Here is a 144,179-nt window from a genome sequence, read left to right as displayed (position 1 = left end):
TTAAAACTTTTAAATTTATTTTATTTATTACAGATACATAATAGTTGTACATATTTTTGAGGTACATGTGATGTTCTGATACAAGCATACAATGTGTAATGATCAAACTAGGGTAACTGGGATATACATAATCTCAAGCATTCATCATTTATTTGTGTTAGGACCATTCTAATTCCACTCTTTGAATCATTTAGAAATATACAATTAATTATTGTGAACTATAGTTGCTGTATTGTGCTACTTAACACTAGACATTATTCTTTCTAACTGTATTTTTGCACCCACCAACCACCTCCCCTTTTTGCTCCTCCCAACTCCCCTTCCCACATTTAATAACCATCATGCTACTGTGTATCTCCATGAGTTCAATTGTTTTTAGCTCCCACATATGCATGAGAACATGTCATATTTTTCTTTCTGCACCCGGACTACTTCACTTAACATAATGTCTTTAGTTTCATCCATGCTGTTGCAGTTGAGCACACAGGCCCAGAGATACTGCCCCAGCTGATTTCAGATAAAGCAGAAACCAATTATCTGGCCAGTTCTTCCCAAATTGCAGATGTGTGAACAAAATATTATTGTAGTTCTTATTCTAGGTCACTAAGTTGTGTAGTGGTTTGTTGTGTAGTAATACATAACCAGAAGAGTAAGATAATTTCTTTTCCTTATTTGTCTCCTGTATTTTTATCTTCTACCACAATGACTGTAATGTTAATTTAGAGAAATATGAAACATTTTATATGCTAATGCTCAAAATATTTGAGAATTATTATATTTACTATAACAAATGTCAAATTAGCTTGTGATATTTATGATTTTTCTTAATTGGTCTTATTTTATGCCAATGCTTATTTATAATCTCCTACCACTAATCTACCTCTCAATCTTTGATATTTATTTACATGGGTCAAAAAGCAATTAAAAATATAGAAACTGTATTAGTCCATTTTCACATCGCTGATAAAGACATATCCAAGACTGGGAAGAAAAAAAGGTTCAATTGGACATACAATTCCATATGGCTGGGGAGGCCTCAGAATCATGGCAGGAGGTGAAAGGCACTTCTTACATGGTGGTGGCAAGAGAAAAACAAGGAAGATGCAAATCCCGAGACCCCTGATAAAATCATAAGATCTCGTGAGACTTATTCACAACCATGAAATTCAAATTATCTCCCACTGGGTCCCTCCCACAACACTTGGGAATAATGGAAGTACAATTCAAGATGAGATTTGGGTAGGGTCACAGAGTTAAACCGTATCATTCCACTCCTGAGCCAAATCTCATGTCCTCATATTTCAAAACCAATCATGCCTTTCCAACAGTCCCTCAAAGTCTTAATTCACACAATCATAAGCTCCCTCAATGGGCTGTCTATAGGCTGAGCAGCAAGGAGAGCCAGTCCAATTTGCAAAACTGAAGAACTTGGAGTCTGCTATTCTAAAGCAGGAAGCATCCAGCATGGGAGAAAGATGCAGGCTGGGAGGCAAGGCCAGTCTCTCTTTTTACATTTTTCTGCCTGGATTGGGCTGTTGTAGCTTCCCATTGATCTCAATCACAGAACATAGTAATAGTAAGAGACACCCTGATGGATTTCCTATATTCCATGAAGACTCTTCCTTACCTCTGTTGTGGAGTGGTAGACTGATTTCATCTTGATAGTCCTGGTCATTCACCCCAGCTAACACTGAACTTCCTTCTTAGCTTGTTGACTTAAAGATAAGTGGAGCAGAAAGTGTCTACATGGCAGCCTTAACTTCCAGTTTAATAGAATTATTGTGTCTCCTGGTGACAGGGTTCCTCCCTCTGGAACTAAGACCGCTGGGCCAGCAGAATGTAATGTCATAAGAACAAGAAGCAAAAATTTTGCTAGTGGATCACTAGGGGTGATGGTGAGTGGTGCCACTTCCACTTCCACCCCTTGATTCCTGGAACCATGAATCTTGGCTATGGGAAAAACAATACCATATATTGGACGCTAATTCAGAGCATACAAGGCCTTCTGGAGAACTTTGTCCCAGCCCTGCAAACTATTGTCACATAGTTGGCACTGTAACTGTGACCTCAAAAGGCCATTCCACCATTCTATCAATCCAGCTGCTTAGAAATTTCTTCCACCAGATACCCCAAATCATCTTTCTCAAGTTCAAAGTTTCCACATATTTCTAGGGCAGGGGCAAATGCCACCAATCTCTTTCCTAAAACATAACAAGAGTCACCATTGCTTCAGTTCCCAAAAGATTCCTCATCTCCATCTGAAACCATCTCAGCTTGGATCTTACTGTTCATATTACTAGCAGTGTTTTTGTTAAAGCCATTGAACAAATCTCTAGGAGGTTCCAAACCTTCTCACATTTTCCTGTCTTCTTCTGAGCCCTCCAAACTGTTCCAATCTCTGCCTGTTGCCCAGTTCTAAAGTCACTTCCACGTTTTTGGCTATCTTTTCTGCAACACCTCACTTTCAGTACCAATTTTATTGTATTAGTCTGTTTTCATGCTGCTGATAAAGACATACCCAAGACTGGGAAGGAGAAAATGTTTTTGGACTTACAATTCCACATGACTGAGGAAGCCTCAGAAACATGGCAGGAATCAAAAGACACTTCTTACATGGCAGTGGCAGGAGAAAAATGAGGAAGATGCAAAAGTGGAAACCCCTGATGAAACCATCAGATCTCATGAGACTTATTCACGACCATCAGAACAGTATGAGGGAAACCACCCCCGTGATTCATATTATCTCTCACTGTGTCCCTCCCACAACACGTGGAAATTTGGGGAGTACAATTCAAGATGAGATTTGGGTGGGAAAAGAGAATCAAACCATAGCACAACACAGAAAGGAGCAGGGGTTGGAGGATTTTTCTAGAACAATGGTTCCTAGAAGACTCAGTGTGAATATGAAGTGCAATAATTGCAATTAGGAAAAAAATAAACAAAACAAGCCTTCTCTCAGATGACTCTGAATGTGAGCTTTGGATGGTTTCCCAGATAGGAGGAACTGAAAATATCTCATACCAATCAAATGGTGTTAGATTTAATGAATAGTTTCTTGGATATTTATAAAACTCTAATGCAGTTAGTAAAGTCTACACTGGAAAACAGACTGATAGTGAAATCTCACTGAGGAGTAAGGAGAATGAAATATCAATTATTCCTAATGAGGTGAATTTGTTGGGTACATTTAAATTTTTAAAATCTGTAAGCAGAGGATCCTCTATTAATATATGCTTCAGGCTTTTATATAATACTAATTCTATAATACTATAGAATCTTAAATCAACTTAGTAACAATACACCTTAACTTTATTTTATATATTAAATGACATCCTGAGAAATAAGTATTGCATGAAGTTGCAGAAAAAACAGCAAACAGAAAATATAAAATATTTTATTTGAGTAATAGTGATATTTTTCAAAGATTTTTATGTAAAAGTTCATTTTTTATCCCCATTTAATGGAAAGGAAATTGAGACTCATAGGTAAAATTATTTGAATGCTATAACATTTAAAAAATTTATTTTGTTTTGTTGCTGTTTTTGTTTTTCTTACGTAGGGACTCTCATATTCACTCAGTTTGGTCTTTTTATATTTAATATTGGATAGCTAAGCTGTTAGACTAAAGTACATTTAATCTTTGATTTACTTAAGTGGAATAAGCCAACCATAAAGAGACAAATACCACATGATCTCACTCATATGTGGAATTTAATACAGTTGAAATTGTAGAAGCAGAGAGTAGAATGGTGGCTATGAAAGGCTTTGAGTGGGCTGGGTAAAGTGGATGAAGAAAAGAAAGATGTTGCCCAATGAGAACAAAATTACAGTTATATAAGAATAAGTTTTGGTGTTCTCTTGTGCATCAAGGTGACTATAGTTAAAAATAGTTTTTTGAATATTTCAAAACAGCTAAAGGAAAATTTTAAATGTTCTCATACAAAATAAATGGAAAATGCTTGAAGTGATGGATATGCTAATTACCCTGTTTGACCATTCTACAATGTATACATGTATCAAAACACCTATTCCATACATATATATACATATTTATTATTTGTCAATTAAAATAAAAGTTTAAAATTATTATAAGAAAACATAATAAATCTTTATGAATATAATTTTATCACAATTTAAAACTTTTGTCCATGAAATTATATTATCACAAAGGGAAGTCCTTTGAATGGGAGAAAATGTCTATAAATTCTATTTCTGGTAAGTTTCTAATACCTAGGATATATGAAAAAAATTTACAACTCAAAATCAAAATGACAATCCATTAAAAAAAATGGGCAAATGACTTGAATAGACATTTCTCTAAGAAGGATATTGATATACCAAATAAGTACCTGAAAGATGTTCAGCATCATTATGGATTGGGCAATGTAAATCAAAATCAGCTTTTTATATTATGCTATCAAATGGCTATGCAGTATTATTTTTAAAAAAGAAGAAGAAAGAAAAAATAAAATAAAATGATATAGAGAAATTGAAACTCTTGTGGAGTGTTGGTGGGAATGTAAATTAGTGTAACTGAGGGACTATGTTAAGGAAAACCAACTCAACAAGAGGCGTGGTTTCAAAGGCAGGAACTTCCAAGCGCCATGCCTCCATCCACTTCCCCACCAGGAATCTAGAGTTCTTTGTCTGACTTTCCTGCCTGGGCTAGGTAGAAATTCCAGGTGAACTCCTTTGTTTAAAGAGCCTGTGAAAAGCTCTGGGAAGAGGGGGTTCTAGTTGCGGACTTAGCAGCCAATCCAATATCAAAGAAAAAGATCAATCACTCCTGGAAGTTTGAAAGAACTCCTCTCATTGAAGGAGAACATGAATGGGGCGGGAATAATTCCCGGGTTAAAATCCCCCTGCCCCTTACCTGTGCAGATTCCTCCCTTGGATACTCTCCCACCGCAGCAGCATGGGAGCTCTCTCTCTTCTCTTTTTCTCTCTGCCTAATAAATCGCTCTCTGCAAACCTCTTTGGGTCCACGATAGTCATTCTAACGGTAAGCTCACTGCAACTCTGGGTCCCTTCCCCCATTACTGTGGCAAGAGAGGCCAAAGACCTGGGCACATTAGATCGGGGAAACTGGGAGCATCTTTAGGATGTCTCTGCAGCTCTACTCCCGTCCTCCGGTTATATCTTTGGCAATTGACAGGGAGGGAACTGAGCCCCTGCATCCCGTTCTGGGGTTACATGTTTGGAAATCAACCGGGAGGGAGCTGAGCCCCTGCATACAGCAACCCTGTTACATCTTCACTATGAAAAACAATATTAAAGATACTCAATAAATTAAAAAAAAAGAAATGTTGCTTTCTCCTATTGAATAATTAACACACAATGTAAAGTTTTTAATGAATGAGAAATGTGAGAATTTTCATTTTGGTATTTTGTATTTTTATTTTGGCATCTACTAAATAAGCTGTTTTACTTTCTTCTGTTTAGGTGCTTTAAATTTCTCTCTAAATATTTTAAGATGATTATATAACCACTCATTCAACTTCTCAAATATTTAATTATTTACAAACTTACACATTCTAAATGTTAAGGGACATTTCCACATACTACAATATCTATGTACTTGTTTATGTGAGTCAGTGATAGGGATTATTGCAATAGTAGTGGATTTAAATTATAAACACAAGCCCTCACATCTAGATTCTGCTTTTCATATTAACATTTCTTAGAGATGCATTCTTGATATTTTGCACAGGCTGTTCTTGAATTTCTGAGCTCAAGCGATTTTACCACTTCAGCCTCACAGATAGCTGGGATTACAGGTTGGCGCCACTATGCCTGGGTAGATTCTGCTTTCTATCTATGTCTTTGGGCAAGTTATTAAACATTTTAGAGCTTCATTTTTTTCATGTGCAAGTGGTAAAAAAAAAATACAGTGACTACCTCAAACAGGGTATAAGGATTAATTGAGAGTGATTGTTAACTTTTTTAAAGCAAGTTTGTATAATGTCAAATGCCAACACTTAATATTACTTGATAGAATCTGCAAATCTCATGAAGTCATTTTTTAATCTTCTTTTGCAGATTAGAAAATGAAACACAGAGAGGTTAAGTAAATTGCCCAAGATCATACAAATAACAATGCAAAATCATGATTTGAATTTAGGTACTCATATTTACAGTTCAAATTCTTAGTAATTATTATTGCCTTGATAACCATATCCATTTTTATTGTTACTATAATTTTATAAATGACTGCAGAAGAATGCAATTATCAGTACCAGTGGAATGGTGCACTAACTTCAGAGATTACATGAAAAAGAAATCATGAAAACTTTTCCTTATCCATGGAGGAATGAAATAGAATTATCTCTACTCTTCAACTAAAAATTGAACAATAATATGCTGCAAATCTGGGTCATATCATCTTATTAACATCATTCAAATTCTATCTCCATGTTTCTCTTTTAGGATATCCATACTCTCATTTAAAAATGCATATGACAATAAAACAGACAATACCCACAAAGAAAACTCTAAACATGGTATTATTATGTAGTTTTACACTTACATATGATGATTTCCTTCTGTGCCAGTTGAAACTAGGTTAAGTTTGAACATGTGATACACCTTAACATCAGAAATAAAGATGATCAACTACTAAAATCAGGTCAGTATGCATTGCTAAGCAAGACTGACAGAAGATAAAAGAGTTGTAAAGATCAAGAGATTACAGATTCAAATTTGGCTCTTCTATGAAAATGCATGCATATATATATATATCACAACCATAACATCTGCATTTTAGACATCATTTTCACTTTGTAAGTCTTTCTGGCAACATTTTTATTTTAATATTATTAATTGAGGAGACAATCTCATATTCAGCTTTATGTGCTAAATAAGACTAAAAAATACATCAAAAATGCATTGCTTCTGTGCTAACTAGCAACAAGAGACTTATCATTGAGCCAAGAAGGCAATGATTTATTAAAAGAGGAAGATAATCTTTTATTTTTAAAGAAAATCTTGTTTGACATATTTATGATAAGTGAAGAACAGATTTTATTATATGAAGTTTTTATATGTTGTGCTCAAGCTACCAAACACTGTTCTAAAGAAACCAATTTTATTCAGATGTTGTAAATGTTAATCCTTATCCTGGCCTAATACTTTAATCAAGGAAAGCTAATCTGGATTTATGTCATCTGAATAACTTCCTATATTAAAACATGATGTAATCTCTTATTCGCTCTACATGAAAACCCTATGTCCTTCTCCCTTTGCACTCAGCTGTCTTCCCTTTCCATAAATTTCACTAACTGTAGCAAGTAACCAGAAAATCAGTGAAAGAAGTTAAATAACTAAACCATAGCAAATAAAATGATAGTGGCACCATCACAATATTCCTCAGAAATGGCCCTCCATTGAATTTTAGCCCTATTTCGGATTTTATTCAAGTAACTACTGATGCATAGTGTAGTAAATACTTTCTTCTGAATATGACAAAATTTCAAAACACAAAACTATTTTGAATAATATCAAGCAATGCGATTTTTTTTTTTTAGAAACTGTTTTGCAAAATTTTTAAGCTATACATTTTCACAGAATTTAGCTATTTAGCCATCAGGGAAAAAATGAACATTTAACAAATTGTTATTATCTATTATGAATTTTGTTTAAATTGAATAGAACCATAATAATATATTGTATTAGTCCCTTCTCACACTGCTGTAAAGACATATCTGAGACTGGGTAATTTATTTAAAAAGAATTTTAATTGGCTCACAGTTTTGCGAGCTATACGGGCTTTTGCTTCTGGGGAGGCCTCAGGAAACTAACAGCTGTGGTGGAAGGCAAAGGGAAAGCAAGCATGTCTTACATGGTGGAAGCAGGGGGAAGACTGGCTGGGGAGGTGCTACACACTTTAGAACAAGCCGATCTTGGGGGAAGCCCATCACAAGGTAACACTAGGGGAATGTGCTAAACCATTAGAAACTGCTACCATGATCCAATCATCTCCCACCAGGCCCCTCCTCCAACACTCTGGATTACAATTTGACATGAGATTTGATTTGTCCAGGGACATAAATTCAAACAAAATCATATATTAACAATATTTCTCGTTAAATTTGTCCACATTTTCAGATTCTAATTTAATGCTAGAGGCAGAGCACTTTACATTCTCCTAAACAGTATGTGATTCCTCCATCAAATTTTCCACATTTGCAAATTTGTCAGCCTTTAATTCCATATCACTCTTTTTACTCATCTTCCTCCAACCCCATATATAAAGCACAACAAATTTAGACTATTTCAAAAGTATGTATAAGGTATGCTTAAATGCATATGATTGAAGTGTTAATGTTACATAGTTGTTTGAATGTGCTACTGGTATATAAACATTTTTAATACTGTTTTATTAACTAAAATATGCATTTGCTTATTTTCTGAGAGCACACGTTAGTATATATGTTGTAAAATATAAAAATTTAGCCTTTTATAACATTTTGAAGCCTAAGTTTGGTGAATACAATATGGTTTTTGTCTGGATCAGTAGACCAATAATACTTTGTGATCAAGGCTCCTATGTTATTTCCCCAAAATGTTCCATGAAAGGATTGTGTCCGGGTCATAGACTTTATTGGCCTTTTGCAAAAACTGCTGTTAATTTAATTATCGTCAAAGAGATCTGTGTTCTATTTGATTAACTATAAAATAGAGTTCATTTCCTTGGAATGAATATATCTTATTATAACATTCTATATATTATAATTTTCTGGTCATGGAAAGTGTAAATCACATTTGAAAATTATATAATCACATTTTCTTTCCTACAAGAATTCAGTCATCCAGCACTTGTGCAATGGGAAAATACTTCCCTGCCTTCATCACGTAATTACTGCAATCCTCACTTTTTTGAGGGAAGAAAATGTTAAAAGTCATTTTCTTGTGGGAGCTGCTTATGGGAGCTGCTTACAGTAAATCTCACCTCAAGTATTAAATGCCACAAATGAAATAGAATGTGGTTGAACTTAGGGACATAATTGGAAGAAAACAAAAGTATAGTTGTAAAATTTAGTTTTACATGATGAGTTTCTTCATGACATATTGTCTGTAGTGTTTCATAGAAAAAAATTAAAAGTAAAATGCAATAAAGCTCACATATTATCAGAGGACCCTAAAATTACTAATTGCTTCAATAATAATAAAGGCCTGGTATTATCAAATATGGCATGTATGATGCTTACACTTAATTTTATTTATAATTGTTTTATAAAGTAATGTTATAAAAGTATATTTTGAAAAAATTGGTATATACAATATCTAAAAGAAGAGAACTTGTAGAAGTTTTTAAAACCAATTTAGAAAATAATTTTCCAATTGCTTGTAAATTTATATGAAGACATTATTCACCCTTTAAGTATTCCCCCAACCTCCAGATTATCTTGCATGACGAATGTTTAAAGAAGACATCATATATGAGGAAAAGCATAAAATTGGCACATATAAACATAACAAGCAGGTTGATTTAACATGCAATGTAAAAATACAAACAAATGGACAAATATGGATACCTAAAATTACCCTAATTTAGAAGGTGAAGTGTGTCCAAATGTTCAGAGTAAATACACAGTGCAGCAGGGTCCTTTACAAGTCTGGTTTAAAATGTGACATGCCATGTGTGGAGAAAAAAAATATTGGCTAGAAGCAGGTTCAATTAGATGGATTTACTCGTGAATAAAAGAAAATATCCAATAAACATGTATTAACTAAATATTCAGATGCTATCAGTGTTATATTGTTTATAATTTTACAAGTACCTTTTGTTATGATTATTTCTATTCATGTGTTTTAGAAATAGAAATCTATGGTTTGCTCATATTTCTGTAGTAAGATGCTTTCTGTATTCAAATATACTTTACATTGACAAAATATTATTATCTAAATTATTGTAAGTTTTTTTAAGTTTTTACTGGCTGCATTACCATATATTTGTCAATAATAGCATAAGAGTAAGATGTAGATATAGATGTAGAACATAATTTTTAAATCAAATCTATCTTTTGTGACATCAGATTGCTCAAAAATATGACAGAAAATGGAACAGTACATGCCTTTCCTTGTCTATATTTACCTCAGAATAATCTATTTTGAGAAAAAGACACACACACATCTTTCCATCAAAAATAGTTGAGATTGACTCATGTATTTTTAAATCATTCCATTTCTGTTAATCATTAATGATATTGTTACTTAAAGTAGTCTGTATTCACCCTGCAATTTTTTATTCAGTTCAATGCAGAGACTACAGTTTTGTAATGTAAGTGGTTTATGCAAACAGTTAATTAATACTGATGCAAAAATGCAAATATCAATAGTTGACAATTTTATCATAATTGGAAGATGTAAAATGTGTCAATTTATGATTTTGTGTTTACTGACACAAAATACATATATGATATAGCCAGCACAGTGTAAGCTAATATATTAAGACTATATACGAAAAAGATTCAATTTATTTCATTTGTGTAAAGAATAAAAATATTTACTTTGTCAAAACCAATTATATTTTTTATGCCAATTTATTTCTGTTGTAGAAAATACGAAGTTTCTTGGCCATTTTCAAATGTAAAAAACTATATTACATACATTTTTATATCTAAAATAGGAATATTTAAATATAAGCTAATAATTCACATTATATTTATATTTTTGAAACATCAATACTGTTTTATGCACATATAAACTGTATTTTATTTGAATTGCTTCTAAAATGATTCCCAGACTCTCTTTTTCATAAGTTAATTTACAAATATAATTGCTTTCCTTTGTAGTGCAAAAAAGTGATAAAAACTTAACTAGTAACAGTTGACAATGTTCTTTCTTCTTATTAGTAATTATTATCAATAAAATGTAAATCTGAACTATATATAAAATAAACAGATTAAAAATGTAAACACAAACTGTGCATGGTGGCTCAAACCTGTCTTCTAGCATTTTAAGAGGCCAAAGTGGGTGGATTGCTTGAGCCCAGGAGTTCAAGACAGCCTGGGGAACATGGCAAAGACCTTTTTCTAGAAAAAATACAAAAAAAAAAAAAATTAGCTGGGCATGGTGGCACATGCCTGTAGTCCCAGCTGTTCGGGAGGCTGAAGTGGGAGAACCACCTGATTCAGCAGAAGTCAGGCCTTCAGTGAGCCATGAATGTACCACCATACTCTAGCCTGGGTGACAGAGTGGGACCCTATCTCAAAAAAAAAAAAAGTAAAAAAAAAAATTGGTCATTCTAGTGACCAGCCTCCCCATCTAGAAACCCAGTTAAGAGTTGCCTCCTTAGAACAAAAGACACTCCTGTAACCCAGGAAATTCTAAAGGATTAGGGGCTCTGTGACAGAAACCTGGGCCAAAGATCAAACATTAGAAAAAATATGTATACAGTACCCTTACTGTTCAGGAAATTACAAGGGATTTAGAAGCTCTGTGACAGAAATGGAGCAGAGACCAAATATAATTTTTTATATTACAGTATCACAGGCTGTGAGAATATTTTGATAATATTCTACTGTGGTATTTATTACTTTGTCCAACCAAAAAATATAAACAATTTTTGGAATATCTTTGGCCACCCAACGGTAACACATACCTTTCTCGAATTTGAAATCCAAATATTTACATAATACAGCTAATATATAGTTGTAATTCTTTTAATTCTTTAAAAATTGATAATTTTCAAAGAGATATAGAAAGATACAATTTACTGTAGAATTTAAGGGCAAAAAACTACTTGTTAGGAAATCAAGAGTTAATTCTGAAATTGTGTTTTTACAACAAACATCCAAATAAGATATTCCTTGGTAGAATATTAAGGTTGAGATTTTTCAGGAAAGATTTTGACTTATAGTACAGTTTCAGAAGTTATCAAGTGGCATATACTTGTTACATTTTAGTAAATTTGGTTTTCAAGAGAAAGCATATAGATATCAATAAAGTAGAAAAAAGAAATTAATCAATATTAATTTTGGTTGTGTCTTAGATAATTCAGAGAACTATTAATGTTTACCTAAATTAACTATGTGAATTCATCTTAAGGGTTTTATTTAGTCAAAAATACTTTCATTTTCTGTTGTTTTTAGGGACTTAGAAAACTATCAGATATCTGGAAGTGAAGTAAAGCTTATGAAGGAAAAAGCAGTGTGGTACTGCAGTGATTTAAAAGAAACAAGATGGAACCCAGACACTCAGCATTAAAACATATAAATCTATAATTAAGCTAGTGACTCTGATAAACAACCTAATTTCTTGTATGTTACAATCACAAAACTAATTAAATTGAACTAAAACTGTTCAAGAGCTAAATGTTCCAAGTGAACACTAGGTCTCTGTTATGTGAAGGAACTTGTCAGTGATAAAAAGATGTCTACTGAAAAACCAAACTTGGCACACCTTGTGAATTTTTAAAGAATACAGTTTTCTCCATCCCAAATCCATCTCTCTCTTCATCTCTTTCAATGCCACTGAGATTTGTACTGACGAATGTGTCTATAAAACAGCCACAATAGGATCTTGGTTTGGTCAGACACTCAAATTTGCCATTTAATAAATGCTAGAAGGCCACAGTCTAGAAAGACAGGCCACTCCACAATGAATCCCTGAATCTTTGAAAAAGTAATGAGCCCACACAACTTCAACGTACTCTTTAGCCCATAAGTTGTAAAACAATTTTTTAAGTTAATGCCCTTTTTAGTTACTTTTATTTTTTACTAATAAAAATATATTATTAAATTTTAATTCTCAGCATCAAGATTGATTCAAATACGTTCCTGTTACAGGGATTACATTAGATGACGAACTTTACATCCGTGGATGCTGTATTTCTATTCTCCTACTTTTGTGGACTTAGTATGTGGTTCCTTGCCACCTTCATCTGACTGTTCTTAACTGTACTGTTTACATACATAATTCTTCACATGAAATAAAATATTTTAAAGGTTTTCAGTTGGTTTGTTGTGCTAACTGCAGTATTTTTTGTGTAATGACAATTTGATGATGTTAATGGAAACATATCATTAGAGATGATCACATACTTTTTTAGAATTCAGTGGTGTTTCCATGATATTTAAATGCTATTTTTACCAGTAGCATGTAGCCAAAAAACAAATGTGGCAAATCTAATACAAATATATCACTCTTCAGTATCTTCAATAATAATGTAGTCTATTGTTTTTAGTTAAAACAAAAGAGAGACTAATAATCAATATTGTTATATTTTGAGTGAGTAGGCTGTATAGGTTTGAAGAGTCAAATACATATGTAAAATAAAACACATAGTAAGGAAGGACATTTGTTTTCCTAATCTTAATATTTGCTCTAAAATAACCTAAACATCATGGCCTATCATATGAATAAATGATGTATTAATACACTGAAATTCTATTAACAAAGCTTTAAAAATTAACATGTAAATATAAAGTAATTATAATATAAATTAGGATTGTGAAATAAGAATAGTTTATTATTCAACACACTTATTTTACATGATCTTTAAAGTAATTGTTTCTTCTTAAGTATTTCCATTCCTATGAGGTTGAACCATGGCCTGTATGATGACTTTCTATAATAGTTCAAGGTTCCAAAACACTATATGGGCTGTATTTCAAATAACTCGTTTGTGGATCTTGCATAGATTGTTTAGATAGTAGAATAGCTGATGTTTCAAATGAAACAGCATGTAGAATATACCATTCAGGAAAAGCAAGTTGCTATTTTCAAAATATACCTATTAACTCCTTCAGGAAAACTTACTTTTATTAAATTTATTTATTATACACATATAGAAAGTGTTGCAGCTAAAACTGAGTCCTATAATGCAGTCATATTATGAAGTAAGGGTGAATTAAAGATCTGGATGAGATTGGCCAATTTACATAAGTAGGCTGGGGCCATTTTGGAGTAAGGGTACTTCTAGCATTTCCCTCAGGATGGCTATGACCAAGACACAAAAGCAAAAGAAAATGATAAAAATACCAAAGGGAAGCTCATAAGAAAGGACTGAGTGTGGGATGGTGACATAAGCCATAGAAAAAGACCAAAAGGATTCATGAACAGGTCCAGTTTTGCCTGGTGTGAAGCCACATGTGTCTTCATGAGAGGCCACGCAGAGGACTGAGTCGAATCTGGTTTGAGTTGTTCCCCGCATGCAGGATTTGCAGACCAGTATGAAAGAGCAATGTACACCCTATTCCTATCCGAGGTAGAGAGAGGTGTCCTAAGCCAGGAATAGGTAAATATCTTTATAAATTCATTTTCAGGGAATTTGAAAGAACTTCCTGGAGGACGCAGCACTAAAGAATGGATAAGGTTTACACCTGTATAGTTGTTAAATTAGTTATAATACTCAGGTTTTAGGATAAAAAACATGTTCACAAATTGCAAAAATAAAAGAATATTTCTAGATGTAATAAGTGCTGATATCCTACACCTTCTTAAACATTATCTTTAATCTATTAAGGCTCTTTCCTTCCCTATAACTATTTTTCTCATTTATATATTTGTATTTCTTTGCTTTAACATCTGCCTTTAGACTCACTTTTTAAATAATTTTCTTAAAATTTTTTTATTTCATTTGGGCTACTCTCTTGGATAATTCGTGTCAAGAAGTTATGAATAGAATTTCTTAACTGAGATTTACGTTACTATTACTTCCTTATTCTCTGACCTGTACAGTAACAATGATGACAATGAATAATACCAGCCTCTTCTGTCCCAAACGCTTTGACTCCTCAAATTACATAGAATTAAATTCTACAGAAAAAAATCAAACAGGTGTATTGATCTCATTCAATAGATGATATCAGTGAGCCTCCAAAAGGTTAAGTTACATTCCTAAATGTTAATCCCAGTCACACTAATGCCAAAGCCGTAGACTTCTTCATGGTTATATTCTGTGCACTTCTGCAGAGCTGGCAGAGCTAAACTTAGAGACTGTGACTTAACTTCCCGGCCCTTCCAATGTATGTCTGATTTCATTTGAAAGCTGCAGGTACTTATAGCACAGCTGGAAGAAGTGGAGAAAGAAAGGACTATATTTTTTCATCTTATCCTATGAACATAAGAATAATCTACGAGATTATTATTTATATGTGATAAAAAATGAGCCAAATCATTTGAATAAATGCTTTGGGTTAGAGAGGTCAAAACAGTGAAATTGATGACCCAGCAGACAATCTTTCTTGTGCTTTTTTTTCTTTCCTAAAGCACCATGTGTTGCCATATATGTCCTTGGAGAAACATGTGTTTAATATTTAGTCTATTTAATATTTTAACTCTGAGCTATTGCTCACTGAGGCAGAAATCTGGATACTGAAGTCATACAGCTAAGTCCTATTAGAAGGCTAAAGAATCTACTTACAATTTCAGAATGTTGATCTGGGCCATTTGCCGTGAATTGCAATGAGGCAGAAAATGCATTTTAGAGTTTGCTGTATTAGAGATAATGGAACTACTTTGCGAAAGAATAAGGAGATAATTTAAATATAATTTTTGCTTCATATACAATCTCACTATGTGTTTTAATATCACTTGTATTATACAATGCTTATCTCTGCAGTTTTAATGTGACTATGACAATTCATTAGCTTGAAATGCCTATTCCCCAGATTTACTATTATACTATTGTCCTACCCACCCACCCCACTGCACTGCACCCCCATTTATATGGAAATGGATCTCCTTTTTAGTGGTTGTTTTTCTGACTTCTGCCTTGAAGACAGTTCTTGACCTCTCACTGATGTGTCAGTGCTATGCTGTCACAGCTGTCATATTTGCAGCTCTGCTTTGAATGCTTTGTTTGTATCACATCCCTTCACTGCTCCTTTTTCCATGTTTTTGATGCCACTCGCTGAGCTTAATCTATTGGTGATGTGAAATGAATTAGTTTTTTTACACGTGCGTGAAAAGGAGAAGTGAAGGGGAAAGACAGGAAAACTCCACCATGAGAGAGGTTTGAACAGTTACTGGTTGTGGTATTCCAAGGTTAAAAGTGTGAATTACTTTCAGACCTGGGTTGATATAATTTTTCATACCAATTATAGCTCCATTTAGCTTTGTGATACACCCAATCTTATGGATAGCATAATCATTTGCATATAACCTGTAATATGATGCTGTTGACACATTTTAAAACAATAGTGAAATCCTAACACCATAAGATAAAGGTTTTCTTATTTTTATTCTATAAACAGAAAATCTTAGGAGAGTCCATAATGTCCTTTAGACATTTTCTGAAGTGGGCATCCGAAGTTCAGCTTGCAGTTTCTGTCATCCAGTCAACCAGTGAGATTTTATGGCACTTGGATCATAACACTTTGTGTGGACAATCTTTCATGAACCTCTGCTTCTGCATTCTATTCTTATCACCAAATCCAAATCACATCCCCATAAGGTATACTAAGTTTTATTTGCTAAAATGTGTTTATAATCTATGTGTGTGTGTATATGTGCTAAATACAGTTAATTATAACAATTAACAATAAAGAACCTCTGGTCTCAAGGATCCGGTGGTTTAGTGGATGTTTCATTAGATGTATTCAAGAGATTTTGTTTGTGTATTGCCTTTTAAGAGATGTCCATATATTTATTATAGTCTGTTTCTCTTTGGTGGCTTCCATTTCCAAACTTTTTTCTCTCTTTTTATCACTAAACAAAAAGTATGTACTCCACCCAGCTGGCAACTACATTCATGTAATTATACTCTCTAGCTGTCTTTACAAATAGCACTCCACTGTCTTCATTGATGTGATTTATGACTTTGACCTAACATTTTCAGTAAATTCTTGCAAAGGTAAATAAAAGTTGCTCATTTTATTGCTCATCAGGAACTTTCTCAAATCCCATTTTATGTTTTTTCAATTTATTTTATTTTATTTTAAGTTCTGGGATACGTGTGCTGAACGTGCAGGTTTGTTACATAGGTGTACATGTGTCATGATGGTTTGGTGCAGCTATCAATCCATCATCTAGGTTTTAAGCCCCACGTGCATTAGGTATTTGTCCTAATGCTCTCCCTCCCTTTGTGCCCCATCCCCCGACAGGCCCCAGTGTGTGATGTTCCCCTCTTGTTCCCCTCTCTGTGTCCATGTGTTCTTGTTCAACTCCCACTTATGAGTGAGAACATGCGGTATTTGGTTTTCTGTTCCAGTCTCATAATCCTATTTTAAATAAGTCAAAATGTTCAACTTTCTATGGATGATATCAAATAATTAATCCTCCAATACCATTAAAAGCCTTACAGAAGTCCAGGCACAGTGGCTTACCCCTGTAATCCAAGTACTTTGGGAGGCTGAGACAGGCGGATCACCTGAAGTCAGGAGCTCGAGACCACTCTGGCTAACATGGTGAAACCCCATCTCTATTAATACAAAAATTGGCAGGTGGTGGCAGGAGCCTGCAGTTCCAGCTATTCAGGAGGCTGAAGCAGGAGAATCGCTTGAACCCTAGAGACAGAGGTTGCAGTGAGCGAAGATCGTGCCACTGCACTCTAGCCTGGGTGACAAAGACTCAGTCTCAAAAAAACAAAACAAAACAAAATAATTTTTTTAAAAAAAACCTGCTGGGCTGGGTGGATCATGCCTGTAATCCCAGCACTTTGGGAGGCTGAGCTGGGTGGATCATGAGGTCAAGAGTTCAAGGCCAGCCTAACCAAGATGGCAAAACTCCATCTCTTCTAAAACTACAAAAATTAGCCAGGCATGGTGGCATGCACCTGCTATCCCAGCTACTCGGGAGGCTGAGGCAGAGAATTGCTTGAACCCGGGAGGCGGAGGTTGCAGTGAGCTGAGATCGTGCCACTGCACACCAGCCTGGGCTACAGAGTAAGACTTGGTCTCAAAATAAATAAATAAATAAAAATCTTATGAAGTGGTTTAGGTATTACTATTGGAAAGCCAGTATTTGACTATTTTGGAGGTCCAAGGAGAGCAAAATTAAGCTGTATTCATCTCTATGTCTCAATGCTTTCCACTCAGAAATAGCACTTGCTTCTGCTAGTCCTTGGGCATGTAGCTTGACTGTCTCTCAGAACCTGATAATTACTGGTAATTAATTAAATTGGGTCTGAATGTTAATTTCTTTGTACCAAATCTCCTCAAATACCAATTTAATTTCCTATACGTGTGTTAAAAAAAAAAGACACCTTTCCTAGAGACCCTTTGATTATCTGATCAGATGTGAAAACTTCCACTCTTTCTTTTTGTGCTAAGAACACTACTATTTGTCTCTCTCTCTCCCTCTACCCTTTTTTGTTATATGTCTATTAATAGGAAAGTGCTCAAGAAAGAAGTTAGATGGAGACCCCAATAAGCCCATTCTTCAAGCCAAACCTGGTGAATAAAAAATTCAGTGTTCCTTATACTAGCATTCTTTAGTTCAACTTTACTTCAGGTCACTTATCAAGACTTTCTAAGGAATTTCCACAGTGTTTTCTTGTTTTGTCTGTGAACATTTGAATCTGAGACAGATCCCTTAACAATACCTTCTAACAGAAAGTGCAAACGAGTTGGGTGAAGAAATTAGTTGGTAATGGTCCAGACATTAGCCTGAGGGTCTCAAAACATAAAGTCATAGCAACTATTTTAGGATCCATTTCAACAGACGTGTTTTAGTCCCAATTTTAGCCAGTGTTCCTTCTAGGATGTACTACTAGTTCATAAAGGTATTTATGCTATAAGTCATATTTGCAGACTATTTTAAATGCTATAATTTCACTGTTGATAATTTAAAATTGGGTGGCCAATTTTGAAAACTTGATACAAAAACTTTATTGCTTAAGAGGAGCCTTGGAATCAAAAGAGAGCAGTATTTTAAATACTAAATCCAAGTGTTTTTTTCCAGATAACGTTTGGCAGTATATCAAATAAAAGGTTACAATTTAATGTGGCTTCATGACATTTACCAAATTGTGAAATCATCACCACAAAATAGATTAGATAATTTATATCTTCCTAAACAGAGGTTCCATATCTACTAGCTGGGGCTCAACATCTGCTCACCCCAATTCACTGACTCCTTCAGTCCTTGGTAACACCTATTCTTCTTTCTATTTCAATAGATTTTCCTATTCTGGACATTTTATAAAAATTGAAATATACAACACAATGTCTTTTATGACTATATTCTTTTCCACAGAAAAAAATGTTTCCAAGTTTCTTCTCTGTTGTAGCATGTATCAGTACGTCATTAATTTTTTTCTGTGGAATGATATTTCACTGTAAGGGTAAGCATATTTGGTTTATCCATTCATCAGTTCATGGACATTTGTGGTGTCACCACGTTTAGGCTACTAATATAAAACTGCTATAAATATCTGTGTATAAGTGTTTGTGAAGACGTAAGTTTCTGTTTCTTTTGGTTATCTACCTAGAAATGGATTAGCTGCATACTATGGTAACTTCTTCTTTGTCACTTTGAAGAACTGAAAAAACGTTTTCCAAAGTTGGTGAAGCCTTTTGCATTTCCAACAGCAGTGCATTACTGTTCTGATTTCCTCACACCTAAAATAACACTTGTTACACTCTTTTATAGCCATTCTAATGAGTTTAAAGTGTTTTGTCATCATGGTTCCCTTTCATTCCCTACTGATTAATGATGGAAAACATCTCTTCATGTATTTATTTGCCATTTGTATATAACTTCTTTGGAGAAATGTCTATTGAAATCCTTTGCCTATTTTAACATTAGATTATATGTATTGTATTATAAAATTCTGATTCATTTATAGGGATTACTTAAATTCATTTTGGAATCTTTATTTTTTACAGTTTTTTTAAAAAAATTTAAATCGTGTGATACATATGCAGGTTTGTTACATGGGTATATTATTTGTGATGTTGAGGTTTGTGGTAGAAATAATTCCATCACCCAGGTAGTGAGCATAGTCACCAAAATAAAGTTTTTCAGCCTTTGTCCCCTTCTTCTCTCTCTGCTCTAGTACTCCCCAGTGCCTATTGTTTCCATATTTATGCCCACATGTACCCAGTGTTTTGTCCCCACTTACCAATAAGAACATGCAGTATTTTTTTTCTGTTCTTGCATTAATTTGCTTAGGATAGTGGCTTCAAGCTACATCCATGTGGCTGCAAAGAACATGATTTTGTTCTTTTATATGGCTGTATAATATTCTATGGTGTATATGTACCACAATTTCCTTAATCAATCCACTGTTGATGGTCACTTAGTTGATTCCACGTCTTTGTTGTATAAATCTTTTGCCTTTTTAAAATAGTTTTAAATTCAACCTAGGCTTACATATTTTACAGCACACATCTTCTTTCTTTAGTGTCTCTTTAGATCACAATCACTATATTCATTTGGTGTTTTTGAAGAAATCAACAATGGCTCCAGTGTTTTATTGCAGTTCCATCCTATATTCACAATCTTCCAATCAGGACCTCAAAGACCTCAAATTTCCATATCATTCTATTCTTATTCACCAAGTGAATGATTTTTTGTTGTGTTCTAAAGAAGCACTGAGGTTTAAGATTGACTCCATTTATTTTCTTAATGTTTTGCTTCCAAAAAAAATTATGTTTAAAAGAAAACCCAATAATTTTGTCAAAATAAAGTGGGTTACCTAGGACAACAGTCAACCCAGGAAGTTAAACTCCTACCCTGAAAGAACATAAGCTAGTTAAAATTTCCCCAGTCCAAAAACTGCGACACAATTAAAGAGGATTACTGTGTCTTAACGATGACTGCAGACCACGGATTCCATAATGATTACATTAAATTAACACATCACTATATGGATTAACCATGTTCTCAGCAACTTTTATCTTTTCCTAGAAAGCTCCAATATAAATAGTCATTTTAAGGGTTAAAATGAGCTCATCAATCATCTTCCTCTTTCCTCAGCAGAAACGTTATGTAATAATTTCAGAAATCCATCCACTTGATTTCAAATTTCATCTCATCCATTCTGTCCTTCTAATTCAATACCTAACCTCCTTAATATCCTAATAACTCAATAGCCTTGCTCCTCATTTCATTGTCCTCTGTGATAAACACACACACACACACACACACACACACACACACACTCTCCAGGTGAACATACTCTTCTGTTTTTGCTCTGCTTGCACTCAAGCAGGAGAGTTTTGTGGGAATAAATCATAATGTGTGACAAACAGGTACTACTATTAATTCATCGCCACTCATAAAAATGGCAAAAGAGCAATCCATAAAAACCAATTTTCTTCATTTTTTTCCTACTTTCCTAGTCTTATGAATAACTAAACTCCTGAATGCACCTTTAAGTTGACAACTGAAATTTTCATACATTTATTAAATTGCAAAGATGTAATTTTTGCCATATTGTATATTGTATAAATGCTTTAAGTAAAATTTAAGTAAGATTTTATTAAAACTTTAGAGCAGCATATTTATCTTGTTTAATGTGTGTAAAATGTCTACCATGTAAACGAACTGGCAAGGCCAGCCTCCATAGTCAAACCAATCAGCTACATCAGACCTACTTTCTGTCAGAAAACGTCTTACATCCTTTTTCAATGTGAATAGAAACATTAATACGTGCCTGCGTGACAATCCTATTACTTTTGAAATCTGACTCTAATGTAACTACCTACTACCTAAAGCATGAAGACTTGCCATGACTTTGTTTTTTATGTAATCAATTACTGTCCCCTTTAATATTTCTTGCTTAGCTTCTATGGGGTATTTCTTTTAGAATCAAATCAACTCTTTGTTGTCCTAGAAGGATCCAGAAATGCATTATGTTAAGTTAAAAATGGAAATGTTTTGTGCATTTGTAGAGAAAAATAGACAATTGTGATTGAGGTGGAAAAGCAGAACTGAAAAAGCGCTCTTCAGGCATTTCTCCTTCAGGAAAGAGTACATATAGAAAAGTGAGATCTTGGAATGGATTTACTTGAATATATCTCAACCAATCTACTGTCTTAATAGTCTTAGATTTATCTTTATACACATACTTTGAAGATCACAGCAATCCTACCACATTCTTTTGTTGATAAATTTGTTGACACACCTTGTGAACCCCCCAAAATTTGAGACAGGTCTCAGTTAATTTAGAAAGTTTATTTTGCCTAGGTGGAAGATACGCCCATGACTCAGCCTCAGGATGTCCTGATGGCATGTGCCCAAGGTGTTCAAGGCATAGCTTGGTTTTATACATTTAGGGAGACATGAGACATTAATTAATATATTTAAGAAGTACATTGGTCCATTCTGGAAAGGCGGGACAACTTGACACAAAGGCAGGAAGAAGATTCAAAGTAGGGAGGGAGCTTCCAGGTCACAGATAGGTGATAAACAAATGGTTACATCCTTTGGAGTTTCTGATTAGTCTTTGCAAAGGAGGCAAATCAGATATGCATTTATCTCAGTGAGCAGAGTGACTTTGAATAGAATGGGAAGCAGTTCTGCCCTAAGTAATTTCCAGCTTGAGTTTTCCTTAGTGATCTTGGGGATCCAAGATATTTTTCTTTCACAATCTGCAATAATTTTTCTGAGCCTCCACTGTCCTCAAAACTTGTCATCAGTTGTGACTCTTTTTCTTCTTCTTCTTTTTTTTTTTTTTTTTGAGACAGGATCTTGCTCTGAAGCCCAGGCTGGCAGTTGATGCTTTTCCATGTAACTTTGAGTCAATTTTTAAAACATTTCTTTTTTTACTATAACTTAATAAGTTTAATGAAATACTATATTTTGTAGAAATTGCAGATTTCTTTTCTTTTTTTTTTTTTTTTTTGATAAGAGTCTCGCTCTGCTACCCAGGCTGGAGTGCAATGGCGTGATCTCAGCTCACTGCAACCTCCACGTTCCAGATTCAAGTGATTCTCCTGCCTCAGACTCCCAAGTAGCTGAGATTACAGGCAAGAACCACCATGCCTGGCTAATTTTTGTATTTTTAGTAGAGACAGGCTTTCACCATATTGGTCAAGCTAGTCTCCAGCTTCTGACCTCAGGTGATCCCATTGCCTCAGCCTCCCAAAGTGCTGGGATTACAGGAGTGAGCCACCATTCCTGGCCAGAATTGCAGTTTTTAACGATTATCTCTCAATGTCTCGTATCTTATTTGCCATCAATTATTTTACAATTCAACATTGAAAATAAATCCTCTTATTCTAATTAGTAAATTTTAGAGAATTGCATATCTCTTACATCCACAAAAACATCAAAATATTATTTTATTTCATTTCACAGTTCCAAAAATGTCTTGAGAAGCATCGTCTCCCTGTTAGGAAGTTATGACAAGAAATCCTTGCATTATATTGTTTTATAAAGGAAAAGACTCAGATATTGAATGCTAAATGAGGTATTGGACCATGCTTTGAGGGAAGGTGGATTAAATTTACACAGATCAGACTCCTTCTCTTTCTGTGGAAACACTTGCAAGACTTTTATCCACTGTCAAAACAAAGGCATTTCACAGTATATATTCCAAATGTAATTAAAAGCATTGGAGGACAGATGAAATGTATTGGCCAGAGTTGGAATTTTATTGGCATATTGAATCAAACTGATAGATTAGGAAACTCCCAAGACTCTATAAGTATAAAATATTTAATAAGACACATTTAAGAAAATCCTGATAAAAATTTTAAAGAGCAAATTTAGTAATCTAGTGATAAATTATCAGGTTTATCAGTGATAATAAAATAAAGATTACATTAAATCTAAGCTTGGAATCATCTTAATTACTTCAAGGGAAATATCTGATGTATATTACATGACATATATATGAAATGTGTATATGCATTTTTATTGCTTACTTGCAAAACTCTTCCTGTAGCTTGCCAACTATTCCCAATGGGGAATAGTTTAGTTAGGCTAGGACATCAGATAAGTACAACAGAGACATAAAATAAGAGTGGCTTAAAAAATGGTGGGTAGATTTGATTATTATATGTTATGTCTATATGAAAGCATCACATGTACTTTATACATAAATACAACTATTATGCACCCGTAAAATTTAAAAAATTTAAAAGCAAATTTTTAAAAAGGAAAGTAATTTCTCTGTCATGTAAAAGTTTGAGCTTGTCTGGCACGCTGTTTCAAAAAGTTATCTGGATTCTGGCCTCTTGTGTATTATGTCCTCAAGAATTTCTATGGAAAGATGTTCATTCACACAGTGAAAGACAACTCAAGACCAGGTGTTGATAACAGACACTGAGAGGTGAAAAGAGAAAATAAAAGCCATAGACCCACCTCCTCTAAGGAACAACCAGGAAATTGCACCGATTAAGTCCACCTATATTATTATTATTTATTTTTTTGAGACGGAATCTCAGTCTATCTCCAGGCTGGAGTTCAGTGGCATGATCTGGGCTCACTGCAACCTCTGCCTCCTGGGTTCAGGTGATTCTCCTGTTTCAGCCTCCTGAGTATCTGGGACTACAAGGCAACCACCTAATTTTTATATTTTATATTTTTAGCAGAGAGGGGGTTTCACCATGTTGGCTACGATCTCCTGACCTTATGATTCACCCACCTTGGCCTCTCAAAGTGCTGGGATTACTTACAAGCATGAGCCACTGCGCCTGGCCCCACCTAGATTCTTTGCCTGAATACACCCATACCTAGCTGCAAAACAAGCAAAATACCTGGAGTAGATCATCCGTATTCTAGCTGGGTATTTGCCCAATATAAATTCACACTATGAAATGGTGAAAAAAGAAACTGGCATGTACAACTTTCATATTTTGCAATTTGGAAGATATGAGATTAACTAAAAATGTCAAAATTAACAAGTCAAAACTCATATCTTAAATATATGTAGGTACTATTTTGCATGCTTATTTATTTACATTTTTATTTCTAATAGGGCAGTATACTTCATTGAAAAACATTCTGAACATATATACCAAACATTCAGAAGTAGAACTGCTTTCAATTCATTGAAAAATTTCTTATGGAGATGTGTTTTATTTTCTTTAGCTGCCGGTATAACTTTAACTGATAATATAAATCCTCTAATGTTTTCCAGAAAAATTTTTTTAATAAGATTTCTATATTTATATCAAAGGATTGTATAAATGGTAATAAAGGACTTAAAATTTGATAAATGGTTTTGACATAGAATGTCACACAAGTTTAAATAAAATTGGTGCACTTTTTTTATTGAATAAATGGTTGTAAATAAGTATTTGTACTCAAATATTTTCTATCCAATAAACTATAATATCTGGTGGAAAAATATTCAGTGCCTTGCCACTATTAAATACCGATCAACTCCTTTTAATATGGATAGTCCACTGGAATATATTAGCAGAGAAGGCAAGTAATTGTTGCCTTCATAAAGACTGTATTCTGTTGGGAGATACCTGAATTTAATTATGTACAAATCATAATAGATGCATAATTGCCAAATGAGATTTTTGACTATTAAAGAAACCATTCATAGAAATGCAAAGAAATAAATCTTAATTAGGAAAGGGATTAGGGTAGAGTTTTAATGGCTATTCTGTAGAAATAACTTTTTATTCTAGATTTGAAAAATAGGTAAGTAGAATTAATTTTAAAGAGGCTTGAGAATAATTCAACGGAAAGAAGCAGCAGCATGGACTCTTGTACAAGGAGGGAAGGAACATGAGAGATGTATAAAACTGAGAAACCCACCAGCATTTAGAAATTAATGGAGGATGCAGTGTGAGATGAATATGAAGTTTTTGGAAAAGACAAGATCACTCTGGGTCATAAAACCCACCATGTCAGCTATTTTTGTATTAATCCTAAGAGAAATGTGATTTAATCACAGAGGCAGCACACAGAGGGTAAAAATCATAGATTCTGAAATCCCAGCTCTGCTCTTTACTAGCTGTGTGACCTTCATAACTTCCTCCTGACAGGTTTTTTTTCCCTGTAAAATGAGAATAACATATTATCTATTTCTTAGAGTTCCTATGGGTATAATTGACTTTATAATCCTAAAGTATTTAAAGCACTGCCAAGATCATAATCAATGCTAGGTAAGAATTTGATAAATGTATGTTTGAAAACATAAAATGAGAGAGGCTAAAATGGAAATCTATTATTTAAGAAGTTAATTTTGCAGCCTAGTCAAGAGACAATGATAACCGAGGACTCCAAGTTTTCTGACTTTCAGAAATTCCGTTCTTGATTTTAAATGCCAAGATCACCTGAGAGAAGCCACTTTGCAATATGTATGCTTCCCATTTACTTTTGTATAAACTGGGTGCATGAGTTCATCCTTTGCTCTTCTCCACAAATGGAGTTATTCACAGGTTTCCATTCTATTCATCCCAGGAAGAAACAGTCCCCAGAGGATATCTTCTCTGGAGACCCAATAGTGGTTGTTAATTGTCTGTAAAATTAAACTATAAAACAGTAAAATATTTGTGCAGGAGTATAATATTTAATTGAGTGCTAATTCTATTGTGATTATTTTAAATAATACCAGCATGGTAGTTTAAAAAATGTACAGCAATGGCTTTCTGGACAGCTAAAAAACACCCTGCATGTGATCACAAATGCCAAGGTATTCAAAAGATGTTTTATTTGTCAGTCAAAATGTTTGATTCGCTCTAACATTCTCTCACACTTGTCCTCAGGTTGTGCAAGAAATATTTTCAGGTTACATGTAGAAAACTACCTATGAAGACATCAATCATGGCAGCAAAACTAGTACTGGATTTTCTAAATGTATCCTAAAAGATAGACCTGAAATTGATATGAGGAAGAATGAAGATGTGGCTTTTTGTTACATCCATTGTCATAATATATCTTATAGTGCTTGCAAATTTGGCTTTCTTAAAGCATACAAGGAATATAGCTGTTTGTCAAGAGTTAAAAAGCATTGCAAGATCTGAAGCAAACATGTGCAAAGGTCATACACATAGTATCCATACTGATTCAGGGAGCCTGTGCTGTGCAAAAGACACTTTTATTTTCCTTCAGAGTTAAAACTGTTTCTTACAAAATTGAAATTAGAAAATATATTATAAATCAGTAAATCAGCAAAATGTTGTCTTATCCAATGGATGCGTAACACCAGGTCGGTTAAAATGAATAATTACTTTGAAGCTAAGGTGTAGATCTTCTTGGTATCCTTCCAAAGCCCAGATGTCCTACCTGAATACAAGTCAAACCTCTTTAACAACCTCTCCAAAACAATCTTGATTGCTTCGTGTTCATACATTGTAAATTGGTTTAAAATAGAGATGTAAAATATACAATATAGTATAGAATCATAAGAAAACTTTTAAAAACTCTTATAAAAATGTAAATGCAGTAAGCTTAGCAATATTTGGAGCAAAATTATGTGTGTTTTTAGGAATACGTATTTTATGAATACCTGGTTTATCTATGAAATTATCAGGTTTAGTATGGTTTATTTCACACAAAAGATAGTAATGAAATGGTTTTACTTCATTTTTCATTGCAAATAAGCCAACGGCTAATCACCTATTTTATTTTTTAATTGTTTATGTCTTGAGAAAAGAAAAACTATCTAAAATCTAGCCTTTAGGAAAAACTAAGTATTGTTTATTTGTGCTAACAAATAAATTTTTGAGCATCTATTTGGCATAGAGAATCTTGTCTAATCATTTTTATTTGGTAGTATTCGAAATCAGTCTTTTTTCATATTTAGTTGCAATACAAAAACGTTTCCACTTTGAAGAAAAGTTAATTTTATCACTTTTTTCTGAGAAAATAGAGACAAAAAGACGTTTTAATAACTAGCTTCTATTGAAACATTGAGTTTTAGCATGGAACCATTTTAAGCAAGTTATATTTGAGATAATTAGTGAGGATAAGCAATGTTTAGAAGCTGAGTAGGTCATAATTAATTTCAGTTATCACTGGTAAAAACATTCATGTATGAAAGAAATTTCATAAAGAATTTTATTTGACTAAAAGCAAGAAAATAATTAATCCAGAAAAATTATCTTGATAAACCATAGGTAGGTAGGTTGATATTAATTTCCTCAGAGATAACAAGGTCACCTTTTCAGCTCCAGCACCAGCATTCTCTTAGCAGCACCTGATCTGCACAGATGTTGATTTCTCCTCCAGTTCTCAAATTGGGGTCACTAGTCGAGTTGTGAGGAGCTCCCTCTGCACTACTTGTTGCTGATCAAGGTTCCTTTACTAAAAGTGAAACTGCTTAGCTTTTCCAGATTCCACCAAGATAATCGGTATTTGGAATATTCAAAACAGTTTTTTTTAAATTACGCACAGGTGGAGAAAAAGGCAACTAGAAGAAATCAAAATGCAATTTGAAATAACCTATAGCACAAGGAAATGGAATCTTATAGAATAATATCTTTTAAAAACCTATATAAATACACAAGTCTTTGGAAATCTAAGTTATTATTATTACATAGCCTTCTTGGTAGGTGGGAAATAAACCAAACATTATGGTTAAAGTAACCATCATTTATACACAAAGAAAATAATTTTTGAGAAACATTTTGCAAAGATGTATACATATATGTAAAACTAATGGAAAGCAAGATAATAATATTTTTATATAAAACATTATATCATAAAGATTTATTTGTGATTTCCACTGAATGCTACTAAACTAATATTTTTCCATGGTAAAAATCAAAATTCTTATCTCCTAAGAAATAAAATCTCTATATTTCTGTGGCCTTTTTTGCTAGGCCTTAGTTTAAATTTGCCCTAGTGCCACACGTGAGCTCAGGTGCTATTAAATTCACCCCCCTGCAGGAGAATAGGGTATATACATGACCTTTATAACTTCTACTACTTTGCCATAGTGCTGAGGGATGTTTGTCGTAGCTTACAGAATGAGAAATCAATTAAAATATCTCAACTGACAGTACAGGGTATCCCACTGTAATCATTATATATATTTATAAACAGATGCAAAGTTTTCTTTACTGTTATTTTACGTTTGTTACTCTAGAAAGTTAGAAGTCTCACTCAACTAGAATAAAAACTTAATCCTATAATAACATAAAAAATTTTAAATATACAACAGAATTTTTTTTTCACAAGGCACTGAAGCAACAATAATTAAACATGTTAATGGGTAACACAGAAGATCAACATAACAATATCAACTAAGATCAACATAACAACATCAACTGTGTTGGATATAGGCAAAGTTGGGCAAACCAAAATCAATACCACCACTAAAACAAATAAAAAATAAAAATAAAATGCAAGCACAATTTATGGATTTCAACAAATGTGTTTGCTTACTAATAACTAGATTAAAACAAAATGAAAGAAATTACAGTGGGAGAAAAAGTCTTTGTGTTCCATAACAATATCCATAGAAAATAAAGTTTCTTAGGCATGCAAACCATGCTAAAAACAATTGAATGCATGCATGAATGAATGGATACATCCTTATTCTTTGCTTTGTTTTTAAATTACATTTGGTGCAATTCTAGGAAATAGACTAATTTCTCAATGAAAAAACATGCAGCAGTATTGTGATTCAACTAACAACAATGGGATAAGGTTATTGTGGTTCTCTGTAATTTATATTTAAAAATAATAGTTTTATGAGAGATGTCAGGTGAAAAGGCTATCCTCAAAAAAGAAACCATTGTTTTTCTGGTGTTTACTGCTCTCCCACTATGAAGTCTGTCTTCTATAAAAGTGGAAAATATATACAAATGATTATCTAACAATGAGGCTATGATTACTTTGCTTAAAATCGTATTTTGTTAGATATATCTGTGTAAGAATTTTCCAGTAAAAATGAAGTTACATTGAATGTGGGTTTAATATTGATGACCCCTAGATTTTCCTATTTATATGTTTCAAACTAATGAGTCCTAGCCCAAAGATAGTATGACAGGAAAAATAATGGCCTCCCAAAAATATTCATGCCCTAATCCCCAGAATTTGTGACTATGTTCTGTTACAGGGCAAGGGGAGATTAAGGTTGCAGATGGATTTAAATTTGCTAATTTGATTACTTTCAAATCAGAAGATTATCCTTGGTTAACCCCAGTGGAACCAATGTAATCGTAGGATCCTTATATAGGGAAGAAGGGGTAGAACTGTCAGAAGCAAAGAAATGGTAGAGAAGGAGGCTCAGAGAAAATGATGACTTGATCTTGCTGGTGTTGAAGATAAAGGAATGGAGCCACAAGACAAGGACTAGGAGTGGTCTGTAGAAGCTGAAAATGCAAGTAAATGAATTCTGCGCGAAAGCCTTTAGAAAGTAATGCACCCCTACAGGTACCATCATTTTAGGCAGTAAGCCCTAGTTCTGAATTCTGACATAGAAAACTGAAAAATAACAAATTTGTGCTATTTTCAGCCACTATGTTTCTAGTAATTTGTTACAGCAGCAATAGAAAACTAACACACCTGGGTAGTTTATTTAATTTTAACAATAAGTATACTTGGGGAATGCAGTTAACAAATGTCACATTGTGATGGGGACATATTGACAAAGCTATATTCTGAACAAAAAAAATTATGGATTTCCACCCCTCAATAAAATGTATGTACATACCTCCAATCAAAATGATAAGTAAATTCCTGCTCTGACAATAATCCCCTATGTCTCAACATATGACGTTTACTTAACAAATGCAATGGAGAAAAATCTCTAAGACAACTGAGCTATAGAAAGAAAAATATAACTGTGTATGACAGAAAAATTCCTACAAGAGTTGGAGATGAGGTTTTAAGGTCACAGATCTCTGAGCTATAATTGTGCAGTGGTTGCGCTGGTTTGCTACCCATGGCCAGAAGCATGATTGAAGTTAGGCTCACTGCTTGAAGCCTGGATCTGATAGAGATGCACAAAAAGTCTACCTCATGAAAAGAGACTGAGAAAACTCCTGCCACACACACCACTCTTCAAATGCCAACTTGTGCTTTGGTCGACTATATGCTTAGTGACAAAGAAAGACACAGACACAAAATTTTTAAAACCAAGCCATTCTATTTCTCTGAGGATGGATCTCCATTTCCCAATGTTATCTTTGCATAGTGAACCTGAACATTAATTATGAGGCATCTTTCTGAATCTGAGACCTGAAGTGCTAAGTGAAGGCAGCAACAATAGCATTAACAAAAATTATTTAAAAACCTTGATGGTAGCTTTAAAGAGACTCTTTACGTCTTGCATTCAAAACATACATGGAGAGATGTGTAGCAATCCCAGGGCCTTTTGAGTGTTTCAGAGTTGTGGCACTAATAATAATCTCAGTCCTATTGGACCTCTTAAGTTAGTTAATATACAGTCAGTGTCAATCAAGCAAGAAGTGGGGCCTTGATACATGGAAGGGAGATATTTGTAAAGAATCAGATGAGATTAAAATCCTTAAGCCCCCTGGACACTTGAAACTCCTTCGTCAGTCAAATAGTCTTTGCCTCACTATTGGAGGAAACTAGTCATCCCTGCATAACAACTTCCAAGGACTTTACCAGGTGCAGTTGCCACACAAACCAAAACTCTTCAGGATCCCAACCCACAAGCCCTAATTGCCTCCAGCCTAGAGTGAGATCTAAATCTCAAAATATCCCAGTCACAAAAATATAAAACATAGTATGGAAGAAGATAGTCTGTAAAAATAAATTTCTTAAAAGCTGTTTACCCTCATCTATTTATATAGGCAAAGGTAAATTTCTCAGAAGGAAACAGATGAAAAACTGAAAAGGAGGAATTTGGAGTGAAGTAAATATTTCCAAAGGTTTTTGAGCATCCTTGAAAAGATGTACAGTCACCTCTGAGATTACTGACTTTTGTAGGCCATAGAGGATGTTGGACGATGTTGCAATGAATTGAGTTTCCTGCTATCCATGGGAATTATGGGATTCTACCAGAGTAGCAAATGGTACACTATTAACCATCAAAGGCAAAGATAAATGCAAGTCATCAGGTGTCTGAGTATGTGGCTAATTGGTTATAGAGTCAAGAAATACGTAAGAAATAGAAAAACCTTAAATTATGGTCTCCTATAATATTTTGCAAATAGTAAAAATGATGATTTTTATAAGTTTAATAGGAAGACAAAGAAGTTGAAACGAATAGAGTGGAGATTCATGGCTTCTTACTCATTCACTTAACCAGATGACAGAACAACAGACCTTTGATAAGGAGGAATCCAGAAACTCTGGAAGTATTCTACAACACACCTCAGGAACACCATAAATTTATCTTATCACTATACATTAGAGACGTGAAATGCTCAAAACTGTTAGGGGTTGATATGGTTTGATTCTGTGTACCCACCCACATCTCATGTTCAATTGCAATTCCCAGTATTAGGGGAGGGCCCTGGTAGGAGGAGATTGCATCATTGGGACAGATTTACCCCATGATATTCTCATGATAGTGAGTGAGTTCTCACAAATCTGGTTGTTTAAAAGTGTGTTGCATTTCCCCCTTCGTTCTCTCTTGCCACCATGTGAAGACTGAGCCTGCTTCCCCTTTGCACGTTTGCTATGATTCTAAGTTTCCTGAGGTCTCTGAGTCATGCTTCCCGTACAGTCTGCAGAACTGCGAGTCTTTAATTGAGTCACAATAAACCTGTTTACTTCATAAATTACTGAGTCTCAGATAGTTGTTTATAGCAATGTGAAATGGACTAATACAGGGGTTATTAGATACTGGCTCTAAACTGACATTGATATTCAGTGATCTAAAATCCAACATAGGCCATGAATCAGAGAGAAAACTTGTGCAAGTTACATGATAGTTGAAGCTCATTCTGGCTTGAGTCTGACTCATAGTGGTTCCATTGGCACTACAAATATCTCCTGTGGTTAATTAACCAGTCTCAGAATATAGAGTGTAATTAGATACATTTCATATGTGAAATATTTAGGTATTGGTTCGTGACCTAGGAAGATATGTTATGGTATATGACAATCAGGCAATAAATGAAGTATTACCGTTGGCCCAGATCACAATGGGTAAACTGGGTATACCTACAGCACTACAGGGTAATCAGTTATTTACCCATTCCCAAAAGGCATTATTAGAATAAACATACTTGTTAAATCATACAATTCCATCATTTTGGATGTTTGTGCAATAAAGAGCTAATATAAACAGAACTGCCAGATACAAGCCTCTGAAACAGGTATTAAATCAAAATAAAATACTCCCATTAAAATTTCCAGGGAACAATGCCATCCGTAAATGCTAAAGGGTGCAAGGTACTAGTAACTGATATTTCCAATTAATTTGCCCATCTTGCCCCTGCAAAAAACAAACTAATCCTGAAGGAAAAGGTGATTGCCATATGCTCAACTAAGTACAGGAAAACCTCAGAGACATTGCTGGTTAGGTCCACCATTGCAATAATGTAAATATCACAGTAAAGTGTGTCAAACTATTTTTTATTTCCAGTACATATAAAAGTTATGATTACACTATACTGTAATTTTTTAAAAGTACAATGGCAGCTGAGTGCAACGGCTCATGCCTGTAATCCCAGACCTTTGGGAGGCTGAGGCAGGTAGATCACCTGAGGTTAGGAGTTTGAGAGCAGCCTGGCAACAAGGTGAAAATCCATTTCTGATAAAAATACAAAAACTAGCCGGGCATGATATCAAGCACCTGTAATCCTAGCTACTCAGGAGGCTGAGGCACCAGAATCACTTCGGAAGGTGGAAGTTGCAGTGAGCTGAGATCACACCATTGCACTCCAGCCTGGGTGACAGAGTGAAGCTTTGTCAAAAAAAAAAAAGTATGCAATAGCATTATGTCTAAAAATCAATATACATATTATAATTTAGAAATAAATTATTGCTTACTGCTAAAGAATGCTAACAATTATGTGAAAATCCATTGAGTGGGAATCATATTGCTGGTAGAGGTTCTTGCCTCATTGTTGACGGCTGCTGATTGATCAGGGTGGTGGTGGCTGAAGGTTGAGGTAGCTGTGGCAATTTCTAAAATAAGATAACACTTAAGTTTGCAGCACTAATTGATACTTTCTTTCATAAACTATTTCTCTGTAGCATGCTATGCAATGCTGTTTGATAGCATTTTACCCACAGTAGAACTTCCTTCAAAATTGGAAAAAATCCTCTCAAATCCTGCCACTGCCTTATCCAGTAGGTTTATGCACTATTCTAAATATTTTGTTGACATTTCAACAATGTTCAGCTCATCTTCTCCAATAATAGATTGCATCTCAAGAAACTGCTAACTTTGATGATCCATAAAAAGCAACTCGAGTTTCAACAATAGTTTGTTTGTTTTATGATAAATGTTACATGATCAAGGTAAATTAGGAATCATACTTACCACGTAGTTTCTCATCCTCAGTGTAGATTTTTTTAAGTGTCCAACCAAAATCCAAATAAAAATGCTTTGCTTTTTTTTATTGCATTATCTTTAATTATAAGTAGTTTTAATCTTTTTTGGATTATGATACATTGTGTGTGTGTGTGTGTGTGTGTGTGTGTGTGTGTGGTATAATTTTTGTCTCTGTGCTTTCATAAATCACTCTACTTATTTCTCTGTTCCAGAATTCTAGATTCGATATTAAGCATGATAGATTAAAATATATGAGAAAATTTATGTTCCTTTTGGAGTTAGATTATAGGCATAATATTGAACTAAGAATGTAAGGTGCTGCTTTCACAGAGTTAATGGATAGGCAGGTATAAGATATATTGAATGCCATTCATATAAGTCTGTTTGTAATGTATTTTATAACAACATTTCTGTATACAACAGCAAAAATGAAATGGCTATGGTACTACTGATAATTTATATTCAGTCAATAAAAATAGAAAACAATCAATAATGTTATATATATTATATATGCATCCTAGCATTTCTAAAAATTATTTACTCATTTCATGCAAATTATTTTTATCTAACTCAGATTTTCATTTGAAAGTAGTTGTAAAGATTATTTTCTGTAGCTATAAGCTGTACTAGGATGGTAATATGAAGACACTTCATTTCTAATATATAGTAGTTGAATCTCAAAGCATTGTCTGGAACCAATTCTCTAGCCTTACTCATCAGATATCATGATTTTGATACCCTTGATGTGGAAAAATCTTTTGATAAAATCCAACATCCCTTCATGAAAAAAACCTTCAACAAACTAGGCATTAAAGGGACATGGTTGAAAATAATAAAAGCCATCTATGACAAACCCACAGCCAATGTAGTACTGAATGGGCAAAAGTTAGAAGCATTCTCCTTCTGACAACTAGAACAAGACAAGGATGCCCATTTTCACCACTCTATTTAACATAATACCGGAAGTGCCAGCCAGTGCAATTAGAAAAAGAGAAAGAAATAAAAGGCATCCAAATAGGAAAGAAGGCAAACTACTTCTTTTCACCAACAATATAATTCTATACCTAGAAAACCTTAAACCAAGTGGCTCCTGGAACTAAGAAGTAACTTCAGTAAAGTTTCAGGATACAAAATCAATGTACAAACCAGTAGCATTTCTGTATGTCAATAATGTTCAAGCTAAGAGTCAAATCAAGAATGCAATCCCATTTACAACAGCCACAAAAGAAAACCTAGAAATACATCTAACAAAGGAGTTGAAAGATCTCTACAAGAAATACAAAACACTGCTGAAAGCGAGGGAATGTGTTCTCTTCCCGCGTCCACAAGGGGACGTAGTTTCTAGGGCAGGAACTTCCCAGCGACATGCCCTACCTGCCTTCCCCTTGTCTCCATCCGGGAGACCTAACAGTCTTTGTTTAACTTTGGCTCCCTCGGGAAAGGCTCAAAGATCAATCACTCCAGCAGAAGTTTAAAGTAACTCTTTTCGTTGGCCAGGGGGCTTGGAGAAGCTGGGAATTCCTCCCAGGTTAAAAGTCCCCTTCTTCCTCACCTCCTTGGATTCCATCTTTGAGTTCTCTTCCACCATCTTTGTGGAAGCTTTCTCTCTCTCCAGGATTTCCCCCTCAGGGGTCCCCTTCCACTCAGTGTGGAAGCTGCTTTCCTCTCCTGGATTCCATCTTTCTGGAGTCTCTCACTCAGTGTGAGAGGAGCTTTCCTTCCCTGATTTTCCCCCCTGGGAACCCTTCTCACTCAGAGTGAGAGTGGCTTTTCTTTCTCCTCACTCAGTGTGAGAGCTAGCTGTTTCTCTCTCTCCTCCTTCTCTTTTTCTCTCTGCCTAAATAAATCACTTCCTGCAAAAACTTTTTGGGTCCGGTATTTACTCCAAGGTGCTCACCATCGCTGGCAAGGTGTCCTCTTTCCCATTCTTGGGTCAATGAAGGACGAGAACCTGGGGTGCCCCAAAGGAATAGGGCCAGTGACCCTTTCCCCTTTGTAAACAAAAGAAATCATAGATGACACAAACAAATAGAAAAACATTCCATGCTAGTGCTAGATATATATTCAAAAGAAAGTATTTCATTCTACCAAAAAGACACACGCACTCAAAAATTCATTGTAACAGTATTCACAATAGCAAAGATGTGGGATCAACCCAGGTGCCCATCAATGGTGGACTGAATAAAAACAATGTGGTACATATACACCAAGGTACAGAAATGATTGAAATTATGTCCTTAGCAGCAACATGGATGTAGCTGGAGGCCATTATCCTAAGTGAATGGATGCAGGAATAGAAAATAAAATACCACATATTTTCATTTATAAGTGGGAGCTAAATTTTGGGTACTCATACACACAGAAATGGCAACAAAGAAACTGGTGACTAATGGAGGGAGGTAGGGAAGGGGAGAAATGTTGAAAAAGTACTTATTGGGTACGATGAATGCTCACTGCCTGGGTGACAGGATCAATCATACCCAAACCTCAGCATCATGCAATATACCCAGGTACCAAACCTGCATATGTAAGTCCAGGAGACTTAACAGTCTTTGTTTAACTTTGGCTGAATCTAAAATAAAAGTTGAAGTTATTTCTTAAAAGAGAAAAAAAAAACCCTGAATCTAAAATAAAAGTTGAAATTATTTCTTAAAAAAGAAAAAAATTGTTTCCTTGTTTCAGTTGCGTCTTTCATCAATTTCCTGTCACTTAGAATATTAGATAAATGTAGTTGACAAACATTTAAAAACAAAGCATTTTTACTTGTACAATTAAAAAAAAAAAACTAGTCTGAAGGGATTAGGGATATTTGGCTGCTTCTACTTACTCTAAGCCTACAACTATAAAGCATACTATTCACAGAGGTGACATAGATCTTAAATCCTTCTTTATAACTTTAAAAAATAAGTTTTGGCCTCATTAGATTACAGGTGACCTAATAATAAATGTATGTATTGTGATATACCTAGGTTCTTTGGAGAAAGCTACTCAAATGTTCTCACTCTAAAAACCATAATTTCGACAGCAATTATCCTAAAGGATTTTCCTAGCTGAGGAACAATAAGAATGGGAGGGACTCTTTGTTTGGGTCCTTACTATTACACTGATAAAATATTGCCGTACATGATGAAACATACCATGAAATAAAAACGCCATTCAGCCATACCTCAGAGATATTGCAGATTCAGATCCAGATCACCACAATAAAGCCGATGTCAAAAAGAGTCACAAATATTTTTGGTTTCTGAGTGCATATAAAAATGATATTTATCCTATACAGAGGTACATTAAGTATGCTATGTCATGTCTAGAAAACAATATTCATATCTTAACTTTAAAATATTTTATTGTAAAAAATGCTGCTGACAATCATCTGAATCTTCAGCAAGTAATCTTTTTTTTTTTTGAGATGGAGTCTTGCTTTGGCGCTTAGGCTGGAATGCAGTGCCTTGATCTCAGCTCACTGCAATCTCCGCCTCTTGGGTTCAAGCAATTCTCCTGCTTCAGCCTCTAGAGTAGCTGGGACCACAGGTATACACCACCACGCCCAGCTAAATTTTGTATTTTTAGTAGAGACAGGGTTTCACCACGTTGGCCAGGATGGTCTTGATCTCCTGACCTCGTGATCCACTTGCCTTAGACTCCCAAAGTGCTGGGATTGTAGGCATGAGCCACCGCGCCGGGCCTGTAGTAATCTTTTTTTGGTGGATGATTACAACTTGCTGCTATTGGCTGCTGACTGATCAGGGTGGTGGTGGCTAAAGGTTAGAGTGGCTGTGGTAATTTCCAAAATAAGACAATAATGATGTTTGCCACATTAATGGACTCTTCATGAAAGATTTTTCTGTAGCAAGTGATGCTAATTGACAGCATTTTAACTACAGTAGAACTTCTTTCATAATTGGAGAAAATTCTCTCAAACCTCAGGGCAGTTTCATGAGCTAAGTTTATGTACTAATCAAAAATTTTTATTGATGTTTTAACAATGTTCACAGTATCTTCACCAGGAGTAGCTTCCATCTCAAGAAACCACTTTTTTAGATCATTCATGAGAAGCAACTTGTAATCCATTAAAATTTGATTATGAAATTCAGTAATATCTTCAGGTTCCACTTTTAATTCTACTTGTTTTACCATTTTTACCAAATCTGCAGTTACTTCTTCCACAACAATCTTGAACCTCTCTCAAAGTCAACCATGAAGGTTAGAATCAGCTTCTTCCAATCTCCTGTTAATGTTCATATTTTGACCTCTTCCCACAAATCATGAATATTCTTAATGGCATCTAGAAGGGTGAATCTTCTCCAGAAGGTTTTCAATTTACTTCACCCAGATCCATCAAATCCATCACGATCTACAGCAGCTATAGCGTTAGAATATTTATTTCTTAGGTAATAAGACTTGAAAGTAAAATTATTTCTTCATCCATAGGCTGCAAAATCAATGTTGTGTTTGTGGGCATAGAAACAGCATCTCCATCAGAAGTCTTAGGTGACTAGATATATTGTCAGTTGGCAGTAATATTTTGAAAGCAGTCTTTTTATTTTTTTTCCCCGAGTAGTAGGTCTCACTAGTGGGCTTAAAAGATACAATAAATCAAGCTGTAAACAAATATGCTGTCATGTGGATTTTCATTGTTATATTTTAGAGCACAGGTAGAGTGAATTTTGCAGTATTCTTAAAGGCCCTTAGATTTTCAGCATGGTAAATGAGCATTGGCTTTAAAGTTAACAGCTGAAGTACCCCAAGAGTTGACCTGTCCTTTAAGTCTATGAAGCCAGACATTGACTTCTTTTTTGCTATGAAAGTCTTGTATTGCATCTTCTTCCAGTATAAAGCTGCTTCATCTACATTAAAAATCCATTGTTTAGTGAATCTGCCTTAATCAATTATCTTAGCTAGGTCTTCTGCATAACTTGCTGTAGCTGCTACTTTAGCACTTGCTGCTTAACCTTGTACTCTTATGTTAGCAGAGATAGCTTTTTGTTTTTCCCCCTAAAGCTTCATGAACCAGCTTCCACCAGCTTTACATTTTCTTCTGCAGCTTCCTCACCTTTCTCAGCCTTCAGAGAATTGAAGAGAGTTAGGGTAATTTTCTATCTTTAGCTTAAGATAATGTTGGGGCTGATTTAATCTAGCCAGACCACTAAAACTTTCTCTATATCAGCAATAAGGCTGTTTCACGTTCTTATCACTCTTGTGTTCACTGGAGTAGCACTTTAATTTCTTTCAAGAACTTTTCCTTTGCATTGAACACTTGGCTCACTTTTGTCACAAGAGGTCTAGCTTTAGGTCTATCTTGGCTTTCATCCTGCCTTTCTGACTAATCTTAATTATTTCTAATTTTTTATTTAGAGTTAGGGACATGCAACTCCTTCTGCCCCTTGAACATGTAGAGGCCATTGCAGGGTTATTAATTGTCCTCATTTCCATATTGCTGTGTCTCTAGGAATAGGATCAGGTGGCCTGTGAAGAAGTAGAGAGGGAAGTAGAGAGATGGGGCAATGGTCATTCCATGAAGCAGTCAGTACAGGTGCAATAGTTATCGGTTAAGCTTGGCGTCCTAGATGGGCATGGATGTGGCACCCCAAAAATACTGCAATAATAATGTCAAAGAGCACTAATTACAAATCACCATAGCAGATATAACAATAATGAAAAAGTTGTAAATATTGCTGATTACCAAAATGTGTAACAAAAACACAAAGTAAACACATGTTGTGAGAAAAATGGTACTGACAGACTTCCTGGAAGCAGGGTTGCCACAAATCTTCAATTTGTAAAGAATTCAAAATATGTGAAGTGCAATAAAGCAAAGTGAAATGAAAGGAGATATGCCTATACATGTTGCTATATACATTTAAAACAAACTATAGATATTGTTGCCTCTCCTATTGCTTTTTCTTTTGAGACACAGTCTTGCTCTGTCACCCAACCTGGAGTGCAGCGGCGTGATCTTGGCTCACTGCAACCTCTGCCAGCTGAGTTCACATGATTCTCCTGCCTCTGCCTCCTGAGTAGCTGGGATTACAGGCACACTTCAGCCCCACGCAGCTAATTTTTGTACTTTTAGTAGAGATGGGCTTCTGGTCTGGAACTCCTGATACAAGGGATCCACCCGCCTCGGCCTGCCAAAGTGCTGGAATTACAGACATGAGCCACTGCACCCGGAGTCTTATTAATTTCTAAGGAATTTGAAGATATTTATTTGGATATAATTCATTGAAAGAGTCTTTCTTTAGAATGAAATGTGAATCATACATTGCATAGGTTCTTCAATTCTCATCTTTGGAGAAACCTTGCTGTGTTTGTGTTAGGTCAGTCTGTGTCATCGTCTGAATGTTTGTGCTTACCCCAAATTTGTATGTTGAAACCTAATTCCTGATATGATGGTGTTGAGTTTGGGCCTTTAGAGGTATCTAGGTTAGGAGGGCAGAGCTCTCATGATAAGAACTATCAATCTATCTATTTAAACATATATATTCTTACAGATACATGTATATGTATACATATATATACATACACATACACAATATTTTTCTCTTTTAATTTTTACAAAAGTTAGTGAGGTTGGTTTTATTACTTGCATTTTACAGTAAGAGTAATTGTACTAAACATCATTTGTTTTGCTGATTACTTTAACACTAACCTTGGTCAGAGGGGGATTCACTTCTGTCCCTGAAGTGAAGGTGTCCTGGACATTGGATTCAGCAGTGAGTGATGCTGTGGCTCTTCATCCATGGAAGAATGAAAGAGATTTAGTTGTTCCCTTTGGAAGTTTTGAGTTCAGCTCTTAATTTCCTGTTTCAGGCAGCTTCAAACTCTGGCAAATGCCTGGACAGGAACTGGCCATGTGCTTGTGGCAGAATCCCTCCCTTCATGGGGCCTTTACTTGCCAAGCACTATGAGACTGCAGAAAACTTCACTCCATCTTTTAGCTTCCAACCAAACTCTTCACCCGCAGCCTAAAATAAGGCCTGTGTTTTACGCCAAGGAAAATATTATTATGAGTTTGGCCTCATGGTTTCCATTTTCAAATGACAGCTCTGAGTGATTACCACAAGCTCTGCTGGTTTCTCTCCCTTTCAAGAGGAGTCTGTTTGCCTGGGTGCACCAGATCCCTTCACACCTAGATTCTGCAGTACTCCTAGGACACAATGCCTGGTGGTTGCCAGCTCACCTGCAAAGAACTCTTCCTTCTCTGGAATTCTTGTTCGTCTGGTCTCTGTTGTTTCACTGACTCTTACATGTCTTTACACATCTGACTTTTTAAAATTTATAGTTTTTAAGGTTGCTGAAACAGAATGTTGCTCAACATTGAAATGAAATATTTTGATCTGTGATTATTTCCTTTATTTTCTTATAAGCTCCATGACATATTAATTACCCAACATCAAGAAGGCCATAAAATTCTTTTCTTCTACATATGTATTTTTCTCCATTTATGGACGAAAGCATCCCATTTTTAAATTCTGTCTTTCCTTCATTCTCCCAATCCTATAATCTTCTTCTTTTTTTCATTTTCTCCTTTTTCTGGTCTTTACTATATCTATATCACATCAACTGCTCTCCAGACTATACTCCAAAGAGAAAAATTATGTTGTACTCCTTCACCTTTAAACTGTATCAATGTTCCTAAATCTAGGTCCTCAAAACACTTCGGAAAATCAAAAGCAACATTTCAGTATGTGGGGTTGTGAGGCTTCGAGTGCATTATCCCATCGCTTTTCATTTCATTTTAATTGCCAGTTCTTGTTTCTTCCTACCTTTTTCCAAATTTTATTGTCTACCAACAATAAAATTTCAGTTTTCCTCAGATATCTATACTAACTCTGTACCCGCTATTTCCAGAGAATATTGTTTTCAAGTATACTCTCAAGTTACTGTATGCACATGTAACCACTTACATTCTTCTTGTTTCTCACCTTTCAGTAAAATAATATCCTGTTTCTATCTAAGCCTACTCTGTTCCTTTATTTCATGAATCAAAATTTCACCTTCTCCCTCAGAGACCTACCTACATCTATTTTATTGCTTCCACCAAGAGTAATTTTCATTTCTGGATCTTTATTTTCAGTTTATAAGCATTCACAAACTCCTGGTAGTGACCTCACATGTGTGTGTGTATATGCACTCTTTGTTAATTTTTTTTCTAAGTGAATAATGGGGAAAGTAGGCTAATATATTTGATCTATAAATGATTATTATCACAAAAATAATAAGAAGAAATATATTTTGTAAATAAAAGAAAATAAAAGTAATTAAATACATGTTGATTTATTTATTTATACATTACAACTTCTATTAGAATCATAATGTATTAGTATCTCTTGGCCCTGATACCTTGTCAGAAGTATTTCTTTTCAAAGGAGTATCTGTAACAGGATTTCATGAATGAGAATGTATTTCAGGAAAGAGATAATACAAACTGTTAGCAGTATTTAAGCTTGAGAATAGAATTCACAATAATTTCTAATTTGTATTTTATATATATCTAAGGCAAATACTATTTTTAAAAGATTTTTGTAAGTAATAAAAAATGTGAGTTTATTTATTATTACTTGGCTGTTTGAGGATTTAATGGCAGGGGATTGAGGTCAGGAGGGGTCCCAGCTGCTGCTTCTGCTTTTCTTGTAATAGGGAGGCTGCCTACGAGTAGCATGGGGTGGACTTGGAGTGCAGAGTTGGTGGGACAGGGGACATCCAGGGGGCTCAAGATGTTGCTGATGATGAGGAATGTCAAGTGGTACTGAAGCTGGCCGGCAAAGCCACAAGCAGGTTCTCTCACGTAGGCGCTCACCCCTTTCCTCCCCCGATTCCTCCCTCCTGCCCGCCCAGGCCCCACTCTCCTGAGGGATGAGGGGGAGGGTGTCCATTACTGGACAGAGGAATGGGTGCTCTCCTTCTTCCTTCTGTTGGGCTGGAGTGAGGGAGGAGGCCGGCTCAGGCAGGGTTTGTGGGGCCCAGGATGGTGACAGCACGAGTCTTGAGTGCTTGGCAGCTGAGGAATGTAGGGGGGTCGGGTAGTGGCAGCAATGAGGGGCGGGCCAGGGTGACCCGAGCCAGAGGCCAGGATTGAATGCAGCTGAGGCCAATGGTCCCAGAGTCCTCCCCAGTGGGGGTCGGGCGGTCAGGAAGGAGGATGGCTTATGGCGGGGTTGGAGGGGGGTGCCCAGGGCTCAGAGCTTGTGAGGGTTCACCCACTTATAGGTACCCTCGTGCTGGAAACCCACTCTCTTCATCAGCTCGTCTGCCTCTGAGGCACCTTGGCTGCCACAGATGTAGGGGATGGGCTGGGGCTTCTGCTGCTCCATCTGGTGCAGCAGCGGGGTGATGATCCGCCAGGCCTCCTGGAGCTCGTCGCTGCGCAGGAAGTACATCTGGCTCCCGCAGAAGACGTCCAGGAGGAGGCGCTTGTAGGTGCCAGAAAGCTTCACGTTCTTGTATCTGTTGCTGTAGGTCAGGTCCAGCTCCGACTCCTTGGGGTTGAAGAACATGCCCGGCTTCTTGGTCATCATCTTGATGTACACGGCCTCGTGGGGCTGCACGTGGATCACCAGCTCATTGTGCCTGCACTGCTGGCAGAAGATGTCGCCGGCCACATCGCGGAACTGCAGCCTCATCTTGGCCTTGCACTTGTTCAGGGTCTTGCCGCAGTGCGCAGGATGAAGGGCACCCCATCCCACCTCTCGTTCTCCACGTAGAGGACGATGGCGGCAAAGGTGGCGGTGGTGGACCAATGAGGCACCATGGGGTTATCCTGGTATCCTTTGGTGGCCTTGCCCTCTCCCTCGGGGTTCCCCACGTACTGGCCCAGGACCACGTTGTTGGCCTGCACCCCTGAGATGCATTTCAACACCTTGACCTTCTCATCATGGACATCATCCGAGTTGGTGGAGATGGGCTTCTCCATGGCCATCAGACACAGCATCTGCAAGAGGTGGCTCTGCATCACGTCCCGGATGATCCCAAATTCATCGAAATAGCCCCCGTGACCCTCGGTGCCATGGGGCTCCTTGAAGGTCAGGATGGAGTCGAAGATCCTGTTGGCAAATCTCAGCACCATGAGGTTTTGCATCATTTTCTTGCCCACGTAGTGGTCGATGCAGTAGATCTGGTCCTCGCGGAACAGGGAGGAGATGTGGTTGGACAGCCGCTCGAAGCTTCACAGGTCCCTCCCGAAGGGCTTCTCCAAGATGATGCAGTTCCAGCCTGTCTGGTTCATGCAGGACTCGTGGATGTTCTTAGTAACGGCCTCACAGACCGTAGGAGGCAAGGCCAGGTAGAAGAGGTGGTTGGCCTGTGACCCCCGGTGGAGGGCGTTCATGTGGCTGTTGAGGTGCTGGTAGGAGGCTGCGTCATAGTACTGGCCGGCCACATAGGAGTTGTGGGCAAAGTCCTCCAGCTTGAGCTCCTCCTCTGCGGTAGCCTTGAAGAAGGGCTCACTTTGCTTGCGGACATCAGCCACCGTGAGGCAGGAGGAGGCATAGCCCATGATGAAAGTATTCTCCGGCAGAAGGCCATCCCGCCTTCTAGATGGTGGGGTAGATCTTCCTCTTGGCCAGCTCACCTGATGCACCCATCATGACGACTATGTGTGTATCCGGCTGATGGAAGGCATTGCCCTGGAACAGCTCTTCCCACAGGATCCCGCACACCTGGGTCCGGCTCAGGGCCACCTGCTAGGCCATGATGCTGTCTGCACTTTGTCGCCGCCGCCCTCCACGATGGCAGCCCGGAAGTGCACGGCCGTTTCAAAAAATGTGAGCATTTTATGACATCAAGTTGTATACATTAAATATACACCATAAAATTTATTTAAAATATATATACCCTTCAAAAGAAAAATAGAAGAAATCTTTATTCAAACCCATGTCCTTCTGAAATATAATGTGATTTTAATCTTTTTATTCTTAAATTGCTTGTTCAACATTTATAACTCAAATAAAAATCTATTTCCACATCTACCACTTCTAATAAAATTATTCCTACTCGTGTTGAACATTATCTTTCAGAACATCCCTGTATTAAATGACCTTCTTTCAAAAAATTTTTGATACATCATTCTATCCTTCTTATACAATTGTTCCTTCTATCACAGTATTGTTTGTTCTGCTGTAATCCTTTTCCTTTCCCTTTGCTTTTTAAAAATATCTTCCAGTTGTCTCCCTTAACCCTCCCACGCGTAGGAATCCTCCCTCTGCCACACCCAACACTATCTTCCTTTTCCCACAATATATGTTCTCAGAGAGGCAGTTGCTGGTTGCACACTATGCTTTCCTGGAAAAAGAAGCGCTCACAGTCCTCGAACTGGTTGAGTCTCCTAACCCTGCTGTTCTGTATGCCTCAGGTCATGGAAGCAATGACTCACAAATTCTGCATGGCTACCAAGGCCTCCTTGATACCAGATGGGACAAACCTGTACCTTCTGGTATATCCCCCCCACTTTTTTTTTTTCTCAAGTCTGTTCAATTCTGAGTGCCTCTGGAAATTCTCCTTTAAGATATTCAAACTGATAATCTTGTGTTTTTTTATTTTTGAGATGGAGTCCAGAGTCTTGCTGTCGTGGCCCAGGCTGGAGTGCAGTGGTACAATCTCGGCTCACTGCAACCTCCGCCTCCTGGGTTCACGCTATTCTCCTGCCTCAGCCTTCTGAGTAGCTGGGATTACAGAGGCCGGCCACCATGCCAGGCTAATTTTTGTACTTTTAGTAGACACGGGGTTTCTCCATGTTGGCCAGATTGGTCTCAAACTCCTGACCTCAGGTGATCCACCCACCTTGGCCTCCCAAAGTGCTGGAATTACAGGATAACCCACCGCGCCCAACCAGTATATACCTTTTATGGGAAAGTGGCTGGCCTCTGCTCAGTTTAGTATTTTATCAGACTCCATGGTGTTGAAGTGTAAGCTTTTACCCAACCTCATGGCTACCTGGGGAGTCTCTTGAGATTACTTGAATGAGTTCTTATATTTTGTGGACAGTATTGAACCCAGGAATGTGAAAAAACTCAGTGAAGAGTTACTGCTTTTCATCCCTTCTGCTTTCATCCCTTAAATGAGACTTTTCTGATAAAAGAGCAGACCCAAATGACACAACTGGCCAGACCTTAGGCAGCTGTCAGCGCTAGACGGCCTGGCTAATCAGCCCCACCTGAACACTTTTACAGATTCTTGGCCACTGCATGAAAGTTACCTCCATTAAGGTGATGAATTCTGGCAATCTCCTGCCTTGTAGAAATCCAAAATATAAAACAATTTAACAAACAACACAAATTAGGCTAAATATACTAAAGCCAAGATATAAGATCTTACCCAAACACATTTATCTGTTTCAGAGTTCTAAATATTATTCATGTGACCAAGGCACTCATTTCACTTAACAAAATACACAATGCAGAGTTCTTAGTAAGACATTCAATGGGAACTTTCACCTTCCTTACCTGCCTCAGGATGCAGGCATTTTAGAGCATTTCACTCATCGAAATACACAATGCTGACATCTTAATAAGGCATTCAATGGGAACTTTCATCTTCTTTATCCACCTCAGGATGAAGGCATCATAGAGCATCATAATGGCTGAGTTAAACATACCCAAATTCAACTAACTGCAATATGGCATGTTACAGTCAGCAGTCAAAAAGCAAGAGTTGAAGCATAATAAAGAATCTATAACCATGTTTTCATAGTTGACTGCTATCAGTTTTTGATTTTGTACTTCCTTCTTTCCCTTGCTCCCCACACATGTACAAGCTGATGAGAAAGCCTAGCTTCTCTGTCCTTTGCTGTTGATGAAAAAATCACATCATCTTAGCCCCTGCCCATGCAGAGGAACTCTTACCCTGAGTCGTAACCCTCTTCATAACAAAAATCTTAAGCCATTCTTCTTTCTTTGCTCTGTCAAGACATTTTGAGATACCTTCCTGTTCCTTTAGACATCAGTTATATATACAGAAAACCTTTTCCTATCCTCCTGGTGTGAGCATGTAGCAACATCAATCTCAACATCGGAACTGAATTTTTGATGTCGGAGTATCCATCCTGCCTTTCAAGCAGGACAGAACAGAGTATTAACAGAATGCTATGTATGTTAGGTAAGTTAAAATATGTGAGGCACTTAGGACAATGTCTGGCCTATAGCCAACGTTCACCCTACCATGTAAGTTATTTTATTAGTAAATGCCATGCACCACTCCTCTCCCTCCCAGTGTTTTGACATTTTAAACACTATATTAAGGTAAATATGGTTTCTGGAAAGAAGTATAAGCATTTAAAACATGATTTCTTAACTTTGGAAGCAGTCAATCACTCCCGGGAAAATATTAAGATAAATGATTGAAACTACAGTAGCAGCAATAAAACAGTCATGTATCTTTCATATAGTATCCTAACCCCACTTGAAAAGCATTAATATAAATTATGTACATATGCAGATTTCTGGCCCATTATGTACAGCTCAGCCTTCTAATTCCAGTTTTCCAGCTTTGCCATTCCAAATTTCTGACATAAGTCCTAACCATCCAATACATTATAGGAACTGGAACAGATATTGACCTCAGAGCAATTATTCTTTTAGCCATAAAGCAAATAATGTAGAGAATTTCTAGTTTTACTTACTGTGAGAATGTCCCTGCTCTCACATTCTTTAGTGCCAGTGCTAAATAAGGCTGTAAATAACAGAGAAGCTCACTTTGCCACAGTGCTGACATATCCAGCGGAATTACCTATAAACTGACTCAATATGCTTTTTTCTTTCTTTCTTTCTTTTTTCTGAAATGATCAGGTGAAGCAGATAATTTAGATTTGTTTGCTCAAGATTCCTTCTAACTTTCTTCCAGTATGCTAGGATTCTGGACGTGATTTATATTCTGCTAAGCAGTTTCACTGGTACATGACTTGAATTTGTAATTGAGTCATGGAGACAGTGAGGAAGGCAAAATGCATCAATTTTGCTGATATGAATCAGGTCACGGTGGATGTGACTCTGGGACCAGAAGCAGTGATGACATCTTCTTATCTCAATAGGCAGCTTTTATATACTACAACTTTTTACACAAAGTAGGCTCCTCTGTTTGATAGCTTCATTCTGTAGTGTGGCAATGGGGCAATGGAAGAATTTCCTGAATATTTAATTTAGCACGTATCATTGCTCCCCAGATCTCCTAATATTAGATTAATAACTTATTTTATAGTAACAATTATGTCTCCTTAAAATTAGCTAGAGTGAATTATCTTTTCAGTAGTGATAGATCTGCCTGTCAGAGTAATTGCACAGTGCTGTTGCAAGCTACAGATAGATAAAAAATGAAAATCTGGGATTTCGTTTCAGAGACGAATGATTTTGAAAACAGCAAGAATTTTGTTAACACTGGTATATGGCTACTGGTAGTAGTATTGATGTGTTAGGCACATAGTACTTACATTATCACTGTGGTTACCTTAAATAAAGGGTATAAAAAAGGCAATATTTTAGCAAAGTGTGCGGTCTCTGAAATAAGCTATTTCTTTAATAAAATAAAAATTATGGGGGTCTGTGGAGTGAATTGGTGATCTGTAACACAAACCATTTAAGGGAAGAAAACTACAAACTAATCATTTAAATTTTCAGGTTAAAAATTTTCACTCATTCAGGAAGTTTCTGTAATTTCTTTCAATCATTTAACCATCCATAAGTCTCATGTTGCAAAAATATCAGATACAGAATCTGCCTTTTCAAATAGCTGTTTAAAGCCTAAATTAATTTTGCAGCTTCACAGTAAATGCTACGTGACCATCAAGGTATTAATTGGAACAAGACTGAACATGGAAAACTGGAATAGGGTTTTCAGTGAAAATTGGGAACACTATGAATAAACAAATTAAAAAATTCTTCTAAACCTTTTGTTGACAACAGAAACTGATCTGTTTCCCTTGTCTAATATACCTGTTATAATTTTATTTGAAACAACACATATCTTTATCTAAATCCAAGAGTATTACCTTGCTGTAGGAATCCTACGCCCTCTGCCATGGTTGCATTGAGACAAATGTCCTGACCTATGATGAGAGTTAGATAAGAGTATGTCCCAGGGGAACAGAACAAGGTCTGGCACCAAAGTAGAAGACAGAGGCTCAGACTAAGGAGGAAATAAGTCAAACATAGATCAAACTATTTTTATATGGAAGTACTTAAAATTACTCTTTAAACATGTCAATTCAAGAGTGGGAATGTTTCAAATTGTTTGCCAAAGTGAATGATTAGAGTGTGTATTTCATACCTATGCTAAATGAAGTTGAGATGTCAGATATTATTTGTTGAAAATTAGGAGGAATCTAAGACTTAAGAAGATAGAAGTATTGAAGGACTTTTACCATATACAAATCAACAACTTACCTCAAAATATCTGTGAAGGTGTCAGACGACATCCCCTTGCACTATGTAATGACAAATGCATTGTTGTGAAGAAAAGTAGTGTCTATGAAGAGCTCTCTAGTAATTTCTTCTTTAAGTCATGGATGAAAGTGGAGAATTCTGCCATTAAAATAGTTCTAAAAAATTCAGAAAGAATAATGGAAACACATTGTGACAGAAGCCAAATGACAACACTTAATTATGAATGGCAAAGTAGCCTATATGGTTAGACTTTGTTTCCCTACCCAAATCTCATCCTGAATTGTAATGCCATAATCCCCATAATCCCCATTTGTTAAGGGAGAAACCAGGTGGAGGTAACTGAATCATGGCAGTAGTTTCCCCCATGTTGTTTTCATAATACTGAGTGAGTTCTCAAGAGATCTGATGGTCTTATAAGGGGCTCTTCCTTTTTCATCTGGCACTTCTTCCTGCCACCTTGTGAAGAAGGTACCATGTTTTCCCTTCATCTTCTGCCATGATTGTCAGTTTCCTGAGGCCTCCCCAGCCATGCTGAACTGTGAGTCAATTAAATCTCTTTCCCTTATATATTATCCAGTCTTAGGCAGTTGTTTATAGCAGTATGAAAACAAAATAATACAGTAAATTGGTACAAAGAGTAAGGTGTTGCTATAAAGATACCTAGAAAGGTCAAAGTGACTTTGGAACTGGAACAAGCAGAGGTTGGGAACAGTCTGGATGGAGATTCAGAAGAAGACAGTGAAAAAGTTTGGAACTTCCTGGAGACCTGTTTAATGGCTTTGATCAAAATGCTGATAGTGATATGGACAATGAATCCAGACTGAGGTGGTCTCAAATGAAGATGATGAACTTGTTGGGAACTTGAGCAAAGGTTACTCTTGCTATGCTTTAGCAAACAGACTGTGGCATTTTGCCCCTGCCCTGGAGATCTGTGGAATTTTAAACTTGAGAAAGATGATTTAGGGTGTCTGGTGGAAGAAATTTCGAAGTAGCAAAGCATCCAAGAGGTAACTTGGGTGCTCTTAAAAGCATTCAGTTTTATGCATTCATAAAGAGATGGTTTGGAATTAGAACTTATGCTCAAAAAGGAAGCAGAGCATAAACATTTGGAAAATTTTCAGTCTGCAATGAAATAGAAAAGAAAAACTGATTTTCTGAGGAGAAATTCAAGCAGGTTACAGAAATTTGCATAAGTAACAAGGAGCCAAAACCTCTTTCCTTTTAAACCATCCAGTCTCATGCAGTTCCTTATAGCAGAAAAAACAAACAACCAAAAAAAAAAAAAGAAAAAAAAAAAAAACTAAACTAAAACAGTGGTCCTGGACCACTTAACAGAAAGAAGAACTACAGTGGCAATCAGAATGTTTTAATTAGATGGCTTCTTTTTGGTAACAAACTGATAATAGAGACCCTGGAAATGAAATATACAGTATGTTTTATTGGCACCATAGAAAATAACATCGAGTTGTATTAAAAAGTCCTCATTTGAGTCTACAGGGAAATATTAACACTTAAGATAATTAATTCTATAGATGCTTATAATATTTCCTTTGTAACCTCCCAAAATAAAATAATGAAAAATACATTGGAGGGAGGCAGCAAATCACACTGCCATGAATGCACCTATGCAACAACTTTGCATGTTTTTCACATGTACCCCAAAACCTAAAATGCAATAAAAAAAAATAAATAAATAAATAAAAAAAAAGAAAAATACATTAAAAATAGCCTGGAAGAAAAATAAAGAACAAGAGATATGATAATAGCAACAAAATTTGAAAGTTGGTTAGTAGATGATTAAGAGAGTATTATAATAGTAGTGGATGAAGCTGCAAGCCCAATTTACAATAAAGAATCCTCAGAAGGCTCCAGAAACAACACAGACAGTTATGTTTGCCACTGGTCTGAGGGAACTGTGTTAAGTAAGGAGACTTCAGTGATTTTTTATTAAAAAGTACTTAGATTCATGTGTTCCCTTTTGAGTTTATGATACTGGATGATTATATCCCACTACAGCATTCTGGAAAGTTACTTTCTAAGTTATGATTCATCACATAAAAGGGAACTTCCATAAGATTATCAGTAAACTTATCAGCAATAACATTACAGGCCAGAAGGGAGTGGAATAATATATTCAAAATATATTCAAAAAGCTGTTAGGAAAAAAATAAACCTGTCAAAACAGAATATTGTATCTGACAAAACTCTCCTTAAAAAAAAAAAAGAAATAAAAACTTAGACTTTTCTACATAATCCAGCCAAAAGTGTTTGTTACCATGTTATCTTTTCTAGAAGAAATGTTAAAGGGAGTCTTTCAAGTTGCAATGAAAGTCCAGTGGACAGTGACACAAAGTGATATGAAATATAAGATTCTCTGGGAAAAGTAAACAAATGAAGAAATACAGTAATCTGTTCTATAGTAATTTTGGTTTATATCATATGAATAGCAAAGCATTTAAAATGATAAAAACCAACTAGGAATAGATGGAAACTATTTCAACAGGATGATGGCCATTTATGAAAAGCCCACAACTGTCATACTCAATGGGAAAGACTGAAGGATTTTCCTCTAAGATTAAGCACAAGGCAAGAATTCCCACTCTGCCATTTTTATTCAACATATTATGGGAAATTCTAGCCATAAAATTAGACAAGACAAAGAAATAAAAGGCATCTAAACTAGAAAGGAGGAAGTAAAATTATTTTTGTTCATAGATACCACAATCTTACAAGTAGAAAATTAGAAAGACTCACTCCTCCCCAACAATAACAACAGCAACAACAACAAAACCTGTTAGAACCAATAAACAAATTTAGCAACATTGCCAGGTGCAAAATCAACATGAAGAAATCAGTTGCATTTCTGTACATGGATAGTCATCAATCAGTAAAGGAAATTAATAAAACTATTTCATTTGTAAACCTAACCAAGAAGGTAAAAGACTTGTGTAATGAAATCTACAAAATATTGTTAAAATAAATTACAGAAACCACAAATATATAAAGAGATATACCAGGTTCATGGCTTAGAAGGCTTAATGTAGTTAAGATGTCTATACTATCCAAAAGAATCTACAGAATGAATACAACTTCTATCAATTTCTCAACAACATTTTTTTGCAAAAATGAAAAAAGTTAACCAAAAATTTATTTGGAATTTTATGGGACACAAATTATCTAAAACAATAAAAAGAATAACTAAGCTGGAATACTCATATTTCCTGATTTCAAAACATTACAAATCTGCAGTCATCAAAAAGGTATTGTACTGGAATAAAGACAAATAGATCAATAGAATAAAATAGCCCAGAAATAAAGTCACTTGTATGTGGTAAAGTGATTTGACAAAGATACCGAGACTATTCAATAGGGAAAGGAAAAATCTCTTGAAGAATTAGTGTTGGAAAAACTGTATACTTTATGTAAAAGAATTAAGTTTGACTCTTCCCTCACATGATATACAAAATTTAATTCAAAATAAATTAAGGTCCTAAATATCCAAAATAAAACTATAAAACTTCTAGGGGAAATGCTTCATAACACTAGACTTGGCAGTGATTTCTCAGATATAACACCAAAAGCTCTGGTAATAAAAACAAAAATAGACAAATGGAACTTCATTAAACTTGAAGACTTTTGTGTATCAAAATGCAGAATTAACAGAATGAAAGATAATCTCTGGAATGAGAGAAAATATTTACGAATCATACATCTGCTCAGGCACTAATATTCAGAATTTGTTAGAAACAACATCTCGACAATAAAAAAGTCAAATAACCCAATTAAAAATGGTGGTTCAAAAACTTGAATAGGCATTTCTCCAAAGATGATATGCAAATGACCAACAAGTATATGAGAAAATGTTCAACATCATTAATCATTAGAGAAATGCAAACCAAAATCACAATGAGATAGCACCTCATATCCATTAGGATGGCTACTATCAAAATGAAAAACAAAAACCAAACCAACCAAACAAACAGAAAAATCCAGAAAACTATGGCAAGAATGTGGAGAAATTAGTACACTCATGTACTCTTGTTGGGATTGCCCAATGGTGCAACTGCTATGACAAACAACATGGAGTTTTCTCAAAATATTTAAAATAGAACTACTATATGAAACAGCAATCTTACTTCTGGGTATATATCCAAAATTCTTTTTGAAAGCATAGTCTCAAAGTATATTTGTACACCCATATTAAAGATAACACTTGTAACAATAGCCAAGTGATAGAAGCAACTCAAATGTTGATTAACGGATGGTTGGATAAACAAAATGTGGTATATGCATATAATAGAGTATTATCAAGCCTTAAAAAGAAAGGAAATCTTGTCACATGCTACAACATGGATGGACATTAAAAATGTTATACTAAGTGAATTAAGTCAATCGCAAAAAGACAAATACTGTATCATTCCACATATATGAGATATCTAAAGTAGTCAAATATACAGAGACAGAAAGTAGAATGGTGGTTACCAGTGACTGCGGGAAGAGGGGAAAGGTGAGTTGTTTATTCTTAATGGGTATAAAGTGTCAGGTTTACAAGATAAAATAATTGCAGACATCGATTTCACAATAATTTGCATATACTTAACACTACTGAAATGTGCACTTCAAAAAATCAAAATGATAAATTTTATATTATGTATCATTTAACCAAACAAAAATTTCTGAAGTGAAATTCTTTACAATTTATGATTTTAAACTCATCTTTACTATCAATCAAGCAGCTGAGAGTGTAGAATAAAGGCTTGTTATACATGATCACACACAGATTAATTCAAACAGATCCTTTCAGAACAAGCTCCTGGAACATTTATTTTCCAAGACAGGCATGAAACAGAGTACAGAAGACCCCCAAATGGAACCTGTAATACAGCAGTTAAAAAACAGAATCCTCAGGCTGATAGAGAAGGTATATGTCATTATGATAGCTATGTACTAAGATTAAAGAGGTCCAAAACTTTGTCATCAAAACCCGAGCATGACTCACAATATGTTTCTAGTTCCTGCAACAATGGGCTATGATGAACAGTTCTAAGATGGAGATTTGAAGGGGTCCAGATTTCTTTGAACATTTAGAATGACAAAGAAAAACTAAAAAACAAAAAGTGAGCAAATTTATTTTGAAGGAAAATGAGCTTGACAAGGTAGAAGAGTAAAGTAAAATAGGGTTAGATACTGAAAAAACACTGAATTCATAGAGAAGACAATAAATCTGCAATCACCTTTCCCAAAATAAAACGCTTTTAAGAGTGGTAGGAGGAACCTGAACATGAATTCACATGATCAATTTACATACTTACTTTATTAAAAGAAAATCAACTTTGTGGTAGCACTTTCGTATGACTAGAATAAAAACAGTAAGAAGGGAAGCAGACACTCCAAATCAAACAATATATAATACAACAGAATTATCTGGGCTTTGGCCAAATAGAACAAGAAAACAGTATGTTGATGATTTTGTGAGCTTGATTTTGAAAATGATTTCTTTTATCACACTCAAGACCAGCCTGTATACTGACTTCACAAACATCAGCAGGTACTAAGGTGCTAATGTTTGGCTATTCTCTTTTTTAATATGCAACCTACAGAGTTTTGCTGTTTTTTGTTATTTTCCAGAATGTTTTCTAAAAATATATATTTATCCTATACCCTAAAGTGGAATAAAGGTGATGGTGTTTTGTAAAGAAGAAAAAGAGCAAACAACTTGATGAGAATTTAAAAAACAGTGATTTAGAGTCATATTTTGTTTGATATTTGCTGTAAGAAAATAGTAGCTAATACTAAATTCAACTGATTGTAACAGATCCCATGGATTAGTTGCACAGAGGTTATTTCGAGAGTCATCTCCCTTACATTTTTTCTTTTAACGACTTTCTTTTTGCCCTTATTTTAACAAGACAGAGGGCATATTGTGAGCTCTTTCCAATTCCTAAGCTCCAGCAGCAAGCTTGCTTGCAGCTGGAATTCGTAATGTGCTGATGCATCCCAGGACTTTCTTCAGTTACATGTGGCACTTCAAAGACCAATAGAGAGGATCCTGGGGCAGCATCAGAATGGCAAAGAGATCAACATGTGAGGTGCTGCCTTTGAAGAAACACATGTAGCAGTAGACATCAGAGCTTTGGTACATGTGGTATATTTTACTTGAAGAGTCAACTTAATGTACAAAGAGGAACATGGGAAGAATTAGAGTCCCAAAGAGCCTGCTTCATTTAGATGGAAAATAATTTTCTTTGTTATTTAAACATATACAGCAGAACTCCTTATGATATTTATATTTAGGAAATATAGCACAACAAATAAAGACAAAAAGAGAAGAAAAAGAAAGTGATTCAGGAAAAAACAGCTGAGAGCATATACTCTTCACTTTTAATAAATAAGCTCTTTTCATTCCAAAACACAGCAGTGCCTATAATACCAAAACTAGGTTTATTATTTTCATGAAAACAAAACATTGTATCACAGCCTGTATTCTCTATAATGCCTATCTAATTTTCTGGTAATTATTTAATGGGGAAAAGGTGCATTAATTCTCTTGGGTCACTAACCAGAATTTTATCCACTATAACTAAATCTTTACACATGTGCATCTCATTCCTGACACTTAGTAAACAGACCATGTGTGTAGAAGACCATAACACCAAATCTGCTCAAAAAGAGATGTGTTCAAACCAGTTGCCTGGCTTTGGACAATTAAATAAGTCATTGCTTTTTATCAGTAGATTTGTTTAGATTACATAGTGTAAACAGTGCCGTTGGAGAAATTTTAGCTCAATCTGCATGAGAGTTCATAAACTGCAAAGTTTTAGTGAAGCACAAAGGATGGACTATGAACTTTAGTAATATATGGGAAAATTGATTAAAATAAATCTTCATTATTGTGTTGACTAGAGAAATTACTTATTGTTTTCAATTTGTAACTAAGTTTACCAGCAATGTTAAGTGTCTAAACTCTTCCAAATATGGTCACTAAAAATCAAAATGGATTCATCTTGAGAAAATCAGCAATATTAACAAACAAATCTTATAGTAAATGTTAAATTGATAGTAACTGGAATAAGCAGTATGGTATCAATTTTTTTTCTGTCGCTAGTCTCTAGAAATATATTTAAAATTATCAGAAGATGATATTCACTCCAATGAAAATAATACAAATAAAATATTTATTAAAAATATATTGTGATTACAAAGCTGCCTAATAAAAAATGAGACAATGACAGCTAAAATACCAAGAAAGAAGAGAATGCCCCAAGACTGAAGAGATCCCTTGACCTCTTAGCAACTTGAAGACCTTCGTTATCATTGGATAAAGGCCTGTATTAAAATGTAACATTTAGTAATTGTCTAGTTCAGGCTCAACTCCTTAAAGTTGCAGATTAACATCCAAAGCTTAATTTCTGTTTCAGTTTTTTAAAAAATGAAATACATGACATAGACATATTAATACAGATAGTACATTAATGTATATTTAATAAAACATATATTTATTTTCCCACTATCTACCTTAAAATATAATACATCCCCTTATCACTCAAGCTGCTGCTGAGTTACTCATCTGTATCTCATCCCCTTCCCTTTAAGAAGAAACTATTATTCTCAATTTAGTGTTCTTGTTTAACTTTGGTATGTTTTGTAGGCTTGTTATAAATGCATTTATCCCTAAACAATGCAACGTTACTTTTAAGTTTGCCACAAATATCATATATTTGTTTTCTGATGACTCCATTTTCTCTATCCTGTTGCCTAACAAATCCTCAGAAAAATAGTCTCACATGTTGTTATATACAGGTGTATATGTGTTGTATGCATTTGTGTGTCTATTCCTTTTTCAGATCTTAATTTTATGGTACGTTTCTTTCTCAGTTATGAATAGCCTTCCTATTTTCTAGCCTATACATATTTCAAAATCTCTAGAATTAAACCAATTATTACTACTATAAACACATATTTTGAATCACAGTTTTTGAGAACATACTTTTGTGTGACAAGTGAGAAAACTGAGGTAGAATTGTAATAAATGGTTTGTAAAAATGATGCAGATACTGAGTCTTCATATTTTGGATACATTGATTCAGGTGACTTTATGACTATCATCACTTCTGTATTACCATCAGCTTTTATTTAGTATTCTTTCTACAATGAGAGATTAGAATTTGGGAAGATAAGACACAGAGACAAATATGTCGAGACAATAATATTCCTCTATGAATTTAAAACCTATTCTACACTTTTTCCCTGCTTTATATAAAATGTTCATGGGGCATCTGGAGTGAATTTGCATATGATATATAATACTTTAGAAAATAATGCCATCAGAAGAGTAATCCTCTCATTTTATCCAAATTAAATCATCAGTCTTACCTGAAATTACATCTAAACTTCCTCTCCACAGATACAGGGGAAGAATGATCTTTTATTTCTGGCACAAGATTTTTTTGTGCCCCTTTACCAGCCAGAGACATCAGTGGCCGGCAATGTCCCTGCCTGGGCCTCACTCAGCCCTCGGCTCACCATAGGAGGCACCCCGCCCACTTGGCCAACAGCATGCACTCTGGCCCAGATCCCATGCTTACCACAGAATCTGTACTCAGCCAGCAGCTGGGCCAGGCATGCCCCAACCTGCCTTTTCCCTGTGTGCCAGCATCTGGATGAGGGGATCACGTGGTGGCTGAACAGGGATGCCAACACTCCAAAGCCCCAAGGGAGGTGTTACAGCATGTTAACAGCCCTTTCAGTCCACCATTTGCAACCTGGCCAATGGCGGTATGTTAATCGCTCTTTCAGTCTTGTAGCCCCCAATTTGGCCAGCAGGTCTGGGGCTGGCCTAGCCCTGTAGACCTTCCCATTGCATGGAGTGGCTGCCGAGCATCAATGGAGGGCCAAGAGCTACAGTGTTACTGCCTTTTTCATACCTGCATTAAATGGGTTGTGAGTTCTTGTCCCTTGTCCAAGAAGAATGAGGTTATGCTGATAGCTGAAGGGTGAGCAGGGTGCAAAGTTTTATAGAGCAACAACTCTTAGTGGAGAAGAGACATGGAGAGGGCAACCCCCTACTCTACCTGAAGTTGGGTAGCTGCCCCCGTTGCCCGAAGGCAGGCGGTCCCTAAGTGTTGATGAGTCCAGGGCTTTTATAGGCTCAGAATGGAGGAATGGATGCTGATTTACTGGTTTGTGAGTAAGCAAAAAAAGGCTAAAACAAAGGCACTGTCATTTGGGCATGACAGTGTACAAAAACAATTAAGGAAGGGTACGTATATGTAAAATGGGTCAAAGGTGGGGATCAATCAGAGGAAAATGCAACAAATGGGAAGAGAGGTTCTCAATCTGGTTTGTGGCTTTATCTGAGATCTGTAGCTTGGCTTTCAGGCTTTAAATTGTCTTTGGTTTGAAGGTGAGGTTTCACAGGGGGTCCACCCCTATCTGCCTAGGGTTTGCCTGCCTCCTGCTGCTATCAGTTCTAAGAGCAGTCCCCCACTATAGACAACACGTATTTGCATATATACATACACAATGGCTTATATATATATACATATATATATACACACACACAAAATGACTTAATTAATTAATTTATTTATTTATATGGTCTTTCTGTTTTGCCCAGGCAATAGTGCAGTGGTACAATCACAGCTCACTGCAGCCTCGACCTCCTGGTCTCAAGTGATACACCCACCTCAGCCTCTTGATTAGCTCTGAATATAGGCACACACACACCACCATGCTCAGATATTTTTTTTTTCTTTTGGAGAGACGGAGTTTTATCATGTTTCTTAGGTTGGTATAGAATTCCTGGGCTCAAATTATCCACCTGCCATGGCCTCCCAAAGTGCTGGGATTACAGGTATTAGCCATCATGCCCAGCCCAATTAAATTTATTTTTAATTTTAATTCTAGAAAAATAACTATATGATGAAAAATTAAAATCTAGCAAGATTAAAACTACTTAGATATCATATAAATAAATCATTCTAGTAATGTTTTACATAAACTGGAGAAATATTTTACATTTGTCATTATTAAAACAAATAATTCTGCATGATATGTGCCTAAAATGAGAAGAGATAGGATTAAAGTCACTGATTTTTTTCTAGATGTGTATATTTGTGTACACATCAGTACATGAGCATATATTTAATTTGTTTCTAATTTTGAAAGTAATTACATAGTAGGCAAAAAAGCATATTTTTCTATAGATAAAATTAGACTTACAATAAACTTTTCCTATAGATGTATTATAATGAGAAAGACATATTTAGTTAGGAAACAAATCAGTCTACTGCTAATCTATAAATGCTTTTGACATTTGTTTATTAATGAGGTAGAATTTAATAAATATTTTTCTAAGAAAAAAATTGACTGAAAATAAAATAGACATTTTATTGATTTGTATGGTATAAAATGCTTTAAACCCTTTAGTGAAAAACATTCAATGACATCTAAACTTTTTACAGTCCTCCCTCACACACCATACACTGGTAATTGTCCCATGTAGCTTGAAATTTTGGTAGTCTTGAAAACCTTTAGTTATTTCCAAAAATTCAGCATCACTTTTAGATCTTTGGGGTAGTTTTTCTTTCAAGTTAATAATACATTCTAGGGCTGTGAATTGAGAATACGTTTTAAAAAATAGGTTTTGCTCAAGTACAGGGATCAAACCACTTTTAACATTCATTATCCCTTACAGATACGTTTTTGCCCTACTCAAACTCTCAAGGAAATATTTCTCAAACATGATTCCTATCACAGAATCTGACATTTTTCTGAAATCGTTGTAAAGGAATCAGTTGGAGAATATAAAATTCATTTAAGGAAAGTGTTCTGCACTTTATTCCTACATACATCTTAACTCACAACATCTCAGCATGGATGAATTTGCCACTTTTTTAATATCAGGTTTCACATTACTAGAGATATATTAGACAGATAGACAGCCAGACAGATAGATAGATAGATAGATAGATAGATAGACAGACAGACAGACAGACAGACAGATAGATAGATAGATAGATAGATAGATAGATAGATAGATAGATAGATAGATAAAATGTAGACGGCACATGAAAAGTGAGAAACTCTAGACTGAAATATTGAATTCTCATTAGATAGCCTTACTATTTGGTACTCCAGAAGTAATCTATCACAGTATAATATACTATATTTAGATTTTGAGTGATACCATTATTTGGGGAACAAAAAATGTATCCTGACCATAGATAAATTTTTCAGAGACATAGCTTTAGAAAAGTTCACATGAAAATTGAGTTGCTGGAAATTGATTCCCTTCAATGGAAAACCTGTCAATGCTGTAATTCTTCATGGCAATCTTTTAACTACCCAGAGGAACATGAGTTCCCTAATGTACAGAAACATACTGAAACCCATCTTTTTGCCACTGTAAGAAATTTCAATTTATCAGATCTCTATGTGTCTTCTGCATCATCAGTCCCTTTTCTATTCTGGCTCCTATTAATCAGCACAAATAGATCTTCTAGTGTAGGAATATAACAAGTCTTCCTCAACTTCCAAATCAGAAAACCTGAGATGATCTAAAAAGGAAAAAAAAGCTTTCAAACCTGATCTGAATTAATGCAAAGTCACTTACAGTCTTTATCTTACTTGGCATGAATATCTTTACATTTTGTTGCTAAAATATTAGTATGTTTTATTAGAGTGTTACTTTAGACTTATTAAAGGTGTTTCATGGTACACAGTTTATAATGCATATTACCAACTTGACACCTGACCAATTGAAGTTTTTGAATTATATCTGGCCCACGGATTTCAGAAAAGTGTTGTGAACTTGTATTGCTGAAAAAGTAAACAAACTAAAATACATCTTTTGAGCCCTTAGAACACTCCATATTGAATTACGTTCTCTATTATTCAATTATGATTTTTGTTTTTTTTTTCCCCTGCATTCTCTCTACTTCTTAATTTTATTTACGCAAGTGTCTGCATTTTGGTTTCTTTTCCCTCATGTCTTTTTAGGCAAAAGTTGTTTTATTTTCATATATGTGTGTGTATTACATATGTGTATGTACATACACGTATGTACATTTGTGTAACATTTACATATACACATGTATGTATACACACATGTATGTGTATATCACACACATATATATTGTGTGTATACATGTATATATATACAAACTATATATTATATATAATATTGTGTATTATATATACACACACACCATATATGTACACAATATATACAGTGTATTATATATGCATACTATATATACACATGTATATATACACACACAACATATATGTAAATGTGTTGTGTGTCATATAATACACACAGGTATACGTGTGTGTGTATATATACACGTATATTACATATACACACAACACATACATGTTGTGTGTATATACATAATACACATGTGTGTATGTACATATGTGTGTATATTACACACATAGATATACACACAACACATATGTGCATATAATACACATATGTATATATACACACAACACGTGTGTATGTGTGTATATTACACACACATACATAACATGTGTGTGTATGTACATATGTGTGTGTATCACACATATATATGTGCACACGTGCATGTATGTACACATGTATGTATATTATGCTCATATGTACATACACACAACACATATGTGTATGTACATATGTGTGTATATTACACACATAAATATATGTGCATATGTATGTACATATGTGTATATACGCCACAATTTCTCTATTCTTGCCATAATTATTCTAATACATTTTCACATTTTGAATACAATCAACATGCTCAAAGGTCTCACCTGACAGTTCAAGCTTGTGCTTTGGACTTCTAATACAGTTTTTAAATTTAACAATTCCAAATCGACCCTTTGTATGCCTCTGTTCTTCTCTTCACATATTTCATGGCTGGATGTTTGGTAATCGCCATTTTTCAACTTGTGTCTCAATTTTTCAGAGAGGCATTCCCAGACCACCCTAAAAGCATTCCCTCTGTCATATTCAAAGAGAGAATTCTTAAAAAAAAAATCCATTATAGCATTATACTATTTGCATTTATGTTATTTATTTTGCTCATGCCTTTATTTCCATGAGTTCAGGAAACATGTCTGTTCTTTTTAGTATTACATCTCCTTGATACATTACTAGAAGATAATGCAGTGTCTTATAAATGTTTCTTAAAGGCTAGGCACAGTGGCTCAGACTTGTAATCACAGCACTTTGTGAGGCTCAGGTGGGAGGATCACTTGCTCCCACCATCTAGACTCTATCTCTGCTGAAGAAGAGGAAGGAGAAGGAGAAGAAGAAGAAGAAAGATATATGTAAAAGAAAAGAAACTTATCCAGGCATAGTGGCAGCATGTGCCTGTAGTCCCAGCTACTCAGCAGGCTGAAATCAGAGGATAACTTGAGCCCAGAAGGTCAAAGCTGCAGTGATCCATGATCATGCCACTGCACTCCAACCTGGGCAACAGAGGGAGATCCTGCCTCAAAAAATAAATTAATATAAAAATAAATAAATGCTAAATAGTTGTTGAAGAAATGTATCAATATAAACAGGACTATTTGGTGCCTTTATACTTAATGAAATATTTCAAAAATGCTTGTTTTTATAAAATACAGGATCTTTTACACCTTAAAACAATTTACTTTGTTCATTTGTTTTAATATATCGAATATTTGTAAGACTTTTAAAAAGTTGTGGGGCTCTAAAAAATAATTTTTCTTAGGTGATACCCACCCTAATGCTCTAAAATTTAAGTAAATGTAGAAGTCTACTTTTATATTTTGTTACATAAAATTGACCTTTTATGGATAATTTCCTCACTTGCTATTTTAGAATCACATAATTTTATGTAATTATAGCAGTTAAATTTAATAGCCAATTATAACATCGTATCTTTTCACATTTTTCTACTTAAGTGGAAATAACAATCTTTTTAAGCCTTTGGAGTGGAGACACACAAATCTTCATGCAGAAACACTCATTTGACTGATGTACTTCTGAAAGCTATTTCTAACAATAAAATAGCACTAAATCTGATAAATTTTTACTTCTGCATGTCATATCATAGATGTTGAAGATGATACAGGAAATTGAAATTATAATTTGACTGAAATGTCCAATTAGATGCAATTAAATGGGAATGTTTACATCAAAAGACATGAGAAGAGTAGATTCTTTCCTACTTAATCTGCATTCCACAGAGAAGAAGGATATAGCAAAATCATTGGTGTATTACAGAGATCTATACATTCTGTATCTTCTCCACAAATTCTTCCTAACATTGTTTTCCATGGGAGATTTTGGCAAAAGAACTTCCCAAAGATTGAATAGCCTTTAAAAAAAAAAGGCATGGGCCCTGTAAAAATTATTTTTAAAACAGGAAAAATACAAAAATATTATGAATAATGATTCAGAAGCAATAGGTAATAGACATTTGTAAACTGGAGTTAATATATGTTTCTGCAACCTCTACATTAAGAGAAATGCATTATTCATAAGTTTTCCTTTTTCATACATTTAGAGTAGTATTTTCTTGTTACATCTTTAATATTAGTATTTTCTATGCAAATGATTTTTGAAATAATGTATTTCCTTATGCACTGTACATAGAAATATGTAGAATTTTTATATAGAATATATATTTCAGAAAAATAAAAGTACAGAATGAATATTAAAGTTAATTAGGAAATAAGCTCTTTTTTTAAAAAGTGTTACTTCTTAATTAGGAAAGTAGCTATATTCTAGATTTACTTATATAGTATTTATATAGTATTAGATTGATGAAAAAGTAATTGCGGTTTTTGCCATTGGAAGTAATGGCAAAAACCACAATTACTTTTTCATCAACTTAATACTTGCCAGCATAGGCTCTATGAACAATATTATCAGATATTTTTAATTATACTTTAAGTTTTGGGATACATGTGCAGAACGTGCAGGTTTGTTACATAGGTATACATGTGCCACGGTGGTTTGCTGCATCCATCACCCTGTCATCTACATTAGGTATTTCTAATATTATTAGAGTAAATGAAATTCTTCATGTATAAGCACAGTGTATGTGTATAATTTACTTTTCATTTCTAGCCCAAAGTTTACTTAATTTTTTTTTTTTTTTTTAATAAAAGTACCCGGTTAGATTCATGTTGCAAACAATTCACTGAAAAGCAACACTTCCCTGGGGCCATAGTCTGAAACATTTAAACTCAATACTTATATATAAACCAACCACTCTGCCTAGGCCTATATTCACAAAGTGGTCCATTTTGCTTGCTATTTTGCTTGCAATATGCTTTCTTAAATTGGCCAGTCCACTATACAGCTCCTCAAACATGTACCACGAATGCATCCTCAGCAGTAAGGAGGGGGAATGGAAAGCTAGCACAACACAATGTGGTCTGTCTCATCTGCTTAGAATGAAAAGTCAAAACATACTTAGTTCTTCATAATTCATTCTTAACATATATGCAAATGTACTCTCTATGTTCTTCTATGTTTTAATACTCAGTGTTTCTCCCAAAACTCTTTGCTTAAACTTGATATTCTGAACAGTTATGTCACAGTAAGTGTAATACAATCCTAATTAGTTATTAGTATCAGCAACATTTAAAAATGGTACCATCAACAAATTCAGTGAAAAATATTTTAATGAAAATATGAACTATTGATAGATTTTATAATAGTTGTTTAAAATAGACGATTACTTACCCTAGATATTAAAGTAAAAAAAAATACCCAAATACTAGTATTAGCAATTCCTTGAATCTCTTTGCAAAAATAAATAAATAAATAAAGCACCATTTTTAACTGCTAGCCTAGAGCAGGAAGCTGCTTCTATGTGATAATTAACTCTGACATTAAATTATTTAGTATAAGTTAGAAAAAGTTTTGAGATAGCTTAAGATAGGATATACAGTTGATGTGTCCAGTACTTCTATTAATCAGCCTTAGTTTAATATATAACATTTAGACGCACTCTATGCACCAAATAGTGTTGTTTAGGTGAACATAGAGAAGTGATAGGCCACAAGAGAGAACTGGTCACAGAAAAGTGCTGAAATGGGTGGAGACCAATACTCTCTATGCAGCTATTACAAGAACTTCTTTCAATAAATTGGATCTTTTACATTGTCAAATTTGCTTCGCAAGGAAAACATTCTTTTTTTTTTTTTAAAAAAAAGCACAAAATAAATCACTGGAAATTTATCCAATTAAAGAAAAAAACCTGATATATCTTTTTTTCAATCTCCATTTTCATTCAGCCACAATTACTTAGGATGTAAATTGCTTCTCAATGTATTTTGTCATTGCCAGGACACACTTTTATGCCTTTCAGCAGTAACATTAAAAATGCTAGTATTATGACCTGAAAATGTTCAGAGCAACGCAAAATTAACACATTCCCAAATACCCAAGCATAAAGGAAAAGGAAACTATTTGCAGAAAGGCAGAAAATGATGCAGGGATAGGGATGATGGCATTCATTGCACCCCAATGTTTTCTACACACACACACACACACACACACACACACACACACACACAATTTCCTAGTAATGGTTCATGCTGATAGTAAGGACATAAATATATATTTATTAGGAGATTAGTAAATGTATGCTGTTCCATCCTTGTGTACCAGCCATGAGTGTAAACAAAGGTAAACACAATGCAATTGAGGAGTTGGGGAGTAAGGTAAAGAAAGCTACTACCTAATTCACGTGATCAAATTAGTATCTTAGAAAATCATTCTAGCTTCAGAATGGAAAATGTGCTAGAGAGGATTATAAATCAAAGTAATGAGATGTTAGGATGCTTATGATACAGTCAAACCATAAAATAAGAGCAGTGACAGAAAGACTAGAGAAAATAAGTGTATTCAAGTCCACTTTGAGCCAGACAAAGTTATTTTTTCTCTATTTGTTGTGAGTTCTGACATCGACCAAATCTTGTTTGGCTGACAAAACAGACCTTGATTTGAAATACAATTGAAGAGTACTGCATAAATAATTACAGACATGGATTTTTAAACTAGAATCCATGAACTCTGATGGAATCCCTAGATGTATCAATATACTGGATGTAAAAAAATTTAAACATCTTCTTTTCACTGACTTCAAACTGGAATCTAGCATTTCATTCATTATGTATTAGGAAACAAACCACAATAGTTTTAATTGTATTTGTAAATTTGTCAGCCATATAAATTATATTTTTATATTACATTGCAGTTGTTACAGATTTATCTAACTATTGTTTACACTCTTCTACTATTTCTATAGCTTTCAAATTACGGTATTTATTAAAAGTGCCAGTTGATCTTAGTCATATGTATGTATGTTAATAAACAAGAATATATATTTTGGTATATCATAAATTTGTTTCATTGAGATTTGATAACTACATTGTAATATAATTGGCTCCTGTGTAATCTCAGGCATTTTTTTTGTATTGGGAAAACAATTTTCCATAGCTTTCTACTGGCCAATGAAATGTGAAACTCTGCTAATAGTAGTAGAACTCTACGTATTAGCTTTGTTAGCAGAGGCGAACTTTGACCATATGAAAGACCTACTTGAATTTTAGATAGTTCACCACAAGCTGAAACTGATAAATGTTTGTTTTGTTTTGCTTCGTTTTGTTTTTCCTACCTTCACAATTCCACCTAAGGCTACAGAATACACACACAGCAAAGTACTGCAAAATTAAACATCAGAATCAGAGGTGTGGCTCTGAATTGAGGGAACATTTTAAAGAAGTTAGATACATAGAGGAGTCATGGGAATGGGTAGAAAGAATGTCTACAGCTGGACATGGTGGCTCAGGCCTGTAATCTCAACACTTTGGGAGGTTGAGACGGGCGGATCACCTGAGGTCGGGAGTTCAAGACCAGCCTGACCAACATGGAGAAAACCTGTCTCTACTAAAAACACAAAATTAGCCGGGTGTGGTGGCGCATGCCTGTAATCCTAGCTACTTGGAAGGCTAAGGCAGGAAATCACTTGAACCCGGGAGGCAGCAGTTGCGGTGAGCCGAGATCGCGCCATTGCACTTCAGCCTGGGCCACAAAAGTGAAACTCCATCTCAAAAAAAAAAAAAAAAAAAGAATGTCTACAGAGTGTTTTCTTACTAAAGGATGAGGAACAGCTCAGGAGACAATTCCCAAAGGCTCCCATGGCAAGAGCTGGAGGGAAATGTGGCCAGAAGTCAAATTAACTCCGATTGTCACAATGCCTGCAATAACCAGTGAGTTTGAATATATCACTAAAATTTACAATGAAATTCTCAATAAATATTTTGTTTAGATCCTTGTTTGGGTATATCCTCTATATCTAAAGCAAAAATTATTATTCTGTTGTCTTTTTGGTAGAAAAAATATAGCCCTGGTTTCACGCTATATTTTCATGTTGATAGTAAGGGGACAGTGTATGAAAATACTTTCACGCTGACAGTAAGAGCATATATATATTTTTATTAAATGATTAATAAATGTATGTTGTTCCATACTAGTGTACCAGACACAATTAGAAACAAAGGTGAACATAGTGCAATTGAGGAGCTGGAGAATAATTTTTTTTTCCTGCCAGAAAAATTGTTTTTAAAAAATTTTATTTTATTGTTAAAAAATTATCCTACTCTTTTGATACAGTATCTGCCTACACTTGAAAAATAGAATTGAGTCAAGATATGCTAAATGCCATGGAAGATAAACCATTGGCACACTTGATCCTAGCTGTAATAGCAGTCCAAACATAATTGTGATGGATGTTGGTAGGTAGAAGTCTCCATCATTTATCTCTGGAGTCTCTGAGTGTGTGTAGTGTTCAGAAAAAAATATTTTAAACTGATAGTTGAGGACAGTGTATCTCTGAAAACTGATTAGGCATTTTTACGACAGGGAAGAGGTCCTTTAAGGCAATGGAGAAGCCAACATCATATGATTGGGAACTAATTATGTGTGTATATATGTATATACTTCCCAATAACACCATTTATTGTGTTGTATATATTATGGTATCATATATAATGATTATGTATTATATATAATACCAGTATGGTATATTGCAATAATTGGGCAATAGGTATGCTTAATTGCTGCTAGGCCCTCTCAGCTGACAGAGCTAGAATATATATGTGTATAACCCTTCTATATACATGCATGTATAAATATTTCTATATATATTTATCTGTATCTATTTTAAGCTCAGAATGAGTTTAATTGCTTCCAATTCTAACCCTTTATCACACAGATCATTCAAAGCTTCTCCCATTTCAAAGCTATAGCTATAGCTTTGGAACCAGGGATCCTTGAAGAAATGGCTTAATCTAGGATGGGGCAAGCCTGTACAAGATGAGCATTTTATAGTGACAAAATATAAGACATACTAAAAATAAAATGGATAAAGTCATATCAATAGGACACAGATACTAACTGACAGAGCCCCCAGTGTCCTATTGTAACGATTTGAACATGAAAATAAATAATATTCAATTATACACCAAGTAATTTAAATAAATATTTATGAGCTAACAGTAATGTGAATACATATTTTAAATAAATAAATAGAGAAGAATGGACAACTCTCTATTGCAGAAATCAGAAATATTCCAAATTATATACTCATAATACTGTGCTCAAAAGAAGTGAACAAATAACTCTCCACTCCTTAATTGTTGGTTGCTCACAGCGACTTTTTTTTACAAAGAGTTAAATGAAAAGGGAGAACCAGAAAGAGAATCTGCCTCACCCATCAGTTATCCACCTTTCTCAAAGGATGCAGCCAACAACTGGCTGTCACTAGGTTAGATGACTGTCACTAAATGAATAAAGGATAGAAAAATGGACAAATTCTGGGTGTACTTCATGCACTAGAGCTTCCCATGGGTGGATCCAGCAAGTAAGATCACATTTTTGCTTATGTGCATCTCCTCTGTCCTACTTCTTTTACTACTTGTACCCAAAAAATATTAAAAAATATTTAAAAATATCTTGCGCAAGAATACTCCTTTCTGGCCATGTAAAAATTCAAACTAAGTCAATCCGAAGAAAAAACTCTGACCCATTCTTAAAAGCAGAAGTTAATGAACTTTAAAATTCTGAGCCCCTCATTTGTACATGTGCCTTCAGTCCTATATGAGGGACCCTGGTAATGTGTTAAAGTGATCATATGGTTTTATAAAAATCTGTAATAAAAATACAATAATTATACAATACTGGGTAAAACTGCAGTGTCTTTTCATTCTAACTTTATTGACAGTATCTTCTCATCCCACATGGGAACCTACTGCATTTTTGAGAACCAAGATATTACTATTAATACCACACATTGCACCAACTCACTTAGCATTGCATTGTGTAAGTAAGGGGCTACAGGTTAGAAGGTAACATAAATGGGTTCTTTTGCATTGTTGTTGCAAGTGGAAATATGTCAGTAATGAAGGGAAACTATGTTTAAAATGTATGAAACCAGCACTAATCTGTGGAGAATACTGCTAACCATAAAACTGCAAGAATTTGGAACCTTGTCAAAGGCTGGTGATTAAAAAAAGCTAGCTCCATTCTCAGCCTGGACAATATAGCAAGACTCCATATCTACATGATTTTTAATTAGTCAGGCATGGTGGCATGAGCCTGTAGTCCCAGCTACTTGGGAAGCTGAGGCAAGAGGATTCAGCCCAGGAGATTAAGGCTGCAGTAAGACAAGATGATGCCACTACTGCATCCCAGCCTGGGCAACAGAACAAGGTCTGGTCTCTAAAAACAAAAAAAAACCCACTCTATTCTGTCAGGTCAATGTTCACTAATAATGGAGTATATGCCATTATAACACCATATATGTATGAGAGAGTGTGTGTGTGTGTGTGTGTACATATTTATCTTCTTTCCCTTTATTGATGGAATCTCATTACAATGATCAGAGTTTTGTATCCTGCTCCATACCTAAAAACTGGAAGAATATCAGTAAGTCACACATTTCACCTATCCTAACTATTTATAATAAAAACAAATATCAATCAACCATGCTAAAGGAAATACTAAGTTACTTTACTTCTACAGATCATGATATTAAAAGTAAACATCAACTGAAAATGAGATTAAAGAGTATTCAGGAATAAAAAATTAGAAAAACAGTACTGTACAATTGTGTTAGGCAGATTATTTAAAGCTTATTTTCCTAGATTTTGTGATTTTTGTAGCACTAGTGGAATTAAAAATTAATAATGAGGTGGACATGTTGGCTCACGCCCATAATTCCAGCATTATGGGAGGCCAAAGCAGGTGGATTATTTGAGGCCAGGAGTTCAAAACCAGCCTGGCCAACATGGAAAAACCTGTCTCTACTAAAAATACAAAAATTAGCTAGGTGTGATGGTGCATACCTGTAATCTCAGCTTAGTTGGGAGGCTGAGGCACAAGAATTGCTTGAACCTGGAAGGTGGAAATTGCAGTGAGCCATGATGGTGCCACTGCAGTACAACCCGGGTGACAGAGAGACTCTCACAAAAAGTATATATAATAGTGTGCTTTGTAAAATTTAAAATAAAAATGTAACAAAGTACAGTAGAGGCAAATAGAAAACAAATAGTGAAATGGTAGATTAAAATGAAAACACATTCATAATTGCATAGAACGTAAAAGGCCTCCTGTTTTGTCCAATATGGTAGCAACTAGTCTTATGTGGCTATTTCAATTTAAAATAATTGAAATTTTTAAATAACTAAACGTTCAAGTCCTCAGCCACATTAGCCACATTTGAAGTTTTCAATAGTGACCTGTGGCCAGTGGCTATCATGTAGTAACACAGTGCAGAATAGAACATTTCCGTCAACACAGAAAGTTTTATTAAACAATATTTTCTAAATATCCCAATTATAAGGCAGGCATTATCAGATTGGATAAGAGAGCAATATGAAACTATATGCAAGGAACCCTCTTTAAATATAAAAACACAAATAAGTTAAAATTAAAATGTAGATACAAACATCCAGAGACTTAATTTCCTTTCTCTTCAATCGAATTCCATGTCATTGAGGTCCATCTTGACAAACATGTATGAAATTGCATTCTCTCACTCCCATAGTCTGATATCTACCAATGCCTGTATCCTTCTTTCTTCTTGTTGATTTTATTTTTATAGTACTTTCAATAACACTTCAAAATGACATGTATATTTAATTTTCTGTCTCTCTTCTCTAACAGGTAAATTCTATTACAGTAGGTATATTTACCTTTTTTTTTGAAGCACATATACTAAGAAGCCAGAACAGAGGCTAGAAAATAGTAGACACTCAATAAATATCTATTACTTCACTAATTAATTTTCACATCTGAAGTTCAACACATCATGTTGCTGGAGAAAAATATAGCTGTAATTTGAAGTATACATGAAGGATGCAATGAGAAATATGGCTAAATTAGGGTCTAATATGTCATGCAAAGATATATTTTCACTCCAGTAAAAATTTCATTTTTCTAGAATGTTATACATTAAATATATTTATTAGAAAAAAATGTCTATTTTTTTTAAAGATGCATTAAAAAAACAAGATATAAGTAAAGGTTTAGTAGATTTTCAATAGGAATTTAGGGACTTGGGGATAAAAAGAAGAGTGGAAATAGCAGTGAGGCATGAGTGTATGACCATCTCTTTTCTTTTAGAACTCTTGGGAACTCCTTAGAGATGAAACTATGGGCAAGGGCTGAAAATAAAATATATCATGTTTTGCTAAAAGAATTATCAGATCAGAATTGGAGATCCTCAGTACAAACAACATAAACTGATGGTATCCTGTAGGTAATACCGCAAAGCCTACTCTGAGTCCACTGAAGTCACCCAGTAAGTCACTGAATCAGGGAGGATTTTGAGTACTGCTTGTTGTCTCAAGTGTCAGCACCTATTCACTGTGAGAGGCAGTTTAAAAGTTTAATTATGAGGGAAAGCCTGCTTGACAGAGACGTATTTTCTTTCTTTTTGCCCATCAACAACAACAAAAAAAAAATAGAGGGGTGACATTACAAGATCCATGAGTTTGTCTTTTTTTTTTCTTTTTTATCTGAAGAAATCTGTTTCTTTCCTATTGTACTAATAAAATGTCCCTGAAAAACCATCTGTCGTCCATGAGGAAGAATAATGATAATGTCTTTGAAAAGTTCTAATGAAATGATTAGCAAATACAGCAGGAGAATTAACAGAGACAGCAGCATCAGAAATGTGGAGGAGGAACTGTAAAATAACCCAGGCACTCTGCACTATTGCTCCTCTACCAGTGGGGGTGGTGATGACCACTGTTACTTGCTCAGAAAGTTATTTGCTGAACATCAACTGGCCAAGTTGTTCTATCTTTCTCTGTTTTTATTATGATTCATTAGAGTTTGAAGCAGCTGGGAAGAACTACACAGGTGTGGAGATAAAATCTCAAACTTGGAAAGAGAAGACAACAAAATACTGACTGACATTTTCAAATGAAAACCCTTCATCTAGGAATTTATTTGGTGTTGTTCATGGAGAAGCTGACCTCTTGCTATGAAGAACCAAACTGTTGTATTCTGATAGAACTGTCAAGAAGGAATACTGGGCTGTTCCTTTACAGAGGGTCATAAAGAGTTGACTTTAAAATAATGCTGCTTCCTGCTCTTGGGAATTTCTTAATAACTACAATCTGTTCTGCACACATAGAAAATGATAGCTGAATAGCAAAGTATGGACAAATCCTAATGGAATTAAGTTTTTAGAAGTGTCTGTGTGTGTGTGTGTGTGTGTGTGTGCGTGCGCGCCAGACAGAAAACTAAAATTATGATCTAAAAAATAAGAACAAGATCTTTATTTCTCACATAATACTGAAGTTCTAAAAGAGATATACTGAAACTTGGTAGTTGTTTTTTTCTTGAATGGCATGACTATTGTTTATTAAATAGTTTTTTCCTTTTTCTTTGCTATTGTTCTCCAATCCCCAATAAAGATAAAACATACTCTATATTAATATAATTTATTTTAGCATTTAAAGTAATTTGAATTAAAATCTATAATAAGCTAATTATTATAGTGCTTTGAAAACAAAGAAATTGAAGCTATTATACTTTTTAGGTCTCACAGTTACCTAGAGGGGGAACTTCTAAATATAAGTACATGTCGTTATATTTTAAATTTAGCATTATTTTCTCATGAGAAGAAAAATGAAAGTGGCCAGAAAGCTGAGTCATCCATTCACTCATTTATTCATCTTACAAATATTTATTGTGCCTTAACTAGGAGACAGGCATAGTTCTAGGGACTTGGAGAATACATTAGTAAACAAAACAATTGAATATTATTGTTTTGTAGAGTGTATATTCTAGGGTGAAGAATATGAAATAAAGAACATAATAAACACATGACATGTTTAGTGAGGTAGCATTTCAAGAGCTGGGGAGGGGTGGGAAATGGAAAGAGAACAGCAGCTTCACAGAGCATTATGGAAATTGCAATACAGGAGGTGCCAGGGCTTGTTATGATCTGGGATAAAAGACACATGAATCCTAGTGACTTCAAGACTGACAGTAGTGGCAAGGTTTATGTGTTGAGGGCCAGGAAGATTGTTCAGGGACTCCTCCTTCTCATTTGATGATGGAGGCAAAAGATTTAGTAAAGTCTTGCCTCAGTGCACAGGCCCTCTCTTAACCCTGCAGTGGTAAAGGCTTAGGGTTGGTGCTGCTTTATACTCACAGCAATACTCAGACTAATTTATTTCAATTCATTGGTAGATAAATGTCTTTAGCCTGAGTGTGTATGCTTTATCTTGACCACTGTTCATGGGCTGAAGGAATTCTGTAGAAGCAGCCTTCTGTACCAAGAGCAAGAATTGTACCTTCACATGTTTACTTTGTCTTTTTATGGGAGAAGTGCAAAGTGCCCAGCACCTCTGAATTATTAAGTTATGAATAAAGCATCATAGTGTTCAGAATATTTCATTATCTACCATGATGTTTGAAGAGAGATGGAATACTTTAGATTATAATCTTGGTACCTATGCTTGATCAAGATATTTATCTCAATTATAGAGCTTTGTTAGTCCATTCTCACACTTCACACTTCTATAAAGACATACTTGATAGTGGGTAATTTATAAATTAAAGAGTTTTTTTGGCTCCTGGTTCTGCAGGTTATATGGGCTTCTGCTTCTGGGAAGGCCTCAGGAAACTTACAATCATAATGGAAGGTGAGTAGGAAGCGGGCACATCTTCACATGGCCAGCAGGACAGAAAGAGGGAGAAGGGGGAGGTGCTATACGCTTGTATTTATTTATTTATTTATTTATTTATTTATTTAGACAGATCTCACTCTGTCAACAAGGCTGGAGTATAGTGGTGCAATCAGCCCACTGAAGCCTCAAACCTTTGTGATCAATCCTCCCACCTCGGCTTCCAGACCATCTTGGATCACAGATGCATGCCACTGAACCTGGCAAGTTTTTCGTATTTGTAGAGATGAGGTTTTGCCATGTTGTCCAGGGTGGTTGGGAATTCCTTGGCTCAAGCAATCCACCCACTTCAGCCTCCCAAAGTGCTGGAATTACAGGCATGCACCACTGCACCCAGCCACTGCATGCACACTTTCAAACAACCAGATCTTGTCAGAACTCACAAAAGAACAGCAAGGTGGAAGTCGGCCCCCATGATCTAATCACCTCCCACCAGGTCCCTTTTCCAACACTGGGGATTATAATTTGACATAAGATTTGGATGGGGATACACAGCCAAACCATATCAAGAGCCTAACAGAATGGAGCTGTTTTTCTTTCTTGTTAAACATTCTTAACTGCTAAAGTCATAAGGTATTGCACTAGTTTCCTAAGGGTGCTCTAACAAATTACCACAAATTTGGTCACTTAAAACAACAGAAATTTATTGTCTTACAGTTCTGGAGGCCATGAAATCCAGCATGCCAGGTCCCCTCTGGGGGATTCAGGAAAGAATCTGTTTTTGTTTGTTGGCTGGTTTGTTTATATTTATTTGTTTTGCTTCTTTCAGATTCTAGTTGTTGCCCTGGCATTCTCGGGCTTGTAGCCTCATCACTCCAATCTCTGAGACCATCTTCACGTTGCCTTCTCTGTGTGTGTCTGCATGAAATCACCTTCGCCTTTCTCTTATAGGCACACTTGTGATGTCATTTAGGACCTACCTCGATAATCTAGGATAATCCAGGATATGGCTCTTTCTGTTTAGTTTATTATTATTTTTTTAATTATCTTTTTTGAGACATGGTCTTGCTCTGTCCCCCTGGGCAGAGTACAGTGGCGTGATCTTGGCTCACTGTAACCTCCACCTCCTGGGTTCCAGCAATTCTCCTGCCTCAGCCTTCTGAGTAGCTGGGATTATGGGAACCTGCCACCACAGTTGGCAAATTTCTTTAATTTTAGTAGAGACAGGGTTTCACCATGTTGGCCAGGCTGGTCTCAAACTCTTTACTTCAAGTGATTTGCCCTACTTGGCCTCCCAAAATGCTGGGATTATAGGTGTGAGCCACCGCACCAGGTCTATTTCTTTATTTTTGAGACAGGGTCTCACTCTGTCACCCAGGCTGGAGTGCAGTGGCAAAATCTCAGCTCATTGCAACCTCACAGGCTGAAGTGATCCTCCCACCTCAACCTCCTGAGTAGTTGGGTCTACGGGTGCCAGCCATCATGCCTAGCTAATTTTTGGATTTTTTGTAGAGATGGGGTTTCACCATATTGCTCAGGCTGATCTCATACTCCTGGACTGAAGTGATCCACCCACCTTTGTCTCCCAAAGTAGCTCTCTCCTTAGACCATTAACCTAACCTTTCACCTTATAAGATACATTCCTAGGTTTTATGAAGTTGATGTGGTTATCTGAAGGAGGGACCATTTTTCTTCCTGACACAAGTAGGATAAAAACAAAACCCACTTACTGGAGGAAACTTAGATGTTACTACTTTGACAAGAGAAAAAGTGGCAAAGCAAAGGCTGTAGGAGACACTGAGGAGCTTTTCAGCAGAAAAACTGCCAGTGTTATGTTCCCTTTGCCATTTGTAGTCAGACTTTCAGGATCTTATCTTTACCAGCTTTTGGAATTAAATATATTTACATCTTTCCATAAATTATTAGGAATGCTGAAAATAACAGATTCTTGACCCATGATGTCAAACCATAAAACAACTAAGTGTATACATGAGATAGGAAAAAATTAAACTGCCTTCTTCTTTGTAAGTCTTATTTAAATATTTATGTTTTATAAGAGTAAGCCCCATGTAATTATGTTCCATTATATCATTTTAGCAAAAATATGCTAATATATTTTGAAAGATATTATGTGCTAGACACTATTCTTAGAATCTTCGTGTATTAAGCTATTAAATATACTCAACAACTTAACGAGGAAAGATGTTATTATCCTCATTTTTCACATGAGGATCCTAATATGGAGAGATGCTGGGGGTGGGAGTAATGCTACATTCAATTTGCACAAATGCTAAGTCAATTTGCACAAAGTCCTCCAATATTTCCTCAAACACAAACTTCTGAGTCTGCCCTCTTGACTACTGCACTAGACTAAGAGTGAAGTTAGTGAGACCAGTAAAATGAGATATATTTCTTTTCTTTTCTTTTTTTTTTTGAGACAGAGCTTTGCTCTTGTTGCCCAGGCTGGAGTGCAATGATGTGATCGCAGCTCACTGCAACCTCCACCTCCCCGGTTCAAGTGATTCTCCTGCCTCAGCATCCCAAGTAGCTGGGATTACAGGCATGTGCCACCATGCCTGCCAAATTTTGTATTTTTAAGTAGAGACAGGGATTCTCCATGTTGGTCAGGCTAGTCTCAAACTCCCGACCTCAGGTGATCTGCCTGCCTTGGCCTCCCAAAGTGCTGGGATTACAAATGATAGCCACTATACCCAGCCACATATTTCTTTAATAGAAACATTTTAACTTATTTATTTGGATAGAAATGGATGTAGCAACAGCATTATGCTGATTTGTCAGTCAGAGCCCTCTTGCCTCCCCAATCCCAAACAGTGAATAAATATAGTCATTCTATTTTCTTCAATTTTATTGTTAAGTCTATACCAAAATTAGGTTGAAATGTTAATTGTTATAATTTTACACTTAGTATTTATAACATTTTTATTTAAGTAAATTGTAGGACCTAACAACATCATAAAATAATTTTAAAATGTTATAATGTAATGTATTCATTTTAAAAATGGATTTGTTTTAGTAGTACATATTGCTTATATCTTATAATGGTGTAAAATGTATTCATATGCAAAATTGACATTGTGAAACCTATGATATATGAAATTATATAAGGAAGAAAAGAAAAGTAATCATTATTGGGTTCCTATTATAGGCCAGGCACTTTTCACTGTAAGGTAGAGTGGATGAAGTAGTCATTTTATAATCTAATATATGTACATATACATATATATTTAAAAGGAATATATATATAATAAAAATATATATACACATATATTTACACGTATACATACACAACACATATATACACACGCCCATACATATCTGTGTATATACATGTTTATAGACATATAAATACACACATATATAGATGTATATATACATATATAGATGTATATATACATATATAGATGTATATATACACACACACATATATATACACATATATGTCTATACTAGTAGAAAAAACATATATATGTTTTATATATACCATATATATATACATGGTTTTTTCTACTGGTTTGCTTTCTCTGGAGATCCCTGACTGATATAATAGTTTAGCTTGCTAAGTAAATCATATACAAAAATGCATATGTGTATATATATACAAACACACACGTATTTTTATATACAATTTACATAGCAAGCTAAACTATTATTTCAGTATAATAATATATACACATATGTGAACAATTATATATACACAAAATACCTTGTGTGGGCTGGCATAAGAATGTCTCTCTCTCTCTCTATATATATATATATAAAATACACATGTATTTATATACATGTATATGTATGGATGTGTGTGTATATGTCATATATGCATATATATGTGTGTGTGTACACACACACACACTTATATATATAGAAAGAGAAAGAGAGACAGAGAGAGACGATTTTGTTTATCTCATGAAGCGGGGACAAGTCCAAAATTCTATAGATTACTACAGCAGTCTGGACACTCTAAGTCAGCTGATTTTGCAGAAATTCTTCTTTCTCAGGGAACCTAAGTTTTGTTCTCCAGGCCTTTAACTAATTGGATGAGACACACACATATTATCCAGACAATCTGCTTTCTTTAAGTCTACGGATTGTGAAAATTAACCATATTTACAAAATACTCAACCCAAGACCTAGATTAGTGTTTGAATGAATAAATAGGTACTATAGCCTAACCACATTTACAGATCCAAGTAATGACCACACCTATTTTTCTTTATGTGGAGGGAATATGTTTATTTACTTAAAATTATGTGCTCTCTTCTATCATGATATTTCCATCACATCTTTGCTACCTACTAAAAAGAAAACAAAATGGTGGAATACTTTCACAAATTAGTATCAGTTTTCCTTTTCTATTTCATACTCTTCTTTCATAATTTCCCAATGCTATTTCTTCTCTTCCCTATTTAAAGAGCAATTGCTTGCAAACCAAAGCTTGCAATCAAAGCTTCTGTTAAAAGAACTAAGCCACAACAATTCTTTTACAATTCTAAGAAAAAAAATGACAAGGATTTTGACAATTTTACAAAAAGGCACATTACACCTTGCTCAGGCATCCTTATTTTTTCTTCTTAGATTAAACATAATGGAATTTTATTGCTTTAAACCATGTTTTTCTTGTCACATAACATTTAGGACTAGCCTGCTGTCTTTGTTCAGCAAGCTTTAAACATATAAAGATAAGATGTGATCTGTTCCATAATGACTAATTTTAACAATGAACTGTGGGAGGGTTAAATATAGACATCAGCATGCCATTATATATAATCAGTAACAGTGGGTACAGTAAGAACATGGAAAATAGCTGGAGGATAGGTTTATTATAAGCATCGTGGCTTGAACAAAGTGGAAAGAATGTAATATTTTAACTGATGGAATCTCTCTTTCAAATGCCTATGGAGATAAAGCTAAATTAGTTGCAATCTTGTCTACATCTTTAGTAGATATGCACACAGCTTTAGGGGTTGCCACAAGAGAAAACAAAAGAAGAAACAACCTTCTAAATGTTATGAATAAAGTTGTTAATGTGTAAGACAAATAAATATGCTATTCATATCAGAACATGATGTCTTTGAAGCAGCAATATTTGAATAATATACACAACCATGTAAGGGTCATTCCCAGAGTATGTTCATTTAAGCTTGAGTTGTCTTTTCATTTGACATATAAGAATTGGATTCTCCGCCGGGCGCGGTGGCTCACGCCTGTAATCCCAGCACTTTGGGAGGCTGAGGCGGGCAGATCATGAGGTCAAGAGATCAAGACCATCCTGGCCAACATGGTGAAACCCTGTCTCTCCTAAAAATACAAAAAAATTAGCTGGGCGTGGTGCTGCCTGCCTGTAGTCCCAGCTACTCAGGAGGCTGAGGCAGGAGAATTGCTTGAACCTGGGAGGAGGAGGTTTCAGTGAGTCGAGGTCGTGCCACTGCACTCCAGCCTGGTGTCTGGAGATGGAGTGAGACTCTGTCTCAAAAAAAAAAAAAAAAAAAAAAAAGAATTGGATTCTCGGCTGGGCGTGGTGGCCCACATCTGTAATCCCAGCACCAGCACGTTGGGAGGCTCAGGTGGGTGGATCACAAGGTCAGGAGTTAGCGACCAGTCTGACCAACGTGGTGAAACCCTATCTCTATTAAAAATACAAACATTAGCCAGCTGTGGTGGCAAGTGCCTGTAATCCCAGCTACTCAGGAGGCTGAGACAGAACAATCACTTGAACCTGAGGAGCAGGAGGCAGAGGTTGCAGTGAGCTGAGATCACACCATTGTACTACAGCCTGGGCAACTGAGCAAGACTCCATCTCAGACAAAAAAAAAAAGATTCTCTTTAAATACTTTTTTACAAAAATAATTGACCGGGAAATCTAAAAGTTTTAAGCATTCCTAGTAATTTTGCTACTGCTTTCGTCTCTCAAAAATATAAAATAAAACTAAGACAGCCTTCAAAGTAAGGTATATTTTTTGAAGAAAACCAAAGCCATAAAAAAAGAACAACATTCTGTATTTCTGTCACCCTAGCACCAGTAGGCCTGCAGATAGTTCTGATACTTGACATACCTGTTCTTTCTTCTGCATACCCTTGTGAAAGTCAATGACAGAGAAAGCTGCCTGATCTCTAATTGGACTCCCATGTCTCTTGAATGATATTCTTCCCTTTGAGTTGGTTTTGTAGCTAACATTATGCTTTTAGAAATTCAGACTGTCTGACTTAGTGCCCTCACTTCAACATTTCCTAGCCAGGTGACCTTGGGAAGATTATTTAAGCACACTTTGCCTTAGTGTCATAATTTATAGAACAGGGAAATTTATAAACTCTATCCACATAGAGTTGTTCAGTATTATTTTCTTCTTACCTTGAATTTGTTCCACTTTAAGTTCCTTTAAGGTATTAAACATGTTTGCTCTTTTAAGCAGTCCTAAATTCTTAGGAAAGTTGGTGCATCATAAATTATGGATGGCCTATTTAAGACTCTCTCTCTCCAAATCTGTGGATTAAGGCCATTCTTAGTTAGATTCCTATCAGGTGTTTTTTCTTGCTGTCTTGAAAGAGCTTCTCTTTCACTATTTTGTGTCGATATTGTTAAATAATAGCTAATATCTTCTAACACTTACTATGTGATGGGCATCATTCTATAAACATATGAATAAATACCTTAATATCAATTTTTTACAGATGAGGCAGCTAATGCTTATATGCTAATATCACTTGCCTAAAGTCACATGGTTAATAAATTGAAGAAAGAAAATTTTATTCAAGTCAATCAGGCTCTGCAACTTCCTGTCTTTAGTCTTTAAAAGATTCTGCTGCTGAATCTTCATAGTTGCTCATGACAGTATTTAGTTCCTCTTCTTTTTTTACGATAAAATGCTTTACTTTTATCTGGGCTGATGGTCACCTAAAATAAGATAATAGTCCCATTTCCATATTGCCTATCAAATGGCCACGTGACAAGTTCTGCCCTGTTAGACAAAAGCAGACATGTCATGTGGTATCTATCAATTTTCTCAACAGAGAAGTGTTAAAATCTCACCTTCCTCTGACTTTTCATCTGTGCTATATATTAAAGTTTTGTGATCCTAAATGTATCAAAATGGAGTCACTTAAGACAAGTGACTCAGCCCACAGTGGAACTGCTGACCACTCAAAGTGAAAAACATGTGAATGACTGAGGTGATGACAATGCCTGCTGTGCCCAGGCATCCCTGAGATCAAGTAAGAAAGTGAAGCTAAAAGGTAGCTTAGATAATGACCCTGGACATTCCTAGAGAGGGCCATAACACATCAAGGAAACCGATCATGGCCAAGATACCTGCAGAAGCTCTGCTCATGAAATCTCTGAGGCCCTCTCTCCACAGATGCCACAGAAAATTCTTCTTCGAAAGAGCAGTCAACCCCCTCCCCAAGCCCTGTCAACATGTCATTGGAAATCCAGAGCTGCCCCGCTCATCACTCAGTGTGCTGGTCTCCCATGCTACTTGCTATGGTTTGTTACCTCCTCTCTTATTACTGAATGTGTGTGTGGTGAATGTGTGTGCATGATTGCTGGTGTGTAAAAGCCTTTTAACTAACCATAAATTCGAATGTATTTCATTGGCAACTGATATGGTTTGGCTCTGTATTCCCACCCAAATCTCACCTTAAATTGTTATAATCCTCACTTGTCATGGGAGGGACCTGGTGGGAGGGAATTGAATCATGGGAGCAAGTTTCCCCTGTGCTGTTCTCACAATAGTGAATGAGTCTCACGAGACCTGGTAGTTTTATAAAAGGGCAGTTCCCCTGCTCACACACTCTTGCCTGCGACCATGTAAGGCATGCCTTTGATCCTCTTTCACCTTCTGCCATTATTTTGAGGCCTCCCCAGTCATGTGGAACTATGAGCCAATTAAACATCTTTTCCATTATAAATTATCCAAGTCTTGGGTATTCTTTATTAGCAGCATGAAAATGGACCAATACAACATCTGAGTCAATGTGAAGAGTTAGCACAACTAGGCTGATTGAAACCTAAGAGGACAGTCTGGAACAAGAATGCAATGGATGAAGCATTAGAATTGTTAACCAAAAAGTGACCAAGCCAGATGCTTCGAATGTAAGAGGTTTGTTTAGTTAAAGATTGAGGACGCACCCTGGAAAACACAAATCACAGGAGCCTCTGTGACCTGGGCTTTTTTCGAAGAGTTGGGGAACTTCCATATTTAAAGGGGAAAGAGCAATCAAGAGGCCGAAAAAGAAGGAAAGGTAGGCAGTGAGGCAAATGGTTACATTATTGTGAGGCTCTGATTAGGGCTCCTTAAATCCACATTTTACACGTGAAAAGAGGGAACAGAGGAAAAAGTCAATTATGCATTTGTCGGTACTCAGTATATCTACATTTTACATAAGATAAAGATGTGAAAAGAGGGAGTAGAGGAAAGTCAATCATGCATTCCTCTCAGTGTACGTGCAAGGATGATTTGTGGTCTTGTCCTTGTCCTGTAGCTGTGAAGATAAGCTAGTAATTGACATCATCAGGGTGAGATTCAACAGAACTCAGTTTCAGGCTAGTTTATAGGTAAGATATGTATCCTGAAAGATTTAGGGGCTCACAGTGAATTTCACTGTGAGCAATCTGTGAAGCAGGCCATCAAGGGAGATATGTGGCCTTCTATGATTGTGGGAACCTGGCTTATGGATGAGGGTATGACACACATGAGGCTAACAACACAAGCGTTGTTAAATGACAGCTCTGTTTGGGAACAAAAGGAAAGTAGTATTGCGTGACACAGTTCCCAAGATTAACTTTCCCTTTGGCATAGTGAATTTGGGTCCATAGTTTCGATTTTCTTTCCCAGTACTTATTTTGGCCCATAAGGTGGGAGCCACTGTCTAGGAATGTCAGAGTAAAACAGATGGAAGGAAACAAATTATATGGAACTTAATATCATCAACTACCTAAATGAAGATTCTCTTTATATGAAAAAAAAAGATTGTTAATTAATAACTACTAACTTTATTCATTACATGCAATCTAATAAAGTTCTGATAGAATACATTTGGTCTGAAAAAAATTAGGTCTGACAAAGCACATATGAATTGCAGACATCCTTTGCTTGAGCCAGACACTCTTTTTTTAAAAAAACAGTATTTCACATAAAGTTCCAGATTTTAGGCTACTTCTGGGATATTATATCCAGCAACACTGAGATACACATGCATTCTATTGTGCAGCCCTGTGTGCCAGCTTTCTGTGCCTTTCATTTACCTTCCTTTCTCTTAAGCCTCGAAATTTTCTGCCCATTGAACATAGCTGTTGTTGGTGTATCAGCATGGTGTCATTTCTTTGTGCAACTTGCTTTAATGTGCTACTGTGGATTAATACCCAAAAACAGCAGTAACTAAAAATAATCTCTCAGAACCACAAATGATTCTTAAATATGGAATAGGGTGCATTTGTTTGTTTAAGAAGTTCTAATATAGATAAAATATTACTCAAAAGTGAAAGGTGTGAATAAAAAATGCAGGGATATAAAATGTCTCCACTTTCCACTTTTCTTTGAAAAGTAAATCATTATTTCTAAGCCCTATGCCTACGTATTGGGCTCCCAACAGTCCAGTAGGAGGAGTTGCATCTAATTAGATTTTCTATACGCATAAAACGAATTTCAAAAACCTGTGGCATAAGACATATCCCACTAGCTTGTAAGCATACTATAGAAAGATAGTGGTTTATTAAGAATATGGCACATTAATTGCTTTAATTATACTTAGAAGCAGCATGATACAAAAGTTCTATCAAGGACAAAGGGTAGCAGTGCCTCGTAAAATGAGATTTAAATATGATTAGCTGCTTCAAGATTCATTCCTAGTTGTGTCTACTCTTGTTTGTTCTCAGATATTCTTTAAGAAAAGTTAATTTTCCCCAACCACTCTCATTTAACTGCTCTTCCTGGCAGCTATTAATTTGATAATAGGACCTCCAAGTCTACACAAACCATTTCTACACTATGTTTTAGATAAAAAGGGAACAATTTGCATAGGTTCAAAAATTTGTAAAGTGCTTTCACAAGCATTAATATCTTAGGTTGTCATAAAAATAGGGAGTACTTGGCAGTGTTTATTTCTCATGATAAGGAAATATTTCCTTAAACATAGTCCCTTCTCAGTTGGCTTTGATTTACTCTTCTACATGCTAGACAAAATTTCCTTCAAATGCCATTATCATATAGCTCACCACTTAGAGCACTTCAACGTAATTGCATCTCAAGAGTGAAGGGCTTTTAGTGATGTATGTTTAAGAATCAGCTATGGGAAAATTTTTCTTCTTTAAACACATATTAAAGCTAGAACATACCTTTTTCCTTTGTAGGCTGGATGACTTTCTTGCAGCCAACTAATGAGGCACATTTTCATAAAGACTACATCAATCTTCAATATAGCTGATCTTGATCCTAGAGGTGAAGATAAAAAGACATTAAGGGCTTCAACCAACTTCTTTATTATAGCTCTAAATTTAAGAAAATTCACATTGCCATAAAGAGGAACAAGGAAAATAATCTCACATTTGTGAAGATATATGGAGTTGCCACAATATAAGAACTCAGCATGAGCTGATAATATAAATGATTTGAGGTTCACAATTGAGATACAGCTTTTATATGGTACAATTTTTATCACAGACTAAGACAAAATGTATCCTAAAACCCACTATCTTTGTTATTATTTATTTATCTTTGAAGAGAGGTAACACAAAGCTATTATCATCACTGGCAATAAGCAATGAGTATTCGATTATAATGATACACTCAAGTCATCCAAAAGAAACGTAAAAACATGAAAATAAATAGAAAGAGACAAAAAAATTGAAATAATAGTTGAGACATAAAGAAAAGGAGAGACAATAAAAAGACTGAAAATAGATACAGATGTTTTAGAGCAAAGGGTTAGCCAAGCCATTGAAAAGAAAGCCACTGAATATCAGAACTGTACATTTAGTTCATATTTTGTGAAAGTTTCAAAATACAAATTTTAAAAGTATGCAATCTTTACAAAAACAGTGGGGTTTTTTTGCTGATTAAAGTAATAGTATATGTGTAATTTTTCTAAAATTATAGGAAAAATTTCCCCAAACATTATTTATTAAGTAATTAATTTTTATTATTTATTTATTCATTGTGAGATGGAGTCTCACTCTGTTGCCCAGGCTGGAGTGCAGTGGTGTTATCTCAGCTCACTACAAAGTCTGCCTCCTGGGTTCAAGGGATTCTCCTGCCTCAGTCTCTTTAGTAGCTGAGGCTACAGGTGCATGACACCACACCCAGCTAATTTTTGTATTTTTGGTAGAGACAGATTTTAACCCTGTTGGGGAGGGTGGTCTCCACTCCTGACCTCAAGACATCTGACCAGCTCAGTCTCTCAAAGTGCTAGGATTATAGTCACGAGCCACTGCGCCCAGCCTATTTATTTTTGATCATTAGAAAACATAAAATGTGATGATAAGGTTCTGTAAAGCAGGGTTTTGAGGTTAATAGAGTTGTGGATATCCTGTTAAGCAAAGAAAATTTATGATATTTTCAATTTATACATACAAATAATAGACGTACATGGACTAAACTTATGAACAGAAGGATAAATTAATAGAGTGGAAAAGATTCAAAAATATTGAGCATTAGAGAGATGACTATAAGAGATATCTGTTCTATCTAAGGCATCACTATGTTGCAAAATGACTTTATATCTGTACACAAACTGACAGTAAGCATGATAATAATAAAGATTTAAATGACTGAGTTATACTTTATTCATTTGTTTATTCATTCAACCAACTAAGCATTCTAGAGTCTACTTTTTTTCCATATGAAAAAAAGGATGCTCTCTGCTGTTCTAATCCAAAGAATAAAAATTATAAGTATGGTCAGGCACAGTGGCTCACGCCTATAATCCCAGCACTTTGGGAGGCTGACGTGTGTGGTGGATCACAAGGTCAGGAGTTCAAGACCAGCCTGGCCAAGATGGTGAAACCCCATCTTATTAAAAATACAAAAATTAGCTGGGTATGGTGACGAATGCCTGTAATTTCAGCTACTCAGGAGGCTGAGGCAAGGAATTGCTTGAACCTGGGAGGCGGAGGTTGCAGTGAGCCGAGATCATGCCACTGGACTCCAGCCTGGGTGACAGAGCAAGACTCTGTCTAAAAAAAAAAAAAAAATTATAATAACTATATTGATAAGGAGCAGATAATCCAGCTCTGATTAAATTCTTAGAACTGCAATCCTCCTTTGGTACCTATGGGGAATTGTTAACAGGACATTCTGCACACACCCAAATCTGCAGATACTCTAGTTCCTAATATAAAATGGCATCACATTTGCATATAACCTATGCATATCCTTCTGTATATATTAAATCATTTCTAGATTACTTATAATACCTAATACAAGGTAAATACTAAGTCCGTAGTTGTTAAGAAAAAATCTGTACATAGTACAGACACAATTTTTTGAACATACACATGCATTTTTAGGTTCAGGGAATATATGTATGGATTTGTTACATGAATATTTTGTGTAGTACTGCGGTTTGGACTTCTATTGAACCCACCAGCCAAATAATAAACATCATACCCAGCAGGCAGTTTTTCAGTCCTTGTCCCCCTTCTTCTCCACCGATTTTTGGAGTCTGCAGTGTTGATTAGTGGTTGGTTAAATCCACACATGGAGAAGCCACAAACACAAAAGGCCAACTGTATTCTAAAAGAGAATATTGCATTAGCAAGAAAAAAGTACTTGCTCCTCATGTAAATGTCTCTCATAGCTCTAAGATTAAATGTTAAACTCAAATATACTTATTTTGGGTGTCATAATAAACATATTCTCAAACTTACATTAAGATTTTGAATTGGGCATAGAAATTATATCAATCATGATGTCAAGATTTAATATTTATTAAGTAAAATAAATTATAAATTACCCATATGATTCCATACTTAAGAAAATGTTGCTTCTTTTTAATATGTGAACTATTAAAATTTGATAAACTATAAAAACTAAAATGACTGAATTGCAATACTTTATTTAATATATTTTTAGCTTAAAAATATATTTCATAAATAAAATGTTTGAAAATGCTGTATCATAATATCTTCACATTGGTTCTATTGAGAGAACAATTTTTATGGAATTTTACCTTATAGCATAATTTCTGAGAGATCTGTAATTCATCTTTGGTCCAAATATATAGATTTGTTTGAATGTAAAGTTTAATGAAATTTCATCAATCATGTTGTCATGTTCTTTTATTTTGCACATAAGAAATGGAAGTAGATAGAAATTATATGAGGACTTTTTTCCTTAGAAAATAGCTGAACTCAATTAATTTTAAATGCAGTTCAATTTTTTTGCATAACAATTATCTGCTAAAAACTTCAATGAATTCTATTGAGTCAGTATGTGACTTTAGAGACTAATGTCATGGCAATATTTTTAAATGATAATATATTTTCATTGATTTTACAATATGCTCGTACAAATATTGTTTGGCTTTGTGGTTGCAATAGATTCTTTTATAAAGAAGCTTCTGTTCACAGATGTGTTCACACATTCCTGCCCATTTAGTAGTCAATTTAGTTAATTAAAATTATGTACTCTTTTATTTATGTTCAATAACTGGTTCAAATATCTGTAAAATGTTAAAGTCTTAATTAAATTTGACATGTTTTTAAAATAACTATGCTGATTAAGTTTACTGACATTTCTATAATTCTAGTAGAGTACTTACTGATTGTACATAAATGATGGAATTACCTAGTAACAATCTGAGTTATTTGCTTACAATTTAGTTTTTTTTTCTATATACAGTTTCACTAAATTTTAACAACAGTAACTCTGAGAGGTAGTTATGATTCACTCCATTTCCAACTGATACTCAAATGTTAAAGCTATGTCCTTAGACAGCCTTACATCTGGAAGAGGAACAGAGACCTCTAGTCTCCAATCCAATATTTCTCAACTTTGCTTATACGGTGATACTGATTAAATGACATACGCATGATTTTCTGTCTTTAAGAACTTGCACATAATTAAGCAACAAAATATTTTCATAAGAAACAAAGACTTCCATCAAGTGTACAAAATTGTTACACTGTCCAATGAGTCAGTAGTTACCAGAATTTTTAATTATTTGCATCCCTTCAGAGAATGAATATATCCCTCCAACACGCACACAAATACTTGGAAAAACAAAGATCTTTTTATTCTGTTAAAATGTACAATAGATTTCTGCTTTACGTCTTCCAAAGTTTTTGTCTAAAAAGAAAGTATAAAATATTCAATCTATCATTCAACATATGTGAGGGTTTATGCAGTGATAGAAAATGAGCACACAGTAACTTGTGAACAAATCAAGCTAAATTAAATTCACCACAATAGAGTAGAATAGAGAGTTAAATATAGTAATATAATCTTTCTCTTTTCTTTCTCCATGCTCCCTCCTCCTATTCTGTCATCCTTTCTTCCTCTCTTTTTCCATTTTCCTTTCTTTTTTCCTTTTTCTTGCCTTTATTCTTTCATTCTTTCCTTCCTTTCTTTTTATTATTCTCTCTTTTGCAGGTGTTTTGGAAAGCAAATGTATTTGCTTCTACTTTTTATGTTTCAATTCTATAACTTCTTTAAAATAAAATAGATGTTACCTGTTTCTCATTAAATTTAATTTTTATTGTATTAATTTTAATTAAGTAAAAACTAACGTTAAAAAAAGCAACTGCCATCCCAGAACCTGTAGATAAACATTATATATATATAGATGCATAGATAGAGGGATAGGCTACACAGATAGCAATGAAAAGAGGTTCATATATTATTTCATTACTCTGTCATTTGTTTTTATCTATCTTATATCAATAGAAATTATTCTAAACATCACTTAAAATAGAAAAGCTAAGTATGCAGCCATTTAACCAATCCATTATTGTAAAAAGTCAAAATGATTCCTCTTGTTACTCTTAACCACTTTGTGATGGCCATAACTATAAGTATGTATTTGTGCACATGCATTCGCATTTCTTTAAAGACCTAACAATAGATAGTTTCGGTCAGATTAAAATAAAACATGGTGTTTAATATTTATTTTCAGATGGGTATCCTGAAAGTTTTATCAATTTACCATCTCTGTCATTCATGAGACTGTCCAATCAAAAACTGTTTAGAATTTTGAGTGGAATTATCACATACCATACTCTCACTAAATGTGTCGCAGTGGTGCACAGGTTCTAAGACAGTCCTCAGTGATCCCTCTCCTGGTATTCAAGCAAGATGGATAATCCCCATCCCTTAAGTGTGAGCTACATCTAGTGACCCACTTCTCAGGAATAGAATGGTGCAAAAGTGATTGTATGTGACTTATTAGGTTACAAAAATACCATGGCTCTCATCTTGCTAGCATTTTCTTACACATTCTGTTTCTCTGGTTCTCGCTTGCTTGCTGTGCCGAACCAAGCTGCCATGTATTTCCTGCCTTATGGAGAGGTACATGCTGTAAAGAACTAGGACAGCCAGCAAGGATTTGAGGCCTTTGTTCCAACAACCCAAAATGGAATCTTGCCAACAAATGCATGAGTGAGCTTGGAAGCTAATCCTCGCTGGTTAAGCTTGAGCTGACTGCAGTTCTGGCTGACACCTTGATTACAGCCTGTGAGACCCCGAACGAGAGGGCCAAGGAAAGTCACACTCAGATTCCTCATGCAAAGAAATTACGACATAATAAATATTTGTTATTTTAGGGTCTAAGTTCTGGGGTTATCTGTTACACAGAAATAGATAAATAAGACAGTTGTCAAAAAACAAGAAACTTTTTAAAAAATGATTTTGAGATTTATTTTAAAAGTTTTAACTTTGATACATGTTTCTTTATATTAATTTATTTTTCTTGTTCATTTGCTTAAATTTCAACCAGTAGTTTTTTTTTCTTTTTTATTGCGTTTTAGGTTTTGGGGTACATGTGAAGAACATGCAGGACTGTTGCATAGGTACCTACATGGCAATGTGGTTTGCTGCCTTCCTCTCCATCACCTATATCTGGCATTTCTCCCCATGTTATCCCTCCCTAACTCCCCACCCCCCACTGTCCCTCCCCTAGTTCCCCCCCAACAGACCTCAGTGTGTGATGCTCCCCTTCCTGTGTCCATGTGTTCTCATTGTTCATTGCCCTCCTATGAGTGAGAACATGCAGTGTTTGATTTTCTGTCTGATTTACTAATAATTTTTTTATAGTTCTGCTTTCTTGGATTAATTTATAAAAGGAATAATTTCTACTATATTTTGAACCACCTTTCTGATCTTTCCCCTTAATCACAAAATGTTTCTCCCAGTATTCATTATAATAAAATATCTTAGCTATAATTTAAACAATGTGAGACTGTATACAAATTTCAGTTAAATAGAAAATTAATCTAATTTAATATCATAGCTTAATGAATTTTATAATTTAATGTTCAGTTTATTACTGTTTACTTATTTAAATTTTAATTTTATGAATTATAACATGTTAAACTCATGTGCTGTTAAGAAATAACTTTTTTAAATGTGTTTTCATATGTGTTTCTATGTATATAATTATCACAATTACATAAACAAATAATTATCTGGAGAAAGTGAACAGTGTTTGTAGATACCTGGATGATAAGATTGTGAATGATGTCTTTTTTTGTCTATTTTTAATGTCTATTTTTAATATTTTGACAATATATATGCGATGTGTCAGACCAAAAAACATCATAACAAAATTAAAATGTAAATAAGAAATGCTCAAATGGTCCATTTATTTTATTTTATTTTATATTTTATTTTATTTATTCATTTTTTTGAGATGGTCTCACTCTGTTGCCCTGGCTGGAGTGCAGTGCTGTGATCTTGGCTCACTGTAGCCTCAACCAATCTCCCAAGCTCAAGTGATCCTCCCACCTCAGCCTCCCAGGTAACTGGGATTACAGTCCTGTGTTGCCACACCCAGCTAATTTTTTTTGTTGTTGTTTTTGCAGAGATGGGGTTGTACCATATTGCCTGGGCTGGTCTTGAACTCCTGAGCTCAAATGATCTGCCCACGTTGGCTTCCCAAACTACTGGAGTTACAGGCATGAGTCACTGCACCCAGTCAGACAATCATTTTAAAATTTTGTATTAAAGCACATCTTTTTTCATATAATTTTTCCTAGAAATGATTCCTAGAAAAGTATTTCCAGAGTCCAAGGTATAAATATGTATGGGGCCCTTTTTTAATAGCTAACGTATTAAAAAATTTGTATTCCAGAATACATATATATATATGTACATATATACATTTTTAAACATCTATTAACTTATTTTCTTGTCACTGAAGTGAGTAATTTTTTTGTTAGTTTGTATTTTGGAGCTGAGGGTGTCTCTGTGTCCAGCCTGGGCTGGACACAAACTTCTGGGCTCACCAATTTTCCTTCCTCAGCTCCCCTAGAAACTGGGTCTGCTGAGCTGAGTAATCCTAGCTGCAGTAAATATACTCCTCATTTTATGAAGTATAACATGTTAAACTCATGTGCTATTAAAAAATAATTTTCAAAAATGTGTTTGTATATGTGTTTGTATGTATATAATTATCACAGTTGCATAAACAAATAATTATCTGGACAAAGTGAACAAACAAAATTTAACACATAAAATATGCTTTTTGAAATCTTAGATATTTTCACATAGGAGAAAGAGTTTATACTACTATTTTAAGTCACATTTATATGACCACTTATATTTAAAAAAAAATTTTAAATATTTATTTATAACATATTTATAACATTTTTAAATTTTTTTCAGCCATATTTCCTTTCTTTCTTGCCCATATATTGAGTATTTAGTAGGTTATTTTAATAAGTATTCCATTAGAGTCTTTTTAGAATTTTTAATATTTTTATTCAAAAGTGATATTGTTTTATGTTTTTCTGTTAATTTCTTCAATCTTTAGTCACACATTGAAGATTTTCATACATAAACTGAATATATTTTATTCTTTTCCTAGAAACTTGAACTCTTTATAAAAACTCAAATTATCTACTTTTTGAATTTAGTTTTTGATATTTCAATTAATACGAAGACTACTGATCTGTTTCAGTTTTTTCATTTTGTTTCCATAACCCTTTTATTATTTCTGCATCTTATGAAGATATACAATATATGCATTAACAGTTTTATTTTTTCATGCTTTATTGAATTTTATGGTTGTCATTTTTGTGTGTGTTTTTATATTTGAGTTTTTAGATGTTTTTCCTGTTTTATCCACTCTTACCACCCATCATTTCTATTTGCAAATGTGCCACTGCTATCCTATTTTGTTGCAGATTGGAAAGCATAGCCAGGGATTTTCATTATTTTTGAAGCTTCAGTTTGTTTTAATTTGGGTTCAGCAGAATTTAATTATAAGCTATTTTCCAAAGATTGCATATATAAGATATTTAAATTATAAAAAATGCTTCTTACAATATTAGACTATAGCATTTTCTACTAATATTGTCATCCTTATTCTTTATTTTGTGGCATTTATTAACTTCAAAGGGAAATATGAGGCAAGTTTAATGCTTACTTTTATACAAGTATATTTGTTTATTGCTTCTATTATTTTAGAATAATTTTAATATTGTTTAGATAAAATTTCTATGCCATTTCAATAATGGTTTCACAAAGATGATGATTCAGTGGTTGACCCAGACCTATTTTTAGGTGTTAATAACAGAAAACTTTTATCAAGCACTTATTATTTCTTAGGTATTGTATTATGCCAGTCATACTCCAAATGTGTTCCATTGACCATCACTGGTCCATGAACTTTGTTTTGGTCAATGAATGTGTCTCCACAAAAGTTGACTATAACATTTGAAAATTGTACAGAAACTTGGCCGGGCTCAGTGGCTCACGCTTGTAATCCCAGCACTTTGAGAGTCTGAGGCAGGTGGATCACTTGAGCCCAGGAGTTCGACACTAGCCTGGCCAACAGGGTGAAACCCTGTCTCTACTAAAAATACAAAAATTAGCCGGGCGTGGTGCCAGGCGCCTGTAATCCCAGGTACTCCGGAGGCTGAGGCAGGACAATCACTTGAACTCAGGGGTGGGGGTGGGGGTGGGGGTGGGGGTGGGGGAGGCGGGCGGGCAGAAGGAGGCTGCAGTGAGCCGAGATCGCACCACTGCACTGCAGCCTGGGTGACAGAGTGTGACTCCTTCTCAAAAAAATAATCATAATAAAATAAAATCTTTAAAAAATTGCGTGGAAACTTGACAGAAATAAATTACAAATTGAATGTTTAAATAATCTTTGGATAACAAAACAACAGATTTAGAAAATATTGTTCTACTTCCATTTCATACTTCTTTCCATTGCAATAGTACAGACTGTCTTAGACTTATGCTCATAAATAAAATATAAACTTATTATGTGTCCGTACTAGGTAGGTCACCAGAAATTCAAAGACTATTTAGAATGCATCTGTAAGTAATCTCCTGTGTCCATGCTCTTTTTTTTTTTTTTTTGCCTTTAACTATTATACACCCCGTTAATTATGATCCTTTCCTCAAAATCCTGGTATTCAATATTAAATACTTTCAATAAAACACTTTTCATTAAAATAATAAATAAATTTTCATAAGTTTTCAATTTACCAAATTGACTTTAAACCTTAGTTTTAGCAGGGAAACTTCTTTTCCAAACAAAACCTCAAACTAATCTCTAGTAAGTAAAACACAGAGAAGCTGAGGTGCATTAATCAATCAAGTTACAGTACTGGTGATGAGTTCTTCCTCCCTCCCTCACTCCCTCCCTCTTCCCTCCTCCTTTTGTCGTGCTCTGTTGCCCAGGCTGAAGTAAGCTATTCTCCTGCTTCAGCCTCTCTAGTAGCTAGGACCACAGGTATGCACCACCACACCTGGCTAATTTTTAATTATTTGTGTGGAGATGGGTTCTAGCTATATTGCTCAAGCTGTTGTCTCTAACTCCCTGACTCAAGCAATCCCCCAACCTTGGCCTCTCAAATTACTGGGATTATAAGCATGAGCCATGGTTTCCAGCCTTAACAATTCTGCTGATTGATTAGTTTTTCTTTCTTTGAAGAAACACTCACAAAATCACACCTCTTCGTACATGCTCCATCTCCATACATACACCACCACCAGCACCACTAACAATGTCTAGGACTCTGAAAACTGTTTCTAAACAGTTTTTACTTTAGTAAAGATGATAACTATCAACCTCTAGGGTTAAGTTGCATGTGATGGTGATGCAGGGCCATGAAACATGAATGGGACCATAGGCCAGGTTTGCCACAAACAACAGCATTCTGTATTTGTACACATTCTGCTAAAATTACTTTATTTATAATATTTTGAGATAATTATGTAAATGTATAAATATGTGAAAATTCTAGGCACATATTAGGTGGTCAAATACAAAGATGACTTGTGAAGATTACTATAATATGATACCTGTGGCTTTAAGTAAACTTTTAATTTAAAATAGTCCTATGTTTGATGGAAAATTGCAAAAATGGTACGGAAAGTTTCTATACAATACACATCCAGTTATTTTTAATGACTATTGTCAATTATTAATATTTTACATCCATTATTAATATCTCACATTAGCATGGTACGCTTGTTACAACTAATGAACCAATATTAAAATATTAGCAGTAATTAGTGTCTTTACTGTATCAGATATCCTTAAGATTTACCTAATGTCATTTAACTGACCCAGTATCCCATTCAGGATACTCCATGACATTTAGTTGTCTTGACTCCTCAAGTATATCTTGGCTATGACAGTTTCTCAGAATTGCTTATTTTTGATAATCTTGACAGTTTTATGAAATTCTGGACAGATAATTTGTAGAATGCCCCTCAAGTGGCACTTGTCTAACGTTTTTCTCATGATTAAATTCCGCTTACATGTTTTGAAGAGGCAGACCACAGAAGTGACGTGTTATTTTATCACATTGTATCAAATCACTATTTGTTAACCTTCATCCCCTTCAGCCTGGTTGAGGTAGTGTTTCTTTGTTAGGTGTCCCACTGCTAATTACATTTGTGTAATTTGTGTAATAGATATTAGAATATATCCCATTTCCATATATTCTGTGAATGCAAGTCACTATACATGCCTATAGTTAGGAATCGGGAGTTATAACCCACCTCCTTGATGGCAGAGTATCGACGTAAAGTGTTTGGAGTATTTCTACACTGAAGATGTGTCTCTTCTTCATATATTTATTCAATAATTTACATCAGTGTGGATTTGTGGATATTTATTTTATACTTTATTTCTTTTGCTGCTCAAATTCATCCAGCTTTCACCATTGACAGCTTTCTTTGGGCTCCTGTGCCCCTTTGACATATCCGTATCATTGTGTGTACATGTTTGTTTCATTTTGTTTTCTGAGCACTTTTTGTTTTATGGCATGAGAAGATGTTCCAGGCTCATTTTGTATATTACTTGCCCTAGTCTGAGTCAGCCACTTCTCTATAGAGCCCTGTGTCTCCTTATTGGATAATGGTATAGGAAATTAAGATCCTGGCATCAGGTTTGTCACTACCACGTTCCCATAGCTTCTAGCCCCTCTCACCTAATAGAACAAGGAATAGATTTTCACACACACAGAGACATATATATATATCTCTACACACACATATATAAAAAAGTGTGTGTGGAGACTATATATGTTTGTGTGTGTAAATATATATATGAACATGCACATACATACATATATAGGTACTTATGTATTAGCCCATGTTTATACTCATATAAATGTATTTCTATTCTACAAAATGTAAATCTATTTCTACATGTAATTATGTATATTCATATTAAGTTAAACATAGTTCATATTAAAACCTCCATTTCTAATCAATTTCCAAACCATTCTAGTCGCCTTCTCAATTTTGTCTATAATCTTTCAGTGCAACAGTGAAAAACTTGGTTCCCACCAAGCACCATCCATTAACTTAAATGTTCAATTTCGGTACCAGAATTATTAAATATTTTCCCTGGGGGAGATAACTTTACCAAATAGTTTATGTACAATTTCTCTTGTATTTAATATAATATATGCCACTCATTTCCAGAGTCACTTAAGTGAGTGCCTTTTTCCCCACTTCTTTTAGTGAGGCCATTTCATATACTTGTAACACAGTTTTGTTGTTTTTCTCTAATTCTAAATGCCATCCTGGAATCCCTTCTATCTAAACTTCTTTTAAAATTTGTATGAATTAAAATGTTCTTTGAGCTGTAAAATTTTATGCATTTTGTCTAATGTATTGTATCATGTATCCACTATTATAGTATCATAGAGAATAGTTGCATTGCCCTTACAAAACATACTATACCTCATGTGTTCAACTTTACTACCCCCTAACAATTTCTGATATTTTAATGTTCTTTCTAAAAATCATATACTAGGAATGATTATGTAATTTTTTTCAGGCTGGATTATTTCACTAACTAATATTTATTTAAGATGCACCCATACCTTTGTGTTGTTAGGTAGCTCATTTCTTTTTATAGTTGAGCAGCATTACATTGTAATGTATATATTTTGTTTTGTTTATTCATTTAGTTTCCTGATGCACCCCCACAAAAGTAATCTATTTTCAGTCTGTTTAGCTTTTTCTTATTGTAAGAATGGAAATGGCAGCTTCCAAGCTCTTTCCATGTTGGAGGTAAAAACAGAAGTCTTACATACCTGTTTCATGGGTGTGTGTGTGTATTTTAATAGGAAATCCAGATAATACAGAAAAAAAATAAGATATAAAAAAGCACAGAATCAAATTATGTTCTGATATTATCACCTTATTCCAAAGTTATCATTAGAAAAGGAATGCACAGACATATATGACTTCAAAAATAAACTCCTACTATTGTAACAGGAGAGAAATGTAGACTACAAAGAAGTTTCATCTCAGGCAGTGCATGGAAACTCTATCAAGAAGCAAGTTTATTTTAGTACTTTAAAGAATAGCTATGGTAAAGCCACAAATACAGGTTTCTTTCCAGCTAGCCATCCACAAATATGTATTTCTTTTTGCAACCCAGGTAATCAATGTTTTGAAATTGTACTTTTCTGTGGATTTTATTTCCATTTCAGTAACCCTAATAATATGTTTTGTAAAATAAGCTAGTTGACTTTTGTCAGTATAAGTAATATAATAAGAAGATTAATTCCCAGTAAATGCATAAACTAAATAAATAAATAATTATCTGTTGATTTAACGTATCCATTGAAAAACTTGTCAAACAATAGTAAACCTTTAAAATATATTCTGCTTTCTGAGTCCTGAATTCTGACAATGGGACTGATTATCTTTTTCCTCAAAATTCTCCATGGGTACATAATATTCAAAACACACTCAAGCTCTCTGTTCAAACTTTGAGAGCTCTTTGAGTCCTATCTTTTTTTTTTTTCTTTTAGACAGAGTTTTGCCCTTGTTGATCAGTCTGGAGTGCAACAGTGCAATCTTGACTCACTGCAACCTCTGCATCCCAGGTTCAAGCGATTCTCCAGACTCAGCGTCTGAGTAGCTGGGAATACAGGTGCCCTCCACCCGACCTGGATAATTTTTTTGTATTTTTAGTAGAGATGAGATTTCATGTTGGCCAGGCTAGTCTCAAACTCCTGACCTCAAGTGATCCACCCTCCTTGGCCTCCGAAAGTGCTGGAATTACAGGTGTGAGCCATCGTGCCTGGCCAAGTCCTATTCTTAATATACCTTCACAATATAAATTTTTTGTACTATTGCTTGTCCCTTTCTGTCATTCTCTATTCTGTTCTTGATAGATATGGAAGAGAAGGAAATATATACAGATGTATAAATATACACATATATGTAGTCAATGTATATTTTACCTATCGCAAATATCTATCAAAATTCTCCAAAATCAGTTAGCACCCTTTAATTTTTTTAAATTTGTTATTTTATGTTTTGTAATTTCAACTTGTATTTTAGATTGAAGGGGTACATGTGTAGGTTGTTACATGGGTGTATTGTGTGATGCTGGGATTTGGGGTACTGTCCCTTAGGTATAAGCATAGTACCCAACAGCTTTTCAATCCTTGCCCAACTCCCACCCTCTCTCCCTCCTCCTTGCATTCCTTCCAAGTTATCTGTTGTTGTCATCTTTATGTCTTATCAGTAACCAAAGTTTAGATCCCATTTATAAGTGAGAATATGTAAAATTTGGGTTTCTTTTCCTGCATTACTTCAATTAGAATACTGGCCCCCAGCTGCATCCACATTGCTGCAAAAACATGATTTTGTTCTTTTTCACAGCTGTGTATATATACCATATTTTCTTTCTTTAATCCACCATTGATGGGCACATAGGTTGATTCCATGTCTTTGCTATTGTGAATCATGTTGAAATTAACAAACGAGTGTATATGTCTTCTTGGTAAAATTATTTCTTTTCTTTTGGATATATGCCCAGTAATGGGATTTCTGGATCAATTGATAGTTCTAAGTTCTTTGAGACATCTTGAGACTGTTTCCACAGTAGCTGAATAATTTACATTCCCTTGAAAAGCATATAAGTGTGTCCCTTTCTCTGCAGCCTTGCCAGCATGGTTTTTTGACATTTTAATAATAATGATTCTGACTGGTATGAGATGGTTTTGATTTGCATTTCTCTGATGGTTAGTGATGTTGAGCATTTTTTCATATGTTTGTTGGCCACCCGTATGTCTTTTTTCTTTTAAGTTGGTTTTAACTTTTAAAAAAATTATTATACTTTAAGATTTTTTAAATTTATTATATTTATTATAACTTTTAAAAACTTATTATACTTTAAGGTACATGTGCTGATCATGCAGGATTGTTACACAGGTATACACATGTCATGGTGGTTTGCTGCATCCCTCCTCCTGTCACCTACATTAGGTATTTCTCCTAATGTTATCCCTCCCCAATACCCCCACCACCTGCTATCCCTCTCCAAGCCCCCCAACCCCCCAACAGGCCTCAGTATGTGACGTTCCCCTCTCTTTGTCCATGTGTTCTCATTGTTCAATCCCACTTATGAGTGAGTATATGTGGTGCTTGGTTTTCTGTTCTTCTGTCAATTTGCTGAGAATGATAGTTTCCAGCTTCATCCATGTCCGTGCAAAGGACATGAACTCATCATTTTTTATGGCTGCATAGTATTCCATGGTGTATATGTGTCACGTTTTCTTTATCCAGTCTATCATTGATGGGCATTTCGGTTGGTTCCAAGTCTTTGCTATTGTAAACAGTGCCACAATAAACATACCTGTGCATGTATCTTTGTACTAGAACAATTTTTAATCCCTCGGGTATATACCACCCAGTAATGGGATTGCTGTGTCAAATGGTTTTTCTATTTCTAGATCTTGATGAATTGCCACACTTTCTTCCACAATAGTTGAACTAATTTGCATTCCCACCAACAGTGTAAAAGTGTTCCTCTTTCTCCACATCCACTCCAGCAACTGTTGTCTCCAGATTTTTTAATTATTGTCATTCTAAATGGTGTTGAGATGGTATCTCAATGTGGTTTTGATTTGCATTTCTCTAATGATCAGTGATGATGAGCATTTTTTCATACGTTTGTTGGCTGTATAAATGTGTTCTTTTGAGAAGTGTATGTTCTTATCCTTTGGCCACTTTTTTATGGGGTTGTTTTTTTCTTGTAAATTTGTTTTAGCTCTTTGTAGATTCTGGATATTAGCCCTTTGTCAGATGGGTAAGTTGCAAAATTTTTTTCCCATTCTGTTGGTTGCTGGTTCACTCTAATGCTTCTTTCTTTTGCTGTGCAGAAGCTCTTAAGTTTAATTAGGTTCTATTTGTCTATTTTGGCTTTTGTTGCCAATGCTTTTGGTGTTTTAGTCATGAAGTTCTTGCCTATGCCTATGTCCTGAATGGTTTTGCCTAGGTTTTCTTGTAGGAATTTTATGGTGTTATGTCTTATGTTTAAATCTTTAATCCATCTGGAGTTAATTATATATATATATAAAATTGCACTTTAGGTTCTGGTGTTCATGTGCAGAACATGCAGGATTGTTCCATAGGTACAAACATGGCAATGTGGTTTGCTGCCTCCATCCCCCTCGTCACCTATATCTGGCATTTCTCCCCATGTTATCCCTCCCCAACCTCCCCACCGCCTGCTGTCCCTCCCCTAGTCCTCCCCAACAGACCCCAGGGTGTGATGTTACCCTCCCTGGGTCCATGTATTCTCATTGTCCAACACCCACCTATGAGTGAGAACATGTGGTGTTTGATTTTCTTTTCTTGTGTCACTTTGCTGAGAATGATGGTTTCCAGATTCATCCATGTCCCTACAAAGGACACAAACTCATCGTTTTTTATGGCTGCATAGTATCCTATGGTGTATATGTGCAAAAATATGGAACGCTTCACTAATTTGCATTTCATCCTTGTGCAGGGGCCATGCTAATCTTCTCTGTATCATTCCAATTTTAGTATATGTGCTGCCGAAGCAAGCATTGGAGTTAATTTTTGTATAAGGTATAAGGAAGTGGTCCAGTTTTAGATTTCTACACATGGATAGCAAGTTTTCCCAACACCATTTATTCAACAGGAAATCCTTTCTCCATTGCTTGTTTTTGTCAGGTTTGTCAAAGATCAGATGGTTGTAGATGGCCTTACTTCTGAGGCCTCTGTTCTGTTCCATTGGTTTATATATCTGTTTTGGTACCAGTATCATGATGTTTTGATTACTGTAGCCTTGCAGGATAGTTTGAAGTCATATTGTGTGATGCCTCCAGCTTTGTTTTTTTGTGTAGGATTGTCTTGGCTCTGTGGGCTCTTTTTTGGTTCCATATGAAGTTTAAGGTGGGTTTTTTCAGTTCTGTGAGAAGGTCAATGGTAGCTTCATGGGGATAGTGTTGAATCTATTAATTACTTTGGGCAGTATGGCCATTTTCACGATATAGATTCTTCCTAACGATGAGCATGGAATGTTTTTCCATCTGTTTGTGTCCTCTCTTATTTTGTTGAGCAGTGGTTTGTAGCTCCCCTTGAAGAGGTCCTTCACATCCCTTTTTAGTTGTATTCCTAGATATTTTATCCTCTTTGTAGCAATTGTGAGTGGGAGTTTGCTCATAATTTGGCTCTCTGTTTGTCTGATATTGGTGTATAGGAATGCTTGTGATTTTTGCACACTGATTTTGTATCCTGAGACTTTGCTGAAGTTGCTTATCAACTTAAAGAGACTTTGGGCTGAGAAGATAGGGTCTTCTAAATATACAATCATATTGTCTGCAAATAGAGACAGTTTGACCTTTTCTTTCCCTAATTGAATATGCTCTATTTGTTTTTCTTGCCTGATTGCTCTGGCCAGAACTTCCAGTACTATGTTGAATAGGAGTGGTGACAGAGGACACCCTTGTCTAGTGCCAGATTTCAAAGGGAATGCTTCCAGTTTTTGCCCATTCAGCATGATATTGGCTGTGGGTTTGTCATAAATACCTTTTATTATTTTGAGATATGCTCCACTGATACCTAGTTTATTGATAGTTTTTATCATAAAGGGCTGTTGAATTTTGTCGAAGGCCTTCTCTGCATCTATTGAGATAATCTTGTAGTTTTTGCCTTTGGTTCCATTTATGTGATGGATTATGTTTACAGATTTGCATATGGTGAACCAGCCTTGCATCCCCAGGATGAAGCCTACTTGATCATGATGGATAAACTTTTTGATGTGCTGTTGGATTCGGTTTGCCAGTCTTTTATTGAAGATTTTCACATCAATGTTCATCAGGAATATTGGCCTGAATTTTTCTTTTTTTGTTGTGTCTCTGCTAGGTTTTGGTATCAGGATGATGTTGGTCTCATAAAATCAGTAATGGAGGATTCCCTCTTTTTGTATTGTTTGGAATAGTTTTGAAAGAAATGGTACCAGCTCTTCTTTGTACGTCTCATAGAATTCAGCTGTGAACTCAGCTGGTCCTGGAGATTTTTGGTTGGCAGGCTATTAATTGCTGCCTCAACTTCAGACCTTGTTACTGGTCTTTTCAGGGATTAAACTTCTTCTTGGTTTAGTCTTAGGAGGTTGTAAGTGTCCAGGAATTTTTCCATTTCTTCTAGATTTACTGGTTTATGTGCATAGAGGTGTTTGTAGTAATCTCTGATGGTAGTATGTATTTCTGTGGAATTGGTAGTGATATCCACTTTATTATTTTTTATTGCATCTATTTGAATCTTTTCTCTGTTCTTTTTTATTAGTCTGGCTAGTGGTCTCTCTATTTTGTTGATCTTTTCAAAAAACCAGCTCCTGGATTCATCGATTTTTTTTTTTTGAAGGGTTTTGTGTGTGTGTGTGTGTATCTCTATCTCCTTCAGTTCTACTCTGATCTTAGTTATTTCTTGTCTTCTGCTAGCTTTTGAAGTTGTTTGATCTTGCTCCTCTAGTTCTTTTAATTGTTATGATAGGGTGTTAATTTTACATCTTTCCTCATTTCTCATGTGGGCATTTAGTGCTATAAATTTCCCTCCAGACACTGCTTTACACTGCTTTAAATATATCCCAGAGATTATGGTACATTGTGTCTTTGCTCTCATTGGTTTTGAAAAGCATCTTTATTTCTGTCTTCATTTCATTATTTATCCAGGAGTCATTCAGGAGCAGGTTCAGTTTCCATGTAGTTGTGTGGTGTTGAGTGAGTTTCTTAATCCTGAGTTCTAATTTGATTGCACTGTGGTCTGAGAGACTGGTTGTTATGATTTCCATTCTTTTGCATTTGTTGAGGAATGATTTACCTCCAATTACGTGGTTGATTTTAGAGTAAGTGTAGGTCATTAAGAACTTGCTTTATGTATCTGGGTGCTCCTGTATGGGTGCATATATATTTAGAATAATTAGCTCTTATTGTTGCATTGATCCTTTTACCAATATGTAATGACCTTCTTTGAATCTTTCGATCTTTGTTGGTTTAAAGTCTGTTTTATCAGAGACTAGGATTGTAACCTCAGCTTTTTTTTGCTCTCCATTTGCTTGGTAAATCTTTCTCCATCCCTTTATTTTGAGCCTATGTGTGTCTCTGCATGTGAGATTGTTCTCCTGAATACAGCACATAAATGAGTCTTGATTCTTTACCCAATTTGTCAGTCTGTGTCTTTTGACTGGGGCATTTAGCCCAATTACATTTAAGGTTAATATTGTTATGTGTGTGAATTTGATCCTACCATTTTAATATTAGCTGGTTGTTTTGCACATTAGTTGTTGTAGTTTCTTCATTGTGTTGATGGTCTTTACCATTTGGTATGTTTTTGCAGTGGCTGGTACTGGTTGTTCCGTTCCATGTTTAGTGCTTCCTTCAGGAGCTCTTGTAAGGCAGTCCTGGTGGTGATGAAATCTCTCAGCAATTGCTTGCCCGAAAAGGATTTTGTTTCTCCTACTCTTATGAAGCTTAGTTTGGCTGGATATGAAATTCTGGGTTGCAAGTTCTTTTGTTTAAGGATGTTGAATATTGCCCCCTCAAACTCTCTTCTGGCTTGCAGGGTTCCTGCGGAGAGATCTGCTGTGAGTCTGATAGGCTTCCCTTTGTGGGTAACCCGACCTTTCTCCCTGGCTGCCCTTAGCATCTTTTCCTTCATTTCAACCCTGGTTGAATCTGATGATTATGTGCCTTGGAGTTGGTCTTCTTGAGGAACGTCTTTGTGGTGTTCTCTGTATTTCCTGTATTTGAATGTTGACCTGCCTTGCTAGGTTGGGAAAGTTCTCCTGGATAATACCCTAAAGCATGTTTTCCAACTTGGTTACATTCTCCCTGTCACATTCAGGTATACCAATCAAAGGCAGATTGGGTCTTTTCACATAATCACATATTTCTTGGAGGGTTTGTTCATTTCTTTTCACTTTTTTCTCTAATCTTGCCTTCTTGTTTTATTTCATTTGAGTTGATATTCAATCTCTGATATCTTTTCTCCTGCTTGATCAGTTCAGCTGAAATTTGTGTATGCTTTGTGAAGTTCTCGTGCTGTGTTTTCAGCTCCATCAAGTTGTTTATGTTCTTCTCTAAGCTGGTTACTTTAGTTAGCATTTCATCTAACCTTTTTTCCCTTCTGTTTCTTTGCATTGGGTTAGAACATGCTTCTTTAGCTCAGAGAAGTCTGTTATCACCCACCTTCTGAAGTCTGCTTCTGTCAGTTTGTCAAACTCATTCTCCATCCAGTTTTGTTCCCTTGCTGGTGAGGCATGGTGATCCCTTGGAGGAGAAGAGGCCTTCTGGTTTTTGGTGATTTCTGCCTTTTTGTGCTGGTTTCTTCCCATCTTTGTGGATTTATCCACCTTTGGTGTTTGAAGTTGGTGACTTTCAGATGGGGTCTCTGAGTGGACATCTTTTCTGTTGATGTTGAAGCTATTTATTTCTGTTTTTTAGTTTTCCTTCTAACTGTCAGGTCCCTCTGCTGCAGGACTGCTGGAGGTCCACTCCAGACCCTACTTGCCTGGGAATCACCCATGGGGGCTGCAGAACAGCAAGGATATTGCTGCCTATTCCTTCGTCTGGTAGTTTTGTCCCAGAAGGGTACCTGCCAGAGGTCAGCCAGAGCTCTCCTATATGATGTGTCTCTTGAGATATATGGGGGTCAGGGAGCCACTTGAGGCAGTCTGTCTCTTTTCAGAGCTCAAGTGCTGTGCTGGGAGCTCCATTGCTCCCTTCAGAGCTGCTGGGCAAGGACATTTAAATTTGCTGAAGTGGGACTCACAATCACCCCTTTTCCCAGGTGCTCTGACCTGGGAAGGTGGGGCTTTATTTTTAAGTCCCTGATGGGCTGCTGCCTTTTTTCAGAGATGCCCTGCCCAGCAAGGAGGGAGTCTAGTCACAGTCTGCCTGCAGAGCCCTTGCTGAGCTGCTGAGGGCTCCGCCTGGCTGCTATGTAAACTTCCTTGGGATTTTGTTTATACTGGCAAGGCTAGAACTGCCTCAGTAATGGCAGATGCCCCTCCTCTCTCCAAGCTTGACAGGCCCTGGCTAGAGTTCAAACTGCTGTGCTGGCTACAAACATCATAAGCCAGAGGGTTTCAGTTTGCTGGCCTTTGTGGGGGGTGGGACTCGTCAAACCAGATCACTTGGCTCCCTGTCTTTAGCCCCCTATTTTTTCAGGGGAATGGGTGGATCTGTCTCACAGGTATTCCAGGCACCAGCTAAAACAGCCACCCAGTTTTGTGCTGGAAACCCATGGTGCTGGCTAAAACACCTGCCCAGTTTTGGGCTGGAAACCCGCAACACTGGTGTTGGCACCGGTGGGAATCTCCTGGTCTCTGGGCTATAAAGACTGTGGGAAAAGCACAGTATCTGAGCCAGAGTGCTGGAGTGCCTGGCAAAGTCCCCAGTAGCCTCCCTTGGGTAAGAGGAGGAGTTCTCTGTTCTCTTGCACTTCCCAGGTGAGGCAACACCCCACCCTGCCTTGGTTTGCCCTCTTTGGGCTACTCCCACTGTCTAACCAGTCCCATTGAGATGAACCTCGTACCTCAGTTGGAAATGCAGAGATCACTTGCCTTCTGCGTTGCTTTTACCAGGAACTGCGCTCCGGAGCTTTTCCTATTTGGGCATCTTGGCAGAAGTCCTCACTCTCTTTAATTTTAATCCAGTGACTTCTGCCACATTTTTCCAGTTATAAAAAGTTATCTGTAAAACAAAATTTTAAATATTCTGTATGAACTGCAGCCATAAGCTGCATAACAACGTTCTGGTCAATGATGGTCTGCATAGTTCATGGTTCCATAAGATTATAAGACTATATTTTGACTGTACCTTTTCTATAATATGTTTGTACATGTCTAGATGCACAACTACTTACCACTGTGTTAGAATTGCCTATAGTATTCAATAGAATAATATGCTGTATAGCTTCATAGTACAGGAGCAATAGGCTGTTCCATATAGTCTATGTGTGTAGTGGGTTCTACCACATTGGTTTGTGTAAGTACACTATGATGATCACACAATGACAAAATCACCTAATGATCCATTTCTTAGAATGCATCCCCATCCTTAAGCAATACATGACTGTATTTAAATAGTAAATAAAATAGGATTAAATCATTAACAAGCCAAATACCCTTTCATTAAGATAAAACCACAGGGACTTTTCTATTTCAGTGCAAAACTAGCTTGTTCACAAAATAAGATTAAACCAAGTGTTAATTTCTCAATGCTTACACACAACCTAATGTTCTAAAATCTCTAGAAAATTTACGGTGAATTTCATATGCCAATTTATTTTCTCCTATGTAATTTAGCAAGGCTAAGTAGTTTTATTTAATTTGCCTTTATCAAAACTTCTATTCACTTGAAATAATAGAAATATTACTCAGAATCGACAGGGAATTTTAATGTAATCCACAAAAATTGCTTGTTCTTTATCTACTTTACTAATACAGGCAGTTCAAGATTTATAACTGTTACTGAAAATGCCAAGGCAAAAGTATGCTTCTCTGGGTCTCTGTTCTATGTAACTGTGGATTTCTCTTTTCTCTTCTCTCTTTCTCTCTTACACACACACACACACACACACACACACACACAGTCACATATAAAAACATGCATGTATACACATGTATTTTTCTGCTCAATTAATATAGATGGGATTCTGGAATAGATGATAAAGTTAATATTGGATATAAATAAAGCAAATAAATACTTTTTATAGTCCAGAAATAGATATATTCTATTGTTGGAGCAGTAATTTGCTGTTTGTTGATAGACATTTATCAGAGTCTTAATATATTAGAGTAGAAAGGCATCTAATCATGCCATAATAGGGCACACACAAACACAACCCAGTATACCATATACATAATAACAATGATGCACAGTAATTCAAATATTCCTTTCTTTATCAGTATTCACTGTGAAGTGAACACAAGTGCAAAATGCTTTTGAATTTATTGCTCTTTCAAGTTTTAATATCTTGCATCTGTGATTCTCTTCTATATAGAAGTCAATGTCATCTTATATTGAGACTTTTCTGACCAATACAGGGGGAAAAAATGTTCACACCACTCATAGTCTGTATGGATTATAACATGAATCATTACAACACTGAAATACAATTTTCAGTTTAGTTCCCTCTTTCATCATAATGTCAGGTTCTTCAGAGAAGGATCTTAGTTTATTATCCCTCTGATTACATTATATTTTCCCTAGAATCTAATAAAATTCATTAATAGGGCTGGGCATGGTGGCTCATGCCTGTAATCACAGCACTTTGGGAGGCTAAACTGGGTGGATTATGAGGTCAGGAGTTCAAGACCAGGCTGTTCAACATGGTGAAACCCCATTTCTACTAAAAATACAAAAATTAGCTGGGTGTGGTGACAGGCACCTGTAGTCCCAGCTACTTGGGAGGCTGAGGTAGGAGAACTGCTTGAACCTGGAAGGCAGAGGTTGCGGTGAGCCAAGACCATGCCATAGCACTTCAGCCTGGGCAACAAAGTGAGGCTCCATCTAAAAAAATAATGAATATTTTTGTTTCTATAAATGAAACAAAATTCAATTTTTTTATTTCTTTAAATATTATTTCTATACGTGGTGTTTTAACAATTTTTCATATATAGTCAGCATTTTAGGTAATTGTTTTGCCTTTTTTTGGCTTCCTGTTGCAACAGATCTCACCCTAGGGAAATAACTGCATCGGTATCTCAGTGTTACAACTACCCGAAGTAGTGTCATGGTAATGAATAATTTGATTATGAATGGCAGACTACAAGCTGCAATTTCATGTACATATTTTATTGTCACTCTATATATTATATGAAATTTCTACACTGAATTTTCTTTTTTAAAATATTTTATTTTTGAAACATTTAATTGAAAAATATAGGTTATACACATTCTAAGTGTACAATGTGATGATCTGACATGTATACACTATGCAATGATTACCACAATCAAATTAATTGACACATCTATCACCACCCATGCTGCACCATAGATACTCAGAACTTGTTCATCTTAAAACTGAAAGGTTGTACCATTTGACTAATATCTTTCTATTTCCCCCACTTCCCAGCTTCTAGTAACTACCAGTCTAATCTCTATTTCTATGGGTTCAGCTTTTTCAGATTGCATCTATGAATGATATCATGTAGCATTTGTCTTTACATGCCTAGGCTATTTTCTCCTAAACTAATATCCTCCAGATTCATCCATGTTGTAGCAAATGAAAGGATCTCCTTCTTTTTTAAGGCTGAATTGTTTTCCATTTTGTGTATTTTCTTTATCTATTTATCCCATGATGGATAATTAGGTTGTTTTCATATTTTGGCAACATCAATATTACTTCAATGGAAAAGAGTGGTGCAGTTATTTCTCTGAGATATTTATTTCATTTCCATTGAATGTATATCCAGAAGTGAGACTGCTAGAACATATGGTACTTATATTTTTAACGTAAAAAAAAACTTCCATACTGTTTTCATAATGGCTATGCCAATATACATTCCCACTAAGGGTCTACAGGGCTCCCTATTCTCTATTCAGACTTTTGATCATTTTTTAATTGTATTGTGTGTGTGTGTGTGTGTGTGTGTGTGTGTTGCTAGAGTAGTGTGAGTTCCATACATATTTTGAATGTTAACAATTTATCAGATGTACAGTTTGCAAGTTTTTTACCCATTCCACAGACTGCCTTTTTATTTTGTTCATTTTTTCCCTTTGCTTGCAAAAACTTTTTAGTTTGCCATGGTCTCACTTTATTTTTGCTTTTGTTTCCTGTGGTTTTGATGTCACATCCAAAAAAACACTAGTGCCAAATCCAATGCCAAGGAGCTTTTTACCCATGTTTTTAAAGTTGCAAGGTAGAAAATCAACATACAAATCAGTTGTATTTTTTTATATTAGCTAGAAACTATGGGAAAGAAAATTAAGAAAATGATTCCATGTACCACAGCATCAGAGAGAAAAAAATATTTATGAATAAATTAAACCAAGGAGGTAAAAGATCTATACCAAAAAAAAGAACTGTAAGAGATTAATGAATGAATCTGAAGAAGACACAAATAAATGGAAAGGTTTCTCTTGTACATGAATCGCAAGAATTGATATTGTTAAATGACCATATTACCCAAAGCAAACTATAGATTCAATACAACTCCTATTGATACAGAAAGGGGGCAGGGAAGTGCTGGGTAGAGAAAGGCAGGTCCCTGGCTAGGGGCCTATCCCCGGACCTGTGTCCATAGACCTAGGTGAGGACAAGCTCCTGCCTTCATGCCCAAATGTTGCATTTTCCAAGACCACCCTGGCCCACCATGCCCCCATCCTGTGCCTATAAAAATCCTGAGACGCTAGCTGACAGAGGCACAGCAGTTGGATGTTGAGAGGAACACATCAGTGAAGAAGACAGAAGTGACTGGATGTTGGGAAGAGCACGCCTGTGGAAGAGCACAACAACATGCCAGCTGGCCATCCACTTGTGGAATCACATGGAGTTTGGCCAGGGCAGTCAGAGGAGAGCCCGGGTCACTTAGCAGCTCCACTCCAGGGTAAAACCATCTCCCTTCTGGCTCCCCCATCTGCTGAGAGCTACTTCCACTCAATAAAACCTCGCACTCATTCCCCAAGCCCACCTGCGATCCAATTCTTCCAGTACACAAAGGCAAGAACCCCTGAATACAGAAAGCCCTCTGTCCTCGAGATAAGGCAGGGGGTCTAATTGAGCTGACTAACACAGGCCGTTTACAGACAGTTAAACTATATTTAAATACAATTTACAGTGTTCACAGTGGTGATATCTGTAGCAAATGAACTGACCAATAGATTACAAAGTTAATTTTCCTGGCTTACTATGTGTAGACGATGAAGAAGGACATTGGAGAAGCTTTATTTAAAGCTGTAACACAATGTGGAAGTAGATCAGATACCTTATATAGCCATGAATATCTTGTTCCAGTTTCACTAACATATTGAAGCCTCATATAAAACTAGTCTTCAGATAACTAATAAAATGTTACTAAGCATTACTAATTCTTACTATATAAAAAATAAATACGAAGAAGGAAAACTCTAAACTTATGCCCAAAAGGATTTATTTTATTTTCACTGTATCTCTGTATTGGCTATCATTAGAAAGCTTGTACCTGTGCTAAACTTGGTTGTTTATATTTTAGAAACCAGCTATGTTTATCAGGCCAAAATACTTGGAGAAATATTTGTTTATGTTTTAGAAACCAGCTATGTTTATCAGGCCAAAATACTTGGAGAAATATGTAATGGCTACCTTAAAACACAAATAAGTCTACCTTATGGTCATATTTAACAATAAAATAATAAAAATATCCAGAAGGTTTTAACATCCCAAACATAGATGGTTTCTCGGATGAACAGCCTAGACAGTTGATATTCTAGATTATCTGAACTGGAAGGAGAGTAGAAGACCTTGCTAAAATAACTATTGGACCTAACTTTAGACCCTCTTGTTTGTGGATAAACCTAGCTCGTTAACACTTTTAAAATATTCTATATGACATGTTTTCCCAAATTGTTTAGGAAGTTTCATAAATAGCATTTGGTTGTACTCTAATAAAATGTTGTATGTTTAAACTTGTTTATATTTTGGTGAAATAACATGTCAGGATATTTATTCATAGTTACAAGACTATAGCTAAATTATTCCCTGATTACTCAATTATTTTTTATATTCAACGGAATGAATTCAGTTAGAAATGATTTAATGTGCATAATGAAGCATTATAATTACCATCAAGATCATTCTAATCTAAATAGTCTCTTTTCATGTTCTTCTCAACAATAAAAATATTCTAGTCAGATAATGCAGTTTGAATTCAGCTGGCTGATAATGATTAATTAGATCAATATAAATATTTAGAATTTGTTGACTGAATCAGAATAAAATTTGAGAAATGATTTTAAATGTTTTGAGTACTGCAAATATATACATTTAAAATATTTTTATTCAAATACCACTATTTTAATCCTTAGTCATACAATCAAACACATGTGTAGTCAAGCATCCCTTCTTCTTCACTTCTTTTTACTTATGGGAAATATTCCAAAGTAGGTAAAATTTCTCTTTAGGGAATTGCTCTCTGATCTACAACTTCAAATATGACATTCACACTTACTGCCCCTATGCTATCACTGCCATTCCCTCTCCCACCTCTCCTGCTTCCTGCACGGGTTAGGAACTTCATGTTCATCTCACTCACATATTCACCATTTTAGCAAATACTTGAGTAGTTATGAATGTGTTTGGTGTGGGTGAGAAAAAGTTATATACTTTGTTGCATATTCCCAAAAATCTAGCCTAGTTTAGTGATATGTTAATGTCTGTAGATTTCTATAATGAAGTAAGAAAAACATGGTTAGTATTTTAAAAATGAAGTACCATGGACTTTAGGCAGGGTGATGGGTCATTTATTATTGATATATAAACACACTCCTCATACTAATTGTATTAAAGTAAAAGAATATTTACTTCTACTAGAAGTAAAATTAGAAGGCAGAACACCAATAGTACCTACCAGTATTAATATATACGAAGATCATGTAGTTTTTCTAGATCACAAAAATGCTTAATTTCTGTGATATAATCAGTTTACATGATACATTATATAAACCAGTTTATATATGAGAGATTAGAAAACAAATTCATCAACATTTATTTTATTCTTTAACTTTAGTAATTTTAAAATGAATTAAAACAAAAATTAAAGAATATGTCCAAAGGTTTTAGATTGATACAGATAAAGGTTTTATGGAATTTGATATAGATAAGAAGTAATAAAATAGATATTAAATATATACTTGGCTAGCTATAATGTAAGGAAAGATAAACAACAGGTTAGTCATAATTTAATAGCTCTATAAATATGATTGTCAAAATTTATCTATTTGAGATGTCTTCACCATAAACTGAGAGATTACTTATAGAACTTTCAATGAATAAAGCTGGACAAAATAAGTTAGTTTTTCTTTATCTTTTCATTTTTAATAATTATTGGTTATTAAGTGCTGTACACTGGCTACTAAATTGTATTATGCTTTTTTTGCATTGCTATAAAGGAATACCTGAGACTGAGTAATTTATAAAGAAAAAAAGTTTAATTAGCTCATGGATCTGAAAGCTTTACAGAAAGCATGATGCCAACATCTGCTTCTGGCAAGGCTCAAGAAGATTACAATTATGGCAGAAGTGTGAGGAGGAGCAGACACATCACATAGTGTGAGTGGAAGCAAGAGAGAGAGAAGGGAGATGCCACACTCTTTTTTTTTTTTTTTTTTGAGACGGAGTTTCGCTTGTTACCCAGGCTGGAGTGCAATGGCGCGATCTCGGCTCACCGCAACCTCCGCCTCCTGGGTTCAGGCAATTCTCCTGCCTCAGCCTCCTGAGTAGCTGGGAACCACACTCTTTTAAATAAACAGCTCTCATGTGAACTAATAATAAGAATGCAGTAACTATCATGAGGACAGCAAAAAGTCACTCATGAAGGACCTGCTCCCATGACTAAAACACCTGTCACCAGGTCCTACTTTCAACATTGGTGATTACATTTCAACATGACATTTGGAGGGGACAAACATCCAAACCATGTTATTCAACTTGGACCCCCTAAGTCTTATGTCCTTTTCATATTGCAAAATACAATATTTCCTCCCAATAGTTTAGTACATTCTTAACTTGTTTCAGCATTAAGTCCAATATTATAAGTCTCATCTGAGAATCATCTCCTACTGCCTATAAGCCTGTAAAGTAAAAACAAGTTATTTACTTCCAAAATAAAATGGTGCTATGGGCATTGGGTAAATGCTTCTATTCCAAAAGGGAGAAGTCACCCAAAAGAAAGGGTCAAACAGGCCCCATGCAATTCTTAAACCCAGCATGGCAGTCATTAAACTCTAAAGCTCCAAAATAATCTCTTTTGTCTCCATGTCCCACATTCAGGACACACTGGTGCAAAGGGTGGGCTCTCAAGGCTTGAGCAGGTCCACTTCTTTGGCTTTACCAGGTACAGTCCCTGTGGCTGCTGTCATGGGTTGGACTTGAGTGCCTGCAGCTTTTCAATGCTTAGATTGTAAGCTGCTAGTGACTCTCCCATTCTTGAGTCTGGAAGGTGGCATCCCCCTTCCCATAGCTCCACTAGAAAGTGCCCTGGAGAACTCTGTGTGGAGACTCCAACTTCACATTTCCCCTTTGCACTGCCATAGTAGAGATTCTCTGTGAGGGCTCCAGCCTTGTGGCAGCCTTCTGCTTGGATGTCCAGGCTTTCTTATATGTTCTCTGAAATCTAGGTGAAGCTGACAAACTTTTTTCTTGCATTGTGTGTGCCTTCAGACTTAACAAAATGTGGAAGCTGCCACGGTTTACAGTTTGCACCTTTCAGATCAGTGGCCAGAGATGTTTCTGGGACACTTTGAACTGAGACTGGAGCCAGAGTGGCCTCAATGCAGGGATCAATGGCCCAAGGCTGCACAGGGAAGCAAGGTCCTGTCTGGCCTCCCAAATTATTTTGTCTTAGGCCTCTGAGCCACTGATGGGAGGGGCTGCCTTGAAGTTTTTTGAAATGCCTTTGAGTCTTTTATCCCATTTCCTTGGATAGTAGTATTTGGCTCTATTTTAGTCATGCTAATCTCTCTAGCAAGTGTTTGCTCCATATCCTCCTTAGATTTCTTCTCTGCTACACGGCCAGGCTGCAAATTTTCTGAACTTTTACACTCTTCTTTCCCTTTAATTATAAATTCCAACTTTAAGTCATTCCTTTGTTTTCTGGGTATCTAATCATAAGTTATTAGAAGCTGCCCAGGTCACCCCTTGAACACTTTGCTGCTTAGAAATGTCTTCTTCCAGACACCCTAAGTCATTACTCTTAACTTTAACCCTCCACAGATCCCTAGGATGTGGACATAATGCAGCAAAGCTCTTTACTATGGCATACTACAGGTGACTTTTACTCCACTTCCTAATAAATTCTTCATTTCCATTTGAGATCTCATTAGCCTGGCCATCACTGTCCCTATTACTATCAGCATTTTGGTCACAATCATTTAACCAGTCTCTAAGAAATTTCAAACTTTCTCTCATCTTCCTGTCTTCTTCTGAGTCCAACAAATTCTTCCAGCCTCTGCTCATTACCCAGTTCCAAAGCCATGTCCACATTTTCAGATATCTTTATAGCAATGCCTCACTCCTTGGTACCAATTTTCTGTATTAATCTCTTTTGCATTGCTGTAAAGGAATACCTGAGACTGAGTAATTGGCTCATAGTTCTTCAGGCTTTACAGGAAGCATGGTGCCAGTATCTGCTTCTCATGAGCCTCAGGAAGCTTACAATTATGGCAGAGAACATCTGGGAACAGGCACATCAAGACCGGAAGCCAGAGAGAGAGAGAGAGGGGTGAAGTGCCACAATATTTAAAACAACCAGCTTTCATGTGAACTAATGGTGAGAACACACTTATTATTATGAGGACAGCACCAAGACATTCATGAGGATCTGTCCCTGTGATCCAACCAACTTCCATGAGTATCTGTCCCCGTGATCCAACCAACTTCTACCAGACCCCACCTCCAACATTGGGGATTACATTTCAACACAAGATTTGTAGGGAATAAATACCCAAACACAAGTGTTATACGTATATTAGTAATATAGTCCTCTAAGTCCTATAATATTAATGTAATTATTTTATAATGAGCAATCTGAAAACATTAAAATAGACATATAACTTGAGTAATTTTATACAACTTATAAGCAGATGAGTTAGCGCTTGTACTACTCAAAAACAAGGAACTGAAAATACAGTGACACATTCAAGATAAATATGTATTTCTCTTTTACACAATAGTTCAAAGGTAATTAGCTACCAGGGATAAAGGCAATCTACCATTCTCGAATATGGTTTCCACCTTTTGAGGTCAAGGAAGCTATTTCCTTTGTGACCATAAAGAAGAGGGTAAGGCTGGGCAGTACTCACATAATTCTTTCCTAGGGATGGGTCAGAAGAGGCTTGTATAATTGTTGCTTTCATCTCATTGCCCAGAATGTAGTCGCAACAAGGAAAAATGAGCTGGAAAGTATAATATCAAATATGCTGCACACATAACCAGCTAAAATTTGGAAGTACTATGATTAAATAAGGCCAGTCTGAATATTGGTGAACAACCATTAAACTTCCTACAGTGGAAGCTGAAATAAAAATTTAGATCCTCATTTATAGCCCAGAAGTAGGATTGCTAGCCCATGTTCCCTTCAGCATTATTCATGATATCTAAGACAATGGACACAACTCAAATGTCTACCAACAGAATAATGAATAAAGAAACTATGATATATTTATACAATGGAATATTAATTAATCTTACAAATGGAGGAAATCCTGACATATTTAACAACATAGATGATATGATTTGGATTTGTGTTCCCACCCAAATCTAATGTGGACTTGGAAGAGGAAGCTGGCGGGAGGTAATTGGATCATGGGGACAGATTTCCTCCATGCTGTTCTCATGAGACTGAGTGAGTTCTCATGAGATCTGATGCTTTAAAAGTGTGTGGCACTTCTCCCTTCTCTCTGTCTTTTCTCTCTTCTCTCTGTGAAAAGGTGCTTGTTGTCCCTTGGCCTTCTGCCACGATTGTAAGTTTCCTGAGGCCTCCCAGTCATGCTTCCTGTTAAGTCTGCAGAACTGAGTCAATTAAACCTGTTTTCTTCTATTTCACTACCTGAAGTCACCCAGCTTCAGGCAGTTCTTTAAAGCAGTATGAGAATGGATTAATACAATAGATGAAGCAAAATAACATAATGCCAAGTGAAATAAGCTAGATGCAGGAAGACAAATACCATATGATCTCACTTATATGTGGAATTTACATAGTCAAACTCGTAAGAACAGAGAGTAGAATGGTGCTTACCAGGGGCTGAAGGATTAGAAAATAGGTAGATGCTGTTCCAGTGGTACAAAGATCTAATGTACAAAAATGTGACTATAGTTAAGAATATTGTATTGGACAACTGAAATTTGCTAAGAAAGTAGATCTTAATTATTCTCATCATGAAAATAAAAGAAAAACAATGAAGATAAGGGAAAGAGAGAAAGAAAAATAGAAATGTTAACTATATGAAGTGATGAATATGTTAATTAAATTAATTAGCTTTTTTGTGATGACTATGTCACAGTGTTTATGTACATCAAATCATAAAGTTGGACACCTTTAGATTGTCAACTATACTTCAATAAAAATGGTAGGGGTGTGCTGGGGATTGCAGATATGTACAACTCCCAATGCTACTTAATCTCTTCACCACACTATTTCCACTTACTTCTTGGTACTCACATCCCATCTGATTCCAATGGGCAGTATATTATCCCTGTGTTACTTAGCATTAAATATGTGGTCTATCTTGTCACCAATTTGTTTTCTGTCCTTTGCTGCTTAATTTTTGAGCACAGAGTTAGTGTGTGTGTGTGTGTGTGTATATATATATACACACACACATATATATGTGTGTGGGGAGTGTGGGGGTGTTTATGTATATATATTTATATATATTTCACATTCCCTGATTCTACTTAAAATATGTACCTAAGTAAACCGGGAATGAGAATGAATACTCTTGTTGCCTGAGTGATCATATTCTTCAGTACAGTTTTATTATTGTTGTTTTCTGCTAATATGGGCGGAACAGAAAAAGAAACCATTTGCATTTACAAAACTTTTGAACTCCATTGCACATTCTATCATGTAAACATGTATTTTGGTGAATTTTCATTAAAAAGTAGATATGAGCTATTTATAAAAACAATTCCTTGGTGATCTTACTATGCAAATTGTTTTCATGATTGCTGATTTCATACCCTATTATCTAAGTTTTTGTTAGAAATTAGTTTGGTACTTCAGAGATCTGTGAAATGTTTTTTGTGAAGTTATATATCTATCAGATGGCAAAAAATATTGTTTCCTATTTCCCTTAACTTCTGCATCTTCCAATGAATAAAACATTTTTTTCTAGATGGTTTATTTTCTGGCTGAATTATTTTTTGATGCTCTGTAACCATGATTCTTAAAGCTGGTAACATATCAGTTTCACTTGGAAACTTCTTTTTTACCTGTATGTTTAAAAAGACTCCTGTTCACTAACCCCAAAGGATTCAGATTATATATGTTGAGGAAAGAAGACTAGCAATATGTTTCTTAAAGGAGCACAATGTTAATCTTTATGTGGAATCAGGCTTGAAAACAAATTCTTAGACAAGAGGCAGAATAGAAGAATGTTTACCAGCTCAGGTTCTGGGATCAGAAATACAGAATTGTGTTCTAAATATATAACTCATTGGCTATGGATCTGAAGGAGTTTCATTAAACTAAAACAGAAAAAAAAAAGTTATAAGTGAAACATGAGACATTTAATAAGCAAAAAATACAGGCTAGCATTATTATTATTATTTATGGAGATGTTTCAGTAATTTTTTCAGATATACTACTCTTTTACTAATATATACTGTTTGGCACTATTTCCCTTAATTTTAAAATAATAATTACATGCATTTTTATTATATCTAGTTCTTGTTATTAAAAGAATATACAACTATGGGGAAAATAGTGAACTTGGAAAATCTCTAGCCACTCACTTAAATTATTTTTTTCTAGGTGGTAGACAGTTCATCTAGACATTAGACTTATAGCCAAGAGCAAAGCAGGCAAAAATATCTGCCCTTACAGGACTCACTAAACTTCTAGTGGGTGGTAAAAAGAAACAATCCAAATAAATGTTTTAATAAGAGTTATGCAGCAAATGCAGAGGAAATGGGATAAAGATATTGTGGCAATTGTAATTTGCATGCCTCAGAAGACCTCACTATGAAGATGACAGTTGACAATACCTGAAGAAGTCACCTGAGCCATGTAGACATCGGGGGAAGAGCATTTCAGGTAATGAAAAGAGCTAGTACAAAGGCAGGAGCATGGTTGATGTTGGCCATGGCCAATCTCACTGAAGTGTAAGAAACGGAGAAGCAAGGTGAAAATAGAATGGGAAAGAATTTAGATGATTGTAATAACTTTGCATTTTAAACTCACTGAAAGATTTTGAGCAGAAGAGTTACATAGCTGAATCAATTAGGCTTCTCTCTTGCTAATACACTAAAAAGTAGGAACAGTACAAGTAGGGAGCCCACTTAGACTACAACATCAGTGTAAGCAAGAATTAACTGTAGCTTTAACCAAGGTTATAGCAATGAGAATTAGACCATTTACAAACACAGTTTGAAGACAGACCACTTATTTTTTTTGATGACTCAGATACTCAAATGAATAGTGGAAGAGATAGAAGTCAAGGGTATCTCAAGTTAAAGCTTTATTCCCAAGATTTGAAATTACATTAGATTTACAGATGGGAAGCATTTAGTATAATTAGGTTTGTGTTGACATAACATTGAAAACATCAATTGATTAAAGTAGCAGATGAAATGGACAGCAAAATAGTTTACATACTAGCACGTGTTCATTAGCTTGCCATTAAGATTTGGAAATTCATAAGTCACAAAAGGTGACCAATTTTCAGGAAAAATGAGGCACTTTCTTTCTATGTAGTCTCAATCATTTTCACATTAAATGTCAACAATATGTTGCCAAGTTCAAAAATTATCTATCAAGCTCAGCACTTTATCTAACTCTTAAACTGGGCAATTATCCTGATACTTCTATTTTTTATGTCAATATGCAGCTAATCCATAAGTCATATACATCTTACCTTCAAAATATCTTTCTAATATCCAGTGCAATCTTCCTGGCCCAATATTTTACTGTATCTTGTGTATAATAGAACAGTAGCTTCCAAAGCAAACTCCCTGCCTTCATTTCTTCTCCACAGAAGCCAGAGTGATGTTTTTTTAAAAGTACATAAGATCATGTACTTTCACAAAATTTTTATAATGTTCCCTTCACTTGAATTAAATTCAAATATTTCATCATAAACTTCAAAACCCAGCACAATCTTCCTTCTTCTCCAAATAAAAAATTACCATACCATGCTTCCCCCTTACCTCTCAGATGTTCTAGTGTTTTTCTCAGTTTCTACAGTGTAACTCTTCCTGCTTTAGTGGGTTTTCACATGGTTTTGTTTATGCCTAGGCTTGTTCATAATGTCTTTAAGTAGGTGAAAATGTAATAGCATATTTTTGCAATGTCTTTAAGTAGATGTAAATGTTTCCCATTTTTAGGCAAAAATTAATATCTTACCTCTTAAGAGACAACTTGTATGACCAACTGATCTAAATAATAACCTCCCCTCCTTTGTTTTGCTCCCAAGTATTCACATTTATTTACCATACTTCTGAGGAAGATACTAGACTATTCAGTACTAACTCCTATGAGAGACTCACCATCTTTAAGGTATCATCCTAGTGCCAAGATAGAGTTGGACTGAGAATCAGATATGATTAATTTTAACAAAGATTCTACTGAAAATGCTAACCTGAGTATTCTGCCTAAAATTTAATTCTTACATTTCTGAAATATTAATCTTTAGACATACACAAGCACATTTTATTATCTTTAAAAACTTTTAGTAGATTTCCTGGTTATTGAGAGCTAAACTTATCTTTGAGTAATGTTATTACTTTGGGGGAAGAAAACAAAACAATGTAAAAAAAGCAAAATCATTTTAATAGAACTTTCTGCTATGCAAGCTAGCATTTATATTCTGGGTCAGAAAAATTCCAATCAATGAGAAGATAAGAAAAAATATATTTTTCTTTCTTTTAGGAGAAAATCCTGTCTGAGATTATGTTTGTTAAAAGGGGAGCTGCTGCTGTGAGTTTGGGAAGGGAGTGACTGTTTCTCTCTTCCTGGTGTTCACAGTATCTGGGGCCAAGATTTTAGTAAGAAAGGGTATAGAGGCTAAGGAGAGAGGAGAGTGGGAGAAACCATAGAGACGTAGTTGGCACATTTGACAGGTATCAGTGAGAATCATAACTGCTTTAATCATTCCCTATTATGCTGTAATTCTGTTATCAACAAATTTCAGCAAAGTTTTGAAAATGTTACAATCCCTTATAAGATGTGCCTTGGAGATTTAACGGATGGCCATGAATGCTGTGAAAGACTCTAGGGAGAGAATAAGCAGCTCAGAAGTTGGCAATCCTGTGATCTTTATAAAATACACAAGAGAGTTGCAACCATCAAGTGCTTGTTCACTGACAGGTGGCAGGAAAACAAGCAGGACAGCGTTGTGATATGTAAGCATGGCTTAGGAAAACCTTCCCATTCACGCGCAAGACAATGAAGAAAGGAGGAATTCATGAGGTCCAGGAGATGAACAAATTAATAGTTCTTAGGTGCTTTTATCAAGGAAAACTAGAAGTCTAGAACTATCAAAGACCAATAGCTTAAAAAGGAATTGTGAGCCAAGCGTGGTGGCTCATGCCTGTTATCCCAACACTTTGGGAAACAGAGGTGGGTGGATCACGAGGTCAAGAGATCGAGACCATCCTGGCCAACATGGTGAAACCCCTTCTCTACTAAAAATACAAAAATTAGCTGGGCGTGGTGGCATATGCCTGTGGTCCCAGCTACTCAGGAGGCTGAAGCAGGAGAATTGCTTGAACCTGGGAGGCAGAGGTGGCAGTGAGCCGCGATCACGCCACTGCACTCCAGCCTGGGCAACAAGAGTGAAACTTTGTCACACACACACACAAAAAGAAGGAATTGTGTACTTTATTTCTGTGGTATTAGGTTTAATTATTAATGTAATATTTTCTATTTCTTTGTTCTTATTTACTCTTACATCGTTTTGTTAAAAGATAAGATGATGTGTTATAATGTCACACACCAATTGTGTTTCATAATTTTCACTTTTAACATGGCTCTTCTTTGTCTAATTGTAACTTAATGCCCTTTCTGTAGGAAAATCTTATAATCTCCTCTTCCCCATGCTTGGTCCTCTGAGATTTTGACACAAACTGTATGTGTGAAAAACTATCTCTTGCAAAATATGAACAGCCACACTTCTAGCATTTGTCTTTGAGAATTATACCTTACATGGTATACATTATCCATCTGTTTTCCTAATTTTAATGAAGCCTATTTATATGTATTATTTAAAATAAAATGATGGTAAGTTTAAATTTTAAAGAAAGATATTATTATAAATACATAATATTGTATATTTTTATGGGAGTCCATGTGATATTTTTATAAGAGCATACATTGCATAATAATCAAATCAGGGTAATTAGGGTATCCACCATTTCAAGCATTTATTATTTCTTTGTGTTAGGAATATTTCTAATTCTAATTTTGGTTATTTAAAAATGTACAATGAATTGTTAATTCTAGTCCCTGTTGTACTACCAAATATTTTATCTTATTCATTCTAACTGTATTTTCATACCCGTTAGCCAACGCTCTCCTATCCTCCCATTCTCTGTTACCGTTCCCAGCATCTAGTAACCATCGTTCTACTTGATCTCCATGACTTCAATGTTTTAAAAAAAAATTTAGCCTGCACATATGAGTGAAAATACGCAAAATCTGTCTTTTGGTGCCTGGCATATTTCACTTAATATAACGTTTTCTTTGTCCATTCATGTTGTTGCAAATGACAAGAGTTCATTTTTTTAAATGGCTGAATTATATTCCATTATGTATATATATGAAGACTATATATGCACTACATTTCTTTATCCACATTTGGGCTGATTCCGAATCTTGGCTATTGTAAATAGTGCTGCATTACATATGGGAATGCATAGATCTCCTTTATATACGGATTTCCTTTTCTTTCGACATATACCCAGTACTGGGATTGATGAATTGTATGGTTATTCTATTGACAGCTTTTAAGGGAGGAGAATACAGGAGAAATCCTTGGCTATTTCACAAAACTCTACTATTTTTATACAGAGTTTTATGCCTGGCAAATATTGAACTCTGTGCCTACACATAGACAGTATATAAGGCCCAAAGCTTTTTTTCCTATTTACTTACAAACATATCATTTTCTTCTGATTGAGAGGGTGTAGAGGGCAGTAAGAACGACTCTGCATTTGACTTTGTTGGCTTTGTGGTAGGAGGTTAACCTGAATCCTAGCATTAGATGGTATACTACGTGCTTTTGAAAATACTGAGGTTTAATTTATATAGCAATATTTCAGTAGAAATTTATGAAGAGTGTACCACTAGATAACATTTAGACAGAATTATATACATTCCTTATGAGAAAAAAATGTATATATTTAGACTAAAATTCTAAAATCTTTCATTTATTCAATGTATTAATTCAACACAAAACTAATATATTATGCCTATCGCAAAAGTGGTTGATTTACTAGATTTTGATTATGTAAGATGCAAATTGGCATGAAATGTTAAAAAACACATGTCACACTTGCATTTGATATATGGATTTTGAAACTAATTTTACAAAAGTGAAAACAAGTAAACACATAAATTGTGCACAAAATTAGAGAATATGAAAAGCAAAAAAAGGATGAATGCCATTTTGATACTTCCTTACTTTTTTTAGAGTTTTATCTTTTATCTTTTCTCCACTGTATATATTGTTGTGTGTGTTTTTAAGTACAATGTTTTCTTTTGAGTGGAAACCTGTCTTCATGTATTTTTTTACACTTGACCCAATCTTGTAAAAATCAGAAGCTCATCTTTTGACTGACTTTGTCCTAGAAAATAATGTGCAAATATATCTGGGTGTGGGGCACATGCCTGTAATCCCAGCTACTCGGGAGGCTGAGGTAGGAGAAGAGCTTGAACCCGGGAGGTAGAGGTTGCGGTGAACTGAGATCACACCGTTGCACTTCAACCTGGGCAACAAGAGCAAATCTTCAAAAAGAAAGAGAGAATGAGAGAAAGAGAGAGAGGGAGGAAGGAAAGAAGGGAGGGAGGGATAGAAGGAGAAAATAATGTACAAATAAAATGTGTTCCCTTAGTGTGTCATGTAGCTAGATGGATGCCAAACAGGAGTTCATATGATTAAGATTCACTGTTGTTAGATGGAGCTTAGATGGAAGTGTTATGTTAAGAAGGCAAATTAAGCAATCCAAAAATCTTAAAAACAGACTACATTAGACTTCTTTAATCTAATGTCATTATTATTATTATTATTATTATTAATCTGAAAATGGTTTTACCTAAATAGAAGTACTAAAAGATTAAACAGTGATTCTTAGGTGGAATTATAATATGCACATGCCTTTTAGAAATTTTTACTAAAATTTCTAAAATAGTTACTTTTATCTTTATTCTAACAATAGCATCTCCTGTCAGCTACAACCTCTGTGAAGTGTCCATTTCCTGAAATTTTCCTTAAATCACATTTTCCTATCTTTTTCACTTGTTTACCCTTGCAATGTACCAGATACTCTTTAAGAGACAGATACTCTAAAGATTTAGAGCTATGAATATGAAATGGATAATCATCCAAGCAATTTATGTAACACTACAAGTCTACTCGTGTAAAAGTGCATTTGCTTTTCTGTTCTAGTGCATTGTAGTGCATATCTCAAATCAATACAAAGTGTGAGGAATATGGGCCTTAGGAAAAATACTCTGTATAGTAATATCTGGATATACGTTTGTCCTCAAAAGAGTCCATGGCAAAGAGTACGTGGTATTTTTTTTCTGAATGTCTAGGCTGGGCATAGTGGCTCAAACCTGTAATCCTAACATACTGGGAGACTGAGGCAGAAGGATCACTTGAGCCCAGGAGTTCCAGATCAGCTTGGGCAACACAAGACCTCATCTCTACAAATGATTAATAAAGTATCCAGGTATGGTGGCATATGCCTATAGTCCCAGCTACTTAGGAGTCTGAGGTGGGAGGATTTCTTGGGCCCTGGAGGTCAAGGCTGCGGTGAGCCATGATCATGCCGCTGCATTCCTGGGTGAGAGGAGCAAGACTCTGTCTCAAAAATAATTAAATAAATAAAAATTTAAAATAAAACGAAATAAAGCTCAAAGGAGAGCTGCATCTAAATACAATTCTTATCCAAAGACTAGTTCATGCAAACATGAATTTAAGGCAATACACATTGAAATGTAAGTTATTTATTATCACAAATATGAAAATTATATTTCTAATCATATATGTCAAAGTGAAAAATATTCACCTCATAAAAGTTCATTTTTATTCTGAAATTTGAATAAAGTCACCAATCTTCATTTTACCATCACTGAGATTATAGCAAACAGATGCAACATATTTTGCCTCCAAATGAGGTAATTATTTCAATTTTTCATATTCCTTCCAATTTAACCTTATGAGTAAGTCATTTATCTACATGGTTTTTGTTTATTTTTCTCAAAATCTTTCTGCTATATATTTAAAACAATTTAATGTTCAAAATAATATACAAAAGCACTTTCAGTCAGGTGACTATAGAGTTTATGGTAAGATGTATTTCCATGATTCTGACATGTTTTTAATTTAAATAATGGTCAATATATATGGTGGGTAATCTCATTCGGTTATGATAAAAATTGCTTCTTAGGTTACTTAATTTAATTCTATCTATAACCCTATGTAAGGTGTTTTCTCCTCATGTTATAGATGGAGTGGCAAAATTATTCAAGAACCCTGAGTTTAGGTAGAAATGTAGACACATGTAATTGAAACAAGATTTGTCATCAACATTTTTCATTACTGAGAATTTACTCATCAAGACATTTTCCAAAACACTGCCTGATAGCGGCTCTCTTAAGTCAACAAATTAATTAGAATAAACAAATTTCTTCAACTAGAATAATTTTTAACATTAGGAGAGAAAGATGGAATTGCAAATCCAAGATGTCTATTATGCAGTGAAATCCGCTGAGGAAGAATGAGGAAGGGCGCGCTGAGAGAGAGCACACACTGAATAATAAAGGATATGCTCAGAGGAGACAAGACAGGAGGAAGTACTTGCCATGATCTGGAGATCTATCGAGGTCCTTAATCCACTGATTCTTTGTGTGTTCTTGTGTTTTATAGAGTCACACTGTACATTTATTATATTTCAAAATATCCCTCCTTATATGTACTTACTTTAAGTTGGCTTTTGTAATTTATAACCTGAACAGTCCAAAAAAATTTAAGATTTAAAAAAAAGCACATTGAGGAGAAATATGAATTACAATAAATGATGAGACAAAGGCCAGGTAACCATGAACTAAACCAAATGGGCTGCAAATGATAAACAACCTACAATGGTAATATTTGTGACAGTTAATATTGACTGACAACTTGGTTGGATTGATGGATGCAAAGTATTGTTCCTGGGTGTGTCTGTAAGGGTATTGCCAAAGGAGGTCAACATTTGAGTCAGTGGACTGAGAGAGAGAGAGACCCACCCTCAATCTGGGTGGGTACAATCTAATCATCTGCTAGCATGTCTAAAATAAAGCAGGCAGAAGAACATGGAAGGACTACACCGGCTGAGTCTTCCAGCTTTCCTCATTCTCCCGTGTTGGATGCTTCCTGTCCGCAAACATTGACCTCCAAATTTTTCAGCTTTTGACTCTTGGACTTACACCAGTGGTTTGCCAGGGGCTCTCGGGCCTTGCAGACAAAATGCTGCACTCTTGGCTTCTTTGAGGTTTTGGGATGTGGACTGGCTTCCTTGCTTCTCAGCTTGTAGACGGTCTACTGTGGGACTTCACCTTGTATCGTGTGAGAAAATTCTCCTAATAAACTCCCTGTTTTATATATATATATAATTTCCCATTAGTTCTGTCCCTCTAGAGAACCCTAATACAACAGTTATAGAATAATAAAGAGAAAAGAGATTAATAGTGAGGAAATGGAAGAATATTAGAACATGAGGAAGAAGAATAAAGCAACAAAGATATGAACTATAATAGTGAATGAATTAAATAACTTAATATTTACCTTATCCTTCCTTGATACTTCCTAGATAACAATTCCTAAAGAAGTTTGATCTAAATATTATTAGCTAATCTTCATTCATTTATTCATTCAATTAATATAACCAAAATTTATTGAACATACCAAAATGGCAGACTCTATGTGTCATGCTCTGTGTAATGCTGAAAAAAATCCTGCTTTTGTGGGGAAATACATAGTGGCTAAATCATCAACACAATAATCTGATATTGCAATGACACAACTGTCATTAAGGAGAGACATTAGGTGCTATGATCTGACTAAGAAATTCAGGAAAGGGTGCCCTTCCATTAGAATAAAAGACAATCATTTTTTAGGTGACTTGGGTGGGAGAAGTATTCAACATATGCAACCAACATGTGTAACTCTTTGCAAGAATAAATACAAGTATCAGAACTCATAGAAAGCCAGAATAAGTCAAAAAGAGAAATAAAAAGAGAATTATGATGCCAGTGATAGTTGGAAAGGATAGTAGGAGTCAAAGCAAGCAGCAGCTTGTAACATTCCTTATGGGAGTGCATTGAGGCTTTACAGAGATTACTCTGAGTATACTGGGGAAAAGCTAAATAAATTATCCAGTTGAGAGAGAGTGGTAGTTTGGAAAACATATTTATTGGTGGAAATGAAGACGTATCAACAGAATAGACAGATACATTTAAGATATGATTAATGGAAAACAACAGGGACATATGTTTCATGAAGAAGTTTCTAAACAATGTATTTAGGTAGTGATATGGTTTGGCTCTGAGTCTCCACTCAAATCTCATATCAAATTGTAATACCCATGTATTAGGAGAGGGGCCTGTTGGGAGGCGATTGGGTAATGGGGGCAGACTTCTTCCCTGCTGTTCTCATGATAGTGAGTTCTCATGAGATCTGATGGTTTAAAGGTGTGTGGCACTTCCTCGTTCCCTCTCTCTCTCCTGCTTTGCAGTGATAAGATGTGCTTACTTCCCCTTTGTCTTCTGCCATGGTTGTAAGTTTCCTGAGGTCTCCCAGCCACACTTCTTGTTAAGTCTGTGGAACTGTAAGTCAATTAAACCTCTTTTTTTGTTATATAAATTATTCAGTCTCAGGTAATTTTCTATAGCACTGTGAGAACAGACTAATACAGAAAATGTGTACCAGGAGCAGGGCACTACTATAAAGATATCTGAAAATACGGAATTGTATAAGTTTGCTTTCACACTGTTGATAAAAACATATCCAAGACTCAGTGGTTTACAAAAGAATGAGCACCTTGCTCCTGCAGCAAACTTTTGTCGTGGCATCCAGGCATTTCCATACATCTTGGAAATCTAGGCAGAGGTCCCCAAACCTTAATTCTTGACTTCTGTGCACCCACAGGCTAAACACCATGTGAAAGCTGCCAAGGCTTGGGGCTTTCACTATCTGAAGCCACAGCAAGAACTATACCTTGGTCCCTTTAGGTCATGACTGGAGCAACTGGGACACACATTATCAAGTCCCTAGACTGTACACAGCATGGTGACCCTGGACCTGGCCCACAAAACCATGTATTTCTTCTAGGTCTTCAGGCTTGTGATGGGAGGGGCTGCCATGAAGACCTCTGACTTGCCCTGGAGACATTTCTACCATTGTCTTGGGGATTAACATTTGTCTCCTCATTACTTATGCAAATTTTTGCATCCAGCTTGAATTTCTCCTCAGAAGATGGGATTTTCTTTTCTATCACATTGTCAAGCTGCAAATTTTCCAAACTTTTAAGCTCTATTTTCCTTATAAAACTGAATGCCTTTAACAGCACCCATGTCACCTCTTGAATGCTTTGCTGCTTAGAAATTTTTTCTCCTAGTTATCCTAAATCATCTCTCAAGTTCAAAATTCCACAAAGCTCTAGGGCAGAGGCAAAATGCCACCAGTCTCTTTGCTAAAACATTAACAAAAGTCACCTTTGCTCTAGTTCCCAACAAGTTTCTCATCTCCATCTGACACCACCTCAGCCTGGATTTCATTGTCCATATCATTGTCAGCATTTTGGGCAAAGCCATTCATTCCACAAGAAACTAGGGAATTCCAAACTGTCACACATTTTCCTACCTTCTTCTGAGCCTTCCAAACTGTTCCAACCTCTGCATGTTACCCAGTTCTAAAGTTGCTTCCACATTTTCAGGTATCTTTTCAGCAGCACCCCTCTCTACAGCTACCAATTTACTGTATTAGTCTGTTTTCACGCTGCTGATAAAGACATACCCAAGACTGGGCAATTTACAAAAGAATGAGGTTTATTGGACTTACAGTTTCACATGTTTGCGGAGGCCTCACAATCATGGCAGAAGGGAAGGAGGAGCAAGTCACATCTTACATGGATGGCAACAGGCAAAGAGAGAAGCTGTGCAGGGAAACTCCCATTTTTAAAACCATCAGATCTCATGAGACTCATTCACTATGATGAGAACAGCACAGGAACAACCTGCTCCTATAATTCAATCACCTCCCACTGGGTTCCTCTGATAACATGTGGGAACTGTGGGAGTTAAAATTCAAGATGAGATGGGGGCAGGGTGGGGGACACAGCCAAACCATATCAGGAAGCAACTTTGTAACTGTGTAATGGGCAGATGTAGAACAGTTTGAAGGGCTCTGAAGAAGACAGGGTGATTTGAGAAGTTTGGAACTTCCTAGAAACTTGAATGGTTTTGGCCACCATGCCAATAGTGAAATGGACAATGAAATCCAGGCTGAGGTGGTCTCAGATGGAGATGAGGAACTTACTGTGAACTGAAGTAAGAGTCACTGTTGCTGTGCTTTAGCGGCATTTTGCCCTTGCCCTAGACATTTTTGGAGCTTTGAAATTGGGAGATATGATGTAGGGTATCTAGGAGAAGAAACTTCTAAGCAGCATGACCTGGTTGTTTCTAAAAGTGTACATTCATATGCATGAAGAAGTAAATGGTCTGAAATTAGAATGTATATTTAAAAGCAATCAGAGAAAAAAAAGTTTGGAATATTTGCACCCTGGCCATATGGTAGAAAAGAAAAACCCACTTTCTGGGGAGAAATTCAAAATGCCTGCCAAAATTTGCATAAGTAATGGGGAGCAGAATGTTAATAGCCAAGACCATGAGGAAAATATCTCCAGGGCATTTAAGACCTTTGCCACAGCCCCTCCTATTATAGGCACAGAAGCCTAGGAGAGAAAAATGGTTTCATGGGCTAGGCTCAGTGCCCCACTACTCTGTGCTACCTCAGAATATGGCACTCTGTGTCCCAGTTGCTCCATCTCCAGCTGTGGCTAAATGGAGCCATGGTACAGCTCAGGCCACTGCTTCAGGGGGTGAAAGTCCCAAGTCTTGGTGGTTTCCATGTGGTATTGGGCCTGAAGGTGTGCACACAGCAAGAGTTAAGGTTTGGGAACCTCTGCCTAGATTTCAGAGGATGTATGGAAATACCTAGATGTCCAGGCAGAAATCTACTGCAGGGGCAGGGTCCTCATAGAGAACCTCTTCCTGGGCAGTGCAAAGGGAAAATGTAGGGTTGAAACCCCACACAGAGTCCTTACTGGGGTACTGCCTAGTGGAGCTCTGAGAAGAGGGCCAGTGTCTCCTACAACCTGGAATGGTAGATCCTCTGACAGTTTACACCATGTACCTGGAAAAGCTGCAGGCACTTAATGTCAGCCTGTGAAAACAGCCATGGGGTTCATACCCTGCAAAGTCTTGGGGGCTGTACTGTGCAGAGCCTAGGCCTTGGGAGCTCACCTCTTGCATCAACATGCCCTGGATGTGCAACATGTAGTCAAAGGAGATTATTTTGGAGCTTTGAGATTTAATGACTGCCCTGTTGGGTTTCGGACTTGCATGAGGCCTGTAGTTCCTTTGATTTGGCCAATTTCTCTTTTTTGGAATGGGAGCATTTACCCAATGCCTGTACCTCCATTGTATCTTGGAAGTAACTAACTCATTTTTATTTTACAGGCTCATAGGTGGAAGGGACTTGCCTTGTCTCAGATGAGACTTTGAACTTGAACTTCTGTGTTAGTGCTGGAATGAATTAAGACTTTGGAGTACTATTGGAAAGGCATAATTGGTTTTGAAATGTGAGAAGAACATGAGATTTGGGAGGGGCCAGAAGTGGAATAATACAGTTTGGCTCTGTGTCCCCACCCAAATCTTATGATGAACTGTAATCCCCATGTGTCAAGGGAGAAGCCTAGGGTGAAGTGACTGGATCATGAGGGTGAGTTTCCCACCTGCTATTCTCATGATACTGAGTGAGTTCTCATGAGATCTGATGGTTTAAACATATGTGGCACATTTTATTATACCCCTTTTCTCTCTCTCCTGCTTCACTGTGGTAAGTTGTGTTTGCTTCCCCTCCAACTTTCGCCATAATTTTAAGTTTCCTAATGCATTTCTGCCATGCTTCCTGTTAAATCCTTGGAACTATGAGTCAATTAATCCTCTTTTTTAAATAAATTACCCAGTCTCAGGTAATTCTTTAAAGCAGTGTGAAAACAGACTAATACATGTAGCATTCCCCTCTACAAAGTGGAGATTAACTCCTCTCCCTTTCAATAAGTATGGGTAAGATTTAATGATGCACTGTCAACATGGAAAAAGAAAATGGAGAGTATGGACTGAGAAAATAGTCATTTTACAGTGGAGAGGTCTGGCAGACACCATCTTAACCAAGTGATGAAAGTTAACATCACTGGTAATGAGCCACATTGATGTCATGTATCCTTTGATACAATATGACATCTCAGAAGAGGACACTGGAACTTCTTCCATAAAACTGCATAATGTCAATCTAATCATAAGAAAGCATAGACAAACCAAACTAAGAAGCGTTCTAAAATTACTAATCAATACCCTTCAAAAGAATCAAGGAGATGAAAAACAAAGAGAAAGATTGAAAAACTGTCACTTATTTTCTTGATTATGCAGGAAAAAAATCCTAACCCAGTTAGTAATGTATTGAGTTTTCCAGATAATGCAAGTGACAGTAATTCCTGAGCTGAAACTAGGCCAATAGAAAGTTCTAGATTTAATATTTATTATCCTGTACATGAGAGGATGTCCTGTTACTTTGGGTGTAGTGCTGCTTATAAAGATTATTAGTGGAGTAGAGAAAATTTGAAGGAGTATTATTTGATGGAAAATTTAGTGGCTTAAGTAATAATTAGAAATGTGGCATAGGTTTTTGAATCTGGTTAACATTTCTGATTTCAAATGTATAGTGGGATTAATTTATTATACGTTTTTGAAAAAATTGATGCCTTGTGCCTATGATGTAAGTACAAAAAGAGTAGACACTTGTGCTGACCCATATCCATGTGAGTAGGCAGCCACATGAATGTGATGAATAGGGAGACTAGTCAAGAGAATTTTTACTAGTTTGCAAGTAAAATTATATATGACAGAACCTGAAGTATTCATGGAGAAGAAAGAGAGAAGAGCAAACATATAAGCTAGTTAGATTTAGCAATTAAATATTAGCTACTTACAAGAAAATAGGTTTAATAATATGATATTACTTGTCAGTGCTAAGGAAATGGAGACAACAATTATAGACAATGATTAATAATACATTCTATACTACAAGGAAGCAGAGAAAATCACTGAAGGTAATTATTTAAGGCTATGGCTAATCTAACAGTTTTAATGTACGTAGATGTTGACATTTAGCAAAAGTTTTACTGTTTCATTGAAAGTAATCACCATAGGTGAAAACACAAAGTTTACATTCTAAAGCTAACTAATAGATATGTCTTATTAGGATATCATAAGTCATAGCAAAATAACTCACCAATCGGGATTATAACTTTGCCTGATCACTACTTCTCACACTTACAGAAGATATCACTTGAATAATTGGATGGATAAGACTGTAGTTTTCAGGGGGACTGCATTCATGATTAAAAAAAAAAGTTATTTACCATGGAGAAAAAAGGTCTATATTTCCCCAAACATAGTGAGGAGGTTCTAAAATGTTCTAGTGTTTGGATGTGCCTATAGAAAGTAGGGACAGACATTTAGTTCTCTGATTGAATGCTGCTTAATTAAGTGGTGATCTGCATTATGTGCCTACTTTTGTTTACAGGAAAATGAGTCAATGATATCAAAGAAAAGAGACAGGATTCATTAGTTGAGAGCCATTTGGCTTGAAAAGAATATGTGATTTTCCTGAAGGTCTAACATTTGAAGAAGGTTGGCTTCAGCTTTCTTACTAGGACAGCACACAACATCCTTCATTAGGAAATCACAAGAAATAGAGAGTATTCACAGAGGTCACATCACAACACATTTTCTATGTCAGAGAAATATACAATGAGACATCATATGACATTCCACCTGTTAAATTCATACAAGCACTCATGAAAGAGCCAGAATCTGAGCATGGACATTCAAGTCAAGAATTGCAACAATGCCATCTTATGTAGGACATTTTTTCCCTCTTTCCTTTCTACCCCACGTAAGCACTGTGATTTGAAGACCCAAATGAAAAAAGATTAGGTGATGGAAGACTGAAAATTGATAATATACTTCCTCTCCATACCTAGTCATTGATGTCAAGACTGTCTCCCACTGGGATGTTAATAACATGTAAAATTGAAATTTAAAATAAAATAAAATTTGATCACTCTATTTTATATATAAAAATGGATAGTAACCAATGGGATATACCTATGTTGCTGTAATGGAAGTTGGAAAAAGCTTAACTAAAGATGGTAATCAAGAAAAATAAAATTATTTCATTGAATTTATTGTCCAACAAATTGGTTTTATTTATAAGGCTTTGGTAAGAAGTATAGAGAGGTAAAATTTTGAAAAGCAAAATTTTTAACAGCAGAACCAAAGAAGTAGGAATAATGGTATAAAGAAAATAAACATTAACATATGATTTGGATAAAAGAAAAATTTCTTAATAAAAATGGAAAAGTAAAATATGAGATTGTGAGAATAATAGAAAAATATCACTGGGTATGGTGGCTCATGCCTGTAATTCTATCACTTTGGAGGCCTACACAGGAGGTTTGTCTGAGCCCAGGAGTTTGAGACCATCCTGGACAACATAGCAAGACATGCCCATTTCCCATCTCCACAGAGAGGAAACAAAAAAAAAGCCTGGGTTTGAACCTCATGCAGCAAATAAAGTCATTATTTACTAAATGTATGGAACATGTACATCATTTAACTGATATATGGAATATACCAAAAATATGAAATATGTTACATTAACTAAAAACCTTCTATTATAGTGTGTTTTACTGGGAGATAGCAATGCAAAACTCTAATATGTGAAGCCACTATGTCTTTAGGTGACAGATTGATGTCTGTCACTTAAAGACATCATGGTTGCAAATACTGAAGTAGTAGATTATCATTGCCTTCTTAGGTTTCTACTACAGCATAAAATATCATCTCTTTTTCAGGCATCCCTTCATTACACTGAAATGGAGAATAACTGGCAATGTCAACCCAGCTGGAAGCTGTAGCCTGTCATGCATTATGTGCACTAAGAGTGTTAGTAAACTAGTGACTATATAAATTCTTTCAGTATTTGAATATTTCTTATAGATGTGAATGAATTAACAACATTCCTGCAGTTAATATCATAACCTGTAAGTGTTAAGAGTTAACTCTATTTTTTATTTGGGCCCACTACCTTTTTAGAGTTCACAGTTGATAGTTTAGATGTTCAAAGTAGCTGCAGTAACGTATCCTCTCAGTAGATTACCACTTTTGGCATTTGACTTTAGAGGCAATCATGGCTTTTTTAATTACTCTTGAAAAGGTAAGAAACTTAATATTCTCTCCATAGATGGCTTATCTATATAACAAATCTCTATTATGTTTCCTCATGAAGAACAATTAGCCCTGTCTTTCTTTCTGTATCAAGAGATAACTATCTGGTGTGTCTGTCACCAATTGTGCTTTAAAGATTCAAAAACAGTTGTCAAACATTATTCCCCCTTCATCTATTTAGGCATTGTTAGGCTAAATCAGCACGACAGGATCATAGATCATTTCTTGTGTGTTTTTCATCTTAATCTGAGATGGCATTCATGATTGACAATTTTATAGTTGCTAATCATGTTCTCATTTTTCTTCCTACAACCAGAATCACATAACTGTGTTACAGTTATTGGACATATCACTTACTTGGTAGACTTTGTCAAATGTTGTTAAAGGTTCAAGTATATGATTTTTACTGCCAATTGCCTTGTAATCCCTGTGATGCACCCCATCTGGCCTTTCATATTTTTAGCAACACAATATTCTAATATTAAATTCCTCTCTTACTTTTAAGTTTCTGTAAAAGACATATGCCACTATGCCTTTCCTTTTGTATTAGTTGTTTGATTATAATTTTTTATTTCTGATTTTTTTCTTAGAATTAAAATAGTGTTACATATCACTTTATTTACTAAACAGAATATCATATGTTTTATATAAGAGATTTTAAATGTCATTTGAAAATTACCCATTTGTAGTGAATCTAGAACTTGTTTTGTCCAGATATGTTTCACATTTCTTTGCAAAGACAAAGATCTAAGACAATATCTTCACAGTACACTAGACTTTAATGGACACATAACATAAAATTCTGTTTTTAGTGAGTTTAATTGGTAAAGTTTCTCATGTGACCACATTAAAATACTGTTTGGATAGAAGGAAAAAAACAGGACATCTTCCAAAGTAAAAATAAAATGCAGCTGAAAAGAACAAAAAATGAACCCTGTCAATGTTATTGTAAAAGTTAAGTGGTATATCCCAAATCTGTTCCCAAATATTAGGAAAAAATGTTGGATTGGGCCTATGTGAAAACTGCGAAGTACTCAATAAAACACTCTAAACAATCCACTTCATATATTCAATAGAAGGGAACTTAACAATAGTAATAATGAGCATAGGATTACAATCTTGAGACTTATGATGATACTATTTTGGAATATTTTGAAAATATTTCCATATATGAGGATATAAATTCTAAGTCATAAAGCATTTTAAGTATTCAGATATGATTTCTTATTTAAAATAAAACAAATTTTGGCTTCAGTGCTAGAAAATCTGCAAAACTCAACATTGGACAAAGATATCACAAGGAATGAAATAAGGCTGTTCAAACAGAGAACACTGGAGAACACAAATAGTTAAAATATGGATATAATTAAATGAATAAGTGGTAAAATTAAGTCAAATTGGTTACACGTCCTTGTAACTGAAGTTGCATTATACCTTGCTAAAAGGATTTTAAATAAATTTAAATATGGTTTTATTATTTAAAAAATAAAGAACATGCATTAGTACTGTTTATGCAAAAAGCAGCTAATCCAGATGGTAAAGGAATTATGATCCAACAGAAGACTGAACAAAATACTTGGAGCTTACATATCAGAGCCCATCAGAAACAAATTATTCACTTAGACTGGATTTTAATGGAAGTTTAATAAAGAAACTTGATATGGTGTGGCTGTGTCTCCACCTAAGTTTCATGTTGAATTGTAGCTCCCATAATCTCCATGTATCATGGAAGGGACTGGGTGGGAGGCAGCTGAATCATGGGGCAGGTTTTCCCATGCTGTTCTCATGATAATGAATAAGTCTCATGAGATACTATGGTTTTATAAAGGGCAGTTCCTCTGTACACATTCTATTGTCTGCAGCCATGGAAAATACTCCTTTGCTTCTCGTTAGCCTTCTGCCATGATTGTGAGGCCTCCCCAGCCATGTGGAACTGTGAGTTCATTAAGGCTCTTTTTCTTTATAAATTATCCACTCTCAGGTATTTCTTCATAGCAGTATCAAAATGTACTAATAAAGGACCAATTACAAAAGATGAGCAGAAATTTAGGGAATACAAAACTTTAAGAGATACTTAGAATTGCCCAGACCTGAAGGGAAGGGAGTGGCAACTCATAGAGGGTAGCTATAGTGAGAGGGTCCACAAAAGGAAATGTGACATTGGTACAGATTGCAGTCACCCACTGGTATCCTGCAATGAGTGAACAAGGTAGACATAAACACAGCCAAAAGACACATGAAAAAATGTTCAACATCATGGATCATTAGAGAAATGTAAATCAAAATCACAATGAGATACCATCTCATACCAGTCAGAATGGCTATTACTAAAAAGTCAAAAAATAATAGGAGCTGGCGAGATCATGGAGGAAAAAAAATACTGTACACATGGGGATTACGGGAGCTACCATTGTGGGAAACTGTGTGATGATTCCTCAAATAGCTAAAATCAGAACTACCATTCAACCCAGCAATACCATTACTGGATATACCCAAAGGAACACAAATCGTTGTATCATAAGTACACATGCATGGATATGTTCATTACAGCACTATTAATAGTAGCAAAGACATGGAATCAACCTAAGTGCTCATCAAAGGTAGATTGGATTAAGAAAATGTGGTACATATATACTTATGAAATACTATGCAGCCAGAAATATAAATGAGATCATGTCCTTTATAGGGAGATGGATGGAGCTGTAGGCTGCTATCCTTAGCAAACTAATGCAGGAACAGAAAAACAAATACCAAATGTTCTCATTTATAAGGGAACTAAATGATGAGAACATATGGACAAATAGACCGGAACAACAAATGACCAGAGGATGGAGGGGAGGAGGGAGAGAACCAAGAAAAACAACTAATGGGTATTAGATTTAATACCTGGGTCATCACCTATGATGTGAGTTTACCTATATAACAAGCCTGCACATGTGCCCCTAAGTCTAAAATAAAAGTGAAAAAGATTAATATCCTGAATGTTTTCTCCAGCATGAAATCTCATGCAAGTGTCTTCTTAACCAAAATCTAATGGAAGTCCAAGGCTACGGACCCCTGACATTGTCCATACAGATGAGTCTACCAGAGCACAGAACAGGGTGGAGAATGGATATGGTATGGCACATTCACGATTTTCAAGTAACAGTAAAGTAATATCATTCACTGTACTATGTGAATGTAAGGCAAACCAGGATATCTTCCAAAGCAAGAATAAAATACAGATGGAACTAAAGTCTGACTATGAATATTACATAGATAGTAGAATGTTTAGATTATACTTAGATAACATAACAGAACCCCTTTGTAAAACAGGGTAGATTTGTGGTCACTTCATGGAGGTGAGCTGGACCTCACACCCTGACGAAAATGTGGTTCAAGTGTTGAGACTAATGGATACCACATGTATACCAAAAGTGTAAGAACAAATTTAGACTCATATGCTAAGACTTTCGGGGTTGAATAGGCAGGCTGTCTAGCAGGTCTACAAATGAGTTTCTCTGGAGAGCAGGAGGAGTGGCTACTTTGGGGTTTTACCATAGGTAATTTGTGGGGCTTTTGTTAGTTAGAGTTCCCATGCATATAAGGGAACACTTTATTTTTTTTATCATCTCGCCCAGATGTGTGTCAGAGTGAAAGGGAGGGTGGTTGGGCTTGAAAGCCAACAGCAGTAAAAAAAAAAAAAAAAAAAAAATGCAATGAGACTATTTATTACAGTAAAGAGCAGGAAAAGATGTATAAAATATATAAATTATCGAAATACAGGAGGAACAATCCACCATCACAGTAATCAAGAATATGCAAATTGTTTTGAGAACATATACATGGGCAATTCCTTTCTCTTGCTTTATTTTGCATTGCTCATCAGCTTCATATTTGTTTAGTTTACTTAGTATAGCTTTATCTTCCCTTTACAACTTTCATGTAAGCTCGTTTAGGACACTTTCTATTATGCCTTCTACTGTATTACCAAAATCTATAGAGTGTCTGACACACTAGGAACTTCTAGGAAGTTGATGAGTGAAAAAGTTATTATCTAGTTACCTCTCAAACAATTCTGTAGTTGTCTGGATATAAACAGATCCAACAATTTTTTTCTAGATTGTCAGTAATCATTAATATTGAAGAAGGGAGATCATATGAATATGATTAGGTAAGCTTTGTGGGTTTGTCGGTTTTTTGTCTTTTTTTGAGATGGAGTCTCACTCTGTCGCCCAGGCTGGAGTGCAGTGGCTCAATCTCAGCTCACTGCAACTTCCGCCTCCTGGGTTCAAGCAATTCTCCTGCCTCAGCCTCCCAAGTAGCTGGGATTAAAGGTGCCTGCCATCATACCAAGTAATTTTTTGTGTGTATTTTTAGTAGAGACAGGGTTTTGCCATGTTGGCCAGGTTCCTCTCGAACTCCTGGCCTCAAGTGATTAGCCCATGTGAGCCTCCCAAAGTGCTGGGTTACAGCTGTGAACCACTGCGCCCAGCCTGGTTGGGTAAACTTTGATTTCACATTTATTCTATATGCTTTAATGTTGACTGCCTTCTAATAAAATATTTACTCATATATTACCTTTCTAATTTTCAAAAGTCTACTTTCTTTAATTTGAAGAGTCATCAAAGTAAATGTTCAATATTGATAAAGAAATTGAGCATGAGATTTGCTAGTGGTTTCATTGCAGTTTACTTATTTATAAGCAGTAATAGGCTTAAATATATAAAAATGAATGCATAATTCTGTAAGTCAGATTTATATTGCTATCTGGGTATGTTTTTGTTTCTAAGCCTTTGAAATGTTTTGACATTGTCAAGTAAGAGCAATGTTTTCTAGGACAAGGAGAGAAATATGTTCTACCTGGACATAAAAATGTGTCTCAGTTAAGCCCTATCTTCCTTAGTAGATTACAAAGATTTCGGAATTAAATAAGAGAGAAGAAATACTAAAATAAATAATTGATATGTGATAATTTTTTTGAATAAAATTATATCAGATATATTTAAAGTGAGATACATTTCATAATATTTGAAATGATTATTCAATTAATCTGGTATCATTAATCCATTCATTCATTAATTCATATGAATAACTCATTAAACTGGTATTGTCATCCAAATATATATGAGCACAATAAAGTAAAATTTCCCATGGGGATTTGCTGTTCTTTCAGAACCATTATTTTAGTGAAGGAGTTTGAGGAAATTTCCAAAAGCTGGATTTAATTAATGAGTCTTATTTAAATATTTATTTCATTAAATAGTTTCAATTATGTAATATGTGTCTAATTTCACATTAGGTTACAAAATAAAAGTAGCACAAATAATACGAAAGTCAATACCATATGCAGTTGTACAGTTGAATTATTAGTTAGGAAAACTGTTATATTAAATTAGAGCATAATTGAGCTTTTTGGCATTTATGCTAATTTGTACAGAGACCAGATACACAGACTCTGCATAATCAACCATCCACAGGAAATATATAACATTTTAAATTATAACAGCTCAAGTTAATATAGCAGCCTTTTCAAAATATATTTTGTGTATGATTTTGTATTTCGATTGTACACCTATTACTAGATAACTCCAAACTTTAAGTTCTATAAACAATTGCTGCATTCCACAATGCTGGGCATAACTGATAAAGAAGAAGACATATAGCAGGCAGAAGTGGGATAAAACTCTGTGGTTTATTTTTTTCTATTTCATTTAACATATATTTTACATGTTTAACTTTGGTTGTGCATGTTCTTGTTTGTGTTTATATATAATATTATTATATGCTATATATTTATATATAATGCTATATTTTAATAATATTTTATGTTATAATTTAAAATATTACATATTTTAATATTTTAAATAGTCTATCATATAAAATATAATATTTTATAATATGGTAATATCATTTATTTTAATAATATTTTAAATGTAAATGTGTAATTACATGTATATTAAAAATGGAGAGCTGGAGAGGAGAAAATATTTAAATAATGATCATTAATCTGTATCCCTAACATTTCAATGGCTGTTTGACTTTTGCTCAATGGAAACATAAATGTTGCAATTGCTTTGACAATATTTTTTTTAATAACCCCTCTTCTAAATTGGGTATCTTGACAAATTGCTTATGAGCCTGGCATTAACTCAAACATGCAATTTTCATGCAACGTAGATTTACTATCATATACTTTACCTAATGTATAACCCAATCAATAAAGAATAACTCTGGCTATGTTGACATTAGTAAAGAAAATAGATATACATATAGACAAACAGACATGCTTGCATACCCTTCATGGGTGATTTAAGGAATTTTCTTCTAAATTGGATAAAATGTAGTGACTGCTTTAATCACATAGAATCTAATTGCCATGCCTATATGAATTACACTGATAATACTAAAGTAAAAAAAGATTAAATGTTACAAATTAAGACTCTGTGTATGAAATAACTCTATATAGAAAATCCAGTGTGCAGACTCTGTCATGATGCTTGACCAGTAACATTTGAACTTTTTAATTAAAAACAAAAGCTATTTGTAATTATAATTTAGTGTCTAATTTGAGGCACAGAATAAAAACAGGGTCTTCATAAGAAATAATAGTAAACTCCTATCATGTTTCAGTTACAGGTTCAGAGAGAAACATTAAGTCAATGTAGGTTTTAGTTTCTTATTTCCTAATCAATATAATCTCAGGTTTAGAAATTATTTTAAAAATATTTTTCAAGTATTTATAATACAAGTTTTCTATTGATTTAGCCTCTGAAACTTTCTGTCTCTTCAAAGGAATGCACAGTAAAAATTCACATACTTCATTCTCTACATTTAAAGACCTGGACAAATCTCAGGCTTTGGAATATGGAGGAAAGAAACAGAATTAGACCCAAATGTTAGACCTAAAGTTTTTTCACAGTGACTAAGCTTCTAAGTCCTACATCATTGAAAATATGTAAGATACCACGATTTAGAATAAAGTATTTCAAAGGGAGATTTTACTTATTTTTACATTAATACATATTTAATTTTTTATTTGCATTGCCACACTCTACTATATATAATAAAGGCAACAAAAGTAGAGCTAGAATGGAATTTCTTTGTACTAACATTTCCTAAAGTTTAAACTCTCTTTTACCATTCAATTACTTATATTAGGGCCGGGTACAGTGGCTCATGCTTGTAATCCCAGAACCTAGGGAGGCCAAGGCCGGCAGATTACTTGAGGCCAAGAGTTCAAAACCATCCTGGCCACCATGATGAAATCCCATCTCTGCTAAAAACACAAAAATTAGCTGGGTGTAGTGACAGGTGCCTGAAATTCCAGCTACTCAGGAGACTGAGGCATGAGAATCACTTCAACCTGGGAGGTGGAGGCTGCAGTGAGCCATGACTGCCCCACTGCACTCAAGCCTGGTGACAGAGCAAGACTCTGTTTAAAAAAATTGCTTACATTACAAAATATGAAAACATGATAAATATTAGCAACAAAAAGTAGTGATATAAGTTACAGATATGCCTCATTTGATTGGGCTTTGCTTTATTGCACTTAGCAGACATTGTGATTGTTTCGTTTTTCTTTTCTTTTTTTTAAACAAATTGAAGGTTTGTGGCAACCCTGTGTTGAACAAGTCTATCAGTGACATTTCCCCATTGCTCACTTTGTGTATCTGTGTCACATTTTGGTACTTCTTACATTAGATCAAACTTTCTATTATTATATCTGTTTTTGTGATCTGTGATCAGTGATTTTTGAGGTTACTATTGTAATTGTTTGAGAGTACCAGGAACGGTGCCCATATAAGAGGATGAATTTCATCCGTAAATGTGTTTGTTCTGGCTGTTCCTCAGATGGGCTGTCCTCATCACTCTCTCCTTACATCTCCCTGATTTTCTGATACACAACTTTATTGACATTAGGCCAATTATCAACCCCTCAATGGCCTCTAAGTGTTCAAATGAAAGGAAGAGTCACGTCTCTCATTGTAAATCCAAATCTAGAAACGATTAAGCTTAGGCATGTCAACAACTGATCTAGGCCAAAAGTTAGGCCTCTTGTGCCAGTTACTCTAAAGGAAGTTAGCCTAAAGGAAGGAAATCAAAAGTGTAATTTCTGTAAGCACACATAAGATAAAAATGTGAACTAGCCTTATTGCTAATATGGAGAAAGCTTTAGTTGCCTGTTTAGAAAATCAAACCAGCTACAGAATTCCCTTAAGCCCAAATCTAATCCAGTGCAAGACACTAGCTCTCTTCAATTCTATGAATGTTAAGAGGGTTGAAGAAGCTACAGAAGAATAATCTGAAGTGAGCAGAGGATAGTTCATGAGTTTTTAAAAAACAAGTTGTCCCCAAAACAAAAAAGTTCAAGGTGAACCAACAAGTGGTGATATAAAAGCTGCAACAAGTTATCCAGAAGATTTAGCTAACATAATTGATGAAGTTGACTACACTAAACAACAAATTTTTATTGTACATGAAACAACCTTGTACTGGAAGAAGATGCCATTCAAGACTTTCATAGCTAGAGAGGAGAAGTTAACGCCTAGCTTCAAAGCTTCAAAACACAGACTGGCTCTCTTGCTAGTGGCTAATGCAGTTGATGCCATTCAGCTGAAGCCAGCGCTAGTTTACCCTTATGAAAATCATAGGGTCTTTAAGAATTATGCTATTATACTGCCTGTGCTCTAAAAATAGAACAACAAAGCTGGATGACAGCACATCTATTTAAAGTATAGTTATTGAATATTTTAAGCCCACTGTTGAGAATTACTGCTCAGAAAAAAAAAGAATCCTTTCAAAATATTAATGTTCATTGAAAATATACCTGCTACCCCAAAAGCTCTGCTGGAGATGTACAAGATTAATGTTGTTTGTATGCCTGCTAACACAGTATGCATTCTATAACCCATGGATCAAACAGTAATTTTGACTTTCAAGTCTTATTATCTAAGAAATGCATTTTCTAAGGCTATACCTGCTCCAGATTGTGATTACTTGGATGGATTTTGACAACATAAACTAAGAACTTTTTGGAAAGAATTCCCCATTCTAGATTCAATTAAGAGTATTTACAATTTGTGGCAAGGTCAAAATATCAGCATTAACAGCAGTACAGAAGAAGTTGACTCCAACTATCATGGATGATTTTAAATGGTTCAAGAATTCAGTGGAAGAAGTAACTGCAGGTGTAGTGGTAATAGTAAGATAACTAGAATTAGAAGTGAAACTTGAAGATATGAATTTCTGTAAGCTTATGATAAAATTTTAAATGATAAGAAGTTGTGTCTTATACATAAGAAAGAAAATGGTTTCTTCATATGGAATCTACTCCTGCTGAAGATCCTGTGAACATTGTTGAAATGACAACAAAGGATTTAGACTATTATATAAAGTTAGTTGGTAAACCGCAAGAGAATTTGAGAGAATTGTCTCCAATTTTGAAAGAAGTTCTACTGTGGGTAAAATGCTACCAAACAGCATCACAGGCTACAGAAAACTTTTATGAAAAAAAAAGTCCATTGATAAGGCAAACTTTCTTGTTAACTCGTTTTAAGAAACTGTCATAGCCACCTCAACCTTTAGCAATCACCATTCTAATCAATCAGCAGCCATTAACAAAAAGACAAGACCCTCCACCAGCAAAAAGATTATGACTTGCTGAAGGCTCGCATGATCATTAGCATTTTTTAGCAATAAAGTGTTTTTAAATTAAGGCATGTACACTTTTTATGTAGACATAATTATACCACACACTAAATATATTATAG

General features: G+C 35.4%; 1 non-coding gene and 1 pseudogene across 1 annotated transcript; both read right to left on the bottom strand.

The window, feature by feature from the left end:
• Positions 1 to 43,366: 43,366 nt before the first annotated feature.
• Positions 43,367 to 106,331, bottom strand: LOC105712348 (glucose-6-phosphate 1-dehydrogenase-like; annotated as a pseudogene).
• On the bottom strand, positions 101,173 to 101,279 carry LOC135268977 (U6 spliceosomal RNA). Its single transcript, XR_010337308.1, has one exon. It is a non-coding gene; the product is annotated as a U6 spliceosomal RNA (small nuclear RNA).
• Positions 106,332 to 144,179: the final 37,848 nt, after the last annotated feature.

This window comes from Aotus nancymaae, unplaced genomic scaffold (assembly GCF_030222135.1).
Source record: "Aotus nancymaae isolate 86718 unplaced genomic scaffold, 86718_ANA_hifiasm-v0.15.2.pri h1tg000048l, whole genome shotgun sequence".
NCBI classification, from domain to species: Eukaryota; Metazoa; Chordata; class Mammalia; order Primates; family Aotidae; genus Aotus; species Aotus nancymaae.
This window is presented reverse-complemented; position numbering and strand designations above follow the sequence as displayed.